Source organism: Lineus longissimus, chromosome 8 (genome assembly GCF_910592395.1).
Source record: "Lineus longissimus chromosome 8, tnLinLong1.2, whole genome shotgun sequence".
NCBI classification, from domain to species: domain Eukaryota; kingdom Metazoa; phylum Nemertea; class Pilidiophora; order Heteronemertea; family Lineidae; genus Lineus; species Lineus longissimus.
Genome location: NC_088315.1, coordinates 19762000 through 19867067, shown reverse-complemented (window position 1 = coordinate 19867067; position 105068 = coordinate 19762000). Strand labels below are relative to the sequence as shown.

At 42.8% G+C, this 105068-nt stretch overlaps 4 protein-coding genes across 5 annotated transcripts; 2 read left to right on the top strand and 2 right to left on the bottom strand.

Moving 5' to 3' along the window:
* The first annotated feature begins 13933 nt into the window (after positions 1-13933).
* Positions 13934-30973, top strand: LOC135493015 (ankyrin repeat and BTB/POZ domain-containing protein 2-like). Its single transcript, XM_064779765.1, has 18 exons — positions 13934-14018; positions 14728-15569; positions 15888-15998; positions 22006-22170; positions 22582-22762; positions 24062-24214; positions 24552-24624; positions 25089-25178; positions 25672-25773; positions 26004-26236; positions 26738-26891; positions 27008-27200; positions 27591-27766; positions 28135-28240; positions 28813-29006; positions 29672-29740; positions 30414-30527; positions 30776-30973. Exons 2-18 carry the CDS (start codon positions 14780-14782, stop codon positions 30971-30973), a joined length of 3102 nt encoding a protein of 1033 aa, XP_064635835.1. The 5' UTR covers positions 13934-14018; positions 14728-14779.
* Positions 30974-35068: 4095 nt separating this feature from the next.
* LOC135492408 (mucin-4-like) lies at positions 35069-101144 on the bottom strand. Its single transcript, XM_064778882.1, has 7 exons — positions 100909-101144; positions 47879-49605; positions 43857-43901; positions 40745-40854; positions 39767-40012; positions 37959-38251; positions 35069-36371 (listed from the first exon to the last, which is right to left on the bottom strand). Exons 1-7 carry the CDS (start codon positions 100952-100954, stop codon positions 35848-35850), a joined length of 2991 nt encoding a protein of 996 aa, XP_064634952.1. The 5' UTR covers positions 100955-101144; the 3' UTR covers positions 35069-35847.
* Positions 56435-59358, bottom strand: LOC135492267 (uncharacterized). Its single transcript, XM_064778621.1, has 2 exons — positions 59203-59358; positions 56435-58783 (listed from the first exon to the last, which is right to left on the bottom strand). The coding sequence occupies exon 2, from the start codon at positions 58765-58767 to the stop codon at positions 56863-56865; it is 1905 nt and encodes a 634-aa protein (XP_064634691.1). The 5' UTR covers positions 58768-58783; positions 59203-59358; the 3' UTR covers positions 56435-56862.
* LOC135492266 (uncharacterized) lies at positions 59398-63200 on the top strand. Of its 2 annotated transcripts, none has more exons than XM_064778619.1 (2): positions 59398-59579; positions 60352-63200. In XM_064778619.1, exons 1-2 carry the CDS (start codon positions 59460-59462, stop codon positions 62296-62298), a joined length of 2067 nt encoding a protein of 688 aa, XP_064634689.1. In that variant the 5' UTR covers positions 59398-59459; the 3' UTR covers positions 62299-63200. The 2 variants fall into 2 exon arrangements, with proteins under 2 accessions (XP_064634689.1, XP_064634690.1); XM_064778620.1 differs by having other exon boundaries at positions 59512-59770.
* Positions 101145-105068: the final 3924 nt, after the last annotated feature.

The following is a 105068-nucleotide window of genomic DNA, read 5'->3' as shown; positions in this document are numbered from 1 at the left end:
GGTCTATTCTACTCTCTTTGAACAAAGCCCGCTCGAACATAAATTCCCATTGTTCAACAGCCTCAGGGCAAATCTTGGTAACATCGACCCCCATGAAACAGCTCATGGGAGTCAGTAGGCCTAAATCCGCAGGGCAAATTTAAACTTAATGAACCTTATAAGAATCCTCTCTGGATTTTCGACCAGACATGTACTCTGCTCTCATCGCCGTATTCAGTCACTTATGAGATTTCTTTGTCACTGTGTTGAGTTCAAGGTACATTGGAACCTTCCTCAGCGAACACCTCAGTTGGCAGGACACCCTCTCTGTTAAGGACACTGATTTTCGCCCCACTGATCATGGCCTTCCTAAATGGGTCATTCACGCAGTAGCCTAGTGCCCGATTCAACTTAATTTACACTACTGGACAAAAGCATTTTTGTCATGGCGGGGGAATGAAACAACTCTTTTTGATATGGCAAAACCAGGGATAAGTCTTCAAGAAAACGTCTAAAGAATTTTTGGGTTTTTTTTGTTTTTCGATATTTACCTCCTCACAGCCCAATAACGTCGAGCGCGTACTGCCCAATTGGTAAGCGTCGGGAACCGACATGCCGCAAAGATAGATTAATCATCCCTGGCCGATGTTTTCCATTTTTCCGATTAGACCTTTTGACATTACACCCCATGTTGTCGATTGCTAGATAGGGTCGTTATGAGAATGGCATTTGTTCATTTATGAAATAAGTTGATATTGATGAACACCCAAATGGCACAACAACACGGGAGCATGCAAATCAGACTGTTCCTCTCTGGCGCAAAGATTTTCATCTCTTTTTTTCTGAATATACTGATTCAGGGTCGTGGGCTTGAAAATTACGGGGGAAGTTTGAAATGCCCCTACGATAGATTTTACGGAGAACAAAGGATTCTATTATGCGCTTTAATCTCAGAACTACTGGCTGCCATGACCTCTAGAGAAACATATCCGTCAGAATACAATAGGGCCGGACACTTTTTCCAGGGGGACATTTTAACTCCTACCCTGGTATCGTGTAAGACCTCAGTTAGCATTTTCAGAATATGGGATAAGAATTTAAAACACGTTTTATGGAAGTTGCCAAAGGTGTTGAAAGTCGTCTTAACGATGCACAGTTAAAGATAAGTAAGATGCATGCATGTCTCAATAAATCGATTAAGGATAATGCAATACGGACATATTTATTACAAAGTGGTCTACTTCCTATTCAAAGATTCTTGGAATAGAATGCCATAAAAATATTTGACCATCAGATCGCGTGGTGGATTTATCATGCTATAGTACATTTTGTGATTCGCGAATCGAGGTTATTATTTGCGAATTCCACAAAAATAAAACTTTAATCAATCAATCAATATTGGCATTTGGGCTCCAGTTACTCAGCAGGTGGGTATTCTAGAGCGCTTTCTTTCCCGAAGGCAGCTGCAAATAGGTGGGCCTTAAGGAAGGACTTCCGTGAAGAATAAGGACTTACAGTACAAGGTCAACATGATGCCGGTGTGGCGGGGATAGTAGTCCTAGGGCTGATAGTCCGTGTAACAATAGCCCGCATTGCTAAATGTTTTGGTTAGGGTTAGCGGTACAATAGATCATGCTGCTTAATTGGTCAAATACAATGCTACCGGACTATGACTCCAGGGGGACTATATCCGCTGTCACACCGGTTCCAACGATAAGTGAAAAAAATGTATTTGAATAAAAGCTGTAAACTTCCGAAAAATACCAGAGAAGTGAAAGTGAAAAAAAGGAATTACATAGTGGCAACGTAGTTTGACTGTTTGGGGGAAAAAAGATCGCTTTTCAGTGCAAGCGACTTTAAAACGGATAACATGTTTTGAACATTTTGTGATAATTCATAGTGTGTTTGTGACATGTCTGTTATAAGAACACGATTTGGCTTAAATGGGTGAGCTGTTCGTCTTTAATGTGTTTACTGGTGGCTCAAATAGAATTACACAATGAGGTTAAAAAGTGCAGTCATTATGCAAGTTAGTCGCCGAAGTTTTATATGTCCAAATATGCCTCGCATCACTCGAGAAAAACAAAATTTATTGAATATCAGCATTGGTGAGGTACATATATGACAAGTGGCGGCGCATGGTGGCAGGCATGGGTATTATCATACTGGTCAGGGAAACCCAACAAATAACCAAACCAGTCTACAAGTTGGCACTTTAACTGAAATCGCATTTCACTGCCAAGTTTACTTTTAACACTTAAGACTGTTTCGGGGATTCTACTAACTTCATTGCGGGATCTGTTATTGTGGCACATTGAGTTAACTTTAGAAAAGTGAGGAATGACTAGCTAATGAGGCAGTTTAGTCATTCCCAGTTGATGAATTGCTTTATCTCTAACAGTCGCGTTCCATATTCAAGTTATCGTTACATTACATTAGCAATCCTAACTGGTCATTTGTAGACCCATTCTTCATTAGAGCTAAAGATATTTGGTTGACTTGACAAGAAATAACTCACTCCACAATGAGGATTATACCGTTGCTGATGTAATAGTTAGAACAGCTAATCCCATTCTTGTTGGTTTACATTTGGAGCGGAAAAACAAGCCTGGAGAGACGAACCTCAATTGATGAAGTCTGATTCCTCCAATGTTTTTTGCCACTGCGGACTGCCGAGTATTCTACAGAAACAGAAACAGAAATATGCCCTGTCCAAAGGTGGCACTCGATATATTACCGCTTGCGCGGTTGGGTGCGAATGAGGCTCTAAACCTTAGAGTAACCAGCTGGTTACTAGAACTCTCGGTCTAAAGCCCCATAAAAAAACCGCGTCGGCCGGCGAGTGGCTTTGTTGGTGATGAGGGCAGTTCTCCATGGTAGCGGCCCAATGGCAATGAGCTGTTAGTTTAGCTCACTTTCATCAGGTATGAAGACGCCATCTTCTGATCTCGCTTAAACATCTTCCGCGCACCCGATTCTCGAACTACATGGCCGGATACTCGCAAATTCGGCAAAAATTGGTCCCAGCTGCAATATCACTTAACATAACATACTCGCCCTGTCACTCATTAGCGCATCACCAGTACAACAATGAATATATATCTTGTCTTGCCTGAGCTGGCTTCCGTCCTGTCTGTAATGGAAACTCTCCCTTGGTCGCCTTGGGGCCGGATGGAGTGCATCATTCTACCCAAGAAATCCCGTGTTCGGTTGTCCTTAGCGGCTGTGGGGAGTGTTGAAAGTGGGGCCTACAGTGGATCCCATTAACTGACGACTCACACAGGAAGCCTTTCAATGCACAGTGGAATGATGTATTACCCGATGCTCTAGGAGAACCTCTCTACCTGGTGGGTTAGGAGTGAAAGACAGGGTTATCTGTTGCCCATTACGCGAGAGACTCACAATGCATGAAAATACATGTACTGTACTGCCTGATATAACTGGGAAAATATGCCACTGTTTTGCTTTCGATGGCTATTCTTGGTCAACGATTTTGGCGAAGTGTCGCGTTTTTAGATACGATACTCTAATACGTTAAAGAACTGGTACACCATCCCTTAAACAATGCAGCCCAATCGCAAAAAAAACCTCCCGACTGATGTCACAAATTGGGGCCATTTCCCCCAGCTCCTGGCTTATTACCAACAGAATAAATCAATCTCCGCATGCTACGACCCTAAATCTTCACACCGAGGTGTGTTTTTTTGGTGATTCTCACACAAGCCTCATTCGACTAATTGCTGTTTTTAATGAGTTTTTATTTACTTATGAGTGTAAACTTTGATAATTGATACCCGGCGGCTGCATGTTGCGTTCAATTTAAAAATAACAAGAGAAGAGACGTACATTTTTGATTGACATAGTTAGAAGGACACTTTTCTCGTGACTAAAAATATTTCAAAAAAGTTATTTCAAAAATCATTCTTGGTGTCACTTTCAAGACTGTAGTGCTATCAAAAATGTATAAATGGGCTGTGTGTATCAATACGGGTTAATCGATAGCTATTATTCTTGGTTTTTCGCGCTGCCGTTTAGGAACCGCGTTAACAACAATCTAGTGGCTACGCGGGAGTCTAAGTACTGGCTCGGATACTTGCCGCAAAGCACGAAACTGGCCAATGGGAATTACCTGAAGGCTGTTCGACTGTGTCAGAGTATGGTTAGAGGCTCAAACTTACCATTGCGCTAATAAACCGACAACACATGTTTAATTCATACATGTGTGTCCCAGGCTACAAATTCACTTTCTCACCAATAAGCGTCCCTTCAGTCGGTATCATATCAGAGGACCATGTCACCAAAACCAATCTAACGGTCTGGGGACTTTACTGACTAACTCATTATTTTTGCATTGTATTTGGCACTTTTCTGTGATGGGGTAATCTTCTTTGGGTGCTTGGGGATTGGTCAGTTAGTGAGAAATCCCTAGCCAACCCATGCGTTGATTGGAAAGGTCAGTTTGAGAAACAGATATACTTATGGCGAAGGTAGCCCGGCAGTCTACTGCAACGTCTTGTTCGATAGTGAGGTATGAACTTTGAACGTAGAGTTAGATATCATTGAAATATCATAACAACTGGCTAAATTATTGAAAACGCATTTTCGTAAATTTTTTACATTTTTAGGCAATAAGTTCAAACATATCAAGTCATTGTTTCAGTGATCATGACACGTCACTGTAAAGTCTGATATACTTATGCTGTCGAATCCCTTTGGGGTTTTCACTGACCAATCTGTGTTTTTCTGATTAACTGGTGGCAGCGCAAAGTCATTTTTATCAAGGCACTGTACACAAAGGAAGAAGAACATCACTGCTTTGCAAAGAATATTGGGACCTTTGTGACTAATTATTGGCGGACGGACGATGCGACAAGATTATACCGAGGTCGATTATCTCGGGGGCAAAGGCTGATTCGAAATTGATTAGTAAAACATGTTGGTGACGATGACACTTTTTTGGGAATATTGATCTCAGTGTACTCTATGTTAGCTCTTTGTTTAAGGAATTGATACCGAACTGGAGGCATTTTGTCTCACCAAAAAGCACGTGGTTGGAGCTCAAAATGTAGGCGAGGCCAAGAGCGAGGCGCCTAGCCGATTAGGTTTTGGCCGGGCGAAATATAGCAGTTCTACCCTGCGTTCTCGTGTGTTCCGAGCCAAGACATCCACTAAAGTGGTATTTCCACTCTAAACACTAATTCATGTGGTCTTACTTGCTCGCTTAAATAACATGATAAGGCAGTTATCTGCCTTCAGAAACCTCAAAAATCTTATCTTCGATTTAGATGTCGTAGTGCCCCGGTATGTGGACGGTACAAATATATGCTGCTTACATCTGTTTTCACTTTTATATTTCAGAGTTTTGCCTGTCACCGAAACGTGAAGAAGAAGATATGATGAGTGTACGATTTTTACCGCGGTTGGTGGCCTACCTGATGATAGTGTTCCTACTTGTACAACAGGTACTCACTATGGACGTAGACAATGACGGGCAAGATAGGTAAAATACCAAATGTGCTCTTTTGAAAAGAGGCAGTTTCTTACTGGTTGCTCCATATACATTATTGGACGACTGTGATGTAGGTAGGAGGAAACCGGAAAGCTACGCTGTCGAAGAGAGTGACACGTGGTAGAACATTTTCAGTAGCTCCCTACTGCACATATATATTTCTTTGCTTACACCTATAAGAAAAACTGCTGGGGAACAAATGGTATAATTGGGATTCTTCCCCAAAACTTCAATGGCGGCACCCGTACGCACTGAGGCAATGGAGACAAGACCACTAATGAATATTCATAGCCGGTTGGAGGGTCGAGGCCTATCAATTGGACGAGTGCATGTTTTTAACTCTCAAGTACATATTTGGAGAGGTATTGAAAAAATATTTGCTGTGGCAAGTCTACAGATATAAAGAAATTATTTGATGAAAAAATTAATTTCGAATTTTGCTACATGTAATTGGGTAGGGGGCGTGTTTTGAGTTTTTTCTGCCAGTTGGCTGAAAAGAGTGGAAATATCAAAGTCTGTCTAATTTGTCGATTATCAAAAAATTTCCGTGGTCAAGTACCAGTTTATTTTTCACCATTTACTTGCCCGACTGTCCGGAATATCATATCAAAATTTCAGATTCACAACCCCACGCAGTATTTGATGCGTCGCGGTCAAACATTGACAATTGAACTGCTAAAAGGCTTAAAAAATCAATTGTGGTCTTGTCTCAATGTGGGTGTTCGTTAATACGGCTCTAACGAATACAGGACCTACCATGCTTCGTTCCCGAATGGAACCCCATGACAGCACTTGAGCCTTCGAAGTTCTTCGATCCGGAATGCCTTTTACATATATAAACGAATAAGCCTATAACTATTGTACAACTGCACAAGATATTCAATTTTTTAAGACCATTATCGAAATAGACGGAAAATAACCTCTGGCCAACCCACCCCATTCCAACTGTAACATTTATAGTTCTCGGATCAAAGGTTATCTCAAATGACATCTAAGTAGTATATACATTTGAAAAACATGATGTCGTAATGTTCAATGACTAAGCGACGGAATATGAGCTATAATTAGGCAGATTTTGCAAGCTTCCTAGGAACTACGACAGACCAAGTACTATTTTTACCTGCGATGGCTTTACTTTTTATACACGGTATACGGACAAGCCGAATTTGGCTTCACAAAGGGCTCATGACCATGAAACCTGTGTTTACCGTGTATCTCGATCTAAACCTGGCCTTGATAATATTGATGATGATAGTGAGTTGTAATACAGCTTTTTCATTGTATCATCTGCTGTATGAAAGCGCTTTACAATCGCCAACATTATTATCCAAACAATAACCAAGGGCGGCCTCAATACACGTGTCATGGGCAGGATTGCAGAATGGGTCCATGTACCATCAGGGACTATCTCCCATATGGATCGCGTCCATACGGACGTTGTAGTACCAGTGGTTTGTCAATAATGCCGGGCTTGCCAAACTGGGTTGATTTTCTGTGCTGTTCGGCAGGTAGCTCTCCAAACAGGACAAAAATGATGCTATAGTTCGGCGAGCGGCTTGCCAAATATCCCCAGCCAAAAAAGAAAGATCGGCACGGACACCATCCACATGGGAATGTTTCCAATCATAATGTTTATCCGGATGGGCACAGCACCGACGCTCTATTGGACCAGTTGTAGGCTAGTGGGCAAACAAGGTTTCTCCACATGAATTATTTGACATTTTAAAAATCTTCGGAAAAAATAAGTTCCCCAACCTGAATCAAATAGTTTGGTAATCTTACTAAATACCAATATCGGACAATCGGGCATTTAAAAGCTAAACTCGATATTTTGCTTATTTTGGTTGGCTGTTGCTCGAGTTTTATTACAAAAATGCGACCCATTACCTATTTTGATTATCGGCCACATCCTGCTTTTTACGCTTATTGACAAAAGTATTATCAAAGAGCTCCTGCAACCCTTCTACGATATTGGACATGGGCCAATTCCAAACCGAAAAAGGGCTTAGTTTTTCAATTTATAACATCATTTCAGGGTAAAAGAATAATGCTCTTATCGTGATAAGTATGATGCTCATATTTACTTCACATAAAACAAAGGTTCACACAAAAATAGTTTCTCCCAAACATATACATTTACCAATTAGCTCAGTTAACGACACATGAATTTTGTTTTCTCGTTTGTCTTTTAGTTCAGACAGCCTCAGACGATTCCTTGAGAAGCGAGGGGGCAACTGTAACTCATTTCCCTGTGTTTTCAACCATATAGCACAGAAAATGGGCCAGGGAGCCACCAGTAATATGGTCGCTGATATCGTGGATAACTGCCTACATGACCCATGGTGTTCACCAGGTAGGTTATCTATCTAAAGCGTCCCGCAATCGAGCGGTTTTTGTTGCTGCGACCTGCGATTATGATCGCAGGCGATCAAAATTCTCGTTTGTAGTTGTCATCGCGGGTGCCTGCGGCAACGAATCGATAATCGCCCGCCGCCACTTACGATCAATATCAAAGCCAGCATTACCGGTGTGCAAGGGATAGCAGTCCTAGGGCTGATAGTCCGTGTAACAATAGCCCGCATTGCTAAATGTTTTGGTTAGGGTTAGCGGTACAATAGATCATGCTGCTTAATTGGTCAAATACAATGCTACCGGACTATGACTCCAGGGGGACTATATCCGCTGTCACACCGGTTTACCCGCTCATGAGCGATCTTAAAGCGCTCATCACAGCCACAATTGTCGCAGGTCGGAGCGATAAGTCGTTCGTTTGCGCTCCAAGGTAGCCAAATCAGCACAGTGTATAATAAGAAATTAACCCTTGTTGAGGGGGTGTTTTTTTCTCTCTCTCTCTCGATATCATCCTCGGTCTCGGTGATATCGAATTCTCGTGCCAGAAAAAGCCACACTACCCTCACCAACAAGGGGCTATAATGGTACCTATCCCGATGTCAGACTGGAAGATGTTTCACGCCCCATGGCAACAGTGGATAACAATATCGGCTTACCTCATGCCGACTATAACAACACAATCCTTCTATGCAAGTCGTGTCAGCTCCATGTTTTTTTTCCCTTTGTTTTTATGCCCCTGACTAAAAGACAGTCATGTGCCTGCTTCTTCTATGTCCAGGTAGGCAGTCGCGTATTTTTCGCTGGAAACCGATACATGTCACAACTTCGACGAACTAATGACAGTTCGAAGCTGCCTTTGAGCCAACCAGGCCTCTCTGGCCAACATTTTCTTGCGACAGTTTTCCAATCTCACAAAATCAGCAAAGCGCCTCTCGAGTTTTCGCAGCCACTTCTTTTTATCTCCAGGCCAAATGACTGAACTGTACCGCCTTTCAGTGTCTCCTGAGAAAGTTAAGATAATGAGCACAGGGTGCGAATTAGGTGATGATGGAATTAACACGGCAAGAATTCAACGCCGGGGATGAGCCTTGTTTAGCCGCAGATATGCGTGCTCGTCTCCTAGGGCTGGTTGCGTCTTAAAAAGGATCTTTGATGAGGCCAATAAACCTGTGCTAACGGTGCTTTGCCTTTGGCGGGCTTCGTTTAATCCAGATCAAAACGATGTAAAAGCATTTGCTTCTCATTGAAATAGTTTGCCAGAGTGATGGCATAGCCTAACTGCTCAGATTTATACATTGCTGTTACAGTTCCTGTGAAGCAGATATTCAATCCTACAGTTCACGTAGCTCAAGCAATTGAAAGAAGCATTTTTCGTTCGTTTCGAGTCAACTTAATTGGTGGCGCAATTAGACAACTACTTGCTCTGTGCACTCCTCCATGTGTAAGGTTTGACAAGCAGTATCGTTTTGACACGGCGATCATGGCCGTGTGATGGATAATAACGGAGATATTATAAGCGAAGATATGACAAGAGAGTATTACAAGTGATGTCAACCAAAAAAATCGTGACGTCACCTTCACTTTAATGTGTAGCATCACTTACAGACGAGTGGCATGTGCATAAAACTCTGTCATATTTGTTATGAGAGTTGTTGTTGTCGTTCCAGGTAAGCGAAGTGCTCTAGCCCGAGTAGTCCGCTCCATCCGCAGAAGGCGCTCAGTCCAGAACTAGACGGGGAAGGCCATTGGTCTCATTGGAGACTGCCTTGGGAACCGCCAAGGCTCACCTGGTGTTGAGACGCGCCTCACAAGTCCAAATGAACGTTTCACACGAACAGTTTATCCGGACACTTCATGTTAAAGTTTTATGCAAGTCAGATCTCATCAGTCGAGAGTAACTTTCAGAGTTGATGCAGCCATTCGTTAAACAAGAGTGACATTTACAAGGCGTTCTACAACATCACCTGCGCCTATTAGCACATCTTGTTGTGTTGATGTCAGCTGAACTATTTGCATCGTGGCTCTTCAGCGCTGGCGGGTCCTCACACGCAATCAGCTAAAAAGTATGAATCTCAAGGTCACAACTGTCAATTAATCGTTCGAATGCCTTTTCGCCAACGAAATACGTTCAATAGACACTGAAATATAAAAACAAAAAACACTACATTTTCCGAATAACATTTGCTCCCAGAAAAGAAATACTCCTTTTTGATATGAGTTATGAAAGGAAGTGTAATTAACTGATCTCGCAACTCATTTGTACAGTTTGTTTGCACTGAGAATAAAAGAGGAAACTATTTCTGTATATTATTGTTTATTTTAATAACTGCAATCGTAATCTTAATCTCCTTGAAAAACTGCTGTCACAGCAAACCTCGTGCATTTCTGCCAGCAGCGTAACGAAGAGTCGTTTTCTGTTAGCAACGGTCTAAGTCATTGGAAAGTCACAGTTTCTTTTGGCATTAGAATGTCTTATAACTGAGACAGTGGCAAAAAGGCAACAACTCCATTCAGATACAGCCGCTGGCTTGTCACTCTCTACAATACTTCTATTAACAAACTTTCCTCGCGGGGTTGGGAGAAAGAGCAGACACTGTCACAGCCTGGTAAAACGACGCACCTTCTCGCGGGATCTCGTGATATTTGGCTGGTCGATGATTCTATGAACGCACAGCTTCAATCCAACCTTGCGTAAGGAATTGGGTTTGTAATAAACATAATTTCCGTCAGCATAACGTGAGCGGCCGGAGTTTCAGATTTGTGTAAGTAGCCAGATGTCATACTAGTTACGTCGGCCTATCGCCTGGGATTTAGACTGACCAACCGTCATGGACGTAATTTGAGGTATTCCTTTCAGAAGTTGATCTCCTCAGACGGGGGGGGGGGGGCTGTACATGCTCACCTGCACCCCAATATTTAGCAATGGAAGTATGTGTTGGCAGAGACGGAAAGAGGCCCACGTGAATGAGGCCCACCTACGGAAACGTGAATGAGGCCCACCTACGGAAGTCGATTAACAAGTATCGTGGGAAAATCCTTTCTTGGTCAGAAAGATTAAAATTCCTATTGCGCGACGCTCAGCACTACATTATTTATGAAAAATATAATACATATCAATAATCGTTTTCACGACATATTATTCTGTAATTCTATTTAAAGCCAATAGTTGACTGACAGATTAGAATTCCATCGGCAGTTGGTCTGTGAGGATTGATCAAATAATAAACCGATTTTTGTACTTTTTCTCATTTAATGAATAATAATTTGATCTGGATGAGATTATCGTTGATTGTCTGTGTAAAGTGTAAAACGTGCAGAGCTAACCCAGCATGAATGGAGCCGCAGATTAGGCCTTGGATTTTTTGAATCCGTGGGCCTTTCTAACCATTTAAGTTATCTTAGACATGAGTTCAACTGTTACTAAATAGGCCAGAACAATTCTTTAGTTGCTGTTTTTCATTTTGTTATTTTGATCCCACCCTGATTCAATAAGCTTTCACCGTATGCACTAATTGTAAAGGAATTAGCTTTAATTAAGGCCTTCGAGAAGAAAGGCAAGAAATTACCCTCTAGTCCCTTGATAACCTTATTGTCGTCGCCAAAGAGCGGCCAACCCAGGAAACCACGGTACAGTGTATATAATCGATATGGCGACGTCATAACCCTGGTCGAAAGCTTTGCCAAAATTCTTATACGATTTCGATTTTTTTCGATTCTTACAAAATCCTGTAAAACAATGTTTGAAACAGATGATTGAAAATCGAGCGAGGACTTCACTAGCGGGATAGATTTACTCAAACAAACAACCTTCTTTTTGCTAAAATGTAATCCTTGTTGTACCCGTAATTCCGGCAAATTTCAACAACATTGGTGTCTTCAACTAAGACCTTGCCATATAGCTGTCACACTTTCTAACATGGTATCTAGCATTCATTCGTAGAAATTGAGGCTAAGGTAAGGTATCAGCAAACTGCCAAATAGTCAATACGGAAGCTCACTTTACTGATCCTCACAGCAAACATATACACGAGGATAGTCAAATAAAGACGGTTTTTAACATGGTTTGTTATGAATGGATCGAGGGCACTAACTTACATGGCCACGAGTGGGCTCGCGGAGATCCCAAGCTACACTTAGTCCTGGGACTGTATAGGAAGCGAGAAGTTCACTGAAAACAGTCTCAAAACTCCCTCTTGTAACTTTGTCAAGTGCAAGTGGCATGAGTGGTAGTACATAACAGGCATTGACCTAAAAGGAAAACTACTCATAACCGAAACTTAAACGACAAAAAGTATTGCTCTCTCAACGAGGTCTGAATCTAGGCCTAGTGTTGGCCACGAAAGTCTTTTGGTTGGAATATTTGAAAGGGCACGGATTCGGAGGAATAGGAAGGACATGACCTGTGATGGAGTCTTAAAGGAGAGGCACTGCTTAGAACTTTGAGAGAGAGGCTTATGATTTTGTGCTCCGCTTTTAACCAAGGGCTAGTCAGCGGCAATAGGTGAAAGCCAGGAAAACGGTGAAGCTTCTAATTTTCGCTACGCTAAAACACGAGGTACATCGCCTCAACCTAATCCACGCCCCCCCCCCCCCTCCATTCATGGACAAACCCACATGATGGCTTTCGTTTCCTGTTCCCCTTGACGGCCGTTAATCTGTCTCGAGAAAGAATGGACACACACGGCGGAGACACTTCAGGTGGACACTCGGGCCTCAAGGAGCGTCTCCTGCCACAACTTAAACAACATTTATTCCAGACTACTTTGGCAGGCCCACGTGTACAACATTCAGTAGAAAATAGATTCAAATGTATAAATAAACTGAGTAAATTCGCAGTGACACTGGTCCAGTGTTAAGAAACCTGTTACCTGAAGTGGACGATTTGGTGTTTTAAAGATTGGAAGATAATGGTTCTAAGATATTACGTTACGTCAACTAGAAGATTAGGCTGTCTGGAGAATAACATCTCGCTCTTGGTGTGGCTCGATTGAAAACAAATCCATATGTAGTTTGAAACATGTCCATTTTGTATGGCTTTTCTTACTGTCAATGTGTCCATCAACTGATTGTTAGACTTCAATGGCCCCTAATGACGGCAATTAGTGGACTTGATACGATTCAGTGCACTAGAACGACCCTGTATGATATCTCCAAATTGTGTGCACACAGTACACTACTATTAAATCCAAGGCGTTTCAACATGCTATGTTCGAATTGCTGAAGTCCTACCACTTCAGCGAGTTTCGCTCTGCCATGGGCAATCAACGCTGAACTGAGTTAGGAGTGGGCATGGCCAAGATATTGGCGTAGAAGGTCAGGGTTGTGTAGGATTCACGCTGTAACTTGTCATGTTTCACTTGTCACGAGTTAGCTGACTAAGGCTTGAGAATACGACGTGAAGGTGAACGGTGACCTCGTGAATCGTATGTAGCCCGCTCTTTGGACATGACTTGTTCGTTCTTCGTCTCACGCATGAAAAGTGAACAGTGACACGTTAAATGTGAAAACGTGAATTCTATATAATTGCGGCCTAAAGCGTTAATAAACAAAATATGAAGGAAGTACTTGAGTCTATGTGTAGGCCGATTATGTATGCAATGGCCGCAGGCATTCATTCAACATTTAAGAATATAGTCCTGAGTGACAGCAAACCACCATAGACATTTGAAATATTGAGATATTGTGGTATTCATAAAACCGCGAAATTGGCAAAGCATTTATGATCATCATCGAAAGCAACCAAATTGCATTTTTAAGAACAATGGTATTGGTTTTGTTTAATAAAATTTGTCCTTAAAATAGCACTGTCCTCCAAGGGAGGTTCCGCTGTACATGCCATATTGTCAATGTCATAGCATGCATCGGGGTTACCCCGATCCGAAGGTAATCTGCAGAGGCCTTGCCCGAATTCGGGTGAGATTTCCAACTGACTTGTCCACAAGTAAACACCACAGCATGTCTTCCACCTGATCACCCATTCATTGGAACATGTCAAGAACGCACTGCCCATTGTATTGTCGTTTCCCGACACGGCGAGCATGTTGAGCCGGATTTTTATTCAGTTCATTTACAGTTCCCGGAGGACTAACATGTATTCCAAGGACTTGGGAAGTGGGACTGTACATTCATAATCACGGACAAGTGCTTTTAGGATATGAGTGACATGTTATGATATAAGGTGAGTACACTAAAGATGGTGTTAGGTAATTTTTACCAGAGTTTGCAGGTGTGCGGTGAATCCTATTTTTTACTCTATTCTGATAGAGGACGATGGCCATCGACGGATCGAGGGTGGTGGAACTATGTTATGTCATCAAAACATGGTGCTCATCATGCTGATACTTCTCAGATTATATTATTATTTTGGATGTCGTTTTTGAAAAAAGTAAGTCTCCGACTTTTCACGCTGTTTTTGAGATGTGGTTTTCAACACTAGATTATGTAGTGACGTATTATGTATACATTTAGAAGTCACGTTTTGGAGACGATGCGACGGGAACTACATGAACTATGACTGGGATGAAGAGTCAATACCACTGGCACTTGGACTATATTTGTGCCTTGTACCACTCGGTCCAGTATCAGTTGCTTACCAATCGAAGCGTTTCCTACGCTTAGCTCTCCATGCGGAAGACACCTGCCAGGCAGTTTCTTTCCCATTTACGATGTCTAAAAGTCATATACATTTCCTCAGCGCTGAACGAAGTTACACTTGTTAATAAACTAGGGAGGTGCATTATAGGCTATCAACTCCCTGGTTCATGGGTTGAACAGTGGTTATCTTTCTGTTTAATTGCTCTAGCTTCACGTACTAAGGAAAGTCGATCGGCAAGTTAAGGTTTCTGTTCTTCTGGATCCTAACTATTTCTGTAATATTTCAATTGCAGCATTGTTCTCTTACAACAGGTAAAAAGGACACACTAACTAAAGCTAGCTCGCATGACCTTCGCGATGAAACATGCGGAGATTCCGCCCCTATCAGAGAGGTTTCAGACGACGTTCAAGAGCTTGGCAATGACTGACCCAGATGCTCTCCGGTCTGGGTCCAGTAACTCCGCCTCCACTAACTCCGCCTCCACCGCCAGTACCTCGCCAAACGATTACCATGAACTACACTGCTACGGATACATCAGTGACGTCATCAGTGACGTCAGCACGCCGCCAACGAAGGTTTGCAAGGTCAACACGAGCACGCCTCGAAACTTTATGCAACAACCTGTGGATTTAAATAACACTGGAACAAAGAGGCTACCAGATTTGAATCGTGTACCTTGGAGTCTGTCCGATTTAACCAAAGCTCTCCATAACGGACGGACAAAACATTTAAAGGCGAGGATAGCGCCACCTTTAGTGAACAGACTAGGTTACCTCATGCAGCGCCCTCTTGTGAGACTAGCGAGAGAAGCGCAGAGGTTATCTCACCAATATAACAAATGCACAAAGCATGAAATCAAATCAAGTGTGCGGATTATTTTGTCAAACGAATTAGCGGAATCTTGTACGAACGCTTGTTTCAAAGCAGCAACATTGTTCGGTTTAAGTGGTAACAGTGTTAAAGAGAGTTGGAGTAAGCGCTGTGGCCTGTCGCTGAACGTTGGCAAGTTCCATCGATGGATGATCGAGGCACAGGTGGCGCTGTATGTTGAACACTACGCCTCGATATGGCTTTGCGCATGCGTGGAGAATCTCCTGGAAGAATTGGTGCTGATGACGCTTGGCCACGATTTGGGTAAATATTGCGTCCTTTGACGTAACTAACACGATATAAATATATATATAGGACTTAAAGAAATGCTCAAAATGCAGTTTCGTTCACACATGAAGCTGACCCACATTTTTTGTAGCTTTTGTACATTTCACATATCAAATATTTATCACACGGCATAACATCCGTTATGGTATACAAATGTATTTTGTGTTTGAAAGCATTGAACTATAAAGCAGACGAATCAAACAAAATGTTGAACATACATGTACATTGTAACTGGAGCTCTCGCACTTAACTAACAATTGTGGTGTAAAATACATTCTTTAAACTTTCTTTCAGCCGAGTCCATCCCTGGAATCGAAGCAGTAGATTTCGGAATAACGTTATATCCTGAGTTATGGGGGCTGTTTCAGCCATACGAACATCTCATATGCGGTCGGCTACCATCAGGTAAGGTTAACCCTAAGGATACAATAGGCAGGTTTCGCAACCCTTACGAACGACGAAGTACGAATGGTTGTCGTGTCATGAATTCCTGTGCTAATAAGGCGAAACTCGTAAATCTTCTTAACCTCGTTGTAGAAGGAATCGGGGGAAATTTCTAGAAAACGAAAACTCGATAAAATGCATTTCCATACTTCGTTCTTCTTCGTACGTAGCTATTCATAAGGCCTGCGAATCTGCCTACCATTTTACAACGCATTCGTGTACACCATCTTCAAGATAGTGTACAGTCAACTTTAGATAGATAGCTTTAAACTTTCATAAAAACAGAGGCGTTTTAACAGGATTTCTGGTCCAGGTGTGCTGTCATATGCGCATGCGTCATACACACTTCCCTTCTCATTATATTTTTCTATGGCCCGTCAACCTCAATGATTCTGAAAAGCGAAAGTATACTAATAAACGTTCAACCTATCCTAACACGTTAATGCCAGTGCCACATGTTGCAATAAGTCTATAATTAACGTAATTATGGCCTGAAGTAAGCTTAGAGGACAAAAGTTAATTAGGCTTAATTCTTCAATTCCCGTCCGGTCACGCGAGTGTGATGTGAAATGCTAATTACCAATTTCATGACATATTTTTTGTGGTGTACCACCATTTGGTGTGAGTTCTGTTCAATAGATTAATGACACTTCAAGCCTTTGACGTCAAAGGGCAAAATTGTCATCATCCTTGCCCACCATGTGGGACCGTTCGGTTGTCTCCGGCGATGGTACATTTGACAACCTGAAAAAAGTTTATTATCTTGCACTGGTTTACCACTTGCTTTGTTCTCCTGTCCATGACCCAAATTAAAGCTTGCATTCGCCTCTTTTGGAACACCCCGTAGTGATTCACAATGCGCATGGACGCGGTTTTGTGTCATATGTACTCGAAGGGGCAGCTGAGGTTGATGGTGGTATTGTTAATCAGGGCAAAACGACAGTAGTTTGGGTTCTACCAAATTACCCGGCCGTCCCGGGGACAGGTTTACTTTATACTGGGCTAAGGCGAGTTCCGTGGCCGTAACCGGGTCCTGTCTGTCATATCCTGGTTATCATCTGAGGCACAATGACGGTAGAGATACGGAATAGATGGTACTTTACACAGGGCTAGTAAAGATATGTATTGATCTGCAGTGGATATGATGGACATATGAACAGTTGGGACACTCCCTTCCGACACTGGGTAAAGGTGTTAGAAGACTTGCGTACACGTTCATTCATTTGGCCTTACCGAAGGGAAAGGAATGCAAAAAGCAAGCATCATCAATAAGGAAGCAGTGACACTGTCAAATTGGTCTGACCATCAAGGCTTTTTGCACAGTTATCTGTCACTTATCGTGCATGGGCTCACATAATTCACGGTTGATATTTAAGACCGCCAGCTTAGGCCCATTCCCACACTGTTGGCATTTGCACCCAGTAGGGGCTCACGTAATCTTTGGGAGCCTGTGGTCGATGGCCCTTTCCCACACTGTTGACATTGGTACCCAGTAGGGTTCATGAATTCCTGGACGGGGATAGACGACCACTGGCTTAGGCCCTTTCCCACACCGTCGCCAGTGGTGCCCGGTAGGGGCCCATGTAATCCCCGGGGGATTCTATGTCCTCATGTAATTTGTGGTCATTGCTCCTGGCGTGACAAATCCTACATAAACCCTTTAATTCAAGACCCTCAGTAGGCCCATATGACGAAATTGCACTGACACAGACATAAATGCGTACTTTCCAAAAGGTATAAATATGCACATGATTATGGTTCCACTGCAAAAGAGAGTCCGGCCTATAATTGTATTCTCAAGGTGACGGATAGTGGAATATGGTTCTGTAGCGACCCTGACCGTTGAAAGAGTATGTAATCGAATCGTTTGTTCCCCGGACATTCTATCTTAGCATCTATTTCATACTTTTACACCTGGATTCCTTCAGTCCCAAACATGTTTACTTATCGATATAGGGTACACAGGGCTACTTCCAACTCATGGTCTTAAAACACAATTGGAACTTATCAGATATTCACGAGAACAAGTCATGTTTTTATTGGAAAACTAGCTCTAACGTTACACCATTCTGTATGACCAAAATATATTCTACATACTTAACATCGGTTTTTCATTATTTGTTGAGAAAACTGAATGTAAATGCCAAAGTCAACATGTATGCTCAGGTCATGCCAGTTTATTTGTCGATTTGGATTTAGGCCCAGAACTGTCAAATTTGGGAGAATTCAAGTAGTAAAATAAATTGTATTTGTCACGAAGTAAAACATATAGGCATGATAGGCAAACCCAATTGACTTCCATCGCATTTTTGGGGAAGAATGATTTAAAAACACAGGTAATTGCTCTATGACTTAGCTTTTTGCGCACTCACACCACCATGTGTAACGATGCAATGGGCTAGCTGTCATATTTATAGGCCTATTCTCGGACAAGTCATCATTCCAAACTGTTGACTCCATTTCCGTCCAACCTAAAACTCCACAACATTACCTCTTGGTGCTTCGAATGTTATATGCGTGTTATCCATTTGGTAAATCTTGTCAGTAAAGACAATTTGCCATTCTTCTATTTATACAATACTCACTGAAAAAATTCCCATGTCTTGGGTCATACAGTTTCTTTTGAATCACGTATGATATATCACTGTTGGTCTAGCTGTGGGTTTACCAAGAAATGGAAACGGAAAAAGGTTTTTAGCAGTAAAGACCTATCTCGACATAGGCGCGTCACGCCACGAATCAACAAGAATACCAGCCTTTGTTTATCATGCGCCACGATGACCACGAACAACTTATACCTTCTCTCTCGTAAGAGGAGGTGAACCACAGCTTATAGGAAATGAACGTATCAGGCTATCCTGAAGAGACGCTATTTCACGCGTGTGGCTTCAGATTGGCAGGTCAGTTAGCCGAAGGCGCTGATAACCAGTGACCAGGCATACCTCAAACATGTCAAACGCCCAAAGATAAACCGCCTTCACAGACAGAACATTGGAACGGCCATTGGTGGAAACCACTGTTGGTAGGACACTGTGCTCTCTGAAGTGACAGTGATTTTGGTCCAAAATGGGTTCGATTCTATACGATTTGATAGATATACCTCCCTGTTAAGATAGCATTGGTCATTTGTCTCAAGGGTGTCCTTAATAAAGAGGTTCTACTGTTCTCTCTCATCACACCCTGAAGTGCACTTACCTAACATTTCTTGTATAGTGATCGTTTATGTCTTTTTTGTCCGAACACCACTGTTATTGTAAGGTCACAAATCCGATTTGAACATTTTTGTGCTGTTAAACACCTGCTACGAACCTGTAAAAATCCCGAAAAATAACTTTTCGTTGGCAATTAGTTACTGTGAATGGTGATGGAAAATAGAAAGGGCAACATTATGATTAAGATAAATAATACTGTGACTAGAATGGCTGTAATGAATTATACCCCACGGTCTAATTAACAAGTATTTTCGCTTTATGTTCGTTTCATGGTTAGAGAGGGAGCTGACGAAAGTTGACGGACTATCACTCACTATTTTTAGAAAGTGATAGCCAGCTATTTCTGCTATTTCCCAACATTTGACCTTGACTTCCTTCACTTTTTGTATGCAATGTTGCCTTTTCCCTGAAATGGTGGGTATCATTCGTATTGTATTTCATTTGTGTCTTTGTATGTTAATTTTGGTCATTGTTTCACTGATTGTATTTCGACATTCTCGAAGAAAATACGTAAAGAGAATGAAATTGGGTCACTTATGAAATATTCAGCACGTGCATTTCTACCGTGCATTGCATCCAATTGTAAAACGTGGTGTGTGATAATTATCAGAGATACATCCATGGCAATCAATGATTATATGACGGTAACCTTCGGCTGTGTGTAGTTGCCCACCAAACCACAGTCATCATGCCCAGAAATATTCCGACAATTGTTGTCCGAGCCACGTTGACGCTTACTGCTCGCTTCCATACACCTAAAGTTATGCAACAACTGAGGTCGAATTAGCACCAACCCATTAACTTCAGAACAACATTGGAAATTCAATGAAAACATGTTTCAAGGGTCAGTTCCCGTGAAATTCAGAACATTCATTTGCTATGGGCAAGGCGTTTTGGCATGAAAAGTGACTTTAGCTTTTGTGACTTGATGTCCTTTTGGTAGCATTGCATCATTCCTGATTGAAAAGTCAATTTTAAGCTGAATTCATCGTCATCATCAGCTTGATTGACTTTTGGCCCAGACTGGCTGGGATAAGAGTATGCATGCTTACATAAATGTGACCCGCTCTACCAAAACTAGGCGCTTGTCGCATCTGAACTTGACAGGTTGTTCATTTCCCTATTGTAGACCTTTTGTGAAATGTGACCAAATCAGTTTGTAATAGATTTCACAAAAGGTATACAATAGGGAAATGAACAACAAGTCCGTATCAACCTGTCGAGTTCAGATGCGACAAGCGCCTAGTTTTGGTAGAGCGAGTCACAAATGATAACCACGGTGGGTAAAGGCATTGGTTTACGTTTGCAACACTCAATAGAAACAAGGCCCTCCCATTACAGTGTTGGAGGGGTACAATCATAATAAATATGCGAGCCTTTGCTTCTTAAAATGAACAAATCTTTGTGTCGTCATTTCCTCTCCAATTAAACACGTATTTTTCTTTGGCAAACCGATACATTTATCCACCGTGATAACGATTTTTGGGTGACAGCCGTCATATGGCAGCAAAACGAGTCTATAAACATTCCAAAATATCCAATATGCCTACACAGATATAATATTTTGATTCCCAATGGCCCAATACAACCATTATGGCTAAATCGCATTACTCTAATAAATCGCTGGATATTTATAGTTCAAAAAGCATACCTCTGCATTGAAGGAATGTGTGATTTAAAGCAATAAAATAGCACAAACCGAGAATTGAATACGACTTATGGAATTGCCTTGGGGCTTGTTAAAGATAGGTAAACACATGGGTGGGTCTGTGGGTCGATCAATTTGTAGGTTATGGTAATAGTTTAGAATGTGGTCAAGTACATAAAATTTTACTGCGTTTGCTGATCATTTCTCACTGAGACCCACCCCACCACGTCCTTCGTCACTTTCAGTGACCTGACCGTCGGTTGTTCGTAATTAAGAGCCACATATTGTGAAACCTCCCAATATTGTGTAGACGCTATTTAGCCGGTTTTAGTGCGTCTGTATTACATTATGCGTATAACACATAATATAGGCCCCAGCAAGCGCCCTTCAACCGGCTCAATGATAGCATCTGCACAGTAAAGAGTGGTTACACGTGACGTCATCACCTGCCATGCTCGAGGGACAGACAAAAGAAAGCAAGCACAAATGACCATAACAGCATTTGATGCAGTCACGTCATATCAGGCATGGCTGACCGTGAAAACACTCCACATCATACCATATTGAATTTTGCGAAGGCACTTTCAGTTGACCGTATGTACGTGATTCTTGCCTGTGACTCGATAATATGACAATCGCAATCGAGGTCCGAAACCAGCTCCAGAAAACCAACAGAAAGCCACCTATAGATTGAATTTCACGCATGTTATGCTCAATTCAAACTTCTCTTTACATGTTGGTCTCGAAGGCTCATTCAGCGCCTGACATGCCAAGTTTTCTGGATGTGAAAAAAGTGGGAGGAGCAGGGGGATGAGTTGGTCCGATTTTTGAAAAGGCCAATTATCCTGTTGTGGATTAGATCAATGCGGACCACCCCAGGTTGTCATTTCGTCTATCAATTATTTGAAACCTGCCAGGGTCGTTGTGATTTCTTTTCTACGATGTAACTCAATCCACAACATTTTTAATGTTGCTAGTTTTATCGTTGAGTTAGTGTGTGGTCCAAAACAACTTTTCAATAAGATTATGCAATTTGTTGATAATCATTGAACTAAAGCATTGACAAACAATTACGAATGCACAACAGATGATGTTGTTCTCGTTCCAGGAACGTTAGCTTTACCAAAAGGCGAGACCTTGACCCGCACTGGCTCTATCGGTGAAGGTCACAGCAAAGGTCACACTCTGACCCGCAAACATGGAAAGGTCAAGGTCGATCAAACGACGGAGCAGATGTTGTTGGCCACGTGTGTTGGGAGTGTGGCGGAGTTAGGTAGGTCAGGGAATGAAGTCAACGGGGACGTAGTAGAGAAATGGAACCTTAAAATCGTTTCAAGTGAAATTAAGCAAAGAAAACTTCTTTTTACATCGGCTGCTTCTCTCTTCACATGAGGATAAATGAGTACATGGCATGCCAGTCTTGTTGGGAAGTTACCTGAGATAGACAAGCGTATTACCAAGGGGAAATGATGCCCCTAATCGGCTCAAGCTTCAGTCCAACATACTTACGCTTTCTTTGACCTTTCTTTAGCAGTCGCGGACGCGATGGTGTATGAAGTCACCTCTAATTAGTGCTGATTCAAGTTGCTTCTCAGTCACTCCGGCGAGCCTGGCAATATATGATGAGTCTCTTCAGAAATAGCGGACGTCCGCGACTCATTGATGGGTTTAACAATCTTTTCAGGTCGACTTGTCAAGGAAAGCATGCAGCATCTGTCCGAGATATCAACCTCGCAGAAACAGGACCTGATCATGTGGAGTCCGGAGTCGATTCACACACTTTACTATTACCTCCAGTGCCCCGAGCTCATACAGTCCTCGAATCCAACCAAGGCGCCGGCAGGAGTCAACCTGGTAGCAGAAAGGTCAGTAAATGCATAGTTTTCAATGCATGTAGATACAACTAGCAGTTGAACAACACGTGCGACAGGAACAGCTTAAATGTAATCCCACTGTTCTTTCAGATCAACCAAAGATTGTACATGTATTTTAAAGACTTCCGCGACTTTTTGCGGACATTTGCCTCCATGAGCTATCAGCTTGTCTGTCTTGGAGACGATTATGTTATTTAGTACTATGATATTCCCGCTGGTTAATTCTTATAATAGAGACGAGTTTTCTTCACTTTGGGGAATGTACTAAACCTTTTGTAAACAGATACAGTTTTGTGACAGTATCGACCGAACAAAAAAAACTTGACTTCTTCTGCGTAAATAGAAACGACGTTTCCTTTGATACTGCAAGTGGAGTATTCCATTAAAGGCACAGTACTATCGACTCTGTTTTGTTTTCTTGATGAGCCATACGTCACTGCAATATAGCGGGCACTTTCCCAGCGTGCAGTCAGATTAGGCCGACGCGTTACTTAGTGATAGGGAGTTTTCGGAAAGTCCCCGAAACGCCAACGCGAACGCCTATCCCATTGTTCGACCTCCTGATCACGATATAGAACAATGGGACAGGCTTTCGCGTTGGCATTTCAGGGGATTTTTGAAAACTCCCTATCATGTCAAGGTGTACCTGTAAACATTCAAGAATACTCTTCTGTAGACCAACATAGAAACTCAATACATGCCAATTTTCATCCCGCGGGCATGTTTAGTTCGAACACAACGGTCATGGTTATTTCCAACTATCAGCGGGACGCATATAAAACAAATTAACAAACATAACATTCAATAGGATAGTTCCCTTTTAAGCACGACCTATCAGGTTAACCAAGCCATTCGGTGAACAAGCAAAACTGGATACAACTGTTCTGGTCTTTAGAAATATGATACTATAAAGTTACTTCAAAGTTACAGCGACATTGCCTGCCATTGACAAACATATTCCCATGAAACTTTTTACTGAAGAGTTGCTGAAAAGAGAGATTATGCACTTAACTGTTGATTGTTGGCCTCAAGAACGGACAGTCTGCAATGAACAGGAGCCGCTGCGAATAGCTTTCGGCTAGCGGTAAAGAGATCCATGGTTTGAACCCCTCAGCACGAGACGTTTGGCAGCTGCAGGTTTCTTAGTCTAACTTTAGGCAGTTCTCTTCGTTTTACTCGTTGTAGCCCCGAGTCCGCCCGCCACGATCTTGTAGGAAGTCATTTGTGCATGAAAAACTGACATTTCCCATGTCCAAGTTGTCCCTTTCATGCAACTTTTCTTCGTTTCAGACCTTACCCCCTTCTACCACCCTTGGTCGAGTGGTTACGGGTTACGGTGGCATTCTCAAATTACCACCAGAGAAAGGTGGTGGATCCTCGTGACGTCATTCAGGCGGCGAGGGTCATCTTGCCTGGGTACGATTGCCCTCCGCCATATCAGAGGTATGTTGCTTGAAACTCCTGCGCACAAGGATAAATGTACATTTATACACCCCTGGGCATGCGCAGGAATAGACCTAGGTTGCGCCTTTCCGCCTTCGATGAAAATGAAGTACATGTATACGCTACAAGCTCTAATTTTCTTTCTATCTACAAAGATACAGAGATGATTTTACGACTAACCCAGTATTATGGGCATGGCCAATTAAAGGCAGCGTCAAAAATGACGTCAGGTGTCCATCGTCTTTGATTTCAAGATGGCCGCCGGCAGATGTCACAATTTTGGTGCTATTTTAACTCTTATCGCCTGGAATATTATGTAACATTTTGATTTTTCTAGGTTACCCTTACCTGGTATGGAATTCAAACTTGCTAATGGTAAGAAGACTGGATTCAACGCTGTGGACGATGAGGTAATTGATAACGTTTATTTGCCATTGCCGATTCAGGTCTATCGAGCTCAACAAAAGCTCTTTCGTGGGAGTCGATGTTATCAAGATTTGCCCGAAAAACAATTTGATAAGACAGCAGAACAATGGGAATTTAGGCCTTGGTGCGAGCGGGCTTTGTATCGGGCAACGTTGAGAATTTAGGCCTATGCGCGAGCGGGCTTTGTATTGGGCAACGTTGGGAATTTAGGCCTATGCGCGAGCGGGCTTTGTATTGGGCAACGTTGGGAATTTAGGCCTATGCGCGAGCGGGCTTTGTTCAAAGACAATAGACCGTGTATTGGGCTCGGCTTGAGTTTTTTTAACTTAGCGATAAGGGGCAAAAGAACTTAACGTTCACAGAATATAACTATTTTTCTTGTCTAATTCTGACGAATATTCGTCATTTTACATTTGATGATATCTAATTGATAGTAATTTACTTGCAGGGCCTGACGCCGCTGATGCATGCCTGTCTCCGAGGCGATGAAGACACGGCAATGCTGCTATCAGATTTGGGGGTGAACTGTGATGTCCAGGTGAGTCCTTACAACCGGATCAATTAAGAGGATGATGTCTTGATATTTTTACCATGTGTTAAGGAGGGGCTTTGTGGCTTGCCGATCTTTCATCTCCATGCTGTCTTCTTTGTAACTATCCGATAGACGGAGTGGCATGCTGCTCTGAGGATGCTACATTTACATGTCGTCCTTGACACCTGTCCTCTGAGCCTATTCAATTGATCAATAGACAATCATAACAGATGGAGTTACAACTGAACAATCACTTAACGCTGTCTTCCAATAGATGGAGAGGCTGGCTTCAGTATCAAAGACTGTTACCATGATCTACTCTGCCGTCCTTGTCGCTCGCTGTGTGAGCCTGTTCGATCGATGGAGGGGCGTGTTCCAACCATGAAGTCACATTCAGGCTGTCTCAGCACATTTAGCCCTTATACATATAGAGGGAGGGGCAGTATAGTCATCAAACCCGAACATCACATTCACCAAGCTTTTCTCCCTTCTATTCTAGATTCCATTAGAACAACATGTCTACCCCGACATCCACCCTGGTGTCCGGGGTTGGACGGCGCTCACATGTGCTACAGCTCACGGCCACATGGCCATTGTTGAGGTAAGAAACGTGTCATCAAAACCCATCATTCAAAAAAACTTGACAAACATTTTTCGAAACCGGTTTGTTTCACTGTAGTGAATATCAATAAACGAATTGACGTACATCGGCTCGTTGGATGAGTTGGATGAGCACAAACCATCATCAAATGTCTGCGCGAAATATTATTACGCAGTTGAATAAATCTGTTTGAGCGCTCTGCCAAACTCATATACAGATCTCTTTTTCAGTCATTACTATCTTACGGTGCTAACGTCGACGGTTGTCCAGGCTCAGGGGACGGGAATAATGTGGATACACCCCTCCAAGTGGCAGCAGCCATTGGCCATGGACCAATCGTGAGCTTGCTGCTGTCGAAAGGGGCTGATCCATACCTTCAGACAGTGAGCTCAAACAGAATCACAAGCAATAATGCGCGGGTGCCCTACACAGCCTTCTCATTGGCTGCCTCTCACGGAAACAAGTGAGTAAACACTATAACTAAACCACCGCAAACATCATAGAGAGGTCCCGTCAGGACATTTGGTGACAACCTCTCGCAGCGAGTCGCCAGCGGGATCTATGTTAGGTATCACAGACTACACGAGAATAAGAAGATGCTCATCTGTACAATAATGAGAAAAAAAACTAGCCGGTCAGGTTGACTCAGGTCGAGCCTGATATGAGTCAGGTGACGCGCGGTCCTGAAATTCCCCTTTGCCTGTGAAGTATACAGTGTTACAGCCAGGTCAGTAATGGGCACAGGCTAGTGGTGCTGTGTAGTGTGTTGTACAGCCATAAAAAGCAATTGGGAGACTAAAAAGATAAGAAGAGGAATGGAGTGCATTATGAACATATCGCCGACAGAAATGACACAATCCAAATAATTAGCACAAAAACGAGGTACATGTATTTCAATTTTTTGCGCTTTGTGAGTAACTGGAATTTTCCCGAACCTCATTTTCTCTTGATCTTGTTCTTTCAGAGATATCATCCAGCAGTTACTGTCGCAGCCTATCCTACCCAAGTCGACGGATATCCTGTCGTTAGAGGAGATTCTCGCAGAGAGCAGCATGAGCGACCAGTGCAAACCTTATGCTGTCACTGATATTACTTGCACGTATGAAACCCCGAGAATTGTGAGTACAAGGGTATGAAGAGAACTTCCCTTTATTGCAAACATAATTTGATGCCTATCTAGTAATTAATGTCATCGTTTTCTTCGAACTATATTATGTATTGTCATTGCTTACAGTTCGATGATGACCACACGTATGTTTCCATTGAGGAGCTGACCAGCATGGATCGGAGTATGAGATCCAAGATGAGCTACCAGCCCATGATGCCGCCAAACCTCACCAAGTTACAGGGAAAAGCCTTACATGAGGCCTTCTACTGCAGCGCGCAGAATGGACACTTGGATATAACGTTAGAGTTGAGATCAGCGGGTATGTCACCTCAGCATGTCACAACGTGTATGAATCCCACGTGACAAATGAATGATCACCAACCGTTTTCGCCCATTAAACAAATGGCCGGGTCTATTTGGCAAGCCGCTCGCCGAACAGGCATCTTTTTTTGTCCTGTTTGGAGAGCCGCTTGCCAAACAGCACTAAAAAGCCACCCTGTTCGGCCAGCCGGGCTTGCCAAACAGATAAAAAATCTACCCTGTTTGGCGAGCTGGAGACTTTACTTTAATATTAATGAGTTCGGCTCTCCATTCAGAACAAGAAAAAGTCGCTGTTTGGTAAGCCGGGCTTGCAAAGTAGTCACTTCCTAAAAAAATAGGCTTCGATCCATGGTAATCTTTGTACTGACAGATTGCTCCTCCACTTCAGGTGTCCCATGGACAATGCACACGTGGTACCAGAGTGTCATGGCGGCCCACGCGCTGACCAGGAAAGCCATTCTGCACTGCCTTCTCAAGGACTTCAACCTCATCCCAGAGGACCCCTCCGAGGAATTCCTGGACGAATGTCTGCCTTTGTTGTTCACAATCTTCAGGAAGAGTAAGGTAGGGAGAATTAAACGCATTATCTTCCGACTCGGACTTATAACTGGCCCCGCCGCCGTCTCCAATTGATAATTTTATGGTAAAATCACAACCAGAGTATTAATATTGATAATAATCATGAGACTTATATAGCGCTAAATCCAACTGCTTTCAGTCGATCAAAGCGCTTCATATTATCAACCCCAGCTATTGGCATGTACATTCATGAATCAAGTCAACCGGGATAAGATCGCTTTAACATCGAATTCCCCATTCTAGCGCATCCTCCCGTCTGCGCATCTCAACTGTTGACAGGTGTCAGCATCCATAGCAATGTAACCTTATCAAATTCCCGTTAACTTGGATCATCGGTCAATATTTTTTTTCAGAATGAAGCTGCCAGTCATCTTCTGGCCAGCATTTTTAGCCAGCTCCTGTCAAAACAGCCGATGCCGGCGATAGCGGAGCTGAATCAGCGAGTGGCTGCCGGAATAGGTATGAAATGGGGGTAATTTCCATGTAGATTGGCGTCACTTCAAAGGAACATTTGACCTGGTCAAAGTTGATGCAACATCGGTCTACGATAGCAATTTTCCGACAGACGCAGCCTGGGCGTGAGGAAGGGGGGGGGGGCAATCAGTGACTTTGCCAATTCAGGGCGAAGGTTGACGTGATGATATTTCAGTGAAGGATGTATCCCTTTTCGCGTAACCAGAACATATTGATTTATAAAAAAACTGATAGAATAACTTAGCTTGGCATTAAAGAATCAATTGAAAATCGAGATCCGTACGAAAAAAAACATACATTGTATTTATTGAACATCAACAGAAACCCATTACTTTAAAGGTAGCGGGTTCTTAGCTTTCATACATGTAGTTACACTATTGGATATCAAAAGAGGAATGACGAATAGTTCAGAACGAGGTGTACAAATACATTTTTCTTGCCATAAAAATTTAGTAGCTTACCTAGGTGTAGAAATGTCTACCCTAAAGTTTTGATTGGAATCTCTGAAAAAATAATTCATGAATGAAATCAAAATATCACTCTTTTTTCTCCCTCAGATTCGACCTACGTGAATAACCCCTCCATGGCCGATGTCCAGTTCGTCATTGAAGGCAGGCTATTCTACGCCCACAAGATCATCCTGGTCAGCGCATCAGCCAAGTTTAAGACAATCCTAGCGAATTCTAGCCAGCTTACAGAAGGTTCCCTCCCCTGTATTGAGATTAAAGATATGAAGTATAAAACATTTGAGGTGAGCGTGATCTTGACACACGACCTTGCATCCGGATTCGTTCTTGATAATACTAGCGCTTTTTTTTACTCACCCAGTGGAAGCTTTACGTTGCCAAGGAAGTTAGGTGACGCCCACACACTGCTGTTCTGACGATCAGGGTGAAATAGAGGTGAGCTAGGTTTACTCACCGAAATGGATGTGTGGATCGATCTCGCTGCTTGTAGTCACCACCAGAGGGCACCGATCGTCCAGGACCGTTGACTTGAATGTCATCGACGTCTGTACTTCGTTCCTGGCGGGCTCGTCCACGGCGGGACAGCACTGTTTGTCTTCACTCGGGTCACTCTGGATTATACGCCCAGAGGGCAAGATTATAATGATGATCTCGATCGGTATATGGATGGCTCTAAGCCAGTATAATAAGCCGCTGCTTCACACTGCCATCACACGCCATATCCCTCGTATCATCAGAGCCGGGCTTGAGGTTGTATAGCTAGAGGTTCCTTAGCTTCCGTATGATAACAGAACCAGTGTATTATGTAACCACTGCTTGATGCATTGAGGTCAATTGAGTGGGGTGTACAAAAAGAATGTCTAATCAGTAAGAAAGTGCAGCTCATACAAATCTGCAGGTATTGGCCAGTTTATTACTGCCTCTAACATACTGCTTCTCATGTTTACAGATGGTGATGCAGTTTCTTTACAAAGGCAACGAAATACACCCGGAGACCGATCCACTGGAGTTACTTGAGGTGAGCTAGCCGCACACACGTATAAAAACATGGCAAATAATAATAATCCGCCAATACGAATAAAACGCATCGCGGTATAAATTGCATAAAAAGTATCGGTATGATGTACTGGTACCTTGGGGTATATTCTTGGGAATTAAACATATCGTAAAGCAAGTGATTTGAAGCAAAAGGTATCGGGGCTTTATGTTAGAAATTGGCAATATTTTCCCAGGCGGATAGAAGGGGTAGCTGCAAGGTGTAATTTTCTGCGGCAAAGGATGGTCTGAGGCATTCTGATGGTGATTTTTATTACCGTTTATGATGAGTCTGTGTGATCGTTTTGGGATTGCATCGGGGGTGTAATCGGTCGTAGAGGCAACGGACCATACACTGGTGGTCACGAATTGAAGACAGGATGTGGTGCACCTAGGTAAACGTACTGAGAACATGAAATGACAGTATGATTACACAAATAAGATGCAGATGAATGATCGTTTGGGCCTATCCAATCTTCGTCATACCACAGGGTTCTGACGAGATTGGGATGGTCGCTGTACATATGTAGTAATAGAGGGGTGATACTAGCAACAAAAAACCTGCTGTCAGCAGCACCCGCTAGCCAAAAATATATGTGAAAGCATTGATCACATTGAATGATGTTTTCAACACATTGAACTTTATGTTGTTTCAGTTACTTGCGGCCGCGAATTTCTTCCAATTGGATGCTCTTCACCGTCACTGCGAGGTTCTGTGCGCTCAGAGGATGAACTACATGAACTGTCTTACTATATTCAGGCATGCAAAGGTAAGGCGATGATCCGGTTTCCTCCAACATCACAAACACCATGAAATTACTCATTACTAGCTTGAGTCGGTGACGTATGTGCCTGTGGTCAAGATGCATTCACCTAACTTTTCCAACATAGGCCAACTCGAAATAGGGTGTACGCCATTTCGAAGCAATGGTCATTGCATGTATGATAGACTAACTTCTACTTTATGATTCTGGCGTTGGGAATCGATTTCCAAATGAATTTTGTTCATCTCTTCCAGCTTCTTCAAGCTACTGCCCTAGAGAACTACTGCCAAACCTACTTCATCAAGGAGTTTCCGGACCTGTTAAAGGTGAACGCAAGCTTCAAGAAGACTGTCTTCAGTGCAAGGCAAACCAGCGCGGAATTCGTTGACCTTATCTGCAAGAAAATAGCGAGTATTTTGCGGGATAGCCTGGAGGCGAAACGAAAGAAGTAAACCAGATAGCAGCCAGGTGTCTGAGAGAACTGTAGTAATGGTGTCTGTCAATAAAGCGTAGGAGATAGATCAGCAACCGTGGTGATCTTATTATTTGATATAGTTGGATATTTTCGATGTGATGTTTTTTCTTTTCAAAATGGGTCCAGGTCTTCAATCGATTTGCACCTTGACTAAATCTGTGTTCGAAAACCACACTTGTAACTTTATGAGATTGAGAGGACACACTACGTATGAGATTGAGATTGAGAGGACACACCACGTATGAGATTGAGATTGAGAGGACACACCACGTATGAGATTGAGATTGAGAGGACACACTACGTATGAGATTGAGATTGAGAGGACACACCACGTATGAGATTGAGATTGAGAGGACACACCACGTATGAGATTGAGATTGAGAGGACACACTACGTATGAGATTGAGATTGAGAGGACACACTACGTATGAGATTGAGATTGAGAGGACACACCATGTATGAGATTGAGATTGAGAGGACACACCACGTATGAGATTGAGATTGAGAGGACACACCATGTATGAGATTGAGATTGAGAGGACACACCACGTATGAGATTGAGATTGAGAGGACACACCACGTATGAGATTGAGATTGAGAGGACACACTCCGGAAGAAATAGTTTCCGATCATCTTCTTCCAGAACATTTGCTCCCCATAAATTGGCGGTTTCCACTGGATAAATGTCGTTCATGTGCCGCGTAGAAGTGGACATTAGTCAAATATGTGCTGGGTGGTGGCCCATGTGATTGGGAACAGCTGGGGAAAGATAGATAGGCAACTTTGTCATAAATATGATATTTTGATGTAAAGAGGATGTATATGTTGTTTCTTCTAATCTCGTACAGCTAAGCTCCCCGTAAACAAGGATCCAAATCGCTGAGACCTGCGGTTTTTGTTACGACAGAACGAGCGGTGCGCTTATGCTGAGATCGGCTTGCAGGAATTGTAGTACGGTCACGTTAAAACAGCTACAGCGAAAATCTTTTGCAATGATTTGTCTTTTGTGCAATACATTCATTTAAAAAAAGAATTTTTAATGGACAGTACGCAACTGTACACGGGCACTATTTGGATCGGCTTACGACTTGTGAACGCATGCAACCGCCAACAGGACTGTTATCTCTAACTTAGCTGGAGCAATTGCGTATCTGCTTTCATCGCACTGGTCTACTTTTTTGTTCGTTTCCTACACGACCGTTGTCACAGTATCATCGCGCATGCCCCAAGGATAGGTAGTAATTTCATGGGTCGGTGGTCCAATCATTTTGTTTTGTCCAGTGTTGGCACCGACTGATGCCGCCATATATCACGAATAACGACATTGAATGGTTTCGTTAGTCCCAGGAGTAATGATTGCAATACATCCTTGTGAATGGCCTTCGGCCGGTCAGGCAAAGGTAACCATTGAATTACTTTAGATCAAAAGCGATGAGAGGTACTGTGGCACTGAGCAGTCAGGCAAGAAAGTATAGGAGATTTTCGCTACTGAATGCTATCGTCGCTACCTTCTAGCATGCCAGTGTATGCCAGTCTTCTGGCGTAGATTTACGGGTAATGGAGATCGCCAGACCTAGCTATCTCCGCCACATGGCCGAATTGCTTTTTTCTTTACTCTCAATTGTATATAACATGTAAAAAAAGGCAGCGTAAACAATCATCGACTGTAAAGAACGAAATATTGTAAAAGAATTATAAAAGAATCGCTTGTAAATGTGCAATATTCATTCATATTTGTGTGTACATAAATCACTCTATTCCATGTATTAGTTATGTTATTCATACATCCAGCTAGATATTCTGTTGTAAATATAATGTAATCGGTTCACTTTTCTATAGTAAAGAAATCATTCGATGAAAAACGAGAAAAATATTTCCAGTTTCAAGTCTATAATAAAAAATACTTCATTTGACAACATTCGCTATGTTGTTGAATCTTTAAACCCAAGGTCACTGGCAATTTTGTTCTCCCATCATTTAGTGTTTCCATACGATACGGTAGACGACAAGAGAGCACATGTTGCAAATGGCGTTGAGATATCACTCTCTACGACGAAGAAGTTCGTCCTCATAAGCGTGACGCGAAATGCATTGTGAATCTCCCGTGGGCCTCTTGTTGTCGCAACACCGAAGTCCGGCATATGGCTTTATGCGGACATCGCCACTGCCAACGTGGCCAAAGATGAGGTATACACACAGTCCACAGACACGCTATGTCAACTACAGTGTATGTAACTTTGGTAACCTTCCCGGGCATTTTAACTACGCCCTAAACTTATCTTTAAACTATCGGGCGACGTTGAAACATATCTTTCTGTTTCGATTTTTAGATTTTTCAAGAGTCAGTCTGTCGCTACGTCCCGTTACAAAACCGTTTTGGATAACAACACACGCCAGTCACGCCCGTGGTCCATCCGGGACCTCGAGGTTTATTGAAGTCCGGTGTGACAGAGAGTCTCCTTCGATCCGCTTGGAGAATGTCAAACCGGCCGGTTTTCTTCTATGATTTCGAGCGATTCTCTTCCACGACCGGTGTAAAAGTAAAAAGTGTCCCCCCTGGAAAAAGTGTCCGGCCCTATTGTATTCTGCAATATGGTTCTATAGAGACCCTGACCGTCAATAGCTCAGAGATTGAAGCGCATAATAGAATCCTTTGTTCCCGGACATTTTATCCTAGGACATTTTAAACTTCTACACCGGGCATCAGCACTGCTCAACTGACATGCCCAATCATGCATGAAGCTGTTTCTATTCCCGGACAGACGAGTCTATCATATTCCCGTCCTCATCAGCATTGATAGCCATCATTAATTCCCAATTAATAAGGTTAGTGATATCAACTTGGTGCTGATAACCGTGATAAATATCTTGTTGACGTGCACTTAATTTGGTCCACGGGGGTCTAATGATATCAGACAGGCGTAACTTGTCTGAAAATAGTCATGTTTCCTTTGATCTACCAAATTGAGAAAGGAGTCTTTCTTGTACGTGTAATTTGAATTTCTTCGACAAGAGCAATGTTGTTTTTTTAACACGTGGCTAATAATGACAAATATCACTTGAGCAGGGCCCGGTTGTTTGAAAGCATTTTCGCTCACAACATTCTGTTGACATGTTGTTACATGTGCAATGATGTCATTTTAACCAGGTGACCACGTCAGGCTCGGCGGATTGTAAGAAAAACGAATTCGAGCATGTTCCCGTCATACGAACATGTTCAATGATCTTAAAGAGGATTTTGCAAGAGCAGCGCTTTAGCTTGACATTTTAACCGCCCGGTATTCGTCACTACGGAGAAATATCGCCGCTTCAATGATTACTCACTCGTCAATAGACGGCCCTTGATGATGCTCCCAACATGATCTTTTGCAGCCAGCTTTTACAAAATCAATTGACCCTTATCAAAGTCAGACTACTGGATGCAACGATCAAAGGTAAAAAGCAGACGCATTGATGACGTGTCTAGTCTGTCACAATAGATAGGACTAATTGGCTGCCTTCAATGCAGCGACCCAGACAAAAGGAACGACTTGGACGAGGTGATGGATCTCTGTCAAGTCTCTTTGTGTTTTACGACCGATCAATTATCAATTAATATGCGACGTGCGCAGCACTTTTCTCAGACCTGTTCAAAAGCATGCACCTTGAGCAGTGATAGTATAGTGTGATGAGGCGGTCCTGCCATAGAATCTACTTGAATATTATCGCTGTTTTGGAGTATGGTTCAAAAGCTCTTTGATAGTCCGAGTGTCCGAAGATTCTTGAATCAGTTCATTTTATGGGCAAAGTCGACTCGGCATCCTCCTTGCGCAGGACCGGGAGTATATATTTGATGACGTGGTTCTGTTCTTGCTTGAATTAGCCGCCATTTTTCAAGTCGAGGCCATTCGGAAGCAATGGTGGCTTATTCAAGCAGGGGCGGGCAGACGCCATAACGAGAGTTGCGGTCATGCGTAAGGAGGATGTGCAAAGACTTGCTGGGAGACAGAGCTGTTGGCTCGCTCACCAAGGCTGGTTCTATTGAAGTAATAAATGAGTCAACGTGGCTTTCTTTATAAATGTCTAATCTCTCTTTAAAACTCTCTACAACTATAAATTTAACAATATCATCGTATATATACTTTATGTACATTATTTGAAACAAACTACATGTATATACATTAATATTTGGATTTGTGAAAATGACAAAACGTGCCGAGGTTTCTCTGTATCCAACACTGTAATGGGAGGGCCTTGTTTCTATTGTGTTGTAAAGTAAACCAATACCTTTACTCACCGTGATGCTTAGTAGCTCGGCATAACCGACCTCGGAAAGGTACTCTCCCTAAATTCTCAACTTGTAGTGCGATCATAGAAAAACCTTTAACTTGTCATCATGACGTCCTATCTTCTCTTCTCTAATTCTGGCATCAGAGAGGATTCGCCATACGTCTCCGGAAGACACCAAGACAGTGATATCCGACATTACATTGTGTTTCCTTCCTGATCAAAAACACAAACCAGGCCAGGCAAAGTTAATTGCTTGATTCTCGTCCGAATCGGACAAGGACCACTTTCTTGGGCGGTGCCATAGAAGGGCTTAACGGTATTATTTGGGTATGAGGGGGAGGAGAGGGCTGGAGGTCTGATTTGTTTCACGCCGTTGACAGAAATATTGTAAGTTAAGTGTAGGTTGTGACAAATGCATTGAGACCAGTGTGTGAGGGGAGGGGAGGGGGTTCGAATAAAAAAACATTGACTTTATTTAAGTGCAAGAGCCTATATTGTAAATAGATCTAATACAAACAGTTAACCTTTGCTCATTGATCATAAATATACACTGCGAATAAAACTAAAAAATGTTATTAACAATCATATAAGACTACCCGAGTCAAAGCTACTCAGAGAATCAGAAGGAACTTTGGAAAATAATCCAATTAGAAATATTGCACTCAGAATGAAGAACAACCAGAAGAAAATTCTGTCGACACACTTAGCTAACATGGACCACTCCTCAGCGAATAGCTGTTCCTGTTCCGTGTGGTCCGGGGTCTGTACTGCCTTGATGTAGTGGCTGCCCCTACGGTTATGCTCCAAGCTCTCAATATCACTATGCATGCTCGTCATTTCGCCATCACAGTCAAATCGCGTCTCCGCGTCCCTGTGATTTTCGTGGTTCATTTTGAACGTTATCACTTCGTGAGTTTCTCTCCTATGTCGCACGATCCCGTCCTGTGTGTCGCGCCGCCTGCCGCGCGGGCATATTTTATAAAGGAAGCGTCTTAGCCAGTACGGGACGCGCTGGCCCGAATGGCGGCGGAGATAAAGGTTTGTTACGGTCACGGCCATCACAAGAGCAACGGAAACCATCAACATGGTGGCACCATACAACATGCCTGAAACAGAAACAATGTAGTATACTAGCATTGGTTAGTCTAAGCATGCAATGCCTTTTCTTTCTGGTGCCCCCTAAGATTCAGCGCTCTTGATAAGGATGTAGCATCACAAATATGACTAGCCGCTTAAGTTGGCAGATCTACGTGCTCTCACTTACGATCGGGCAGGTTAAAGGGAACTGAAACCGCCAAGCCAGTTCGTATGACCTCGTTTTCATTTCCCGCGTATCGGGTGATCAGAACGAGGCATGAATGAAACATGGCGCCTAGCTGTCAATCATTGAGTGACATCACTACTATGGAATTTACTGCGAAAACTCATGAATGAAAGATCGCATGACTCACGTGATTCTCACATGATTCTCAATAATAACAAATTGAACTGCGCATGCTCGGGCACTGGGGGCGGAGCTACAAATCTGAACTCGAATAGGAAGTTGGAAGTTTGACTTTCTCGGGCGGTGAAAGTCGAAAAGTTGAATAAATCGCTCGGCGGTTCCAGTTCCCTTTAAACTTATGTGTCTTCAGGATGTCTAATCGACTCTGCTGTTTTCCTGACAGCATGACTCAGCAACAGTGACGACCACGGACAGTACATTCACATTGGGTATTATACTTACGGCTCGACCCAGGCGAATTTGGCATTGAAACTTTGGCATACAGAACTTCAAACAGACTATCTATCAACAGGAACACCACACGACACTGTAGTTAGGTACCATAAACTCCTCCTCTTTTACTAACGTTTGTTTAAGCCCAGAAAAATTGATGTTATTCATTTTTGTTACACCCTTTGAAGACGATGAATTACAAGTGCTTGGTCTTGCCGGCAATCAGCATAAATACCAACTATACTCACTGGAAGCTAGCGACCTATATAATACGCCATCCAAGGAGACCAAATTCACTGTGGAGTTTTACGAGCATACACTGCTATACCGACAGGAATGTACACTGACTATATACTTTGTTATATAGGTTGGACAAGTGCACATTTGAATACCGACGGAGTATAGCCGATACAAATAGAATTGCAAAAAGCGGTATGACAAAAGGATATGAGCAATAAACTTGTCTTCCGGCTTGATATCACTGTACGTTGGTTCATGAAAATCAGCCAGCGTGGTTAGAAATTACTCATGCCTGTGGCTCGTAACACTTTGAGGACATACCCTGAATGCGGTAGGATCCTGGAGATATCATCCCTATCCACGAGGTATGCCCTCGGAAAATGTGGTGCTGATATTCCAGGACTGGGTGATTGCCAACACCACCAACATGTGTAGCGAGATCCCGATACACCCTCGAACAAAACGACTGATTGAGGTCCAAACTACACATGCGGGCGGTGAAGCATCCATTAGGCATGCCACCCTCATTTGTAGCCAAGATATCTGCATCAGCCCCCCCCCCCCCTCCAGGTGGTGAAGCAGCCCTTTGGCATACCAACCACATTTTGCAACCAAGACCTATGCATCATACCCCAGCCCCTCACAAAAAAACTATTTTGAGGTCCTAACTACAAGTGCGTGTGGTATTCCTGCGATTGCCAACAAGACTTGGCCAACCACGGCAGAGGTAACGTACCTAAAATAGGTATTGCATCCGGCGTTGGGGGCAAGGTTTCGCCGGCTATCAGCAGGAACACCACCAGCGCTAGTAGAATAGTGATCTCGAGGTTGACCTTCTCACCGCTCTCAATGGGAAGGAAGAACCCGAGGAAAGCGACAAAGTATATCAGCAGGCAGGGGAAGATCATATTGAGGATGTAAAACAGACTACGCCGCTGCATGTGGATAGTGAATGTCACGTCGGGATAGGGCTCGGCACAGCAGATATACGTTTTGTTGTGGGTCTCAACACTTATTTTTGACACATCCCTGAAAAGGAGAAATTTGTAGGCTTTGAGGGCTTTCGAAAGAGGCTGCAGATCACCAGGGCCCGGTTGTAAGGAAGCATATAACATGGTGCCATGCTGTTACATGTGCATTGATGTACATGAAACGACCATGGTATGAGCTAAAATGCTTTCTAACAATCAGGTCCAGCATTATAGCCTTAGCCATTATAATATTTGAGAGCGAGAGAGGGTGTTTTATTGCTACTCAAAACGTGTTGCGTGCATACACGCACTCATATCAAACATCGATATCAAACACCAGACGTATGAATATGAACCTGATAGCCCGCTTTCGTTCTCTTAATCCAATAGTAGATCAAGTTGTGTCTAAGGTTTCACTCCACAGTTTCAAAATCGGCGGAAAGTGTCCATCCCCTAACTAAAACTGGCGTGTTCCTATGAATCGGGTTTCTTTAATGCTGAACAGTTTAGTGAGGTAAAGCAACAGGAATTTGCCACCTATCAATGAAAATGTTATAGGCGCAATGATTTCGTAAGGCGGCTGGGGCATGCAGTGACACAGAGCGTAGCTTGAGCGCGTCGGCAGGTGTGCAGATTAAGGTATCTGGTGTCAGTATTTGTTTCTAAATGACGCCTTGCAGTGTGTCACAACAGGGGCCTGTCTGACGTCACGCCTGATGAATTTGACGAAACTGTTGAGTGAGACCTTAACACCTGAATCCCCTCTCACTGGTATTGGTTTACCCTGTAGACTACTTTCGCCTACGGTAAAGATACATGGTTATTGAAATGATGTGTTTGTTTACAGTCATGCCGATGTCAACATTCTGCCAGGAGCTTTGATGCCCCTCGAACATTTTAATATCGGTGATGTTCAAACCGAATTTGCTATACGCTTGTCGCTCAATGGAAGAAAGCCGGATTCACCACACACAGACTAAGTTTGAAATGCACAGTCTTTCCGAAGCCATGAGAGGCAGCTTTGACAGCACGGCGTTAATTTCATTAACCTTAAGAGAAATCGTTCGTTAAGACACTTTACGGGATGTTTTTGCGCTTTCTGAATATCTGATCTTCGATCCAAAGCGTTTAATGTGATTTGTACATTAGGAAGCATCGTGAGGTGATTAAGAAACTTTGAGTAGCGATTTGGTGGAGACTGATCCTGGCCGGCAATCAATAAGTCAGAGAAGCAAGTTCAAACACCCTTAGAAATAAAGCTTTTGTGCTTTTGAAAACACATTTAAAGGTGTTTGGCCAACACAAAAAAATAGCACGAAGAGGTTTTAAGATAAAATGAAAAAACCCCAGTGGGTTTCAGATTCTGAAAAACTTCAAAGGGTTGATTTCCTTCGCTGAAATACCTCTTTGGGATGCATATTTGTGATGGCCGAAAAACCCGTAAAGTTTTTTCAAAAGCTGAAACACCCTTTTTAAGTGTGCGCGTAGAATAGCACCATCCAAAAATAAGATTAAACAAATGATCGTTCTTGAAGGGCGCTGGCAGCGATAACACAATGAATGATATACCTACCATTCCTGGTTTTTAGGAGTATAATAAATAGTATTGGTAGAGTTTCTGTCCTGCGCCAAATCCACCTCGAAGCCCGAGTACGTCCACGAGATGAACACCAGGCCGCAACTCTGGCTGTCGAAGGGGAAGTATCGGACATCCAAGGTGCAGTAGGTCTTAGTCACCGCCGGGAACATCCACAGTATATCACCGTTGTTCTTTACGATTGCATTGGTGTGCATCAGGTCATGAAAGCTATCGTCAGCGCTGGAAGAAAATTATATACGTTAATCCGGATTTCGGCCTGATGAACATGTAGAGAATAAGGCCAGCAATAGGGTTACACTCAGAAATTCGCGTTCATGACTTGATGATCCATCAATTCCATTGCTGCCGATAAAGGCGCGGGAAGGGCATGGTATTTCTCGTGCGAAATTCGCTTTAATTTAGGACATTGTCATTCTGTCTTGCTGGACCAGTACCGCATTCATCAGTCGCTTAGGACGGGCACATCCTCTTGTTCAATACGTGCTACGCATACAGGTGTAATCTAGGGTGGTAATTCTGTCTGATTTAATTCGTATTGCATACATTTGTAGTTTAGGATGCTAATTACGTGTCGTTCGATTGTAACGCTTAGACTAGAATGCAAATTTCCTTTTGTCCATTTAGGGCCCAAGACTGTATCTTTCTACAGCCTGTGGTTAAACCAATCGTGACGTCCTACAGTAAATGTCATTTACAATAGGAAGGTAAAGGACTTTACACCAATGTTACTTTTAACACTGATTGCGCAACGGGCCCAGCATGTTATTTCCCTCTTGTCTTATACATACCGTATACTTAAGAGCAGATCAGAGCCCAAACGACCTTTATATCTTCTCTATCTTTTGATTTTAGAAAATAGACATATTTCACATTATGACATATCACTCTTAAAACGACCTATGTGGCACTTAGCTCATTTTGACTGTGACCCCTTCTGCTGTAATGACTTACTAATTACTGATGACCACATCGGGAATCCAAATCTTAGTGACCGGGATCCAAATGGTGCTCACGCCGCCGAACCTCTCCGGGTCCCACCTCAGGTACTCGTCATTCCAACGCTGAAATAACAAACACTCCATTACACGTATTTGCCCTTAGGCCTATCGACCCTCACGGAAGCTGTTTCATGGGGGTCGATGTTATCAAGATTTGCCCTCATCACCCTTTGATAAGATAGCAGAACAATGGGAATTTAGGCCTAGGTGCGAGCGGGCTTTGTTTAAAGATAATAGACACTGTATCAGGCGAAGCTTGAATTCTTTTAACTCTACCGTAGGATTATACCACCAGTCCCACTGTGGAACACGTCAATGAAACATCACCATATAGCAATCTCAGGTCTATTGTTGTACGGATGCAATAAAAATGGTTGATATGGCCGATAACCCACAGTGTGCAACACTTAACTTTGCTGTCCTAATGCATTTTCCCTTAGCCTTATGTAGTCAGGCCCATTTTTCGAATTGGAGAAAAATGGCACTTGACCAATTTCTAACATCTGATCCGGAATGGTTAATCGCTGGTGCCATATCAATGCTATCTTTCCATCGGATGCACTGACACTAAGCCCCGAGGTTGAACCATGACAACCTTAATCAGACTTTTTGCTCCAACCTGACATCATGCGAATTCTATAACCATCATTGGCAGGATCCCCATGGCAGATTTTATATCAGAAATTAATCTCAACATAGCAGGAATCAAAGTGTACTGCCACGTACATTGTGTTTATGTGTGGTTGGGGGTAAGTTTAAGGCATCGGGCTCAGGACCCGAAGGTCATGGGTTCGACTCCCCTTCGGTAACATAACTGATTCAGTGTCAAAGAGCGAGACACTTAACCCTTCATGATGATATCTCTTTCCATCCCACATCTAAGTTTAAATGATTATTTTCGAGTATGGATTAACGATTCATTTAGGTTCACCGGGAACGGGAATCGAACCGGTGATCTCAGAGGTGATAGACGCTGATGTTTTTATTCCACCCCTTATGGTCCAGCACATGGTTCCAGCATTTGTTATATTGATGCGCCAAAACTAACGAATAGTGGCAATTCCATAAATGAATCAATAAGATAATGAAATAGAATCCCTCTAACCTTTACACCATTCATGAGCGAGAAACCCTAGTAGCTGACCTTACACGGAAATCATCGTTCCTGTGGCGAGAGTTAAAGGGACAACTTTGGCATGAGATAGATGCTTTATCGATACAAAAATAGCTTCCATCACGACCGTGACTTCTCCAAGCAGGACTGTCGAAAAAGCGTTAAAACCGCAATGAACTTCACCAGAACGGAATGTAAGCGTGGGCATATCTGAATTCGCAAGCCTCGTTCAAAACCTTCTCGTGATATTACCGAATATCGTTATAGATTTAGGCATTAGCATGACGCTACATCTAGCGGCGCGTAGACAAATTATCCTCCAGGCCATCTTGGTCTCACGCCGAAGTTGTCCCTTTAAACCAAGTCAATAAACATATGGTTTACTGAACTAATATGATCGCCGATATGGTAATAAATATTAGTGTGAAGCCGAGAAGGGTCTTACAGAAAAACTCGAAGGATTTGGATGGGGTGTGTGCGTCTTTGCTGATCTCTTTTCGATTGATATGAATTTAACTTGCCTCATTCCGACCGATTGTGATCTCGAACCCATGCTCTCAGAGGTGGTAGACGAAAACCAAAGATATAACACCACTACTTAACTCGATATGATCTGTCACGACGAAAAAGGTAACACAATGGCAACGAGCAGAAATGCAATTATAAATGTTGGTTGTTATGCTTGACAGCCTCTGTCAAAATTTCCACTAAATTTGTGCTTATTTGGAGCGGTATTTTCAAAATTGGCAATAATTTTCCTCCGGGATGCTTTATGCTCGAATATTTTTTGTGCTTGATCGGCGTGATTATTGTGTGTAGCGGTCCATGTTGGTTCAACTGCCTGGCAATTTGAATTCAGATTTCTTTGATTTGTCGTCGGGAAATGAGATTTCAATCGGTAAATTCACGGTTTATTTGTAAATTTGCGACAGGCGTCTAATTTGGTGCAATGATAAAAACTTAGAATTTGAGGTCTTGAGAAAGTTAATTGTATTGAATATCACTGCTCATCCCGTAATGTGATTTAAACTGATATGTCCAGCGACCAGATTGGTCAGGACATTGCTGATTATAACTAATCGTCCAATCAGAAGTTTCGTTACACTTTCTCATGGAATTTGCCGATTGGTTCACTAATGTGAGAAACCCCAACAGCACTTCATCGAATATTTCTCAGGACCCCTCATTAAGACTTCAAACATTGAGCAAATTTTAGCTATTCCAGTTTTTTGATTCAATCGTTTTTCCTTTTCTGCTTTAAATCTCTACATAGAGAGGTCAGCGTTCACAACCGTATCGTGATCTCTCTTTGCCTACAAGCCAATGATTTTCTTAAGTGTAAACATAAGCTGATATTTCAGAAGCTTAAGGCCTATGCATTTCTTAAACTTTATTTGTACTTGATTAAGATAGTTCCTACGGAATATCTGATAAAGATAAAGTCATTTCCAGGCGACAGCTGGCTTTTTAGGCTTACATGCTTAAGAACTGGCAATGCATTGCCGCCATTTCAGATTTAACACGGGCGTTGCCATGGCTATATTGTAAATACGGTGCTATTAGGGTCATACATGGAAATGTCTTTAGCAACAACAAAAAAACGGGGTGGGGGGAGATATGAGGGAGACCACAAAACGACTGACTGTACGATATTCGTGACAATATAAATGTTATGATGCGGGAAATGGCTTAATATTTTAGACTCTATCTGAGCAGTTTTATATATTTCCATGAAATCAGGCAACTGATCTTCATGTGGAGGGAACTAAACACGCAGCACCCTAAAAGCTATCCATACATGCGACTTTTAATCATCCTATGCCTAATCAAATCCCCCAAGCTTCATGATAAACACCACCCCATCATGTGTATTTCTGCTGATGATTAACGGCCAAAATTGCCTCAGAGTGGATAATAACTTGGCCGCAAGATGCTCGCCGTCGATACTTACCAATCGTAATGAAATCAACGCGGACAGGGTTTGGTACTTTTCATTCTGAAAATAGATATAAGGATCCTGTTATTGATAATGTGAGGGATGTGGTTATGGGGGTGATTGGGATAGATTGATTGGTAGGGAAGATATTCAGCTGCAGCGTTCCTGGGAATTTATGTTAGTGAACAGGGTCCATTCGTAATCATTTTCGCTGAAATGTCCTCTATAAAAATGTTGATCCCCGAAACCGAATTGTAAAAATCTGCTCTGACGAATTTTATCATATTCTATGCCCGATGTAATGCTTTGGGTGGTTCCCTATACCTCAATATTTCCAAACAATAGACGGCTAGATAAATCAGGCCGAGAGCTATTTACAGGAATTCGGTCACAGAGGGCGAACATGACTATTTGCCGATATGTGTACCTCGTTTGCATGGAAAACACGATTCTGTGACATCGTGGAGAGTCACAGGCCTTCTGAGCCCCCTTTAAATACGGCCCTGAGCGTCATGACTGTCTATCACACTGTCTTGTCTCCAACAACAAGCAGAGATAACCACGACAGATGAAAAATTCATATTCGTGGCGTCTTCGGAAAAAATCCTTCGTCGATTAAAAGCAATTCTCATTGATTGATGGACTCGCTTTGTCATATTCATCCCGCGTGTTGGGAATATCAGTTTCCAATCAATTCATCGTTTTCTTAGAAATATCCTCTCTGGTACGTCTAAGATGTATGATTTAGGAGTCCATGCCTTGACTGTAATATCGTCACTCCCTTTCCCTAACTTGAGAAATACATCAAAATCGATCTCGCAGTAAGCAGAAGAGACATATGCTATAAAATCGTCTCAGTCTTTTAAAGACAATTCAAATTGTTCGAAAAGATTATGACTTATTTGACTAAATGTTACTGCATATTAGTAACTAAAGAAAGTGAGTTGAAAATTTTATGTTTCGTAAAACTTCTGTTTACAAGATCCAATGATGGCTGGCAAGAGTGCCAAAAACCATGAAATAAAAGGCGGTTTTGGACAAACACTTAGCCAGCTAGGGCCTGTTTAGTTCAGCAACGGCTAAGTCTTGGGATTGCGCTTAAACCTGGCGACAACCCATGGTAGAGCCCTTGAAGTTGCGGGAATTTTCTTTGACGCTAACTCTAACTTAGCGTTACGTCTAGGGTTTAACTGAAGGAGATATTGTTGAGTTAAGTTAACGCCAGCGTTAGTGACAAAGGTTGGTTTTGAACAAACGGCGCATGGTGGCTGACTAACTAGCTTACAGACGCCCAGGTCTCGATCCTATGACCTACTGTCACAATCAGTATGATACAATGGGTTGTCTGAGGCATGTTTTGACAACAAACTCCACATTCCTCGCAACCTGGCGCCCGCACGAGTACATTGCTCTTTTCCTTTTCATACACGACAGTCTGTAATTGATCAACCACGCCAAAACCATGATTATCCCACCGAGAAAAACGAAACAGCGGGAATATGAATTCATTCCTCGTAAGGCAATTACGCGTCGAAGATGATGGATCAACATATAAAATACCATCTTATACATCATTTTTCTCGCATCAAGACAGTTATGAGTCCAATAATGAATAAGAATGAGTGATACTTATATCATCTGTATTCATTCACCAGGCAAGATGGTAACAATGGATTTGTCTAAAGTCGCCAAGAACATTTACCAGAGAGTTACATGGCTCAGGGTGAGGGTTATCCTCCAAGTAAAACGAATTCAGGCCTAGCCAATACACGGTCTATTGTATTCTAACAAAGCCCGCTCGCACCTCAGTATAAATTCCCAGTTCAAAGGGTCAGCAGGGGAAATCTTTACAACATCGACCTCCTCGAAACACCTTTCAGGCTGGTCAATAGGCCTAAACCGACAAGAGCAAATAGACGTAATGGTTTCGCGGTTTGTTTATGCTTTTAGCCGGTTGAACAGCGCCTGTCCCAAGGTCTATGTGTGACACAGACTCACAAAACGCGGCAAAACAGCGTATTGCCGTGTGCGTAAGTCAAAAAATGGAAATACTAAATCCCCACTTGGTAATATCGTGAACGACTTTCGCTTTTCCGAGTATGGTCGACTTCCATTTGACAAACAGTTTTGCTCGATCTCGTGACGTCATCCTTGTTAAACACGTCCGTCTGATCTTGCGGATATCTCGACCATGAAGGCGTGCAACAAGAATTCTTCGGTTAAATGTGTCATAGAAACCCCTTCATATAACCCAATGATTGGTTGGAACACCGAGCTTTTCCGAGGACCACTTGAACACAACAAATTTACTTTCGGGGCTAAATCCGGTGTAGATACCAGGGATTGAATACGTCGCGAAGACCATGTCATATGCTAAAGTCAAAGTGTTCAGCTGATTATAACGTTAAGAATCGTAATCATTGAATGGTGGTACTACTGGCTCTATGATTCTTGCTATGCGTAGGCGCGATGTTAGATTATCTCTAGACACATTGTACAGAACTATAACCGGCGGATTCAAAACTCCATGATCCAACTCCTTTTGTGGTTTTTATTTTACCGATAAACCTTCAGGTTGCATATTTGTGTTCACCGAAAATCGATTGATGGTTTTCAATCACTCAAAGATTTTTATTGCTAGAGTGTACCCTGATAAAAGTCAGGTGACTGACGGATCCGGACCTTCAATGAATTTTGCCTAGGCCCTATCCATTTTCAGGTTTCTGATAGACTGAGTTCTTGAAACAGGAGGTCGAAAGCAACGCAGTTTCAAAATGGTCGATTTGTAATTTATGAAAGCGAGTGTGCCGCGCCCATCCTGATCTGTACCAAACATGGCTGGAAACTCTCCTATATGGAAAGGGCCAATATTATATAGATAGTAGTTTCCTTCCGCATGGGCGAGGTCCAGTGAAAGACATTTTTCCGAGGTGACAAGCGTTGAATCATAAATTCCTAATAAAATCTGTCTTGCCACTGCGCCATCCTTGGCGAGGTCAATGTAATGTAGAACATTAGATTAATTGGTATGAGGCATCTTAGTCTGGGGACCCGGCGGCATTGGTCGATCAACAAGTCAAGCTATAATCACAGATTGATATTAATCTTGGGTTCTTCTCTTAAGGACATGATGACTGGTTTGAGTCGACCGTGATGAGCCGTCCGTTGCACACACTGTTACAAGAATAACATGTTCATAGTTTAAAATGCCAGGTAATAGTCCCAGCGCAAGTCTTGATTGGACGTGACAAGGAGTCATTTCATTTGTCTCCCCGCTGATTACCTAAGAGGTTTCATACCAGGCATCCCCATTTTCCGCCGCAGAAAAACCGATCACGGCATCTTACTCCAACATCTCGAGGCATGTGTTATCATCGTGATAAATTCAGTTTGTCTACACGAGCCTTCTCGAAGTTTGCTCTGATCGTATTATCATCGGGTGACAAATTAAATGAGGTGCGCGTGAGAAAGGTCGGGATATAAGGATATCGATAGCTTGCTTGTCATTTGAAGCCAAAGGTTGCAGTTTTTGAACAGTGGCCCAAAAGGACAATGACATTTACCTAGAGCTCACAGTCGGTAAAGGTATTGATTTACCGTTGTACACAATAGAAACAAGGCCCTCCCATTACAGTATTGGAGGGGTACAATCGGATAAAATACATGTAATAAATTCGGGCCTTACGCCCCTCAAAATGAACTGATCTTTTGTCTGTTTCTTTTGTGTCGTCATTTCCTCTCCAGGTGAGGACGTATTTTTCTTTGGCAAACGTGACCTTGACCCACCGTGTAGTTGGCTTCATAAGTAATGACACTGTTCTTTTGGGCCGCTGTGCGAAAATTATTAGCCAATTTCTTCATTTTTTAACGTTAGACCCTATTTCACTCTCTCACCCCGTAAAATTCTACATGTAATTGCTAGATTTTGCAAGACAATGGTAACACATATCATCTTGTCAGGGGCTCAACGCTGTGGACAACCTGACGTGGAAATGATAGCCTGCAATACACCAAATGAACCAAATCATTTGACTTACCGTATCTAAGATGTGGTAGAGGGACATAGCAATGAGTACCCTCACAATAGAGTCATCCTCTGTCACTGGACGCGACGTGCGGTCGTAGAATTCACCCTTGAACAAGAATTTCTTAATCCGATACTCATTCGAACGCTTACGGCGTTTCTTCCGTTTTGGGATCCCTACCTCCTCCGTCACTTCCGGTTCAGAGGTGAGTTCCACGTCCAGCTCCTCCCCGTTGGGGCCGAGAGGAATACCCGTAGGAAGTGACATACTTGCTGTGTACGTCCGTGTTGCATTTTTGGGAGGTTTTCTTGTCGTCCACGTGGTCTCTCGCGTTGTTTTATGAGTTATATGATTTTCTGCTGAGTCATGGATTGTTTGTGAAAAGTGATTTGCTGTAGTTGAATATGGGATCCTCTGACTATGATGTACGGACTCAGGAGTATTTTTATTATGTAATGTATCCTCTAATTCTGCATCCTCTACGATAGACGCAGACATGTTCTTCTTTTCAATATCGTCCCTCGGCTCATATTCTTGCCTTGGGGACGAGGATGGTGTCGAACGTTTTGCATGTGATGATGTCATGGTACTGCTCCGTGTCGTACGCCTCGGAGAGTTGTCAGTGTTGCCCTCTATCGGCGACTGATGGTATGCATCAGCCTGCCGTGTAGTCCTTATTAGCAGTGGAACTTTCGTTTGACCTTTTGTATATTTGTTGACACTAATTTTGGAATGGGTTAATCCTTTCGATTCTGTTCCTTGCATGTTCATATTAAGTGTTTCATCTTTTGCTTTGTGTATTTCTGGTTCTTTTGTGTTTGATGTTGGTGCCAATGATGCTCTTGACGGCGATGTTGATGACGATGATTTTGATGTCGATAACGATAACGATGATTGCGATATAGATGTTAATGACGATGACGATTGTAATGATGATGATGATGACGACGACGATGATGCTGATGATGATGATGATGAAGATGGTGATGACGGTGATGGTGAAAATGATGATGATGATGATGATAGATTTGTTAATGATGAAAATTCAGTAGAGGGTTTTGACGATAATGTCGTCGAAGACAATGAAGATGATGATGATGACGATGATGAAGACGACAATGATAAAGATGATGAAGATGACGACGATGAAAGCGTCGGAGACAATGCCGGTAATGATGAAAATGTCAAAGTTGATGACGAAGTTTTTGATGGCACTGATGATAGAGGACGTGTTGTTTTTTGCTCAAGTGTGACTGAAGATGAGAATAATGAAAACAGTTTTGCAGACGGAGGAGGTGATGATGATGATGATGAATTTGATACTGACGTTGTAGACGATGATAACGTTGCTGCCAATAGAGACGAAGACGACAATGATGATGATGAAAATGATGACAGTGATGATAATGATGATGATGATGACTTGAGTATAGTATGGCTTTCCGTAGATGACAATGGTGAAGATGACAATGATGATGATGATGATGATGATGATGATGATGATAATGATGATGGTGATGATGATAATGGTGATGATGATACGAGTATTTTTGGTAGAAACGTTGACTTAACATCCAACACTTGGAAGTTAACTTTTGAGGACGACGTATATTTTGAAGTTGTGAGAATTTCAGGCAGTACCGTGGAGGGCGTATTGTGTTTTGTCTCTGCTGTTGTTTCAGTCACGTGATCATAGTTAAGATCCGGCGGAATGGTTCCCTTTCCGTTGACCATGACACCTGGAAAGATAGAAAGGGAAGAATGTAGGTGTTGGCCAAAATATTGGTCATTCTTCAATACCTGGAGTTATAGCGTTCTCCCAGAAGCAGCATCACTCTCTGTCGGACGCTTTATAGAGGCACAGGGAACAGTTCATCTCTGAAACACAAAGCATAATCGTTATAGGATGCAGTGTCATCCACAGAGCTCACGCATAGGAATCGACGTGACGAAAACAGCATTGACCAAACAACAATAGCTATATATTTACATTCATTACATCTGATCTTAAAGGGAATGGATTGTACATGAGTATGAATCTGAATAAGATCGTAACCTAGGCTCTTGTCCGACCTGAGTACATCATTCGCCATGAACATCCATCAGCAACTGTCGCAAAATAGACATACGAAACTGCGTAGACCGCCAAATGACGTCACCCGCGCGAATACAAACATTGGTCATCCCAACCTGGAAATTCTACACGGAATGGTTCTACTCTCGATGATTTCCGAATAGTCGAAGAGGGTCAGTGAAGATGACTTCATTGTTTCCGGCGATTTGAACCCCGGAGGTTACACATGGCTTGTCATAATCATCGCGCCTCCGGCTCCGACAGATGGATCAAATGCGAAGGAAAAGCATCCCCTGAGCCAGTGCGAGTTACTCGCTGTTGGTCACTGACTGCATTAGGAATATCGCCCGATCAGGGAGAACGATATAAGTAGAGTTTAATGGTGTCATATTCGGATCATAGAAAGATGGGGAAGAAATGGAGACATTGCCGTCTGCGCTATCTTCCCACCGCATCGAAACTGTCTACGATCACAGCGATGCGTTCGCTCAAGTCGCTGAAGAAGCAGAAAATGTCCCATTGAAAGAGTGTGTGGCCCTATTGTTGTATGGGGTATGGTGGCCATGATCAATAGCTCAGAGATTAAAGCGCATAATAGAATCATTTGATCCCGGACTTTCTATCCTAGGACATCCAAACTTCTACACTGGAAGCCAACAGAAGAATGCCTGCGAGATCATTTCGCAGAGGTTTTTAAAGCTTATTTATTACCAGAAATAATTATTACTAGAAATTTTCGTATGGTCATTGTATCGTCTAAGACTAAGGCAACAATCTATCAGACGATAAAATATGATAAAAATATGGTCGATTTTTACAATAGTGATGATCGTTTTTCATAATAGGGAAGTTTCGCAACCCCTACTTACAACGTAATACGAAATACGAAGGTCTATCACGTCATCAAATAGTTTTGTGCTTCCTCATTTACAGGAGACTCGCAAATCTTTATACCTAGTTGTAGGCGGGCAAATTTTAAAAGTCGCCAATTTAGTTCAAACTTTGTATTTCGTCGTTCGTACGCTTCGTGTGGGTTGCGAGACATGCCTATTAGCGCTTCCTCTGAGCAGATTCTGCACCAGCCCGCTCCATAACAACTTCCACTGGATCTGTTTATTATTACGTATTGTGAGAGTTGTATGCATGGATCTTCAGAGGGATCAATCTGCCCTATCTGTTACTAACAGTACTAGACATCTATATGTACAGTACATGTACTGGTCATTTCTCAATGGTAATGGGGTCGGCGATACCCGGCCTTGAATTGAATACGTCTCATGTATGACAGATCAATTACAGTTTGATAGAGAGTCCCCGCAAATGAAATCAAGACAGGCTTAATCCCATCACATCCATTGGGCTCCGAATTGTCATAGTAGAATCGGGAATTTGTCCTTGTCATATACTATGTGACTGTAAAGTGTTTTTCATATCGTTCTGGCCAAAGGTACTTTTATTAGATGAAAACAGGAATGTGACCAGATCACATCTTATCCTGCTATGACACCGGCTGCCCAGGGCTGTGTAACATTACTATTTGTGATCACACTGTTACAGTTTAGTGACAAGAGGTCAGCCAGGTACCTTTGGCCAGATCTATCTGAAAAAACGTTACCATGCATTGCATCGTCTATTGTCTGTCGTCAGCCATGACACCAACAAAAGATTCTTCCAACTTTCCAATAAATAATAAATGTCCAAGCCAATCATTACTTGTCCCCGATGTTATCCTCAACGGACCCAGCCCATTACGACCACGACATTTCCATTACCATTAGAGGAGACCCCGAGATCAACCCCCGCGTGAGATATGACAATTGCTGATAGCCTCACCTGACATCTTTGTTATTTGGCCACACAGCCTGGGAAAGGAAATCCTAAATCTATAAGTGGTTATTTTCTGTCTGGCGAGACAAGGAAAGCAGCAAGAAGAGGACATTCTATCAGCTCTTGTGATATTTGGTAATTTTGAGAAAATACAATCTAGGTAGAATTCAGCCGACGAGGTTTTTGTGGCGGTTTTGGCTTGGCGAGGTAACTGCGATCTTGCCCAACAACTCCTGTAAACATGCGCGTACTGCTGAACCTTATCACATTAGCGAAGCGATTCAAACCTTCAAAGAGCGTAATGCTGCTTTATCGATGATATAGATGGATTCTTTAAATCATTTTCGTAAAGCAGCATGTCTGTGTTTTTTATGCGCGGAAATGTGGTTAAAAAGCCAATCACATTTTTTTTCAATATCTAAGCACCTCGGTCACACGGTCACACAGTATCTTCGTGAGATTGTCAAAAATTGCCCAGAGTTCTATCCACGAAATCAGCCAATCAAATTGCTGCTTTGAGCGCGGAGTGGCAAGCAAATGTATTAGCTCTATCCATCCTCTACCATCATCCGTCAAAATCCTCAAACAAGATTTCAATATATATGGAAATGCACCATTAATAGAGATATTTGATAACAATTCGGCACCAGAAACTTGTGAATATGATTTTCTCAATACTTTGTAATTGTATTGGTCGCTCAAAGCACGGATGAATGGCATTCGTAGCTCAAACCACATTAGCCACATAGGCCAGGTGAACCACGCTAAACATTGCCCGCTAAAAGATCATAGAAAATCATCATTTTTACAAGTACGTTCAATCTTCATCGTAAAACCTTTCCAAACCGTAGGCGTCTTTGAGTGTGTTAAATCGACCATTAGACGCCCACTGGTAACGCTTGTAGCAAATTGAGATAAAATAGACTGTCGTAAGCGCCCATGATATTATCATACGATATCAATATTAAGTTATTTGCTCCTTACCTCGCAAATTCAGGCCTAGCCCAATCATACACGGTCTCAAAGCCCGCTCGCACCGAGACCTAAATTCCCATTGTTCTGCAGTTTTATCAAAGGGTAATCAGGGGCAATTCTTGCATTACGTTAATATGGCCCGTACCTCGCAGCCTATTGTCCAATACGTGGTCTATTGTCTTTAAACAAAGCCCGCTCACACCTAGGCCTGAATCCCATTGTTCACTGGCACGAACAGTTATTGGGGAAGAGAGATGTTGCAGTTATCCAGTCTATTGCTGTAATCAAGGATGGCCTGGTGCGGTTTGTCAGACTGGTTAATGTTGATATTGCCCGTCTTCTAGTGTTGCCCTTTCACAAAAATCGAAGTAGCTCAGTTATTTTAGAAAGTATGAAGATGGGGGTATCATTTTGTTCGTAACGTCTTCGGGTGTTTCCAATTCTGAGTGTTTCCCCTCAATATTTGACAAAAAGGCAGACAGAGTCGAGAGCCCGTGAGCTATAAGCACATTATTAGTCCTTTAGACATGATAGACTGTAGGAGGAAACCGAGCAACCCGGAGGAAACGCTCTCTATGACAGAGAGTCGCCCTCCCTATGATATGAGTAGACCAGGACTGGGACCGACCAAGTCGGTGGTGGCGGGCGCTAATGTTCCACTGCGCCACTCCAACAGCTCCGTCAGTCTTCAACTTATTGTATGCATGGGTCCTTACAAATGCCGGCAATAAGTCAACGAGAGTCAAAGAGCAACTTGGAATCTCTTATGAATTCGAAGTCAAATCGATTTATGAAATAAATAAATGAATTTCCTGGCATTTTATCATATCGATCTCGGTCTATTCAGTCTCCGTACTTCTTTGTATCATTTTCAACCTCACCTTTGATTCTAATTTATTGTATAATTGGTTCTGTCACTCAAATTCCCCGGACAGGATTCGGTATGTCAACAGAATGTCGTGGATTAACAATGCGGCGCTTGACGGTTGTTATTGACAGGAGGCACCCGAATGAATGCACGGTACTGACAACGCTGCACGGGATGGATCCGTGGTCGTCCAGGAAGTGGTCAACGCAACAAGGACAACGACACAAACAACATGAATTCAAGAATACAAAAGGTTCCCCTCCCCTTGACAATGTTAATCTCAAACTTAACAAGCTTAGATCAAAGTCTTCTCTCACCAGCCTGGAGTGGTATCGCGCAATTTGTATTTTCAGCGGTTAGACAATCTTTGATTTATCGTAAAGGGGGTATTTGTGGCCAAGATGTATTTTGGCTCCTGACCACCAGTTTTTCATTGCCCTTATAGACATTGTTTAAGACGCAGTGGCTTGAATTTCTTGTGTCATCATTATAAAAATGCTATCATGTACATGACCGTGGCAGATATTACGGCCTCTTGAAGTTACATGTTCTACATGTGGTATACATACGCCGGTAATACACACAATTTTCAAAGCTTTTGACGTATATAAGCGTATCGTTTGCCATAGAATGTTTGGAAAATAAGCCCGATTGTATATACATTAATGTCAACACGACTGTCAAAGCCAGATACGAATATGATCTTCCAATTTTGTTCCCCTAACTGGCACCGTTTTAAAAGAATCAAGCGTCTGTTATCCTCGTGTCGCCCACCAAAGTCATCCGACACTGCAATATCAGCATAAAAACACACCATCCACCATACGAAGAAGGCTATCATGATCGCCTGAACATGTCATTTTTGACATGTTATCCTAGCGACATTATGGCTCGGTCATTTAGATAAGCCCTGCAGATCCTGACCTTGAGAAAACTTTGCGGAACTGTGATCTGGCTCAGTTTATCGAGCTCAGGTCGTCGAGTTCGGTATTGGCAAGCAATAGGTTTTCCCGAGTGTTGTGGGGCCTTTGACTGTCTGAACAATCAACGAGAATATGCCTGTTGACCGCCATGGCATTGGAGTGGCTAGACTATGAAATATTCATCCTCTGTCAATAAAGGGAGATGGCCTTCATTCTCGAAGTCTCCCCATTCCCCTTTCTCCTTCTCAATGCATGCCCAATCCAACTCCCTGCAATGTCGATGCTGTGACCCAATATGGCAGTAGGGTAGTTCGACGATTATCTGTTATCAGACTATAATACTCTGTAAAGTGAAGTATCGTCCAGTCTTCCCAGTAAACCATCGTGAATGCATGATGACCATCACGGTAATTAGGAATGACAGACACTCCCGCTGTCCTTGCGAACGATGTTCGGGGTGACAGCTGATATCAGCGATCTTCTCGTAGGCTAATATGCTGTGTCCGCAATCAAAGTGCGATTAATCATCATCATCATGTATATCCTGGATTATTATACTCCACGACCGTGCTGTTTTAGTCAAGGTTGTACCGCCAGCCGGTTAAGTTGAGTCAGAGCGCGATTTCGTACACATACTTCCATCACGCAAACTGTCATCCAGCATCGCCAAACAATATGGCGTACAATGGATGGTGTAGGTATGCCTTCAACTTTTCAAGCTCATCCACGACACCCGGGAAGTGTCGATGTTGTCAAGATTTGCCCTGATAACCCTTTGATAAGTCAGTAGAACAATGGGAATTTAGGCCGAGGTGCGAGCGGGCTTTGTCTAAAGGCAATAGACCTTGTATTGGCTTGGCTCAGTCTTTTAACTGCGAGGTCGGGGGGCTTAATAACGTAATGGCGCCTCCCGAGGCGAAGACAGGCATCGCACGCACAACCCTTACTAGCTTCAATTTGCATTCCAGGTTCGCTAGTATTGTCCAGGAATAGGGACTGTTTGTGCACCTGCTCGCTGGATTCCCCAGGCCATAGATCGGTTCACGAGGACGATCAGCGAATGTCTAGTTCAAAACGCACAGCTCCTTGCCGTACGGTAGTCGATCAATTATCTATCAAGGTTTGCCGAGACTGTGCATTTTATAGTAATTTGCGTCGTACATTCATCAAAAAGTATGTGTTATGTCCCCACAACATCAATAACAAACAGATGTAGTTGAATTCTTCTACGTAAAGATAAATAAATCAAACTACGTACTTGAAATATGCCGAGAGTCAGCAGGTACACAAACAAAAGTCCCTGAATTCAACTACGTACTCAATTTCTGATGTTTCCCGAACTGGATAGGATCTTTTGTCTTACAAACACGACATCTGATCGACATAAACTACCGGGTAATGATGACAGTCTGTGACTGACGTTTTCAAACTAAAGCAAAACCCGTTTTCAGAACAATATTATTACAAGATTAGTGACAAGAATAATTGTGTACTACGAAAACCAACAAATGTACAAATCACGCAATTTCTACCCAAGCAGCAATAAACATGAAAATTGCTTTTTCAAACTTGAAAGGATGATCACCTAGTTTGGGGGAACTAGCACTCATTTCCAGTATAACAAGTCAAGTACCATGAGGGCCTGATTTATCAAACCTTTCGAAGAAAATAATGAGGATCAGGCTGGAATTGGTCACAGAAGATTTGAAACTCTAATGTTACATTTCAATTCGTTGCAGTTCCTTACAAGATATCAATGGTGACAGGTCGGTTCACCTAGTGAACAGTTTTGCTGCTATAGTCTGATTAGAGGTGATGATGGACTTGCTCTCTCAGAGACTCAAAACACACCATTCAATTCTCATTTCAGCGTACGTTGTACAATGTATAAGGCTATAATCGATCGTCTAAGGTCTTTTTATTCTCTAAAATGTTACCGAAAACATTTTTCACACTTGCTACCATTACTTCCCTGATGGTTGCCAGCCTAACATATAATGTCATAGACCACTTCCAAATCCTGGCGACCTAAAATATCTACCGCACGAAACATTTCAATTACCATGTGTGTAAGGTCAAGATGACACGCTTACACACTTAAAATCCTGGCATAAGCACTGGTTTTCAATATACTCCGCCTGTTGATTTTGTATATAATGACGAAGGAGTAAAAAAGGTAGACTTAAATGGTCAGCAGGTTTTAAGGTGTACCTGTATCTGACGGTTTTTAAAATTATTGTTGGGTGTGGTACTGGTATGAGGCATTACATGAATTGAACTGGTCCTTCGGTATAGTACATGATCACACTTGGCCATTTTGTACAATCATTCAACCATCTTTAAACACCCTTATTGTATGATCCTGTGACGAAACTATGTAGCCTCCTACCACAGAAAGTCTGGCCTCACCTTTTTTTCCTCTGTCTATCCTACATTTCTCGGTACACCACATATCCTGCAGCTTACCATGATCTAAACTGACCCTCATTAACATGTGTTCGTTAAGGAACCCGCAACATGAAGTAACCTCCCCGAACCAGGTCGCTGATATGTCCATATAAGTTATCCAGTTATCGGAATGCAATTGCCTACAATCCATGGCATCACATATCATATCTCGCCCCATAAGGACAGTGGCTCCTCCGCAGCACGCTATCCTCGAGGCATCTGGGATGACCGACTTATCAACTACTTTTGTGTACTCAACTGATCCACTTACGTCGACAATAGTGACCTTTTTATTGCCATCTTCAGTGTGACTGAGGACAACATACTCGTGACAGAGGTTCACGTCGAATGAGATAGGGCTTCGAACCTGGACATCCTGTGTCGTCTTCATCTGTCCAGTCGCTGGATCAAAAATTCGCACACTGCACGAGTCCTGTGTCTGTCCATCAGAGAGGACTGCGAGGTTGCCGTCAGGGGTGGCAGCGATATCGTACACTGGATTGACATGGTCAGTGATGGTGCGCTGCAAGTCACCAGGAAGCTTGTAGATGTCAAGTGCCTTCGATGGTGTGCCTGGGACTGTTGGATGTCCGACGGCGTAGAGATCATTGCTAAGCTTGGCTACACATGGAATGTACTTATCTTCATCATCAACGGGGAGTTCCTTTTCGTAGACTAGCTCACGCTTCTCAATACTTGCATTGCTCCTTGGAGTACCTGGCATAAGTCCTCCAATGCTCTGAGCAGTAATGTTTGGAACAAATTGGGGAGGCTTTCTAAATAGCCTTGTAAATGACTCCATGTACTTTTCCACGCTAGTATTTTCAGGCAATTCCGAGTCCATGATCTGCCGTATTATGACCGATAGCTTCTCGATGTCACGGGGATGAGCCTCCGCCTCGAGTAGCAAAGTCTTCGATTTAGTGACTGCTTCGTCGAGCTTGTTCAATGCTGGGATCTTCTCAAGCCAGCCATATACGTCCCTCACAACCTGGAAGTCTTGAAGGACCTTCTGCTTTAACTCCTCTTTCTGTTTTATAATCTGCTGGATGCATGTCTCAGAGTGGTCTTCGATCTCTCGTATGAGGACATCTCTTTTGCTTGAAACCTCACAGTTTTTCAGAAACTTCATCTGTTCCTCGTACCTTTTCATGTGTTTTGATCTGTTCTCGTACTCTTCAGATACCCGTTGCACTTCCTGCAGTATGCTGCGGAATACCTCCCAGATCTTCTTCACCTCGTGGTCTCCGTGGTCAAGAAACACACACACACGACAACAAGGTTTCTCACAAGTACAGCAATAGCTCCCAAATAATTCGTTATGCTTTCGGCAGCTTCCTCCAGTTTTACCTTTAGCAGACGCCACGGAGATCACCACGTGTGATGCGGTTGCTTTATTTTTTTCGTGAACGTGAGTGCAAGCTAGGCATAAGTACATATTACCACATTCCTGACATAAACTCTCAGCTTCAGTTGCAGTACCCTTGATGCCACAGATAAGGCAAGCGACAGACTCAGTTGTCATCTGTTCTTCATCACACTCTTCGGCTCTGCCATCATCTTCCAAGTCGTCAACGCCATTCTTCGGTAGGGAGCACTGTTTTTGGCAAATCGGACAGGGGAAACTCTCACTTGCTGCGGACAGGCTCTTGAGGTGTTTGGAGAGGCATTCAACACAGCAAAGATGCTTGCAGGTCGTTAAAACTTTCAGTACATCAGGGGTTTGGAGGCAGACCGTGCAGACTGGATCAATACCTGGCTCAGGAGGAATCTTAGACGCCATCATGCACAAAGTCGGTATCCTGAAGTAAACAAAAAAAACTATGTCTCGGTCGATATATTTTACAGTGACTGCTGGCCTTTCTCAACTTACTGGTCCCTTACAATGAAGTAGTCATCGATAATTAAAAAAAACTGAATCTTTACGAAAGATTTAACTCAGTTTTAAACTTCCTCGAAGTGGGACGCCATTGTTAGACTTCCATCTAAGTCATGAGATGAGAAGTTGGGACTTAAGGGCTTGTGTAAGATACAGGCTCATGCGACAGGTTTGAATATTTAATAGTGATGACTGGTAGATTTCCTGCGGGGGTTTATCGAATGTATATCATAACGTCCCACACGGTAGAAAAGGCAGGAATTTATGAATACGAAGTTACCTCTTACCGATATATTCGCGGAAAGAGTGTATCTATGTATAATGGTCAGTGTGGTCACTTACCTTCAGAAATCGGCCCGTACAAACTGCCGGTAATGCCAGGGCAGTATTCACGATTTCGCCCAAGGACTTCACCCACCTATCGTTGCTAACAACAGTTTGGCCTACTGTTATCAGCTGAGCTGTACTCTCATACTGCATGAAATATCAGCAAATGATCCACTACATTACGATTCAACGAATCTCTTCACCCGCAACTAGGTCACATTCTACGGCGTAAACAAGAAACGCGACATGTCTGAAAATAGTCAGTGCTCACAATGCTTATTGATCGATATCCACAATGCATCGGCATTAACAGCGCGACCCAGTTACCTGGAATACAGTTGCGAGGTTACCGGGAAATCGTCTCGCGGAATCTACGGTACATCAGACGAGAAGTAAGTTACACGTAGGCCTACTTGGAGAGTAAACACTTTGTGGGATGTGTACATGTATTATGCACTTGGAGGAAGATTGGCGTACGGTTTTTATAGACATAACGGTTCTCCAGCACTTGGACGCTGCATTGACGCGTTGATCAACTGCTGTAGTGTACGAAGAAGAACAGGTTCTTACATAAGTATCGAAGGTAAGGTCTCAACAAAATTGCCTTTTATTGACTTGGAGGCCTGGCTTGAAGGCCTACATCTAATTCTGTGATCATGATGGCGGCCTATCTTTGGTCAGATTCAACCTTACCTTGTGTGCTGGGAACACACTATACATCATAAGTGCTACGTTGCTGTAGTTTATAACTATGCTCTGACTGCAAATGGTGGCGCCAGTATCATAGACGATATTGGAAAGTCTGTAAGCGAGTTATGACAAATACGCAATACACGTGCGTGTACGGCATGATGCATTGTGAAGATGCACTCGTTTGTTTTTCGGCCTATATTACCCGCTGACTTTCGAATGTTGTCTATCCTGATGCACGTAGGCGTGCTATCCATCAGCCTGTTGTCCTCATCCAGTAAGATGCGTGCGTCTAGTAGGAAAATGTGTTTTTGACAATATATACATGTAGATCTTCCGAAGAAAATCCTATTTTGGCATAAAAATCCAAAAATTGGCCCAATAGATAAAACAATTACCCATTCGAATTCGTGATCGCCATTACACAATACTGTTGTGAAAAAGGTTTTCTGAATTTTTTTCATTGGTTTTCAGAAATCAGCCCTGACCAATATGGCATCCAAAGAATCAAGAGGTGAGCCAATCTGCGCCATTTGCCTTGAGGCCCCCGACATGCCCGAGGTCCTGAAGGTGGTGACTACATGCAGGCACGCATTCTGTCGAAACTGTTTGTCCAAACACGTTGAGAGCTTTGGCGAAGCTGGCAAAGTATTTCCTTGCCCGACGTGTCAAGTTGAGTGTCCTCTGCCGGAGCAAGGCATCGAGGGCTTGTTGGAGTATAACATGTCTGAAGTAGATGATGCCGGTGGAAAGGTTGCTATTGGGACAATTGCATGCTTGAGCTGTCAGTACACAAATGGCACAGCAAGTGAAGCTAAGGCCTTCTGCCAGGAGTGCGGAAACGCGTACTTCTGCAATGATTGCACAGGAGTCCATGGCAGAAACGAAGCCACTTCTGACCATAAGGTGATCTCACTGAAGTCTCTCGGGAGGAAAACTGGTAGTAGGTGTAGAGGCCACGGGCCACTGATCAACAGCTATTGCTGCACGTGTCAGGAACCATGCTGCTATATATGTGTCCTTCTTGGCCATGGAGACCACGAGGTGAAGAAGATATGGGAGGTATTTCGCTCTCTACTGCGTGAGGTGAGATGCGTAACCGAAGATTATGAAAGGAGGTCTAGTGATTTGAAGATTGCGGAGGGTCAGTTGAAGTTCCTCAGCAAGTCGGAGGTGTCTCTAAGGCGTGATGCCCTTATACAAGAGATTGAGGGTCATGCTGAACAGTGTATAGAAAAGATCATAGGCCAGAAAGATGAACTGAAGGAGAAGGTCCGGTACAGTTACAAGGTGGTTGATGATGTTTCTGGTTGGCTAGGAAAGGTTCCAGAGCTAGATAAACTGACTGAAATTCTTGCAAAGTCCACCAAAACGCTGACCGATTCTGAACCACACCCGTTTGACATAGGTCAACTATCGAGAATGAAACAAAGACTTACTGACTCTGGGTTCACTGGTGAGATTGATATGAATGGTTTCTTTGAATCTTACACACGCTTGTTTAATAATCCTTTCTACTTCGTTCCGAATGAATCGGTTGACAACATTGGCGACTTGAAGGAGACGACGCGAAAGGACAAAAATATTGCACGATGTAAGTTGATATTTGAGAAGGAGCTTGTTATAAAAGATGCGAGAAAGTACATTCCCTGTGTAGCCAACCTTGGTAACGACTTCTATGCCATAGCACATCCAACAATTCCAGGTACACCATCCAACGCAATTGACGTCTACAAATTTCCTGGTGACTTCCAAAGAACCATCACTGACAACGTCAACTCTATTCACGACATGGCTGCTACCATTGAAGGCCATCTTGCTGTCCTTTCTGACGGGGTCGTGGAAAACACGTGCGCCGTACAGCTATTCGACCCAGAAGATGGGTACGTCAAGTCTACGGCTGACTTCCCTACTCGTAACCCTCTATCTTTTGACGTCAATTTACGCAATCAATACGCAATACTAAGCAGTGATGGAAACAAGAAGGTCTCCGTTGTTAATTCTGATGGGATCTTGGAGTTCACGTGCGATCAATTAAAGGTTGTTACTGATGCTACCAGTATCTCTTGGTGTGGAATTGACAAAATCGTTGTCATGGGGCAAACGTCATTGGTCGTGTTCGAATTAAATGGTGAGGTTATATCCGAGTTCACAAAAAGGACTTTCCATCAAAATTTGCACTCGACTCATATATCGGCTACCTTATTTGGCGAAATAATCTGCTGCTACAAGTTTAATGGCAAGCACAAGTTTTTAAAGAATATCCTACTCGACAAAAGTTTGATCTTTTCTGGTGCGCTTAAAATCTGTGAAGTTCGCACTGGAGCGGCGAAGTCTGTGGCATGTATTTCTGTAAGAGATGATGATTACATTGTGTCATCACAGGATCATACGATCAGAGTATTCAAATATGACGAATAGTGGTGATATCCTGCTGGTAACATTCTCAACTCTGACTAGACCGTGCAGTAAGACTGTTGATTGTATAGCTTGCCAACAAAATACAGGAAGGGTCATGTTGCATTTTTCTTCAATTCTTGATGTTATCATTTAAGTGCTCTGATCCGGCAAAACCATAGAAAACAAAACAGGATCGAGGCAGGAATGGAGCTACAGAGTCATCATGACCTTTATCGCTGGCGTCGACACTGTAATCCACTATGTGACAACATCAAAAGGGATCCGTAAATGATGTCTCTAAGCTTGCGGGTGTCTTTAAACCAAACACCTGAGACCTACAGCTCTAGAGCTTTTGGACTTCTATAAAACGAAGACCTTATAGGACCCTAGCAAGTTTTGGGACGTCTAAATAACGAAGACCGTGGACCCTAAAAAATCTTCAGACGTTTATAAACGTAGACCGATAAACCTACCTCTTGAGACATCTAGGAGAATCACCACTCCGCTATTTCTACTGGTTGTAAATGGACAAACATGTAATTGCACGCGTTGTAATGTCGTGTTTGAAAATCACAAACATGTGCTGAAATCATTGATCGTTATTGGAATTGTAAGCGAATATCTTTTCTTCTACAGCAGATGCTGAATGATCTCGTGATGTACAGTACTTCCACTCTTAACTTTACCTAGTAGAAATTACAATTCAGCGATGTGTGTACGCCGTAAAAGAGAAGATGAATGACACTTTTTGTTGCGGTGTGACTGGATATTATTTCCCAACCGCTGAGGTTAATTATACTAAATCCATTCAATTTTCGAGAACGTGCTCTACGAAATGAATTCGAGAATGATTACCATCGTGAGCTTTTAGTAAATGCTTGGCACGTCTTTCTTAATTTAGCTCTTCAAAATTTTTTTTTAAACAAATACTTACCTTTATCATTATCCGTCAAAGCTGATTGGATCTTTGCAGAGTACAGTACAATTGAATGTCTCTGCAGCTCAGGTTCGTTTTTAAAATTATTAAAACTTATAATTTGAATTACCAGATTTGTTCATTTGTAATTTGAAATTGAATTTGAGATTTTTTGAATAATAAATAGTGCGTTACAAAAGTGCAAAACACTCCATAACATGACTTGCTGTTGTGAAGAAGATTTGACCTTGACCTTGTCAAACCATTACTCTCTAATCTGTCACTTACACGAAGTCTGCTCGAGGGTCGAGCAGATTATCATGATAGGATATCATCCGTTTTATAAATCAGAGACTGATGGTTGCCATCATGGGTTTATTCTGCCATTGTCATGCGTCACGATTTGTCAGTTGCAGTTTGGTTTGATGTTCAACTGACGGGGGCAAAACGATGCAGAGAGAAAACTTTCATGTGCAGAGTGGAGGCGAGATTCTTCAGTTAAACTGTATTGTCCGATTCTCCAAAGCAGACGTGATATTCAAGCATATTCTCTCTGCCAGCGTTGGCGTCAACGTTGATGTCGTCACACAGTGAATCATTGACGTAACTACGGAACCATCATCGACTAGTAACCATACATAGATGTCTTCAATAAAATGAACAACATATCTATTCACTTTCAACATCGTCCTTTTCTGCCAACACGACTGAATAAGAAATGAGCAATTTTCTCCAGATCAAAGCAGTCATTTCATGTAATGAGTCAAATTGTAGACGGAAGGAAATTACACTGAACTGAACGTGTAGTGGTGCATGCACTCCTCGTGTTGATGGTAGGAGAAAATGCCAATGGAAAATGTCAGGGTGCCCTGGATTTGTTTAGTTGCAGTGCACTTAAAGTTGTTTACCACAAGGAGTGCCGGTGCACAAGTTGGACTGCTCCTGTCGGCTGAGCTTATTGGTAAAACGTGCAGAGCTTTTGCCAAATTACGCCTCGGAGAACACCAAAAGGACCCAAAATCAGCGGCCAAGAGACACAACGTAACAACAGGGGACATTCAATCAATCGGGATGAAGTAAAGTGGTCTTTTCATACCAACAGCTTACCATCATAACCACTTAGCAAAATTGTATAAGCGAGCCTTGTATATTTTTGCTTTTAGTAATTATTATACATGTACAGTAACCACACGTATTAGCATTGATCTGTATGCGTGCGTGTCCGAACATTTGCACGTCGGCAAAACTACATCAGGTTCGCCTAAGTGACGCCTCGCGATGAAAAACAGCATAAAATGATATGGGTCACATTGGTTAAAAAGTGGATGCTACGATCTTGTCAATCTGTTTTTGTTTTACTGAACTCCCCAACGGCCTGGAAACAAACACGTGGGTGTTTGCGGTGTTGAAAGGAAGGACATCGACGTCAAGTTCCCAAGAGCTGCTTTTCTTTACCACAGCCTTGTTAATCGGATATCGGGTTTTACATCATTCGGTTGGTGATATTTCATTGGTATTGTGTCCGTCCTGAGGGCCGAATTTGTTCACCAAGGCCGTGATGTTTGGCGTCGAAGTCATGTTTATAAGAAAGTGGCTCCCATGAAACATGACTTTAGATAATTTAAAGGGTTTTTCAGATAGATCTGGCGAAAGATACTTGGCTGACCTCGAAAGCTAGAACCGACGGACAGCACCTGAATTTCCAACGAACTATTTTGGCATGTTTTCCGCCAAAAAGCAACAAGGCTTGAAGTTCATTGCGCAGCTCGTGAAACAAGGTCAAGGTCAGCCATTACGCGATGATTGTCTTATCATTGCGGCATCGATCCTGACTGATGATGTTGAAATCCACCGTGTTCAACATAGAGATTAGCCTTCGATCGTCTCTCCAAACATGTTTTTCATTACACAACACCGGGGCAGGACTTTTATTGGAGATGGCATTATCGGTAGTTGTTTAATGTCGTTAGCGCCGTCTGTCAAATCTAGCGAACGAGATTCATAAAAATTATGCCCTTCTTCTGTGAGAGATGTTAGCATAGGCGTTTTGTTTCGTCTTACCACCTGGGCCAGAGTTGGTCCAGTGAGTCCTTCAGCTATTTCGGACTTCAAAGTTTCATTTGAAATTCAACATTTTGTTAATCTTCGCGTATTCTGTGCGAAATCACAAAACATCTTCAATTATATTTGCATGGCTTCTTTGTACCGTATGTGTTTGATGCGACGCTCAAACAGCCAGTTAATTGCTGTGTCATGACTCGTACAGAGACGAGAAATAGATAAAAACCTCTTCTCTTATTTTTCTGTTATGAACACTCCGGTACTTCATTCAAACACCTTATTACGAGATCACGCGTCAAACTGAACAGATAAAAAGATGAAAACGCCGCAGTGGCGTATAATATTTCACTTATATTGAATGAAATTGAACATCAAAAGCTAGAATTGATTCCTCTATCCAGTTTATGACGTTCATTTGATTACTAGATCTCTAGTTTTCGATGAGCCATCACATGATCTGGTGAAATCTAATTCTCTTAATCGCTAATGATGTAAGCGACATGATAATGCTGTAAGCGACGTATCACTGCAGACGTTCCTGTTTGTTGACGCCGTTTCTGCTCCTGCCAACATTTACTGTGAAGCGTCTGTTCAAATAGATGCCGATCTTTTTAACCTTGATCAGGCAACACGGGAAATTTGTAAATGGTTTACTTTTAATCAGGAAGATTTGATACTGTGCTGACGGGACTCATTTAAAGGGCCAACTTGGGCATGCGATATGTTGTTTTTTCATACGAAGAATTTTCCAGGTGCCAGCAGGACCGTGACTTCTCCAAAAAGGACCATTGAAAAATCTTTAACTGCAATAAACACTGTACTAGAACGGCTTCTAACCATATGCCTACCTAAAATTTGTAACACGATTGAATCTCGCATATTGGAGATCCGCATTTGTGTGATAGTACACGTGGTGGCGCATGGTGACAAGCCGGAGTATTATCCTTCTCGCCAGCTAAACCCCATCCCGCCCAAGTTCTCCCTTTAACACTCTTTACTGCAAAATAGTCGCTTGATTTTAGATGATTATGTTGATGCGCTCGAATCAGTTCATTATCACACACGAGATCTGGACATTTCACAATTGGTTGCATCGCAGGGACTGCTTAATCGAGTTGTCGATGGGAATACGCCGGGTACATTTAAAGGAATGTTATAGGCAGAAGAATGATGGAGAAAGGTACAAGAAATCGCCATCAGGTGTCTCTCTGTACGTCCAACTACTCGCGCTTGCACGAGGCATAATTTATCAATACGTCAGCCCAGACCCAGTTCCCGAACTCTGCATAAATAGCCACATGGAGACCACCGATCGAGGCCGGTAGCTCCACCTATTGTCACCCCTTAAAGTGTTTTTCAGATGAATCTGGCCAGGAGGACCTTGACTGACCTGTGCAGCTTCAACCGGTGTCATAGTTGACCGGTGTAAAAGTAAAAAGTGTCCCCCCTGGAAAAAGTGTCCGGCCCTATTGTATTCTGCAATATGGTTCTATAGAGACCCTGACCGTCAATAGCTCAGAGATTGAAGCGCATAATAGAATCCTTTGTTCCCGGACATTTTATCGTAGGACATTTTAAACTTCTACACCGGCTTTCGTTGACGCCGTAAAAGAGCAATGGTCAGGCCTACCCTAAGGACAATCGAGTGTTGTGCAACACCACAATTTGGTAAACGTGATCTGGTCACATTCCTGAGTTCAACTAAGTGCCTTTGACCAGAACGATATGAATAACACATGAAAAGGGCTGTGTGCTGTGATTGAAGATGTTTGGCGAGTATTTGGTTTCAAGACTCCGCATGAAATTGGACCAGATGCACGAATACCGAAGAAAAACGAATCAAACGGCAGTTGATCGATAGCTAATGGCGGTAAATGCCCTGATGTCTGTCCGCTGTCCGACTCGGCGTAAACATGGTCCAGGAAAAAAGGGGTTAATTGGAAATCTACCCCGCTCCATTAAGGTGTGTACCCACCAGATGATGACAGGTGTCATGTGACACCTCCAGTTCATTACACAAATGGAAGACGCGTAAGTGACAGGTTTCATTTCCTTCGCATGAGGGCAGCGAAAGGTTTATCTTTACGTTGTGCAGATTGCGTATTTACCATCACTTTCGTGGAAGTTGTGAAAACGATAGGACACTGTTTTGCATTTCCCGTGTTTTCCCTTGGTCTGGTGACAATAGGCAGGTTTAGCAACACGACGATGTACGAATGACGTCAATGCATTTAATCGACGATTTATTTAGAACGTTCATACCTATTCCTTCTTCACATAAATAAACATTAGAGAAGATTTACGAGTGTCACCTCAACGAAGTTGCACAGGACTCGGTGGCAATATGGACCTTCGCTCTTTGTCGTTCGTGTGGCCGGATTGCGAAACCTGCCTAACCATATCACGCCCACACGGGAAACAGATTTTTAGGAACTACATTCTAAACAACGGATGTGATTTGGGCAAACTTTAGTACATGACGCCCTAACTGATGAACTTTGTATTCACACACTCTCAGAAAGATAGGTTTTGCGGATTTTGAACACACATATTCTCCCTGTAGAGGTATTTCGATAAGCTGGAAAACTCTTGACGACTACAAAAACGTGTTTTTATGCATATTTGGCCTGTTTTGGGACGAAATAAGGTGTTGTGCTGCCAAAGCCCCCGGGTCCGAAAAGGTGGACAAAAAAATGATGGACATTTGTAAGCCGTGCTCCCACTTTTGCCACTGCGGAGAAACCCAAGCTTAATGTTGTCCACGAAAACAGGTTAAACCTCAACTGACTCCTCCTTGTTTTCTACAAATCTTAATTCTGTCCGCCAATCCATGATTCGATTTACAATCCATTATCTTTAACCAGACACAACTGATTCCAGTGAGAGCAGCAGCTGTAAGGCTTGTCGCCAGTGTGGAGCTTGCTCTAACTCCCAATGGAATATCTAGTAATGCAGAAGTGGACACTTTAAGGTTTCTGATTCATAAATCCAGTCAGTTTATACGCGCAAATCGGATCATAAGCATTATTTAGCTGGTTTTGGTAAGATTTCGATAAAATCGATGTAAACCATCGTGAAATTTGATGATCCCATCAGTTTGTGGTGATGAATCCACAGGGAGTCGATACAGGGAGAGTTTTATTACTATGACCTGCGCCGTAGAATTATCTTTTAGAGTGTACCAAGAAAACAGAAAGACCGAATCAATTACCAAACTAATCCTTTAAAACACTCCAAAATCTCCATGTGGAGAGATTCCACTTTCAACGGATTAAATCGATTGTAGATCAGTTGTTCATTCATTAATCACTGCTGTGTACCTTTGACCAGGGCCATGTCAGCGAAGTAATGGAAAATAACGTCCAATGTCACTTTAAGCCCATCGGGTATTAAGGTGCACTCAACGGACGCGCATCAATCATTTTCCAGCATCTGCAAAGTCATCCTGCGGGAGTTATTCAATGCTCCTCTGGCGAACTAGTCGAACTCTTATACTCATTTCACAAATGTTTGAGGACATTGACGGCCATGGCCCCTGGAGAACCATGCACCATAATCCGTCAGAATACAACAGGGCCGGACACTTTTTCTAAGGGGACTTTTTCTACTTTTAGACGGCCATACTTACTGAACTGGAGGTATTGTATCACCAAATACGCTCGAGAGGAGCTAAAAAGTTGGCCAAAACCATGTTTCCGCCTCGATTTTCGTCTCCATTTTAGCTCCACCCACGGGATTTAGGTGAAACTACCACATCTAGTTCGATATCAATTCCTTAAACGAAATGTACAACATTCAGCTAGTCCAAATAAGAATTTATTGCTAATGAATGACTTGATCTCTTAATCCAGTCTATTCGCCTGCCCAAGTTGATGATGGTTTGCGATCTGTCTCCCAATAATTCCTCATTGATTTCTGCTTGAGGGTTTATGTCTGACAAGGCAATAAGAGGACCTGTCTTTGGTCTCATCGATCACCCTTCTCGCCACAAGACTTCCGTCCAAACATGATTCACCGGAGTCTCCGCACACCAACTGACGTATGTTGTATACCGGAAATGGGTGTTTAACCGGAGTCTAGTCCATAAACCAACTGGCGTGTTTGTATACCGGAAACGAATTTTTAACCGGGGACTCCGCGCACTTCAGCCTGGTAAAACCACGGGCCTCCCTGCGAGATCTCGTGGTATTTGGGTGGTCGATCGCCCCGGTCAACGCAGCTACAATCCAACCTTGCGTCCGGAATTGGCATCGCACAATAACTTGGGAGGAGGCTGGCTCTGTTCTTCCGGGGCCGCGTCGCCGCAGGAAGTCGATCAGTGGACATCAAAGGAGTGGCCGTGACGAGATCTCGCAGAAACCTCACGATACTATCGTCTCAGTGATCAATACTAGCTAATTTCTACTGAGATATGATTAGCCGGAGCGTATAGTGATAAATATCATTATGACCGCTTAGGGTTTCTGCATGCCCGTACGAGGGTTCATTGATAGGCCAGATACGTATCGGGAAGTGATCTGTAAGACTCTAAAAGTGGACAAATCATTGCGATAATGAACTCGGTCGTCTACGAAATAACTAGTGTAACCTTGCAGTATATTATTTCCCCCTTACCTCGCAATCAAAGGAATTCAGGCCTCGCCCGATACAAAGCCCGCTCGTACCAAGGCCTAAATTCCCAACGTTGCCCGATACAAAGCCCGCTCACGCATAGGCCTAAAGTCTCAACGTTGCCCGATTCAAAGCCAGCTCGCACCTCGGTCTAAATTCCCATTGTTCTGCTGTCTTATCAAAGGGTTATCAGGGCAAATCTTGATAACATCGACTCCCATGAAACAGCTTTCCTGGGGGTCGATAGGCCTTAACCAGCAAGGGAAAATATACGTACAATCGACACTTATTTGACGCTTGGCGAAAAAACTGGGGCTCCGGTCGGGGTTAAAAACGGGATATCGTGATAATTGAGTCACTTGGATTTGTCTTCCATTTCATGACGAGCAATTCGATGACTGAAACAAGTACAGTAGAGTGTCAGGTGACTTGGCAGGCGACAGCTTGGTAGTGACACTCTTGATAACTCCGTTGCTCCATACCTACGCTGCTGTGCGAAAAAACCGCTGGCAAAAAATCCCTTTGCGCCAACATTATCGATAGGTTTGCCAGACATGGCACCAAACACTCCGGGATTAAATGGATAGTGTCAACGCCATCACAGCCCTTGTCAACCCGCCACGGTTAATTTGTTGTTCTTGTCCTTTGTCCCGGATGTCGGATGAGCGCTCGGTCAGAGAAGTGATTTGGTCTGTTTGCGCGGTGCCCGGCAGAGTGATTACATGATTGGTTGTGTCCGTTGGTTACGGTCACGCGCATTGATACAAAGATCGATGCTATGAATTTCAAGATAAAAAAGTTGTAGCGGTTTGTCTAATAGTCTGCATCAGATGGTCTTGGTGCAAGAAAGCAACGAAATGGTACCTCGGTTTCATTTCCTTTTCTTAATCCCAGGAACGTCGTTATATGAGGAGTAATCATTGCTAAAGTTGGCCAGATGTTACACGCTGATTTCGTAGTTTATCCCGGGCGCTATTGCTCACCGAAAGCTGTTCATTAATCAGTTTTAAATCAAATTTAACAAGGTTTATGTAATGAAAAAAGTATGGTGGAATTCTACGGCTGCGGTGAGTCGGAAGTTCATTTGTCAGAAACAAAAACTGTCTGGATAAGAAATAATAATTGCTCCCTATTTCGTTGATTTTGTTTGTTCCTCAAATTCCAGTGCGCCCACAGAATCTATTTCTGTAATGGACATCATATCAACCATTTCTACCAAAAAGACTTCGTCGCTTTTGATCATATCCTAGTCTGGTGATGGAAAGACATTTCTTATGATTGGGGAAAATGTCTATAATTGAGGGCAAAATGTGTCCACCCACGGGAGTAACTCCGTCCATTAGAAACCCATTATGACATGCTAGCCGTAGATTAGTCGTGGCTGACTTTGATGGGGGGTGTGATCAGTTTATTTGCTATGACTAGGCAGAGTCTTACTTAAAAGACTTAGCATTATCTTATAATGGAAAGTATAAATGGGCACAGTTTACATAGAGGCAGACTTGATATGGACCAAAACAAATTTGAGAAATTTTGTTTTTGGTACAATTGCCAAATGTCATTGACCATCGCGAATCCCCGCTCCTCATTGAACAAACATTATCATGTGACGTCACCTAAAAACTGATGTGTTTGCCCTGTGACGTCATGGCCTCGGGCATTAAAGATGTTTTATTGCTAAAAACACTTATTTCTAAGAGTGCCCGTTGTAAAAGTTTGAAATGTCCTAATTCAGATTGTCTGGGGAACATGCGCTGTTAATCACCGAGGTATTGGCGGTCATGGTCTCTACAGAATCAAATACCTTAATCCGTCAATACAACAGGACGGACCTGGTCTGGGAACTAATGCTGGACTGTTTCAAACACTAATCATCTAAATGGCATTGATCGCTTCCGATTGATTCTTAATCTAACACGGCTCAGTAATTGTCAATCTACGCGATCAACTAACCCGGTTAAAGGAAATAAATCGGATAGCGTGGGGCCAGTGCAAGGACTGGATAATGCGTTCTGTTATCCCTGGAACATGTTAGCGACATATCCTCTCGGTCATGAGCCAGAGATATCTTCCAACTTCAACTTCCCGGCCCGAGTTGTGCAAAGCACATTTCGTCATTAACGCTGGCGTTAACCTCTACGGGCAGTAAGTCAGACAATGAGACCTGCCAAGAGTGTCTCAGACAAGTACCAATTCCTTGACGTATCGAAACATTCCGTGTTTTCGAGATTCCTCAAAATCTACATGGCCCCCGATTTCGGAGTCATCCAAGTATCCGATTCCAAATGAGGTCGATTCTAAGATGCTCGTCCCAAATTATCCGATAGTACTATTATTGACAGCATAAATGACATCGGATTATACCTAAATGGCATTCTAATCGGGTCTAAGACAGACAGATAATCAGGTCTCGCAGACTCCATGGCAGATCACAAATTGATTTAATGTAAGGTAGCTATTGATTGGCTGATGAAATCAATATGTACGACGCATGCGCAAGCTGTACCAATTATTCCAGGTCGCGGCCAATCTACCAATGAGAGGGCTGCGCTTCACCTGCCTCTTAAACCGGAAGCGTTCAAATGTACGCTAGTACCTCTCACACACTTTGGCACACGATTATCAGAAAACCGAAATGTATTGCGCCAACATCTGATGAATTTATTATCATCACTTCTTCTATCTTCGAGACTAGATTTACCTCGCTAAAGCTAAAGGTAAAGACTAAATCACATCGCCCAGGTTACCAATTAAAGACCGGGTGTATCCGCTCAGTGTCACCGTGGCCCCGGCGACTCATCTGCTGACTGTGATGACAGGATAGCTATTGCTGGGTGACAACTGACCCTGGTGAAAAGTCATTAGGTACATTATTGGGTGGCTGACCATTCTCCAAGCAAGTCGAATGATTTTCTCTCTGCCAAGACTGACTTGCATTACAGTGTGAGGTCCCGGATGTGGCGCAGGCGCGTGATAATATCCGAATCAACAGATCAATAGCGATCGATTCTGTCCTAGCAAAACATTCGGTGCAATAAGAAAACTGCAAGCGTGTGGCTGATCCAAGTCACCTACGGTCACAAGCTTTCGTGCCATAGAAAATCATCTCGTGCTGATCTGGCGACGAGGACCGGTCACGAAGTCGGCTTTCTTATTGTATCGAATGAGATGGGAAGCCAAAATGTGGCCAATTTTTAGAACTCTATATATAAACACAATGTGCATGTATATCAATCACGTATCATTTACTGCTATTAGACTGACTCGAGAACATGAGCGAAAGATTTATGGCATTGTAACTTCAGACGGTCTTGAGATTTTTTGACCGGGAGGACCAATCTACGATAAATTGAATTCAACGAGATGAGACTAATTGCATAGAGCCATGTTTCCGAAGAATGCGATTCTATTTCGTAGTCAATTTAGTGCAAATTCCATACCGGTCGAAGGTACGATATTACGCCAGGGCACCTCTGACGAATAAACGGTAAAAAATACCACAGAGCTTGTAAAATATAAATTGAAAATGCAAATTGAAGTGCGATTGATATAAAATTTCTATTACATTAGTCTGAGGTACGTCGCGAACCATCGCCCGTGGGAACGTGTGTTTCAGTTTTCAAGGAATGTTCTGGAATCACTGTTCCTTAAAGCTTGGAGCACGCGGGGTAGTGTCTGAGAGATCTTTCGCGGAGGTCCTGAAAATACTTTATCAACAGTTTGGTTTTGTAGCATTCTGTCGCCTTACTGATACGCGACGCTGATGTTTACAGAACAAACGACTCGTCTTTATTCTATTAACAAAGGAACAGACATGGTCTGCCGGGAAAAAAAGGACTTTGAAGACCATATATGCGTCTGCGACACGATCTCTCACACATTTCCTTAGTGTGCTCCTTGCTTTCAGGTAAAGAAAGATTTATAATAACGCCTTTTTTTGTATATCGACATAGAATTTGGTTGAGACTAGCTTTCGACATTACCGTGTCTTCTTCAAGGTCTTCCAGGGAAAAGTTTTACACAGGATTTCAGGTGCATTACTTCAAAGGCATGAGCTGCCGCGGTAACATCATTACTTGCTAAAAGCCCGCCGCACACCTTGCGATTCATTGCAACTCGGATCAAAGCCACTGACTACAACTCTAACTATTGAGTTGCAATGAATCGAGTTGCAATGAATCGCTCAGTGTGCGGCCGGCATTTTTAAATACTCTTGTAGTGTCAGACACGTCATTTCAGATATATGTCACACCACAGCATGCGGAATCTTATACAAATCGCACCAATCAAATACCGATACATCACTCGAGACATCCCTAAAACCATATTATCTGTCAGTTTAGCAAGATTTTGGTAGATTAGCCCGAGATTTAGAGTAAATCATCCGAAACTGAATCACTGCTTTATTCTAAATCGATCATGGAAAAAGACGACTGAAATCAATATCGGTGTCCGCCTGAGTTCAACTTGATGCGCAGTGGCTCGTTGGGTGGAAAATCGGTCTTGGCATTCTCTCTGAAAACAGACACCATCACACCATGAGGTCCCGGATGGGTCACAGGCACGTGATCCATGATATCAGAATCAACATATCAGCGATCTTCAGTCGCCAAAAGAACTACAGAAAACACGCATACAACCTGCACAAGATATGTATAGTCATTTAGATCTTTGCGTGTATCGGTTGATTCGTTTCGTCGCATGTCACTTGTGTGCAAAGCATGTAAACATTACACACACGTGAAATGAACCAATTATCACTCAAAATGCACTAATCATCCAGGTTACCAAGATAATCGAAGAAAATTCGACGTAAGACAAGCGATGTTTACCCATAGCCGCGGGGACATGATATTGATAATCTTCAATTAATTTCCCACAAATGATCTGTGACCATGCATTATTTCTCCTTCATTAAATTCAATATTCTGTTATTGGATATGTGGAGGTCTAATTCATTTCATGTGATACTGGTCGTGGTTTTGATACTGGTAATGACATTATAGCTGATGGATGAAATGAATACCCATTATGTTGGGTTTTGTTGTAAACGGAGTTGGCTGTCAATGTTGTTTTTTTTTTAAATCTCAGCCTTGTTTTCTGCGTTTGTTGAAATCGTGAAGCTTAAACATGTTAAATGGCATCGCCACTGAATAAATTCATCGGATGTTCAGAATAAAACAAAGGACCTTTGTGGCTTTTTGTATGGCGATATCTAGCCTGTAGGTGTGTCTAACCGTTAGGTCTGCAGCCAAATCCACGCACAGGATATCACCTACAAAAACATAATAAAAAGCAACCTGGCTTTCTAAAAGATTCAGATCAGAATTAAGAAGTCAATGCCGCTTTAAATCATTAGCCCTCCCGGGCTATTTTTTCAATCTTTGTCCTCGAAACATCAGGTACACCTCACGTCTGAACTGAGAACCACTAAGGCAATACAGGAGAAAGTTAATACCGTTGTTGACAAAGGCGACAAAGTTAGTGATAGCGTGAGCAAGTTGAACCTGAACTTGTAAATGCCAACTGGTTGGCTGGAGCTGACCTACAATGATGAAGTATATCGATGATGGCAAGGTCAAAATCAAAAACGCAACACTGACCGTGACTAACATGTACGTCATACTACTTAGACGCGCTGATTGGCTATCTCCTTTAGTATCTGACCTTTGACATTGCGATCGAAGATGGCTGCGCTCTGTTTTACCTTTCATGACGTTGAACACAATTGATGCATTACATGTTGCAATGGTTATAAAGGGGATACCTGAGTAGACGAGCAGCTGGATCCAATACCATACATCGGTCCAGAAATGCCCATAGGAATCCCAAACTATCCCAGTATCCGTATAAATAGGATTTCCCGGACTGCATTGGCCGTATTGGCTGATTCGGACAAAAACAAGAACGTGACTACATAGCAAGAAGAGAAACAAATAAACAACAAAAAGTGCGACATAAGTCCATTTCGTGTTGCATATAAGTTTCGCCTTTAACGGATAGACCACCGATATGACTCTTTCCAATGAAATTAAAGTAACCGTCCAGCTTGATGCACAAGTTGTAACGGATGACAGAAAAACATGGATTGGACACGAAGCTGCAGTTAACAAGTGCTGCTCGATTCCAAATTCAAATCGCATCCAGCGGCGGGTTGACAAACACAGGGTCGTCGTGTCAACCAAAGCAAGGGCAATCAGTAGTATTCTCGTGGAGGATTTCCCAAATTTCCGCCGGACGAGTACCAGAACTATCATAGCATTAAAGACAACCCCGCAAATTAGTATAACCGGCAACACATACGTATACATCTTCATCCTCAACCGATGTTCCCAAAAGGTATTCATTATTTCCTCGTTGGTCAGTTGACTTTGTGTTGATGCCGTTTTCGAAAACCCGACTGCCGAAGAAGTCGCCATCCTTTCGGAAATTTTTGTCATCGTGGAAGAAAATAATTACCGATTTGAATTTTTGTGAACGAAATCAATGTCAGCAGCATACACCATTTCAAACACGCCTCGCACAAGTCTTAGTCCCAGCCACTATGTCCAATTCCTTCTTCCCGCGTCATCTTCGCCAAGCCTGCTCGTGCTCATCCTAACCCTCTTGGTCTTACACACTCCCTTGAAGCATAGAATATGACGGAATACAGATGAGTTCAGAAATTTACATGCTAGACAATTTTGATCATATCATCAAATGGCGGCCGACTCCTCACTGGACGTTTACCCCTATCGCAAACAATTTTCATTTTGCTCAAGGCAAAGTTGAAATTTGATCACCGACGGAACTTTAGGTTTAAGGTATCATACGTGCATGTCATGCGTGATCGATGTATAGCCATGCACTGTCACTTGTTTTATATCTATTGCAGGTCGCAACAGTGACAGATTCTCGATGTAGGCAACTGCGATGAACTGCATGTTAAAATTGTTGTCAGATGAGTTGCCTGCCTCGTTCATGGATAACACAATAGACACCAAGGAACCTAGGTTTTAAGTCTAATTCGAATGACTGTGAAGATCCAGGAATTCTTATTTCCTTGGAAGCCACGCCGTGCATCAAGAAATACAATCCTGGGTTGCCCCGGGGTCGAACCCGGGCCCTATTGCATGGTAACCAGCTATGAGGCTCCTAGGGAGACTCGGTAATGTAATGCATGAGTCTGCAAGCGGCAGACTATCAATGGTCCGTCCTCGACTCTCAACAGGTCCCAGATTGCGTGTGTGGTGCACCAGATCGAAATTGGAAGATGGGAGTAATTAGTCTATCGATGATCACAACCATATGGGATCGATAAGTCAATAGATGTGGCGGAGATCCTTGATCAGAGATGGGTCCGGATAGCGTCACGAAAATCACATGTCACCTGCTGAGGGTCGGGCATAGTTAACTGCATCAGTTACCCATTCTCATTGTCAGGTCTCTGAAATGAAGGGGGCCGCAGGCGTGCTGGATTTCAGTCACCTCTCTCAAAATCCAAGGGCCGTGGGCAGGTTCACACCATGATCAGAGATGCCCATAGCGCCGTGAAAATGCCACGCAAGTGACAGGTTGGCTATATTGAGGGACGGCCTGGGAACGGTTCAGAATTAGCTCAGTCACCCAAGCTCAGTCGAGAGGACAAGTCTGAAGGAAAGCAGGCAGTCTACTGGCACTAAAAATGGGTCATTACGTTTCTTACAGGTTTAGGTGTATCGGCCACACTCAAAGACGTTTTGTGGGAGTCGATGTTATCCATATTTGTCCTGATGACCCTTTGATAAGAAGGACAATGGGATTTTAGGCCTAGGGGTGAGCGGGCTTTGCATCGGGCAACGTTGGGATTTTAGGCCTAGGGGCGAGCGGGATTTGTATCGGGCAACGTTGGGATTTTAGGCCTAGGGGCGAGCGGGCTTTGTTAAAAGACAATAGACCGTGTATTGGGCTCGGCCTGAACTGCGAGGTAAGGGCAAAAAATGTCAGAAAGCGAAACGAACAAATACTTTATCTACATGTAGGATATGCTTTTAACGTCATTTTGAGCACCTTTCGACGGCATCATCTTTGTCACATTGACACAGTATGCTACAAGTCCTCAAAAAGACTTACAGCATCACATGTTTATGAAGGAGACAGTCAAGTGTGCTTATTCATGGATCTCCCCCTTTGATTGGCGATGACTAAGCGCTTCTGAGCCGTTCCCATTCTGCCGAGGAGCTATCTTCATGGGTCGCTGCATCTGACATGGAATCGAAGAACTAATTCATTAATCATTGCTCGTTTTTCTATCGATTGACACCTCTCTTAGAGATACATTGGCCCAGTAAAATAAATATACAGTGTGTATCTAAATCAAGTCACCTCAATGAGTATCACTCCGTTAAAAGTTAAAGTTCCATTTCTTAAAGTGCTTTTATAAAGATAGCTCAAAGCGTTTCATCATCCCACAGTCTTCCGGGCGATTATAAGAATAAGCTATTAAACGATCGCTTTCACTTTGAACTCCAATGGATTAGAAAAAAGGGCCTCGGAGATATAGAAAACCGACCTCTCTCGGTCAGGAGCCTGCTAAGCTAACAACTACGTACAGCCGCGCTCCTATTATATGCTTTAGAAGTAGATGGCGACTTGTGAAAGATCCAGATTTGTCGTTAATTGTATAAGTTCTTGACCTCTCCACTACCACTCGGAACGTCCGAAATGCACTTCAAGAGAACTGCCACAACCCACTGAGACGTGGAAATCATTAGCTCAAAACTCGACTAATCCAATTGGACACATCTATCAAGAATGCCAGCCAATTATCGCCACAGAACTGACCGATATTGTTTTCATGCTCGAGCGGTGCGTGCAATTAGTTGTTTCTGAACTATCAGAAGTGTTTGGCTTATCTCCGTCTGCCAGGGACGCGGCCGCCGTAAGATATGTCGACTCGATATCGGCGTACACTGGCGGGATGTTTATAAACTGGCGCGGGGTCAGGGCTACCCAGGAGCATGCCTTTAAAGGTGACCGTCACAGGAGTCGCGCTCCCGTGAGTGAGATGGCAGCGAGTTCGAATATTAGCCCTCCCCAATCGGAGGCTTGTATATGTCTTCTCCGTATCGTAACGATCCAAGAGGATAAATCTATGCATAACAACCGTCACGAATGCCATGTTTGGAGACTTGGGAAACCTCGTTATCGTCTGTAATCTCCAAGTAGCAGACGGCGTAACGGATGTTGATGGAGTAGACTTGTGTGTATAATGAACTCTCCTGATAGATTATCAAGATTTCATCGCAAAACCTGTCAAAGTGCTAATAACAACACCTATAATTAAACAATAAAGCTCAACCTAAGCAGAACTCAGACTGCTCTATATATGCTGCGTTGTGAAAGTCCTCCACGTTACCGAGGGTGAAACATAAAATGTGTTCAGGATGGACACTGGTTGATTAATTTTTAATTGGGGTATCTGCAAACGTCTTCTTCTTTGAGTGCATCGGTTTGAGCACGCGCTTTGAGATACTTTTTTATACAGATTTGTCGAGTGTCATTTTGAGGAGGCCTTTAATAATTGGAGGGGGCAGCTAAAGGCGTGGACTTTCGTCGCAACGCGGTTTCACAGGTTTTGTCAGTTACATTGCCTAGCTGGTAAACATCAAAAAGAATTGAAATGTCGAATGCATGCCAAAACTGCGCTCACTGGAGTGGGACCTGGTCAGAAAGTTACCGCCCTCTGCCAAAGGTTTTCGAGCATAAAGGTGGCCCGGCGAATGGTTCTATATCGTAACCTTCTTCTCACCCACGCCAACAAACATTAAATAAAGATAACCTTTACTGTCTCGTGCCCTTCTCTAAGTGCGTCTAGACCGTACTGCTAACTTACCTCTATAATCCCTCACTTTTCTTGATGATAAATCAAAAGGTCATGTATCGCAAAGAAATGCCAGAACGCATATTATATGATGTTCAAAGCGTACAGTGCGAGTCCTTAGTAGTATGTCGGTCATTATAGGACAAAGTTCGCAGTGGCCACGTCATAAAGACAAAACATGTGTTGACATTGAGATCATTCATACTCGGTGTGTTTACCAGTTGTGGTACTCAATAGCGGTGACAGTATAGAATCCCTCGTTCCTTCCTCAAGCAGTTCGCCAAACGCAGCCATGGTGCCTGCAACAAGCCGCCGAGGCAGACGTCACAATAACAGTTGTGTTATGGTCATAATAGCATGTTTTGGGACAAAAAGGATTCAGTTTGCGATCTGATTTCAACAGCGGGTTTTACCTGTCATTCAATATGGAAGGTAACCGTTTCTACGAAATTTGCCTCAACACTCCAATCATTTGTATTAGCGTTTCCCATCTTTGTCAAGAGCTGTCGGAGAGGCGTCGTGGAAACATCAGCACCTGTCTCCTCTGGGGTCCCGGGTTCGACTCCCAGTCGGCCCCGATACGCTCATGTGATAGAGAGGACGACTCTCTTCGACAGCTTAAGTTTCTTCGGGGCCTCTGGTTTCCTCCTACGCCCAATACAATCGCCCAATATTGTTTATAGAGCTCATAATGTCCTTGTCGACGCTCAGCTCTAAACTCAATATTTTAGGACAAAGTCAAAACCAGAATCTTTTTCATCTTTTCAGCCATACATCGTTAAAAATACAATCGGCATCAAATAAAAGATATCTGTGGTTTCTTTCGTGCAAGAAGCTTAATTGCTCTACTTCTTTGTAGAATGGCACTTATTGTCTCGCTAAAGCTCTCAGCCTCCTTCCTATAGTATATCAAAGGAAACGCAGATAAAAGGCAAGTCATTAAACGATAAACGGGTGAGTGCGCAGTCCTCAAATGTGTTCAAAGCGTAATAAAGCCACATAATAGGCATTTCAGTTGTTAGAGGATGTTGCTTTTTTATCTTAGGTGTTTTCAAGATGAAGATTTCATGTGGTGATTAACCCACGGATGGAGGTGTTTTGAGGCTGTTCCAAGTTTCATTTAAGAGCTCAACGATGGGGTATAGATTTTTTTAATTCAATAGACTGTGATATGTTCAGAATCTTCAAGCAATACAATATAATTGTAGAATTCGTGAATGCATCTTATATTTAAGTGCCACCTTTTGTATCATGACTTTTCCAGTCACATCTAAGAGTGGATAGATATGATTGGTTGATAACTAATTTAATCTAATCAATCAAAATACCGCTGTTTTATCGTAAGGATAGGTGCGCTAGTTCACTTACGTCGGGAGCTTAAGTTTGGGTGTCATGAAGAAAGTAGTGGAGAAGTCACGAAGAGTCACCTACCTTTCCTCTGTGGAGGAGGTCAAGGTAAAAACTTTACACTCGAAAAACTATTGCAAGCCATTTTGGTATGATGTGCGTTACTTATTAGACTCTTATTCTGGTGAGAGCAACAGATCTGTTCAGACGACATTCCTTGCTAGGGCCCAGCTGTTTAAAGGATTGTAGCTGCCGCTATGCTACCGCTAAGTTAGCGGAACATCAAGGAATTCGTTTGGGGTTTTGCTGTAAAGTTTCTCTCCAAATGATATCAAACCTACCTCAAACAAACTACCTAAATGTACATACTATATACGAGTCACATGAAGAATTCCAAAAGTTAGCGGAACATCAAGGAATTCGCCATGGGGTTTTGCTGTAAAGTTTCTCTCCAAATAATATCAAACCTACCTCAAACAAACTACCTAAATGTACATACTATATACGAGTCAGATGAAGAATTCCAACTGGACCCACCGTTGTCACTTCAGGTTTTTACACGAAGATGCCCAATGCAGGAGAAACAATACAATATGGATTCGCTGAAAAAGGTGTGTACAACCGACCAGCGCCGATGACTACAGCTTTAAAAATCTTTCTCGCTCATTACCCAAGCACTTAAGCGGTCTCTCTCACGCAAATACAAAATGCTGCTGTCTTTTTCTATGCACCGCAAAGTAGCTTTCTTACGCCGGTAGAGCCGCGAGCGATTCTGTGCAGAAATTAGTCAGATGGCGATGAAACGTGACGGGATTAGCCGAAATTGCTTGATCAACTTATGCGGGAGTTACTCCGTGACCTAAAGAGTGAGGCAATACGGTGAAGGCTGGCTGACCACAGTACCTTGTCCGAGCTGACCGCAGTGCGGCAGGTGTCAGGCTAACCTAATGTTCAGGAGAACTGGCTCGCCAATTGGTCGAATTGCGTGATTGAATACTTCGCTGCCGATGCGGTGATTTCGTGCAGGTTCACGGGGAGCTCTTGGCAGGAGCTAGCGCATCCAATTGGTGGTCGCCAGATTACCGATACTGGACGGTTAAAAGTTACGGTCAGGTATGACGTGAAAATTGCCAGTTGTCCTGTTGGGCAGCAGAGACAGCTAGCTGCTTGGTGTAACCTAACCTGTCGCTCCACTCTCATGATGAAGGCAAATGAGATTGAGGGAACCATTTGTATCACCAGATGTGTGGTTAACCTTTCTTACCTTAAATCAAAGAAAGGCTGCGCAGTATGTTTGATTGCTTATTTGGCAATGTGGCAGACAAGATCAGAGAGATGCTCGTCAAAGCTCGTCGGATGCCGTTAGAAGCGTCAGCGTAGTGGAAACATCAAGAGAACAAGCCACGATTGAGCGTGATTTGCATTGTGTTGACTTCCGGTTGTGAGGCATGCCGGTTGAGAAGGGCAGACTCGATCAGAGGTCACACAAGGTAAAATGTTTCTGCTCATTCTTCAGTAAATTCTGTAGTTGGACATCAGAAGAAAAAGCCACATGTTGTACTTTGCTTGATTTGCAATGCAGTGAACGTGATTGTGACTTTCAGTCTCATACACATCTACCACATACCGGCGTATGCTTGATCAATTCTTTCTGGACATCAGAAGAACTGGCAGGGCAATCTATACGTTGCCCGATTACACCATGATTGGCGATGTTGTTGGTTCCGGTCTCAGTGCGTGCTTTAGGCTGACAACAGTCTCGTGCCGAATCATCATGCCCCCTACAACTCCTGACGCAAGCTTGATTCACATAGATGAGTTTACGTCAACCGGAGCGATCGACCACCCAAATATCATGAGATATCACAAAGAGGCGCGTGGTTTTACCAGGTTTGGCAGACGCGGTGGGATCGAATCGCTAAGCCTCTCCGTCGGTAACCTGTGCTCTCTTCTTGTGCAGTTTACTAGCCCTTGCCGATCCTAAAATGTTGCTCTAAACAGAGAGGACGGGACCCCGGAGCGGAAGTGGTGTGATCGGGAAATCCAAATCAAATTTCGCATCAGCCCTGCGCCGCAAATTAGTGGGTCGCGTTCACCTGGTGTGTTTCTGATTGATCGCAATCTCCTCGGGCTCGGCTCATTGCGTTCAGTTTGAAACATTTTAGAATTTTGTTCGCCCTAGCGGAGTTCAATACAACTTGAGACAAATCTAATTTGTTGAGAAATTTAATTTCCTTCTAAATTCTTGGGGCATATACCTCAACCTAAAAGAGAACGCTTCCATCACACACTCAGGCCAGATGTTGTGAGAGACAGTTACGCGTCGCCGGTTTTCGTTGTTGTGGGCAATACAAGGTTCCGTCACGGCCGCAAGTTCCTCTGTACATTTTTGCATACATAATCTTATCTCGATAGATTTAAACCCTTTTTTAAAGAGGTATGAAGTCATGAAATTTTCACAGATGAAAATATTATGACCGGTGTTATTTCCACGCCTGTCGTGCACGAAAATGCGAAAATGACCTTGCGTTCACGACTTTTTTGGTTTAAGGTATATACCGTCCGTGTACGTGACCGTGGCAAATCTTACAAATCTCACGTATAGATACGGAAAATGAATGATATTGTTATCATCATGAAAATTGGCTTTTAATGTTGAATAGACAAAAATGATAAGGAAAAATTACGCGGTAAGTTTTACGCCAACGGCGGATGGCTATCCATGGTAGATTTTCGATCAAGCAAATACAATGCGAAATTGCCTTTCGTTTTTTTGGCCGACCAGACCTCCGGAAATTGAAAGCAGTTTTTGTTATTTCTATTCGGCTGGGATGCCATTTCGGACAGCAGATTACGCGGAGGTGACATGGTTGCGCGATGAATAATACCAGGCTCATCAACCTCAAAACATCGTCATGAGTGATCCTTCGCGCGACTAGGGGTATTCCATTACGTTTACGGCCCCTTGAAGATAAAACCATTCGAACAGCTCTAAAACGCCTTTTGGAGCGGTGCACAGGCTAAAGTTTCCGTCCATGGGGGTCCATCCATGGATAGCTGATGGAGATTCTCCATCCACTACCCATGGATGGCCCATAGATAGAACGCTCATGATTAATCCTCGTCAACTATCCGTGGACGGAAATTCTTTTGCCTGTGTAGTATTCAGCGAATGTTTTCACATATTGTATCACTTACAGTTCGATACAAGGCCAGCCTTGAGCGAATGAATGCGGTTGTCAATATCACGACTGAAACATCCATGATCTAATTGAAATGAAATTGATTGATTGAAATGTCCATCAATTGAGTCGTAACATTTAAATTCAATCCTGGTTTGTTCTCAGAATATCTATCTGTGGGGCCTTTCAGGGTAGGAACATGATTCTGACTCCAACAGACCTGATAAATTGGATGATTGAACATCTAATCTATTGGATATTCTTGTACGTTTGATAGCTGTAGGATCTGTTTCTTCTCACTGAATGCGAGTCGAGAGGACGAAACTTCATATTGGTGTATCGGGTGTCCCAGAATCATTCTATTTCAATCACGACGCGTAAACACCGCATCATGCCCACGTAGCGACTAGGATAGAGTTTCAAAGGGTAAGAGGGCCACTAGTAATAAAATTCTCTTGTGTCAAGCGCAAAGCAAACTAGTTTGCTAATCCATTGAGTTGTCAACGACGCGAATTTTGAATTCGGGGCGACCAGATCTGGCCGAGTCGTTACAAATTCGTTGATGTTGCCGGATTAGGCCCATCGACCGCCATGAAAGCTCTTTCTTGGGGGTCGATGTTATCAAGATTAGCCCTGATAACTTCTTCGATAAGACAGTACACGATTGGAATTATGGCCGAGGTGCGAGCGGGCTTTGTTCAAAGACAATAGACAGCGTATTGGGCAAGACCTGAAATCGTTTCTCTGAGAGCGTAATGTCTAGAGCTTGGTGCCATCAAGCGGGTTTTAAGACCGTCTATTGGGCGAGGCCTGATTTCTTTTAACTGCGAGGTAAAGTGACAAAACAAGTTATGTTATTTCTGGGATTTGAGGAACCTCGCTATCCTCACTGTGAGTCGATGTAACGAAAGATTATGCCTTTTAAAAGATTATAGTTTGTGCATGTAACGTGATCGGTGACGACAGATTAAAACACTCTCGAGTTGACGACGATCGCGAGAGAGGAAAGGTTTCAAGAATAGCAAAGAGCTTCATTGTTTTTGCGTCCATTCTGTTCTAAAAGATACTAAGCAACGATGCTGGGCCATTGAGAAGCAAGAAATCGCGATCCCTCTACAATGATGAGCTTGAGTCAGGTCGGGTTTAACAATAAATCCTGCATCAGCATTTTGCTGTTCTTAAAGGTTGATAATGTGTAGCGGATTTGAGAAAAGGACATCACGGGTCATCTGACTATCCGAGTCTTATTTCCGCTCCGAATAAGGTAGTTATATTCAAGTGTTGTTTCTTTCGCATAGAAAGTCAGCAAAGGCTTAGAGCCTCGAACTAACTGTTCTGCTTCGGGATCAAATCCGCACACGGACCTAATATTTTGACAAGATCTGACCGCCTTTATTGCACCTGCTACAGATGCAACCTGGGGAATTTCTTTCTTGCCATCAACAAGATACATAGATCGATCCCGATGGCCAAGTGGTTAAAAGGCGTCTGCCTCGTGAACGGAAGGTCGAAGATTTGAGGCCGGCTGGTATTAAACCTCTTTCCGATGCGACCGGTTGGTCAGCCGCCAGCGAGTTAACTGTAGGGTGCAAACTGACTTCTCGCCAAGCGCCTGGCATTAAAGCTGAACGGCATGCACAAAACCAGAGCACCCCATGCGGCAATAGCAAGAAATTCAAACGACCGAAAGACCCTTCTGAATACGGCCTGAAACATGATAGACCTCCAATGCTTCGATGCGCTTGATTTCACAAACCAGCAAGCCGTGGGACGATGCGAACCTTCGCAGAGAATTCTGGAAGGAAAAAAATAAAAAGGTCCTCTCATCGGGACTCGAACTCGAGACCTCTGGTTTTATTTGCCAACACTCTTATCCTCAAGGCCACTGGGCTGCTTGAAATGCCTGTCGTTTTATACGCCTATAGAATGTGCAAACATTCGGCTTCCAGTGGGCAACTGCAGGAAGAAAGCCATTTTTTCTTTAATGTGCGTGATTATGTATGCGGAGTCTGAGTTTTCTCTTAGCAATGTTCACCTTTGTCTTGGTATCTTCTTCTATTACATGTACTTGAGAAAATTTCTGGTTCATCTCTCAAAAATAAAGCATAATCACCATTCATATAAGAGATATTTGCTGGCAGCAGTTCACAAGAAATCCCCCCTAGCTCAGACGGTTAGAGGGTAATGGTCCCAAGCACAACGTTGGTGTTGAGAACGTCACCCGCAGCCGAGGAGTTTCCGTGCAAACTTGCACTCAAAAGTTTTTATCAGAGAGTTGCGTGTGTTTGCAATAAAGAGCTGCACTTATTCTAGCGCCCTCTGACACACGGATACCCCCATTAAAGTCAGATATTCCGGAAATATACCCCTGTCTTTGTAGAGAGTGGTTTTAAGTGACGTCATCATCTGCCGTTCTGGAGGGTCAGACAAAAGAAAGCATGCACTCCAGCATGGCTGACCGTGAAAACACTGTATACATGCTTCCCGAAATTGGTGGCTTGCATTGGAACTAACTTTTTCCCCCTTGTCCGTCATCAAAGGCATTCAAGTGTGTTGGTCAACCATGACTATCTCCTTTGTCCCGCCACCATAAGGCCCAGTTTCCCCTTATGACATCACCATTTCGGACACTCAGCGCCCCATTTCTGGAAAGGTGTATAACGACGCCATCTTGCAAAAAAAGTGTCGGCATGCACATGCATGGGCCAGTTGTCTAAACATTGACAAGGTGCCACCTATTGCACTGAGCACGCAACCAGAGCTTACACTTTGGCCGTAACTCCTCCGTCAATCTGACAACAGACATCAAACTGCTTTTTGGAGTATGAAATTCCATTTGCCCGAGAGGCAACTTGTAAAGTGTAATGTCGACAATACATCTACTATCAGCTTTACGGTTGAGAGAGTATAGGGGAGAGTAACAACATCGATTTCTCTCGGTTTTCTGTTACTCTCCAACAAATACGATGTAAATATCAAATCGTGAGGTAGGTGATGTGTTGTTGTTGCCGTTGTGATAATAATGGCAGTCGGACATATTTCAGCAGGCCCGAGGGGCAACCGGTCTAACACTGGCAATGATCACATGATTCACTGCTTGGTCGCGGCAATCCAAGGGCGCCCAAGCGTCCAATCATTTGCGAATTAGTCACCACCGGAAGTGAGCGGGTCGTGTTGCTGCGATCTGTATGATATGGGAGCGAATATTGGCGTGATCCTCTCTCTTAATGAGATCTCTAGATATGATTACTTAGCGGACTGAGGATGAAAGTGACAGGAGACATAAAGTGACAGGGCACTACACGATAGGCACTTTACGTGTATGCGCCAGTTATGCATGTAAACCATTTCTTGGCGTAGCTGGCCATTACATCAAGTTAAGAAATTCCAACCAGCAACATATGCTGCGCATCGTCCAAACGCGTCAGTCGGGGCCAACACGAAAAAACGTGATTGTTCCTTGGTCACGCTTTATCCTGATTGCTTATATCACATAAAAACATGATTGTGATGGTTTCAGAAAACTTCCGCATGAAAACAAAAACATCCGCACAACTGACATTTACGCAGCTACATACATAGGTGTAGTTGCCTTCCGCCAAAATTGTTGTTGGGAGTTGAAAAATACTTGATTCACTTTTCATGAGGGTCAAAATGGGCATGTAAACAGCGACTTTAGTCACTTGTGTGGGCAATTTCACACACCTCACGTGGCCACTGTTGTTTATTGTTCTGGCTGGGGATTCCGCCGACGTCATTGCTCATTATGGAACCTCGACTTCGGATCGGACACAAATAGAACCGAAGGATGAAACGAAAATGTTGCTGGTATGATGGGTGAACGTGAATCACGGAAAAACGTGACTCAAACAATCACGATTTTTCGTGTAGGACTGAATATTGTTTATCAATCATGATAGTATCTGACCAGCCTAATCATGCATGTCAGGTCATGCGATGTCGGTAGAGATCTAACGACTTTCAGAACGACGATTATATTCCGTCAGGCATCCTTACACAAGTTGAAAGGAAGCGGCTAGGTCATTGATAAAAGCCGTGGTAACAGGTGCAATACCCCCGTCTGTTTACCAGTCGTTGTCTCAATCAGGCTACATTACGATATTTTGCCGCTTACCTCGCATTCAAAAGAATCCAGGCCGAGCCCAATACACAGTCTATTGTCTTTAAACAAAGCCCGCTCGCAGCTGAGCCTAAAATTCCCATTGTTCTACTGTCTTATCAACGGGTTATCAGTGTAAATCTTGATAACGTCGACCCCATGAAACAGCTTTCATGGAGGTCGATAGGCAAAGGGGGATAAACGTAATGTACGCCGGTAATCTGGCTATCGTCGGGGGTCGCTGCTGCTTTCTACGACGCCAGGAAACTGGAGGCTGGTATAGAACGGCATAGGCTAAGTCCCAAACGATAGCTGGAAGTAGCGACAACTCCTACTTCAAGGAGCCTTGCCTGCCTGGTAATTAGCAACAAGAGATTGAGTTTAGGATATAACGTAATGTAGCGATTGCGTTTAGACATCAATAATGTCACCACGATGGAGACATTGCCCTTTGACATTAGATCCCGGTCTTTGAAGCCAAAATATTGGCAAATGTTCTTTGTTGGTTGCGCGAAGTTAGACGCCAGATTGCGAGACGAGCTTCTTAGGTTAGTGTAAACATTGTATATGACTGGATTGTGCGTCTAGACGCAATGACAATCATGTAGCCATCTATTATCCTGAATACCATGATTACCGCAAAAGACACGCCGCATATTGCTTGCTGGAAAAATCCGTTGGCTTGTAAGTCGTCGCTCGAAGCTTTCGCGGTAAGAACTCCGGGCGACTTAACACAACATACTGTGACACCGTATCTCATCTCTTCAAATGTGCAAAACTTCATCGAAAAAGATAATCTATCGAGAAAAAAGGCAAGTGTCTGTAGTGGTGGCATCATTCCTACTAGCTCAGGCTAGATTCCCTTTAGCTCAGTCGGTAGAGTGATGGCTTTATAAGCGAGATGTCCCGGGTTCAATCCCCGGTTGGACCTTGATGTTTTTCCTCTGTTACATGTCCAGATTTCAAAAAGCGTCAATACGCTCCAATGGAAAAACTAAATTATTTTCTTGATTAGCAAATCTATAACCTGGAAATAGTGTTGGGTCCTAAAATTTGATTTGAGAAAAGCAAACATTGTCAAAATCAGCCAAGTAGGGTCTCTGCCTTAAATTAAAGACAGTATCTTTATTATAGTTCAAGAACGATGCGCTTAGATTGCGGGAAAAGATCTCGAATACTTTAATATTCGATTATAGTATTGATAGTCCTCATCGATAACGAGCTGATCTGCTGCTACAGGAAATGAAACATGTTTGTCTTCCCGAGCAAATCTTTACAAGACTGAGAACCGCTTAATTGAAAATCCTGCGCCCGTCTACCCCAGGGATATAACTCTGCCGGCGCTACTCTTGTTGCTGCATCAAGCGTCTTATCTGAATAAGAATACTTTATGAATGAAATAAATCCTATGATGAAAACGCTACTCATAAAGTAAACAGATTGTAGTTATTGGTTATTGAAATGGCATTTTAACGTTCTGTGCGCATTCACAGCAATTGCGTGGTAACATTTAGATAAATATGGATCGGATGAAGCAGTTTGGGATCGGTGGGAGGACTGGCTTCCTCAGCCTTGGCAGACAACCAATCTCAATCTTGAGAACGGTGAAGAAAAAGAAGACGATGCAGTTATCATTGTCTGAACATGCGGACTTAAGGAAAGCCTGTTTCGTGGGGGGTCGGCGTTACCAAACTTTGCCCTGATGACTCTTTGATAAGATAGTAAGACAATAGGAATTCAGGCCTAGGTACGAGCGGGCTTTGTTCAAATACAATAGACCGTGTATTGGGCTCGAACTGACTTCTTTTAAGTGTTAAATGTTAGGGCAAAATAACTGACGTAAATCTTCCATTGTGGTCTTTGTAATGTACTTCCTAGAAGAGATCCTGTTTGGAGAGGTTACAGTTCAGCTGGAAGCCATATTTCACTTGAACGGTTGCGCTGAAGTCCCCTACGAAAATATTCAATTAGACCCAAGATGGAAGAAATATATCTTTTGTCCGCGACCAAACATTACACGTCTGTGACTTAATATGGGTGATATTGTCTTAACATGACCTTGTGCACACGTGTCGCTGGGTGGCATATTTACCCCCCACGATGGAACTTGCTTGCAAAAGACATTTTTTCAGTGTTTGCAAAGCTTTGTTAACTAAATCAAACATTGCGTCAGATCTTATTACGCGAGACAGAACACTTGATGAGAGATTGTTTCGGTTACTCAAATAATGATTTGCCGACTGATTGGATCCTGGGTTTTTTGCATGTCTTTCCTGATGCTGAATAACCGTGTGGGCCATGTTTGTTATTTAACTGCTGACAGTACTGACTGAAGTTCAATGCATTTGAAGATGTTTTACAACGTATTATGTGATCTGATGCCCAAGATTGGCTTTGTAATCAATTTGATCAGCAGGGCTGGGCGTTCAAAGTATTTCCAATACATTTATTTTAAAGACTGCTTTAACGGAGTTGTTAATCTTAACGTGAAAATCTTGGGATCTTTGGCTAAAGTCAACAAGAACAATAAACGTAATGCAAGCCATAGAAATCCTGGTGGATGATTTACCCTATTGTACCCTTCTAATGAAATGTTAGGGGTAAGAAATGTGATTTCATAGCATTTGCACTGATGGCAAACGTGTTCGTAAAGGAACCAAATTATTCATATACAGTTTCCATGGAAATCCACTACAATTTATCAAAGTACATATTATGGCCATTATTATTCCGAATCAATAAAATTAGTTTCATATATCCTTGATAATTATTCATCACAAACATTTACCTATTTATCGTTAAAAATAGCATAGTAAAGACCACATATCGCCCACTTCGCGCTCTATTTGTATCAAAGTCATTTCAGGTAGCTTTCACTACTGGGTGTTGATTAATATAGTCGCTATCATTTCAAAGTCCAATAAAAATATAAATGATAGGTGAACGCTTTTTTAAATTATAAAATAATTGATTAGTTGATTGATTTCGAGTTTGACCAATTCGTTCAAAAGATCCTTTATTAACCCGATATTTAAATTTAATGTGCCATTATACTATAAAAGACAATAATTCGCCCCACCCTGGCATAATAAAGACTCTTCACTACAGTTATCTGATTCTGCTACATTACCATTTTTTTAAACAAATGCACTGTCTCACAATTTGATATTTTTAATGGAACCTCTAAGTGCTGAATATTAGCTTCTTGATTCGATATTTACCGATATCTTTTCTCAGCGAAATGGCTATGGCTATAGAGAACGGGTTTTTGTATCCTATTAGAACCTGATGTGTTCTTGTTAGAGCAAACAAAAAAGGCTACGAGGCGAGAATCATTGGTAGCTTTCGTGGACAATACCTCTGCTCAAAGACGGAGTCCTAGGCCAATATACCCATTTGGCGGGCGCCTAACCGTAGTGGAACGTAAAAGACTCATCCCGCCTTGTGGGGACATATCGCACAAACTAGATAAAATGAAAAGTTTAAGGAATATCTCGTGATAAAACTCGTAACGTCTGCTACGAAAACAGGTGACAACAAACAAAATGGCAATAAACGAGCAGCAAATCGACTCCATAACTAATTCATCATACAGATCACGCTCTCCCAAGGAGCATGTTTCCAACACTAACCTGTCACCGGATGAAAGAATCCAATTAAAGACATAACGCGGATATTCTCGCGGGAGACATTAGACAAACCTCACAACTACCGTCAGAAGATTACACGTAATTTATCTTTCCGTGATGAAATCTGAGATTCAACAAGAGTCACCATAGTCACGCATTTATCATGGGAAACATGTGGAACATTACGTTGTTTTACCCAAACCTTGCAGTTATGAAAATCCAGGCCGAGCCCAATGCACGGTCTATTGTCTTTGAACAAAGCCCGTTCGCACCTCGGCCTGAATTCCCAACGTTGCCCGATACAAAGCCCGCTCGCGCATAGGCCTAAATTCCCAACGTTGCCCGATACAAAGCCCGCTCGCACATAGGCCTAAATTCCCAACGTTGCCCGATACAAAGCCAGCTCGCACCTGGGCCTAAATTCTCAACGTTCTGCTGTCTTATCAAAGGGAATCTCAAGGCAAATCTTGATACATTGACCCCACGAAACAGCCTCCATGGGGACTGAAATGCCTACACCAGTTGTATAGCTGCAGCTTGGACTCGTAATAATAGCGAGTGCAGCTTCAATCATCAGCGTACATGCAACGGTTATAGCTTATGCCAATAATGTAAAGCGCTTTAAGCGACTGGAACCAGTTCATTGAGCGCTTGCATGTCTCAAAATTATCATTATAAGGACTATTAGATCCGTGTTATTATTAACCAATCTAAATGCTGATGTCGACTAGGGAGCCATCAGACAGAAACAGATGATTGCGTGTGATTGGTCTTTCGTGATGGAATCTGAGATTGATGAGGACGTGCAGCTGGGGAGACAATATCACCAACAGAGACCTTTGGGAGAGAGGAAAGGCCTGGGTTGTTAAAAACGTCATTTGATTTAACAGAGTCGTTAGATTAGACTTACAGTTGGAGTTTCCATTATCAAATAGCACATAAGATGATAAAACTTCAATCTAACCCAATTATCACGCGAAACTAGTATTCCGATTCCAATCCCGATTGAGCCCTCCGTGCAGCGATAAATCTGTGCGGATCGATGAATTGGCGATGCGCTGCACAGAGGCGAGAAACAGCAGTATGACGTCATTGAGCAATTCTCAAAAGAGCACAGACTGAGGTGTAATAATCTACCCACTCCTCTAAATCCCTCCTCGCCCAAAGCAACATGAGATACATGTTGAAATATAGACTCGATATTCAATAAGTCACGCATAGTCAAATTAACGCTTCAGGGTTCAGTATTAACATGGCTATTTACAACAGTCATAGCCAATCCATACCGTGCTGGCTAACTCCTTGGGCTAATACATGGCTAATATAACACCAGTGTCATTTGGTTCGAGTGCTACGGGGCTTATACGAGATATGTCCTCAGTCACTACTGGCATAGTAACTGTACCTTGATAATCAAAAGTGCTAATAGCTGTTTTAATTAATGACCGATGGAAGGAACCAAATGATAATGATTCAAATCTACCACATGATTAGGCCACTGATCACCTCAGCATGGTTAGCATATTCGTACGAGGCTACTTTAAGAGGAAGGAACTTTATAAAGCGAGCCACACAGGATTTTGAGGTTTTGAAAAACCTTTTCCGGCCAACACAAATATGCAGCCTGCAGAGGTTTTTCAGCAGAATCACAAAAACCTTTGTCATATATTCATTAACTTTCGTCATCTTTTTCTTCTTCTTCTTCTGCTCTCGGAATTTATGAGACGCACGCTTGACAGTCAGTCCGTTTTCGGTATGAGAGTCGGCTGTCCTAGAGAGTTCCACCACAGAGGCCCAGAGCTTTGTGATCAGGGCGGTGTCCTTTGGCCATTATTCCTCTCTATTCTTCATTTGAAAACAGGTCTGAAGCCACAGAGCCCCAGAGCTTTGTGGTCAGCGCGGTGTCTTTTGGCCAGTATTCCTCTCTATTCTTCACTTGGGAACAGGTCTGAAGCCACAGAGCCCCAGAGCTTTGTGGTCAGCGCGGTGTCCTTTGGCCAGTATTCCTTTCTATATTTCATTTGGGAACAGGTCTGAAGCCACAGAGCCCCAGAGCTTTGTGGTCAATGTGTCCTTTGGGCAGTATTCCTTTCTATTCTTCATTTGGGAACAGGTCTGAAGCCACAGAGCCCCAGAGCTTTGTGGTCAAGGTGTCCTTTGGCCAGTATTCCTTTCTATTCTTCATTTGGGAACAGGTCTGAAGCCCCAGAGCCCCAGAGCTTTGTGGTCAAGGTGTCCTTTGGCCAGTATTCCTTTCTATTCTTCATTTGGGAACAGGTCTGAAGCCACAGGGCCCCAGAGCTTTGTGGTCAGGTCGATGTCCTTTGGCAAGTAATCCTCTCTATTCGTCATTTCGGAACAGCTCTGAAGCACATGAGCTGGAGTGTGGTCTCAAGCTCCACATCTCATCGAGCAGCTTCTCGTCAGGCTATCTGTAAGGTGTTTTCAGGGTCGGCAGTGCTCTGTACGTAGATGGTAGATCGCCAGCTTGGATGCTAAGATCACATATCCTTGAACACTGCTCCTGCCAAGAGTCTTCCTTTGAATATTTTATTCATTATCTTTTGTGCAAAGAAATTGCATTTAACCTTGAGCATATGGATACCGTGACCTGAGATCATCGAAAAGGCAATCATCCACCCGGCGTCATTATGAAATCGATATAAAGATAATCTCTCATGAGAATCCATCAAATCGTTTTGTTTCGCTAAATGTCTTTCCAGGCAAAACTCGATTGTCGGAAATTATCACTTTTCTGAGCGGATATTTGGAGACGACTCTGAAAGGAAGGCCCGCACCTGGTGCGAAAGAAGGAAATCAGTCTTGGTCCAGCTGGTGGGATGAGGCGCCGAGTGCAAACTTCCCCGATCATAAAGGACGATTACGATGGTATTCGCTTTCACCTGCGGTCACGAAAGCGCCAATTCTGGTCACCTGCAGTCAGGGCAAGTTCAAGAGACTAATCAACCGATAAGCCAATACGAAGAATTTCTGATCAATCATATAGTCCCCCAGAGGAGATTACATTAAGTTTTCGGCCCTTTACCTCGCAGTTGAATGTCTATTGTCTTTAAACAAAGCCCGCTCACACCTTGGCCTAATCACATTGTTCTACAGTCTATCAAAGGGTCATCAGGGCCGTTTGGCCGCCGAAACGCCAACGTAAACGCCTATCCCATTGTTCGACCCCCTATAACTACATTGTATGTCGAACAATGGGATAGTCGTTCGTCACAGTAGGGTACGCTTGTGACACACTGGCGAGAGTGACGACCTCTCCTGTCACTATTACTCAGACAAGCCGATGCACACAACCAGTAAGAGTATTGTCTCACCATCGATTTAAATTTCACACCATCAAAGATCTTTTAACCGACTCCCAATCGCCCACAAACCTTAATTATTGGTTTATATATGAAATTTCAAACAAAAGAACTGAGCTCCTCATTGCTTGAACAGCTAAAGGTTATCTGGGGCTGGCAACACTGGACATAAAGTGTGTGGGGCAATTAGGCACAGGACCTGGAGCAAGGGACAGCCGGGGTGAATCTGATATAAGTACTGACAAGCATAGATGCTAGAGATTTTAATCCATACTTTGTAACGGTGTAACATCTGTGGTTGTTTCCCATGTGTCAGTGTTTCCAAACAATAGGCAGCTAGAGAGACCACGACTTTTCAAACGGGGGGATACACAGAAAAACTTGTCAATCTATTTTTGAGCGTTCCCAAACAATGAGGGGAAACACTCAAAAACAGAAACACTCAAAAACATTACACCGGTACAGTGTCCGTTATTAGGCAGGTTTCATATGAACGCCGAACTGCAAACGACGAAGGTCTGTCTTGATATCAAGTCCAGTGCAAATTCACTTCACGCGCCAGAGCGGTCCATTAGACTATCCTTTACCACTACGTTTCTTCGTCCGGTTGCCAAGAAAAAGTCTTATCACTACAACGCCGGCGTTAGCTTAACTTGGTGTTGAATCTTAGGGCTCAACTGAAGGAGAAGGAGAAGTTAAGGTAACGCTAACGTTATAGTGACGAAACGTGTTTTGAACAACCAAGCCCTGATAGAAAAAGACGAAACAAAATCTATACACTCCTCCAAAGTAAAGGTGCTTTGGATTGATTCAACGCTTCCGGCATTCGCCAATGATTTTCAATTCGATGATTACTCATCTGAGGATATAACAAACTCAACACGTGCGTTATTCTCACGTAATATCAAGTAGTGGGTTTTAATCCATACTTGGTAATATGGGGACAGAAAAACAGCTGCGAAACTACAAAAACGGTTTGGTTTAGGCCTAATGTTATGCTAGGAATAATGTTCTTATCTTGAAGAAAACCCCTGAACCCGAACTTTACAAACTGAAGCACACGCTGATTTCAGAGTGAAGTGGAGAACTCACCAAGACTGAATGTAACTGTTGGCCTATCTAAAATTTGCAAGACATGTCCAAAACCATCTCACAACACATACGAAATTATTATTAGTGATCAGCATTTAGTATGTCGCTACATGAGGAGGTTCATGGAGGCGAATAGGCACAATAGCCTCCTGGTCATCTAAATCCCACACCCAAGTTGTCCCTTTAAATCACTTTTTCCAGGGGGGTATTTTCTACTTCGATATCACGGGTTAAAACGTGATTCTTTGTAATAGAAAATTGAACACACGTACGCCATTCACACCTAGTGTTTTTGACAGGTGACTTCCTCCGCAGAAAAATAGCAGACGGAAAGGGTACTTTAAATGATCCCATCTCCGGCTTACTCAACGTATCCTGTCTCTTAAACTCGGATTCAAGGCCCTCGGGTATCACTTACTGAGAAGGAGAGCTGCATGGTTAATTAAACAAGCTTTTTATCACTCGAAACCGTATCTCGTCTTAAAGAAAGGGAATTCAGGTAACTGTTTTAAAGGGAGGCTATGGGCATTGACAAACATTGCTGTGGGTTGGCGAGATTATGTTAGCTTTTGAAAACGACAGATGTCACCACTCCTATTCAAGGGCATTATCCAAAGCAGACACATGGACCACCTTACCATACTTCTATCACTGCCCCGGAGTATGATTGAAGGCCTTTCGCTATACTCGTTGTTGGCAACTCACCGCTCGGGGACCCTGCCAGACTGGCAAAAAGACGATGAAAATGGTGGTCAAAGGCCACTTCGGCTCAGCTGATACGCAAACTAAAGTTGTCGATCAACCCTCCTACAACAAGTACACTGTTACTGGCCTGAGGATGTTTTAAATTGGGAACAATTGAGTCAATCATAATAACCAATTAGAGCATATTTAGTAAAGATTGTTAAAGGTTTTCACCAAAAAAGTGTTTAAATATTGTTTAATGTCTACTGTACTTATTATCATTATCGTTTGAATCAACAGCAACATATAGCTTAACTTATTTTCTGTGCATGGGTACCGAGACTCTTTTTACCTAGGAAACCATAAGCCTTGTAAACTCCCCAAGGGAAGGTTTATGTTAGCTCTCAATTGAATACGATTGCGACAATGCATGTGGCAGTACTTTGTCATTTCACACCGCATTCCATGCAAACAACGCAAAAATCGCATGCGTTGTGAAATTTTTGCGAAATCGCGTCGAATCGCAAAAGCAGAGGTTTGGACAATAATGGCTGGCGTGCATTTCATCACAAAGCGACACAACATTACCAATAGTGCGCCTTATGATGGTATTATCTTTATGTGGTACCATTGTGTTCCATCATAAGAATAACATCTGTTAAGGACATTCATGATTTTTACAATAAGACGCATATGATGGTTTACTTAAATTAACGATAGCTTGCACAAAATCGTGCTCTGTTATAAGTTTCTTACGATAATCCGCGGCGAATAAAGAAATGCCACGAATAGTGTCTGTTGATCAGAAGAAGTTCGAATAAAATTGGCTTTACTTGGTGTGAATCTTTGGTACGACTAATACTAATCATGCCAGGCTCTGTCGTATTTAGTAGACGAAGTTACGTTAATTTGGTGCATTGCAACCATTTGTTGTCGTCGATATCGTTGTTGCTGTCGTGGTCGTCGTCGTTCGTTTTGGTTTCTGCTGTTGTTTGCTGCTGCTGATGTTGCTGTTGTTGTTAAATTCTAACCTACTTCTAATTCATTGTTATTGTTGTCCTCTCATCCACAGTTGTACGAAATATCTGAAAATATGCTCATGTACATTACATGTGCAGGGTCGCCAGCTTTAAATCTATGATGACATTTTCTTTCGCCCTGCAAGGTTATGTCTAGTTATACAGAGTAGACCATATGACAGGTGTATCAGATATCAAAATACATCGCTTTGAGAGACATGAGAGTGAAAAAATGTCATACGTTTGGTGCGCTTTAATAAAGGAGATGAAAATAGTCAGGAGAGGGTTCCTAAGGCAACGTTAGACGCTGTGGTATACATGTGAGGTAAGACTCTTGCTTATTCCTACGACTACAAAAAATATCGTTTCACAAAAACGTGGAGTATGTCTCTCCACAGTTAGCAGTGTACAATTCTGTAATTGCAACCGATGTCGTTGGAAAACAGTTTTAATGTGTTCATAACAGAATAGGTATTCACCTTGGTAATATTGAACAGAGCTACAGCAGTTTCGAAACTTTTGAATTGCACATTTACCGCATTTTTGTCCGGGAACTTTTTACTGGGTACATTACTGTGTATTGCGCGTGCAATGGACGGTACAGAGATGATAGCTCGTATTTTATCTGTGTGGAGATGGCTCCTGACCACACTTCCGCTGCCAATGACCTAAACCAGGGCTGGTGGACCAAGCAAGACCGAACCTATCACAAGCTACCATTTGACATATGTGACATTTCAGCGGCTCCCATGATGCATTTTGGGCTTTGTATACTGCACACCCAGCTTATAATATCACGTGCAGGATCATCCACCATTAAACGTAGAAAAGACTAAATATCAAAGGCTTGACGACCCGTCTCCAGCAGATTATACGGGAGAGACCGGGCTTCAGTTCCCTGGGAGCTTATTCCGTAATGTTTTTAAATCTGCTCTCTCTCATCCGAAACGTATTTAAGCATATAACCTGACACTTTTAATGATATTTCAACATGGTGATCTAGTTTCAATGAATTGATCACTCCAAACTTCAAAGTCACAAAGAGCCCTTTAGCTATTATGGCAGAGATATCGTGAACTATAATCATATTTGCTCTATGTGTGTAACAATTGGAAAGAACCGACCGTTATCAGATGGTCAGATATACACTTACTAGTTAGTCATTAGTCTGACCATCAGCTGATAACTTTACCGTGCCATGTAGCAGTAAAATTCCATTACGTTCACTTGCCCTTGCCGGTTGATACTTGTCGACTCCCAGGAAAGCTGTTTCGTGCTGGTCGATGTCATCCAGATTTGCCCCGATAACCATTTGATCAGACAGAAAAACAATGGGAATTTAGGCCTAGGTGCGAGCGGGCTTTGTTTAGAGACAATAGACCGCGTATTGGGATAAGCCTGTATCATTTTAACAAAAAACGTAATGTCACTGCTCAAAAAGTATTAACAGAGACTTACTTTTCTCAGCTGTGACACACTAATGTGAAAGGCATGGTGAACATATCCCATTGTCGGGGATGTACGTGTTCTTTTCGCGAGCCACTAAATTTTCGATCAAACAATACATTTTCGCGGCTTTTAATTTCGCGATTCGATATTATTTGCGAAAAATAAAACGCCAGAGAATATTTTGCTGTTTACAGTATCAAACCTCTTTCGATTACACTCCAGAGGCAGTGGACCGGTCTCGTCCCTCACCCTTAGGAGATCCAATTAGGATGGCGCAATGGACTGCGCCGGGAGTATATCCTCTTGTGTTTGCTAATCCCCACTTTTAAACAGTTAAACTGCAAGAACTTTAGTTGTATTGTTCAATATTGACAGTACCTTTCTTAAAGTCGATTTTTCTTTATTTCACTAGAGATTTTAATCCTTACCTGAACTGACTAAACTCAATCTCGACAAAAGTAAAAAAGCGAGTTAACTTTGAGACGTTGGCACTCCGATCTTTAAAAGGTGATTCAAAGTTGTAGCAATGATGTTGTTTAGTCTGAAGGGAGACTGAGATTTCAAAGAGGAGGCAGGATTTACGTCGCGGCCTTGACCCCATGATGTCATGAGTTCTAAATCTTCATTCACACACATAATGTTCATTTTATTTCGCTCTGTTGCGATTTAGTTTTGGGCCCAGTTTCTCAATCCGCGTTAGCAGTAATGTTGATGCTAAGGTCAAACGCTACTATAATTGTAAGTGATATATACTGCAGGTGATAATGCTTACTTGAGATAACGCTGGCGTTCGTGTTTACGTCGACTGAGAAACCGGGTCCTGATCTTGTCAGTCATTGCGTAACGAAACGCATCAAATATAACAGCAATTACTATCCCAATCTTTAGATACCAAAGGGTTATCTCGAATCTTGCGGGAACACTTTCATCTTGTTTTCTCTCGCGGCGAAACTTGAATTACTTTGAAGATAAATGAGATGAACTTAGATGAAAGGAATAAATTAATGTCTGCGGCCTGGTTTTTGCAGCACACATGGTAAATATACTCACAAACAGGCAGAAAATAGATGGCATCGTAAGAAATCATCTTCTTCTCAATCATTGTTAGCACCCTTTGCGGATCGTTCATAACTCAATTGAATATTTTGAAATTCACCCTCCTAAATGTTTCATGCAGCTGTACTTTATAGTATGATATTAGAGCTTGCACAGACCTAAAATGGATGCCTATGACCTAACATGCCAATCTGAAAGAGAAGTCGAGAGTATACTTCGTCATAGGCTTTTTTAAATCTGTACAAATTAACGCCCATCAAACTCTGTAATAGCAATGTAATGATTTTATAAGACCACTTACCCAAGCTGGCCAGAAGCACGAGAAAAAAAATTAATATCCACGACATTTTTAACACGATATGACAATCCAATTCTAAAACGAATAAAGTATTCCAAATTGTTTAAATCACTTTGAACACATCCAATGCAAAGAATGCATTTTGTAGCAAACTCCAAGAAATTGTCATGATAAGTTCTTCTTTTCTGACAAGAAACTTCTCTTTCCTGATTTAAGTTTTTACGATCATTCGGAGCCAAGCTCGTGCCGTGACGAAAATATGCCGCAAATGATATTTAGTTAAACGCGGTGAAACTAGACGGCGCCAGGGCGTTGTATCGATATAAGAATGCATCGATTTCTTAACTTGGTGAACTGATCAGGACATCAGGCCGATGCTATGATCGGCATCATTAGAGAACTAGAAATGAGGCAACATCAATCGGCTTTCGAAGGTCTGTGTCCTGAGCGAATGCTCGTGAATCGGCTTTCATACTTTAGAGCAGTAAGATCAGGTGGGATATTGGGCGATATGAATAAAGTCTAGCAAACGTTTTACTTGTATCTTGTACAGAAAGACTTAGTGTAAATGTATATAGAGTTTTAGGGAAAAGCATTTGCTAGTCTTTATTCAAACTACCCCACCACGACATCAGGTCGGTTGACCGACACACTACTTACAAAAATGAGCCGCCTAGATATTCGAGGTGGACTCGCCGAGGCCATTGTCTGTGCATTTGCATAGGTGGAGTGATTTTTCAGAGTACTTGCTGACCTCTTGTCACTAACTGTTACAGTGTGATCACAAATGTTACCCGTCACAGCAAAATCAGGCGCATGTCGCACAGAAGATGAGCGTAAATGACACCAGGAGATAATGGAAGAAATTGATGTGCTCATATTTCACAAAAGGCAGACAATAGAACAAACAAACAGTCCGTCTCAACCTGCCAAGCTCAGAGCGACATGCGCCTGGTCTTGCTGTGACGGGTCACATATACTAATGTTACACTGCCCTGGGCAGCCGGTGTCACAAATTGACCGACTTGCGTTGACACAGTAAAAAGAGCACTGACCCCAAGATAATCGACTATTGTGCTACTGACACAACTATATTTTGGTAAAAGTTGTCTGGTCACATTCCTGAGTTCAACTAAGTAGGATAAAAACACTTTATAATATGCATGTATATATAATATGAGGTACACACAAACACTGACAGGTATCACCCCTACGAAAGGACGGTGCGCTCCGCCCGACTGTGCAGTTGCCAGGGTGTTTATAAAATAACATGACAATTTCCTCAGAAAACGAGATAGGTGAGAGGGCTACTCCATCTATGTTGGCGGAAGGAACCACGCAACCTATCTGTGTTGGCGAGGCTGGGTTGGGCCCGGTCTACACTAGCAAACATGAACCAACAATTGTTGGCCAACATCGTGTTGGGCCTTGTTTGCTCTTGTTTCCAGTGTGGACGGGTCGAAAAACAAGTGAAAACATCAGCAAACTTGTTGGCCAATGTTGGCCTATGTTAGGCCATGCACCTTCTGAAAAACATGTTGGTTGGTGTTGGGCAATCAGCAGCCAATCAGGGAACAGATTTGGATCATGTGATGGAGCTACTGGGACAAAATGGCAGCCTCAATGAAAGATAGACAATGGCAATTTCAAGAAATTGAACATTTAATTTCGAAATGCGGAAAGCTTCATCCATCCGCAGGAAATTCTTGAGGCTTTTGGGGTCTGAGGCCCTTAACTCTTGAAGGAGGCAGTGATAGGCCCCATGCCTGTCCCTAAGGAGGATCCATGCCCTGGTCCACAAGCATGCCTTTTGTCGGTTGCGGCGGCGAACGCGGTTAACCACAACTGAAAGAATTGCTGCTTAAGCACCGCGCACCGTGTACAAAGGCCGATTGTAGCACCTGCCTATGATATTGATTGATATCCCCATGCACCTAACAATGCAGGGGCTCCCAAAAAAAGCGGGGCTGAAATACCTTCTACCTTACATAACGGCAAAATAAATCTTCAAAAAATCAAGATAACACCTGGATTTGTATTCATACATGATAAAGCAGCTTATCATGGTAGGTGATAAAGTATGGAATTAGTGAAACCTTGGAAACACTGATAAACCTTGGAAACACTCCTTAAAATGCATAAAACACGAAATAATGCCATTCGAACCTAACGTGGTTACGAATCAACATTTGGAGCTTATTTTTACATGATCAGATCGGAATTTTATGGTAATTTAGAAATCTGTCGCATATCCGATTCAATAGTCTATATTTTAAAACAACCCAGTTGTACCTCGCCTCCAGTGTACAGTACTGATCTCCCAAATATGGGAAGACAGTATAGACACGCCCACCACACACCCATAATATGGACCAATAGCGCTCCGCTTATAAATACGCCACCACCACGCGGGGCCTTTTCGATCAGACGAGTTGCTTGGGAAGTTGGGGGCCTGTCATGTATTATGCATGGATAAGGTCGACGACTATGTCTAGGCCTAATTGTCTATGATTGACTGATATTTTATAACAAACGATGAATAAAAGAAGCCTAGTCATGTATGTTTATTACCGAAGTTTGCGGATGAAAATTTCCTTCGCCGTGAGCGATTTCTTACATCTTCCAGTACGCATCGAGGGATGCAGAGATCTTTGTGACGTCACCAGTTCTAAGCGGTTTTTTTATTCACGTGTGTGTTTGTCCTATGATCTCGTGCATCTAGTACCGAGCATAATACTTTATCGTCTATGGAATACAAAACAATCATAAAAACTAATTTTTGCTTCCATTGAAGAGAAATAAAATATTTTAACGACCACAGCGCATTGCCAATTGATGACGTCATCCTCCACATTAAAAATGTTGGCTTCTGAACTAACTGGCAAATTGCTATCAATAAAGTCAGCTGGGACGAGACTGTCAGTTGGGAGGGTATAAATCGTGGAAGGAACGCACCCGATTTCCCGCGCTATTTGCACAGTGATTCCATGGTTTACATTGAATATTACAAGGTTTATCATTGTTTCCAAGGTTTCACTAATTCCATACTTTATCAACTACCGCACCTGCCTATGATATTGATTGATATCCCCATGCACCTAACAATGCAGGGGCTCCCACAAAAAGCGGGGCTGAAATACCTTCTACCTTACATAACGGCAAAATAAATCTTAAAACAATCAAGATAACACCTGGATTTGTATTCATGCATGATAAAGCAGCTTATCATTCCGATGACCCAAATCAGTTTCGAGGGTGACTTAATTCAAAGCCTTCTCCGATATCCCACTTGCATGTATTCCATTGTCGACAAGAATTGGCGAAATCAATTTTTTTGCCCTAGATACATGTACTTTCTTTGGGATTTAAGTGTCTTATCATTCCCTAGACGTCTAGACCGAATAACAAGTCGGAGAAAAGAAGAGCAACAGACAGACGCATCATGCCGCATTATGATGAGATTTCTGCCTCTTATGACGACCTGTTCGCCTTTAGAAAGGTGTACGAACCAGCGTTCACTCAAGACGTGTTGCATTATATTTCTCGGGACGATTTAGATTTCGAGGATATGGTTGTGGCGGATATAGGAAGTGGGACCGGCGCTTTGCTCCAATCATTGGGTGAAGCGGCGACATTCAAGAAATTCCTTGCGGTTGAGCCGTGCGCTGGCATGCTTGAATATGTGACCGACAACGGCGGCACCCCACAAGAGAAATTCTGCATGGATGGAAATGAATTTTCGAAACTGGAAAACGTCCGGTATGACGCCTCGATATTGTACGGAATGGTACACCATATTCCCGAGAACAAATTGCCTGGATTTCTCGCCGGCACTTTCAACCAGATCAACCCAGGTGGGAGCATCGTGGTCAGCACATACACCTCCACTTTACCCTTTCCTTTCTGGCCCGATTTGGTTCGGGTGGCTGCAGAAAATTATACAACCTGGGACAATTTGCAAGAATCGATACGAGAAGCTGGGTTCGAGGATGTCACGTGCGTGAAGCGTTCCTATGGCGATCTGGTAATACCACGTGATGAATGGCTATGGATGCTGCGGAATAGATTTGTGTCCCCGATGTCTAAACTTTCTGATGAGGACATCGAGGAAGGGATCGAATCCATGGATTACCCTGACCCAGTCGTCTTCGAGGAGTGGCAGT

Bases quoted from the DNA above. Each gene is read 5' to 3' on its own strand.
- LOC135493015 (XM_064779765.1), top strand. From the start codon at position 14,780: ATGACCTTCGCGATGAAACATGCGGAGATTCCGCCCCTATCAGAGAGG. The intron at 22,171-22,581 runs GTAGGTCAGGGA...CAATCTTTTCAG, and splicing joins TGGGAGTGTGGCGGAGTTAG to GTCGACTTGTCAAGGAAAGC. The intron at 28,241-28,812 runs GTATGAAATGGG...TTTCTCCCTCAG, and splicing joins GCGAGTGGCTGCCGGAATAG to ATTCGACCTACGTGAATAAC.
- LOC135492267 (XM_064778621.1), bottom strand. From the start codon at position 58,767: ATGATGGCGTCTAAGATTCCTCCTGAGCCAGGTATTGATCCAGTCTGC.
- LOC135492266 (XM_064778619.1), top strand. From the start codon at position 59,460: ATGCTTATTGATCGATATCCACAATGCATCGGCATTAACAGCGCGACC. The intron at 59,580-60,351 runs GTAAGTTACACG...ATTGGTTTTCAG, and splicing joins TACGGTACATCAGACGAGAA to AAATCAGCCCTGACCAATAT.
- LOC135492408 (XM_064778882.1), bottom strand. From the start codon at position 100,954: ATGTCGTGGATATTAATTTTTTTTCTCGTGCTTCTGGCCAGCTTGG. The intron at 49,606-100,908 runs GTAAGTGGTCTT...CTATCTTTCCAG, and splicing joins CGTGCTTCTGGCCAGCTTGG to GTGTCATGGTCAACGGAAAG. The intron at 43,902-47,878 runs GTAAGTCAAATG...ATCTATTTTCAG, and splicing joins TCTACCACATCTTAGATACG to AATGAAAAGTACCAAACCCT.